Here is a 142824-nt window from a genome sequence, read left to right on the forward strand (position 1 = left end):
CCTTGCCTGGCTTCAGTTTTATTTTAAAGTCGGTAAGAGTCAACATTCAACCAGCATTAGGAATATGCTGTATAAATAATTAGAGTTTATTTAGATTTATTCAACGGTGTTTGCATCTAATAAGTAACCACATCAATTTAAGCATTGGTCTCCTGGCTGGCACGTCACCTACGTGTGATCATTCACCTTCAGCTGGAGCAGCTGGGCCTTCCTGGATTTATGTAATGGGGCCAACTTCACAAATGACCTGGAAGAGGGACACTGGGCAGACTTTGCTCTGCCATGGTCTGGGTAATGGGAGAATATTCGGGTATTGGAGTGATTTTCTTATAACCAGATGTTTTGGGCTGACTTACTCCATTTGGCTTGATTTCTGCCTCTCCAGTTGCTTTATGGTACTAGCGATGCTGCAAACACCTTCTCAGGGTGAGGATGAAGGGACCACGTCGGCGTTACCTGGACTGTCCTGCCAGCACCCTCGTGCCTGCCGGTCTGGCGAGGATGCCTGCGGCACCAGCCGCTCACTGGGGGCTGCTGAGCCTTTTACCAACACTTCAAGAAATAAGTGTTCTCTCCCTTCCTTTAAGATGAGCTTTGCGCGAACGAGGGGTGGCAAGGGGAAATATTCTTGATGATTTTCTTACATTGGGCATTTTAGGCTTGAAAGTAACACACACGTGTGAAAGACTTTGCTTTTCCTTTCAGCCTCTTCCTCCAATTTAACCCACCTGGGCGCTGGTGCGAACACCACGACGCGCACACCGTGGCACGCTGCACAGGGCAGTAAGAGGCATCCAGTTTGCCTGGAGAGATCAGTGCGTTTTACACAGGGGATCAGCACCTTTATCTGTGTGACAATAATCTCGTCTGAGCCTTCGACCTGCAGAGGGGTCATGCGAGCGGGTCAAAGGATGCCCTGGAGCAGGTCGGGCTCCCAGACAGCACCTCCAGCCCCCCCGAACCCCACAGTGGTGTGGCACGGCTCGCTGAGGCTCGTCGTGCACCACCAGTTCTTTTTCAGGGTGGATTTTGGCAAGCCACGCACATTGCGTTAACCCCCTGCGAGATCAGGATTTGGCCTTTAATCCCAGCGCGCCCTGGGTGCTGCCCTCCCCAGAGCAAAGGAGCGCTGCTGCCCCCAAAATACAGTCCCTGCTCTTGTTTAGATCTAAACAAGGCTGTCGATACTGCTGATTTACTAGACACTCAGAAAAAAACCCAAACATTTACTTTGAGAAATCAATATTACAAGAAAGAACCAGAGTGGCATCTGGGTGAGTGGAAGCACGGTGCCGCGCTCCCTCGGTGTCCGTATAAATGCCGTCTGCACCGCACACGGAGCAGCACCTGCCTCGACAGAGCCGTAGACACCACGCAGAGGGTGTTAAAGAAATGCATGATACGTATGCGATGCAACGGCGCGCCAAGCCTGCGGAGGACACAGGCTCCCGCAGTTTTGTCCCCGTGAGTCAATAAATTCGATGGCTCTTCGCAGCGGCAAGATCACGAAACGCACAAACTCGTCGTCTTGAGCATCTTTAGCGTTTTGCCTTTTGTTCCTAATGCAATGAGGGGATGCTGTGAGAGGCGGCTCTGAGCCCTATTCCCACTCGGCTGGGCAGGGAACTGATGCTCCTTGCCGGGAGCCTCTCCGTGCCCAAGTTGGTGCTTGAAGGAGAGGCTGCAAATTATCCCTGCGTGGTGATCCCAGCTCCGGCAGTTTTTGAGAGAGGAAAAGTGGTTCTTACCGTAATTAAATAACTTTGAACAGACGTCCGAGTTCTGCAATAGAGCTGTCAGGGATGCTTGAGCCTCCTACACCGTACGATTGCCATCTGGGCATCGCGCTGCCCGGCCAGCGTGTGTGGTGCAGCCCCGGGCTGCTGTGGGACAGCTGGAGAAGCGTTAGAGCAGGAGCTGCGGTGCCCAGCTCCCGTCACCGTCGTCTCTTGGCTGCTACAGACTCTGAAGCCAAAGCTTAGCCGCTGCGGGAGGAGTGCCGGGCACGCTGCCCTCCTTTCTGAGCTGCTCTGGGGCACGGGCAGGCAGAGGCAGCCAGAACTAACCCATTTTTAGCCAGGTTTTAAAAGGGCAAGTTCTTCAGATTAATGTCAGCAACAAACTTTTCCCCACCGAACGAACCGCAAAGGAAGCTCTGCCTGCCCTAATGCCCAAGTTTCTGTAGCCCACAAATGGCTTAATATCTGGAAAATTCGGATTAAAAGGGGCATATTCCTGTAAGGAGAAAGAAGGTCTGGCACACAGGGAGCATTCCCTGATGTCAGCCAGTACCCAGCGTATGGATTAAGTAGCTTTTGCTGCGTGAAGCCAGCCGGGCTCTTCGAGGAACGTGAATGCATGCGTACGTGCCATTTTTGGCAGCTGCCTCTAATTTGATAGATGTGATTACAAATTGATTTTAGGATTAGACATTGTAACTCCCCCGGTCCTACAGGAATGACAGCACCTCTTAGTTTCCGTGTTAACCAAAGTGCTGCCAGGGCTGTAGCCAGGGGCTGGGACGGCCACTCCTGCGCTCCAGCAGCCGGGAAGGATACTCCTTCCCGCCGGCCGGCTGCCGCGTCGGAGAGCCGGGGTACGGCGATGCCCAGTGCTGTGCTTGCCGGGCAGCAGGGATAACGTCAAGTTCCTGACGGCTCCTTTCATCCCATTGCTCTTCCATTGGCACGGTGTCTCTTTTCTGTCTCTGTTAGTTACCTTGACGGTCTCGTTAATTCTGCGTGCTACTCAAATTCATCCAGCTGCAGTTGTCAGAGAGAGCACTTAACATGGATAGGAAAAGTGGGAGTGTGTGTTTATGGGGGTGGGTGTGTACATGTGTATGCAGATACCTGTATATATGCACTGAAGCTTCTAAAGTTCTCAGCAAAAACAGCTTTGTCATTTCCATTTCATCTTTTCCAGGACTGCTGTCTTCCTCAGCCATCCCTGCTGGGGAAAATAATGTTTGTGCAAATGTTATTTTTTAAAAAAAAGAACATTTTTAAAGTGAGAATAGTCTGTAGAAGAATTTCCATTACATAGATTTAATTTTTATATGTGTATAAAATTGCCTCGGGCAGCAGGGAGCTGCAGTCACAAACTTTCTTTGCTAGGGCCTCATTCTGCAGGGCTCTTACCCATGCACTCGGCTTTCCCCACATGGCCTTAAACACCTGGCTAACTGATTTTCTGGGTTCCAGCCGTGCCCCTCTTGTCCCTAAAGCCAAGGCAGCGGAGCAGTTGAACCCTTGGCCAGGTCCAGACCCGGCACCGCCAGCTCCCGTCCCCGGGCTGGGGCAGAGGGCTCAGCTTCGGTGGCTGCTTTCGCTCCTGTCCGCGGGCTGAGTGGCAGTGAGTGGGATGGGGAGGGACAACCCCAGCTTAAAGAAGAAGATATTGATGTTCCTTCTGACTAGGGAAGAAAGGGTAAGACAGGACTGAGATGATCATCAAGTTCCTTCACTGGGGTCCTCTTTAATTTACCATCCACCACAGCTTAAACTTTGCACAGTAGAGCATGCCGTGAACCAGGGTGGCTGGCTGCGTCTCCTGGCCTTGTTTTAAAATATCTTGGAGGACAGGAGGAGAGGTGAAGGGCCCCTTGGCCGGGACCGTAGCGAATGGGAGCTGCTCCGGCGGCACTGCCGGACCTCTGCCCGCTCCGGCCTCCGCTCCCGCGCTTGGGAAACAGCACTGGGTCACAGCCTGCCACCGGCCACGGCTCACCTGTACGCTCCCTGTATGCAAGAGAAAAATCATTAGAAAAGAGGACGTGCGGTACGGTCAGACAGCTCCCGGACCCCCGATGAGCAGGAGCGAGGTTTGCTGTTGCATCGCCGGCTCTGAAACCTGCCGAGGGCTGCTGCTGCACGGGAAAAGGAACCTACCCCCAAACCTGCCCACCAGCGGGTGCTCCCAGGGAGGAAACATGCACTGTGGGTGCTGTGCAGCTCTTTACCATTGCCAACGTAGAGCTTTTGGTGCGGTGGAGCTTTGGAGGAAGCCGGCAAGCGTCCCATGCCTGCCTGCCAGGCGTACGGCTCTGGACAGGCAGCGGAGCCGCATCCTGGAGACCCCCCGGATCCCACGGGCTGAGCGCTTGGCCAGGGCTCCCCAGCAAGCCCGTCCCGCCGTGCCGGCGACAGACCGACCCGGACTCCATTTCTGGGTGGGATAAAAAAACGCCCACCCCATTGTTCGTGGCTGTCCTCTAAAAGGTTATAAATAAACCCCGTTTCCCTGCTGGCTTTGTGCTTTCCCATTTTGACGCACACTTGATTTCCTCCTGTTCCAGAGACCTTCAAACAAACAGCCCCTTTTTTTTGTTGTTGTTTGTTTGCTTCCTCCCAACTTGTGTCCGAAGAGGCGTCGGTGGTGGCCCCTGCGCCCGGGCGCACCCCGGCTGCCAGGTACCAGGTGCCAGGATGCCGGGCGCCGGGACGGGGTTATCTGACAGTTTTCCATAAATTACCCCACGTTGTAGGTGTGGGTGTTAATGTGCAACTTGGTGACGAAGCAGCCGGTTTCATGTCCCGCCTGTGGTGTGTTAGTGACGGGAGGAGGATGCTGAGCGGTCCGGGGATGGGATGCGGGAGCCTGGTGCCATCCCAAACAAGTCTCCCCTCTGCAGGGTAGGGCAGAGCACTCGGGTTCCTGCAGACCCACGCACGGAGCGGGTGACCCACGGGAGTCACTGCTGCGCAGGCAGGATCGCACACCCACCGTCCTAAAAATACTGGGGGGTGTCCAAAACCAGGTGATTCCCCAGTTAATTTTAATGGTGATACTTCATTTCCAAGCATTTTAAAGCTCACTGCATGCTGGAAATTTGCAGTCCTTTAAAAGCAATTCTGACTAACAGTGTAGTTTGCGTAAATATTTAAGGAACACTAAAATCCACCCATGATCTGTGCAATTGCCCTTCTCTCTGTATCAATATTGGGGATTGCCCATTTCTATCTTTCTTTGTAATACGTGGCTGTATTAGACATGGTCATAAACACAGGTCTGTGTCCTGGGCCAGTATAAGGAAGGGCGTGTTTTGCTTTTTCAGTGCTCACATTGCAAGGGCAGGCTAATTTTTAACTCCCTCCTTCTCATTTATCTATAGCATCTGGGTGAAATCTCTCTCCCCTGGCTGAAGCCTGGGCTGCGAGGGGAGCCGGGGAGGGCAGCGATGCTGGGAGCATCACGGTGCTGCAGAGTCGGGGTGAGCAGTTGTGGCTGTGGGATGACGCTTTCCCTTTTTTGTTCCTTTTTCACCTACTTCTGCTGAAGCCGAGGTCCTAAGAAACACCAAGGGCCCATATTGGTGTTATAGCGGCCCTTCTGCCTCCTAAGTTAAAGACTTGTTGGGTTTTTAATCTCCAGCTGGGTGATTCCCAAGCAAGACCAAAGTTGCCATCTCCCATATACGTCTTCACACCACTAAGGTTAAAAAATAGCAAAGAGAGAAATCTTAAAATATCTTTACACCTGAAATTGAGGAAGAAGAAAAGGAAGTCCAAGAAAAGGGATGTGCTGAGCTGTAACAACACGTGGCCGGCCCTTGAGCTGGCACACGGCAGCCCAGCCCTGGTGACCTTGGGGGCACTTACAGCTTCACCCCAGCTCACCGCAGCACAGGCAGGAGTCTCCTGTTATTTGACATTTTCCTTCCTCCTCCTGAAGACCGAGGTGTCCGTCGCTTCGCATCCCAGCCATGTCTGGAGCCACCAGTTCCAAAGCGGAGCAGAATCGGACGGCGAAGTTTCCCCGCTCTGCTGCCTTTGTGTGCAAACCGGGTTTATCTGTATTGTTTGACCAGTGCCGGCAAATTACACCCTGCCTAATGCGTCGTTAGGGAGAGGCAATTAAATACCAACCCAACAAGTATTGCAGCCAACATGACTGGGGAGAAACAGCTGCAATTTGCATGGCAGCTGGGAGAGACGGGTGGAAAATATTAACCTTTTTATTTATGTCTGTCCTCTAACCTCCGCCGTGTCTGGCTGCCCGGCTGGGTGAAACCCACGCAGGGCAGGGTTTGGCAGGCAGCGGGCAGGGATGATGCCTGGATCCAGTGAGTTTTCACCGGTTTGACTTCAGCCCAAACAGCCGGCGATGCCCATCCTGCGTGGTGCTGGGTCGGCTCATCAGCAGCCACGGGACGCTTTGCTTTCACCCTGCAGTCTCTGTCTCTGCCTTTCTCCGGCTGCTTTCCAGCCGTTGCAGCCCTGCGGGCTGTTCCCGCTGGCAGTGGTGCCGGGTGGCCACGTCCTGTATGCCCCCGTACGACTTAGTGCTTCAGCTCCGTTGCCCATCACATCAACCCTGGTTTTCTATGGCATCTTGGGCCAGTGCCGTCCCACCCCGCCAGCCTCCCGCACCGGCCCCAGCTGGGATTTGCTGTCCCCATCCCGCTTCACCTGCCGTGACCCGCAGCACGTTCACGTCTCCGTCCCACAACCTCCAACACGGGATCACCTCAGCTGTTTTGAAGACAACGAATCCTGTTGCTAATCCCGGGCACCCCAATAAATCATTCTTTCTCCATTTCCCAGAGGCCGTGAGCACTCTGAGGGATGGGTCCATCTCTCTGCGGGCTGGAGTGTTTTCTCAGTGTTATATAAATAAACAAGGGTAGATTTGAACCAAGATCTCTGCAATCGGCTTCCCGCAGGTGCTGAAAGCATTTCTGGGTAGATTTAGAGGAGTACCTTTGACAATAGCATCTTTCAGCATCGTCAAAGTGATGTTCGTGTTGAAGCAGCCCAGCAGCTGGAGCAGGCGATGAGAAAATTGGCATCGGAGTCTCATCGCAGCCAAGGATTTAAACTGGCTGATGTGGATGAAGTCATCTGCCACTGAGTTCAGCAGTCTGAAATATAGAGCAGATAATTTGTATTCCTCCCTGTCACCGGCTTTCTGAGAGTCAGCACCCACAGGTTTGTAGAGTGTTTTGCGAGCTCTGAACGAAGGGTGGCTCGAGAGGGGAAATACCCAACACGGGGCAGCAAGTCAGTAACACGGAGCAAACATGTTTCTGCTGAAGATGTTGCCCACCACCAGCTGCTGATTTAAGCAAGGCGTGTGCTGCCTGGCCAGCCCTGCCAGGGACTCACAGTCACTCTCTCCTGCCCTGCACATTGGTTTGGGGGCATTTTATTTGGTTTTACTCTGCAAGCAGTTTGGCTCTTTGCGGGATCATATGGCATCTGGGGTCTTGGAGGAAACAATAGTCAAAGGCCCAGAGAGGAAGGGGAAAGGGTTAAAAGTGCAATGAACGGGTCACGCTGATTTTGTCCTTTACAACCAGAGATTTTTCTAGGCCAGGCAACGCAACAGATCAAATCTCTTCTTCAGACACATATCTGACAGTGCCATGCGAGATGTTGTTAGTGGAACCGGAGCAGGTGAGGATTAGTGAATGAGCTGCAAAGTGGGTGACACGGTGGCCAAGGGGAGCAGAGGGGCCGGGGATGTCACCCCCCACTCAGCGGAGCCTGGACCCGCACGAAAGGGGAGTTGGGACCGGCAGCAGCGGGTTTTGCTGCGACACGGTTGGCATAAGACGCAAGGATCTCAGTCGACTGGAAAGAAATCGGAAGCCATCCATGCAGCGTGGCTGTGGGCAGCAAACCTGGAGCCAAGATGCCGTGACTTGCCTGTGGCACTGGTGCAACCATCAGCCACGGCTGGGGCGAAGGCAAAGAATGCCGGGCAGGATCAGCCTGGGAGGATGCACAGTCCTTCTCCTTAGTTACAGTGAGAGGGGGCAGAGGAAGACAAGGAGGAAGCCGTAGGGAAATACTGGGGAGAGAGAATAGCTTTTAAACCGCAGATAACGTTGGCACATGAACAAATGGGTATTAACTGGTGGGGGCTGCTGGGAGGCTGGGAAATTTGTGAAGGGGATTATATGACGCGGCTGCTCAGAATAGTTGGACAAAAATGACCCAGCAGATCCCCTCTGGTTTCGCCCTCCCCTTACAACACCAGGTGCTCTGAGTAGCAGCGGGGCCCGTCTATTTGTATTTGAATATTAGGATGTCAAGCAAGTAAAGATGAGGGTGGTGAGGCACTGGAACATGTTGGCCAGTGAGGTCGTGGTTGCCCCATCCCTGGAAGCGTTCAAGGCCAGGTTGGATGGGGCTTTGAGCAATCTGGTCTAGTGGAAGGTGTCCCTGCCCATGGCAGGGGGTTGGAACTTGATGGTCTTTAAGGTCCCTTCTAACCCAAACCATTCTGTGATTCTATGAGCAAAACTGCATCCAAATGCTCCCGTGCTTTTTCTGTTCTTGGGATGTGCCAGGAAACCCTCCTGCCTCAGCTCCTGGGGTCAACACCTGCCTGCCAGTGGCACGCAGAGGCACAGCGAGCCGTGCCACAGCCGTGCGGAGGTGTTGGAGGGAGATGCTGGTGAGAAATGAAGGAAATCATTAGGCAACCTTAATTACACTGCGAGACTCACGAGTTGTCTCTCGATGCGTGGCTCCCACACCCGGTAGAGCTGTGGCTGGTGGCACCAGCTGCTCCCAAGGTTCCTCCCGAAGCGGAGCTCCTCCTGGGACGTGCCGTCACCCCCGAGCCGCGTGCTCCCTTCCCCAGCTGGTCTCCGACGTTGTTGGCATCGCAGCCAGGGGCTGCTTTCCTCTGCCTACCGCGGCACGGCAGTAGGGCCAAGCGCAGCACCCTCGTGTTCCCCCGGCCCCCAAAGCCCCCCCAGCAGCCTGTGCCCATCAGGCTCCTGCAGTCTTTCCCTGGGCACTGACCCCTTCTCCTGGCTGCAGGCGAGCAGTAACACCAGGTCTGAGCATGACCCCTTTAGCACATTTTTTTCTAAAATTTAATTAATTTTTAAAATTAAATCTTTATCCATCCTTTTATTCAGAATAACTGGGGACCCCCTTTGAAGGGCAGCGGGTAATTTTTCACTATTGCTTTGTTGCTACCATTACTGGAGTCAAGTATCGGCTTTGCCCTGATGGGTTTCCCCACCTTAACGCCAGCCCCAGCTATTGCAAACCCCAATTTAGCCATGAAATCCAAGGGAACTAACTTGTCTGTGCATATGCCGGGATCTCCTCTTTGTACAGACTGTGCAATGAGTCCAAGCTCTGAAAGTTTTGGCAAAGCAGAAATAAGGTATTGCTGAAGGGATGGCCCAGGGGAGGGCGAAACCGAGCCCCTGTCCCTCCAAACCCTTGGGTGTTGTTTCCGTGCGCTCCGTCATCTTGTGGAAGAACAGCTGGAAACCTCCCAGGACGTTTCTCCTCGTAAAGCCACTGCCTTTCTCTTCCTCTAGGCTTTATTTTCTGCAGCCAGCTTGCTGAGACATGAGACCCAGGGGGATGAAAGGGAAGAATGAGGCACCTGAGCAGCTAAAATCTGTGCATGGTCCCAGGGATGCATGGTTTCATAGCTGTCAGGGCCTCGGGAAGCCCATCCTGAGCTAATGCCTCAAAACACAGGGGGATTGGGAGGTTATTTGCTATGAAATCAGTTAAAAGGCCAGCTGGGGGGAGGTACGCAAGGTATTCAAAAGCAAGAGGCTCCAACTATCATCCATTGGGAGGTGTGGGTCCCTGCTTCCATGCTCTTCCCCAGGCCTTGTCCTAACAGCCCCACAGCCCCGGCCCAGAAAGCACAAATCTCAGCGATGTGTTGGATGTCACGGACATCGAGTTTAACATAAAAACAAAAAAACCAGTGCCTGCAAAATTGCACACTGCAAATATTACAAGTTCTTCCTGCCTGGAGCAATGTCAAGTGACCTTCTCTTTATCCACCAGCCTAGACTCGAGGATCAATCAGCCTAGTCCTAGGAGTGGTGTAAAGTTTTCAGTTCAGCAGCCAGAGAACTAGATCCTCCACTTGGCCCATTTCACCAGGGACACGGTCTCGGGCCTTTTGCCACGTCCATCCTCCCACCCACCTCGGCATCCCTTATGGAGCCACCCAGACCTGCCGGGAATATTCAGCAGTGAATCCACCCACCAAGAGATGTGCTTTTTTTCTGCTGGCGCAACACAATTTTAGACCATATGTGTGCTTTCCCTTAAGGGTGGGCAAGACAAAATTCTTTATTATTTTTATATTACTACTGCATAGCAACTACTGTGAAAGGCCAGACATGAACAGCAAAGAACCAGTAAGAGCAAAGAAGAGCTTGTGCCAGCTCACAGCCTCCGAGACAGAAAACTTACAATTGCAAAGATGGAGAGCAGGGAGGGCAATTAGGAGGCAGGGGGGAGGAATAAAAAAATGCTTATTGTAAAAGGAGAGATCATAGCTCAGGTTTGCTTAATGAATGTCAGAGGAGATCGGAAGTCACCACACAGGTAGCTTGCAAGGAGGGATTTCAAAGGAAAGGGAGGAGAATCTTTAGCGGTACTAGAAGGATGAAGCTGTAAATAATAGCAGCATAAATGGATCTGAGATAAACAGTATGGCTGGGCAAGACAAGGGCAGGCAAGAGGGAACATCAACTCCGTTTCTAGCTTAGTGATTTCTAGCACACACAAAAAAAAGAGAGCATCAAGTGACAGATCGCAAAGGCGATGCCCTCTCCCTGCTGCCTGCTGCGCCCGCCGCAGCGCCGGGCAGCATGAGCCTCCCCCAGCGAAACCACGGCGCTTCCCCGAGCCCCAGCAAAGAGCCATCAGGACCGCTCACGAGCCCAAGGGGCAACCCCACGCGTAAGGGCTGCTGGAGCAGGCACCCGAAACACTGACAAGTGCCATCCTCCTGCGGCACCTCCAAGTCATTCTGATCTCTTGTTTAAATCTAGGGAGCAATCGGTGAAGTGAAAGGGCAGCGTAACGATGGCTTCGTAACAGAGGGCTGGATGCATCCCCCCACTCCAAGGTCCGGCCAAGGGAGAATCAGGCTCTGACAGCATCTCTAAGGAGAGACGCAACCCTCGGCTGCAAACATCTACCTGCCTCACAGAAGGACGTGTGGCCCTGCTGCAAATCCCGGCCCCGTGTCACTCCTGGGGACCAGGGACAACAGGCGGCAATAGTGGCTGGCAGCCAAGGGCCTGGCGGGAGAGCCTGTAGCCCGTGCTGGGGAGAGTTTGGTTTATTAATTACTGACTAGTGAAGGATGCTCAGGAGCAGAGATACTCGCAGGCCATTAAAATGTTGCCCACAAAACTTCCTGGCTGACTCCTTGCAAAATCCGTGGGTTGAACTGGAAACTTTCATCTAAAAGTTTGAAACAAATCAGATTAATATCATAGGGGAAATGAAAATAGGAACACTCCTCCTCTTCTGCTCTTCCTCTTCAAAATGAGGATAGGTGTTTGATGGCCCATGAGGTTTCTCCGTGCTTTGAAAAAGTGAAAAAAATATTCTGATTGGAACATGAAGAAATACATCTTCTTTAAACCTCTCCTCAAGTTTTTTTTTCTTGCCATGAGCCTTTTCCCTTTTTTCTTTGAAGAAGGGAAATGTTTGATCAGTAACGCTGGATTCTTCCCCATAAATAACTCACCAACAGAATGAGTGTCATCAGGAAAGAGGGAGCTCTGGGCAGTGTCCAAGAGCTGGCTGGGTCCCCAACATCTGGAGAAATGCTGGTGCTTTGATGGACGGCTGCACCCGCACCCGGGGGCTCAGGAGCTGTTTTATGGACGTGCTCTGGGCACACAGGGGACAGAGGCTGGTGGGGAAGCCCAATGCTGGTAACCACTTCTTCCCTGACCTCCTAAAAGCCCAAACTTGTTGGCAGCCAGACCCTGAGGCTGGTTTTGGCTACCCTACAGAGACCACCCTTTGAACCTCTGATGATGGAGAAAACTTTCAGCGACGGCCTTAGCAGGATCATGAATCGTCACCAACAAAGATGGGAAACCAAAAAGATGAAATACAAGATTTCACTGACCTCTGTGCATCTCTCTGTGCTGGCAGATTTCTGTACCCCGATTAAATCGCACCTGGGTGAGGAGCTGGGCACCACCTGCGCTCGCTGTCGGGCTGGGGCCGCTTGGCTGACCACAAAGAGCGCTGCTCGTAACACATCTCCTGGGATGGAGCTCATCTGCAAAGCAAACCCCTGCGGCCCGACACACCGCTGAATGCCAAGTCCAGAGGCTGATTTTTTTGCAAACCAGCTTGCAAATGAAAAAATGAGCGCCTGGATATTTGGAAGTGAAAAGGCTGGTATCAGAGTGGAAAAGAAATGCTGAAAAACAAAATGCTCTTCCTCCTAGCCATGCTTCTTAGCAGGGAGGGAGGCTTTCTGCTTCCCTGCTGCAACCCACAGCGTGTCCTCGTGGAGGTGGTGGTGCGGGAAGATCCCGACCCACACGCAGCAGTTGCTGGGGTACTGCTGGGCATCCCGCATGGGAACGCAAAGGGGCCGCGAGGGCTAATGGTGCCCACTAGCGCTGCTGGAATAACCATCCTGGTAGCAGAAGCAGCAGCAGCAGCAGCAGCTTCTTGGCTCAGGCCTGAGCTCATCAACTTCCCGGGTCCAACAGTGAAGTCGAGCCTTTAGGATTCACCCAGGATCCATCAGAGATCTGCTCTCCTTCCAGGGTACAACTGCTCCAGACGAGCTCTAGCCCATCACCACAACAACAACTGTGTCCACACAAAAAAAAAGAAAAGAAGACGTGATAGTCCTCCAAACAATTTTTTAATATATTGGTATCATTCTTGTGCAGTGAGATATGCCTGCCCTTGGCAGATGGGCAGTGCAATTATCGCTTGGAAAACAGGTTCGTCCTTCCAAAAGGGCAGCAGCAGACTTTTAAAGGCAGGTGAAATTTTATAAAAGGATTACAATGGGATTAGCTGGAAAGGAGAGAGAGCAGGTGCCTCTAGGAGCCTTTGCAGACCGAAACCCAGTGTTGTCCTGGCCCCTACACTTTCAAACCCTCTCCAAACCCTGCCAGGTCTGTCCAGGGGGTGATTTAACCTGGTGCTGCCACTGGAACAAACTGAACTGGTAACACCTGCGAGGTGGGGAAATCGCGGCCGTGAGTGCATGGTACCACCAGAACAATATCAAAATACACCCACCGAAGGGCACTCACCATTCCTGCTCAGAGCAGTGGCTCTGTTTTTCACTGTTCGGCCCAACGAGGGCACGACACACACGCACGAGATGCCCACTGCAGAACGGAGTGGGATGCTCACACTTTAACCCGATGGTTTCTCATGGCAACTCACACCGCTGGGCAGCTTTGCACATAAACCCACACTTTGCTGTGTTACGGAGCACCGCAAAATAAAAGCACTCCAAAACAAAAGCACTCCGGCAATCTTACCTCTTACCTGGCCCAATGCCCGAATGACGGGGCGGCTCTTTTTCCCACTTCCACAAGTGTGAATTTGGCAGCAGCAGCACAGGCACCCGACCTCCGCACCCCTGGCCCACGCTCCCCTCGCCGTGCCATGCCGTACTGAGGGCAGCATGCGGCCACAGGCTGCTGGTAAAAGGTCCGGGCATCTCCCACGTGGTGAGCGATGCTTTGGCAACATGCCCGGGCAGCGGCAGCCGTGCCAACGGCGTGGGCCGTGGGGCTGTGCCAGTGGCTCGCCCTGGCTCACCCCATCTCCCGTTCCCGTGGGTCCACGGGGCTGTACTCGGTCCCTCCACTTTTGTCCGAGAATCAGCTCCACCATCGCCTTGCAGAGAAAAAAATTGACAATAAGACTTCAGGGTGAGCTCAAAGGTTAAACAAAGTAAAGGAGAAGGCAAGTAAAGAGAGCACGCCCTTAACTGGCTGTATTTAGAAGGCTGCCACGGATGAGGGTGCTGGACCACGGCTGCTGGATGTGCAGAGCTGGCGAAACCGCAAAACCTCCTCCCTTATTGCTCCTTCTGCGTTGCCTCTCTGATCTGTGCTTGTGCTTTCCCCTGCCCGCCCCTTTTTTTGCAATGTAGTCCCCAGCCCATATCCCCTGGAAAGCCCATTTCTCCTGACCCAGTTCCATTGGAAATCCTGCCCTTGGACCATTCCCTTGGAAATGCTGGGATCTCCCTAGGCCGTTCCCTAACAAACGCCATAACCCTCTGGTGTCCCAGGAGCAGACAGGACAGGCAAGTGTTCTTACACCTCTTGGCATCACTGACGGGCAAGAGCCTGAGCTGTGCTTTGCCCTGGGCTGACTCTGAGTACAAACCTCATGGGGACAAGGACCATCCCCATGGAAGGTGTCCAGGAGCAGCCTCCAACACTTCTCCACCACGGACCCAGCTGTGCACGGGCTGCCGGGATTTAGATGGGAGCTGTGATTTGGGGCCACCACAGCAAAGCACGAGGACAGCCAGGCCAATTCCGTGTCCTGCCACTGGTGGACAAGGATGGATGCCCAGAAAAAAATATTAGGAGAAACAGAGCATCAAAAAGTCCGTGGCATGATCCCCCTCAGACAGGAGCTCTGGGGCTGGTAGCTGGGGCTTAATGCTGGGCCAGACCCACCACGGTTCTCGGGGGCGTCGGGGACATCCCGCAGCCTGGCCAGCCATGGCAGAGCTGCTCGAACCCTTCCATGGCAAGCTGTTTGAGGAGACTTATAATTCAGATCACTTTACTCTGTGGAAGTAACTTTAAAGAAAAAAAAAATCTCAGAATTAAGCTAGAAGGGAAGGGAATCAAAATTATGATTATTCTGGCTTCAAACCCTGGGGATGTCACACTGGGAAAAGGACTACCTGCTACTGATGGCTGAATCGGCACCAATTCATACAAAGCATTCAAAAAATCCCAGAAGGTTTGCACAGGTGCATGAGGAGGATCAAGAAATGCAGTAGGTAACAGGACGCTGCCGTTAGGCACGGGATCTACAGTGTGAACTCCAGGTGACCACACGCATCCTCATCTTCTTCTGGGAGAGGGGCAGAGATTTTTAACTCGTGATTTTTAAGCAGTCTGATGCTGGCTGCCTCTGCTGCCTTTGATCTGTTTTCAGTAACGACTTCTCATACTTTAAGCTAAGGTCACAGAAAGCCTTCTCCCCGTTGGTGAGCAGGCAGAAAGATGCCCTCAGCACTACGCCAAGCTGGGCAGCTGCTTGTGCCCAGGTTTCCAGTGGATGCAGCCAGGGCTGGTTAGAGCAGAGTCACATTCCCGGCTCAGTCTCTGCGCAACTAGAGACCCAGAGACTTTCTGCCCGATGTTTTAATGGGAGTGTCTGCCGGTGCACGCTTGTAAAGTGGGAATCGTGTCTTATCTCAGCTAGTTAGTGGAGTTAGTAAAAGCCAAGTATATTTTGAGTCCTTTGCTTGCCTGGATGTACTTTATGGCTCAGCCGGGCTCCCACCTCCAACCCTGCTGTGGTCAACCCGTGCTCTTCCAGCTGAAATCCTGCTCTTGCAGATGGCCAGACGCCCGCTGTGCTGCTCCGCTCCCGGCACGCCGAGCTCTCACCTCTGCCTTCCCCACTCTTCTCCAGGCCACGTCTAAATCCAGCTCATCCATCACGCCCCACCGCTTCCTAATTTTCCCAGCACTTCCCCCCTCCAGGCACTGCCGGTCCATCCCGTGCCATCCCTCAGCCCGTTTTGGGTGGTAGTAGCGTCACTCTGCCAAACGCGGTGACGGGACAAGTCGTGGCATCTTCGCCGCAGCAGCAGCCTGGGAAGAACGAGTCGGCCACGTGCTGCTGCCGGCGCGGAGGTACCACGCGGCCACGGGAAAGGCTGGGCTGAGCCGCCCGGAGAGCCAGCCCAACTCCGGCACGTGCCCTGGGAAGGGGCGCGTGACCGACAAAATCCTGCAGCCATGCTTCCCAAAAATAGCCTGCCGGCCCCCAGCAATTGGGAGCCGGAGGAACTTCATTGCACGCGCTGCCGGCCGGGGCATCGTCCCCTCTCGGATGAATCAGGTGCCTGTGACGCTGCGGGCTCCAGGTACCAATTAACACTTATTAATAGGTCATGTTTTAAACACCACCGCGACCTCTCTTCTCTCCTTACCTCCAGCCAGCGCTGGCCCCCGCGAGGCCGGCGGAGCCCCCCGGCAGCCGGGCGTCCGCAGGTCCCCGCGCCCCAGCACATCTCTGGGGCGATGCTTCGCCCCGGCCGCTCCCGCAGGGTTCCTCGGCCGATCCAGACCGACCCGACCGGCCGGGCAGGAGCCGGGTTTCGTGCTGCCGGTGTAGCACCACGGCTCGGGTGTTGCCGCCGCGGGTGGAAGCGGAGCCGGGAGGGGGGTCGGAGGGCACCCGCTGCCGGCCCGGTGCCAGCGGGGTCCCCTCCTGCCATCCCCTCCGAACTCGCAGGCCCGAGACCGCAGACGGTTTGTGGAAGTGCGAAGACTTGCCTTCCTCCTCCTCCTCCTCCTCCTCCTCCTCCTCAGTCCGGGTCAGGTCCTGCGCTCTCTCCCCGGGGCGCAGGTGCTCGTTCTTCACCTGCCTGGATGCAAAACCAGGGGAAAATAAGGATCTGCCCCAGCCACGGCGTGCCCGGCCCTGACCCCGGGTCGGGGGGAGGCTGCTGCGTCCCCTGGCTGCTCTCCAGCTGGGATTCGCTTCCGAGAAAATTAATTTATTAACTGCTTTTGGAGCCTGAACCCAGAGAGGGCTTTCTGGGGGGTATCGCTCAAAAAAGGAGGAGTAATTTGATATTAAACCGCCGGTGCTTCGTGCCGGAGCTGCCCCCCCCCCCCCCCCAGGGCTGGGTGTAGCAGAGACCCCCCAGCCCGCCTGTCACCCGGGGTCCCCGGGCAGGGACGGGCCCTGGGGCAGCGCCGGGAGGTGACACAGGGTGACAAGGGGCCTGGCTGTGCCTCTGGGTCCTGGGTGCGACGGGACCCCCCCCCCCCCGCCACGCTGTCCCCGCCAGCGCCGTCCCACCGTCCCCGGGGGCACGGTGCCACCACCACCGGCCCCCCCCCTCCCGGTTCCAGGGGGTCGTCGCCGCTGCCGGGGGGGGGTGTCGGTGCAGGACATCCCGGGGCTGCCGGTCCCGTGTGTGTGTCCCCCCCCGCCCCCGCCCCGAGAGCCGGGCAGCCGCCAGCGCTCGCACTCCGCAGGCGCGGCCGGGCCGGGCCGCGGCGGGCGGGGGGGGGTGTGGGGGGGGGCGGGACGGCGGCTGCGGCCCGTGGGGCGACAGAGCGCCGGGGCGGGCGGCGGCGGCGGCGGCAGCGCTAGGACCGCGGCGGCCGCCGGGCTCGCCGGCAGAAGACGGACAGACGGACAGGCGCGCGCGCAGCGCCGCACGGGGAGGCGGCGGCGGCGGCGGCGCGGCGGGGCATGGGGAAGCGCGGCCGGCCGCGGAGGGAGCCGCGGGGCGCGGGGGTGGCCGGTGGGGCCCGGTGCCCCCTCGGGGATATCTGTAATACGGGCCCCGCGGCGGGCATGGACACCTTCCTCTACAACGTGCAGGTGCTGCTGGAGGCCGCCAGCTACCTGGAGCGGATCGAGAAGGAGAATAAAAGTGAGTGTGGGCTCGGGGCCGCGCGTGTGCGTGACCGGCCGTGGGAGGGGGGGGGGCGAGAAAAATGATAACCCAAACTTTTGGCTGGCAGCAGGGGCCGGGGGCGCAGTGACAAAGGGCGCCGGGGCTGGCCTGCACGCCCCGCGGCGGAGGCACGCGTGGGACACCCCCCACACACACCCGGCCGCCACCGGGGAGGCCGGGCCCGGGGGGGAAAGTTTGGGATGGAGAGCGGAGCGGGACGGCGGGGGGGGGGGGCATCGCCGCTTCTCGGGGAGGGGGGGGGGGCGCGGAGAGGAGTCGGGGGGGGGGGGCGGAGGGCCCCGCGCGGAGCCGGAGCCGGAGCGGCGGGGAAGGAGGCGGTGACACGTCCCCGCTCCCCCCGCCGGGGCATGGGCAGAGTCACGTAGGCAAGCGGCAGCGCTCGCCAGGTAGCCGGCGGGGAGGGGAGCGCAGGGCAGGGCAGGGCAGGGCAGGGCGAGCGCCCGGTGCGGGGCGGCGGCCCGTCGCGCCCGCCGGCCCCCTGCTCCGCGGGCGCGGAGGGTGCGCGTAGCCTGCGCCTTTCCCCTGCGGAGCGGTCTCCCGAGCGGGCCGCGGGGGACGGCGACACCGTAGGGAACAGCCGCCTTGGGAAACAAAGGGGCCGCGGTGCCCCCCGCGGCGGTGCGCGCCCGCGGAGCCCCACGCGCGGAGCGGACACCCGCGGCGCTGCGCCCGCCGACGCCCCGCCCCCGCAGCCACATGGTTCGCACATGGAGGCAGCTCGCCGCGCTGATTGGCGGCGGCCTCCCGAGGGGCGGGGCCGCGCGTCCCGCTCCGCCAATGCGCGGCGCCGGGGTCCCCGTGTGACGTCACGCGTTGCCGAGCGGGGCGCGGAGCGGGCGCGGAGCGGAGCGGCGGGGGGGCGCGGGGCTCGGCGGGGGGGGAGGCGAGCCCGGGGGCTCCGGGGGCCGCTGTTCCCCCGGGGGGTGTCACATGCAGAGGCCGCCGGGAGCCCCGTGCTCCGCTCCCCCGCCGGCGCTTTGCCCTTGTTTTCCTGGGCTTTCTCCGTTACTCTTTCTTTTAGTCTTTGATTGATTTTATTTTCTGTTTCTTTTTTTTTAATTTCATTTTTTTTTCCCCTCGTTTCCCCCCCCCCCCCCAGTTTTCTGTTTTCCCCTTTTTTCCTCCTCTTCGTGGAGCGTGTGCTGCGTTTTATTTTTCGTTTAACTTTACAAAGGGGTCAGCGAGTCCCTCGCCCCGCGTCTCCATCGCACCGTCACCCTCCCCTTGCCGCTCACCCCCCTATGGCAGCTATAGGTCCCACGCAGGTGACAATATAGGGTGCCCTTGTCCTGCGGGAACGGCTACGTGCACGCAGGCTTCCAGGGAAGGGGATCCCGCTGCGGAGAAGCTGCTCTGCCGCTAAAGCCGCGGTGGTGATGGGCTGAAAGCCCTTGTTCTCCGCTTGCCCAGAACAAATCCAGGCTGATATTTGCTGTTTTCCAAAGTTGAATTAATATTGAGGTGGGTTTTTTTTCTCACGTGCTAATCGTTGTTTCGTAATGAATCTGCAAAGCCCTGCGTCTGAGGAGCTAAGCTGCACCGCGGCCAGCGGCCGCGAGCAGGAAAATGACAGGAGTTACCAGCAGAAATCGGGTTTGCGTGTGAAAGCAGCAGCACCGCTGCTTTGGAAATCAAGTGTGAGACTGCTGGTTTGGTTTTGTTTTTTTCTTTAAGAGTGCTCTTGTCTTGCAGGGGAACGGTCAAAACTGTGCTTTTTTGCGGGAGGGGGAGGGTGTAGAATTTTTCTTGCCGTTGAGATGGATAGTATCTGATCTTTTATACGCTCCATTTAGAAATGCATCATTTTATGCGGTTCCTTGTTTAGAACTGGAAAATGAGCAGGACAGCAGGATGCAGGATTTTTTATTGCTAAATTTTGAAAAGAGGAGTTTCCATCCAAACAGCTCCATTCCTGAGCACTTGTTTTCACTGAAGCTTTCATAACAATCGTCATGGTCATAGTACTGAAAATCCCCACTTTCATTAGGCAATTCTGCAAAACCTTTCAATATTTTAATTTGCTATCAGGACATTTTAGGTTGAAAAGTCCTATTTAACCGAAGGCTCAACTATCGAACGTGCTGTTCAGAACGTGACCATCGTAAACCAGGCAGCTGTTACGTGTTGCTCCCAAACAAAGAAAAATGCTGCTGGGATTGGAAAACAATCTCTGAGCGTTACGGGCCCTATTTAAACTAAGGAATAGCTGCAGAAGCAGGAGGATTATATCCTAACATATATACATAGTCTTACTGGGAAGAGATTTGCATGTGGAGCTCAGGTTATTGCACCAAGAGGATAGACACTATGCCCTTTCATCTGCCAGCGCAGGAGCGATTGCTCAGTGCATCCCGTGCTGGTGGCCTGGCAGAGACGTTGGTAATGGCTGGTCACTCCTCGTTACAGTCTCTGACCTGGCAATTAGCAATAACAGAGGAGACCAGCTCAAAAAAGTTTGGTGATGGAGACTGAGGCCAAACTCGGTTGCAGGCAGACTTGGTGCTCGCCTGCTTCCTGCAGGATGCCCAGGTCATTTGACCGCAGTGTTACGCAGGGCTGTAACAAGCTATTTTGGTGTTACTCCCATCAGGAAGGTGGCTGAGTCACAGCCCTGTTGTGCTAGGTGCTGTACACGTAGGGGAATGACAGTGCCCTGCCCCAAGGAAACACAGTCTTAAAAAAAGCAGAGGTAACAGGTAGATGTCTGTCTCCTCCTGGCCAGGACAGGGGACGGGGCTGGGTGAAGCACCGGGATGCTGGCTGGGATCAGCATCGCAGCTATGTGGAAGGTGAAGGGCTTCGGGAGCCAAAGGCAGGAATTTAAGGAAGGGCTATTACGGCTGGGTGAGGTCAGGTGGTTCTCCTAGTAGTTCTACGCAGTTTCTGATAAACTGCACTCAGTGCCTGCATTTGTTCTTCCAAGCCTTTGGTGGCTGTACCCGGTTGTTCACCTTTCTAAAACACTGTCCCAAGGAGGAGTGGATACTATTTGGTAGAAGGGCCCCCTGAGATGTAGAGGCAAATCTTGCAGATCCAAACCCTTGGATATCCCAGAGTGTGCATGTCACACCTTCTGGTGGTAGAGGAGCAGCTACGAGGCCCTCTTCTGCCCGCAAAACACACCGGTTTCCCACCTCTGCCTGCAGGTCAGTGGTGTGAGGTGGGTGGTGGAGCCTTCCATGTCTAGGGCAGGACTTCCAGTTAAGGCAGGAGTTTACTACCTGCTTGGTGCCCAGGGAGAAATAAGGAGATGATTTTTTTGCATTTATAAATCGCACATCCCATCGTCGTGGTCATGAATAATAGCAGAGGGGCTATGGGTTGGCTGGATGGTGTGGAAACAGAACCGCAGGGCTGAGAGCCACGGAGCAGAGTAGGATGTACCGTCAGGGCTATGGCAGGGGGAGACTATGCTTCAGGGGTGCCCTTTCAGCACCAGCAGTGAAACCACCCTTGTAGTATTCACTTGCCTTAAAAAAAAATTGGAATAAAAATTATCTGTATTACGGTAAGGTGACGAGGGAGCCTAGAGTTCTGTTATCAGACTTCTTGGGTAAACTGGATTACTTTAGCTACTGAAATATAACTGAATTATTTTTCCAGTTGAGCCTCTGGAAATGAATAACAGTGCTGCCTGCCTGCTTGCTGCAGTTCTTACGGTGAGACCACAAAACCCAATCCCAACACACCTTGCTAACTGACATGAAAGGTTTCCAAATGACCTGTTTCTAGAAATTTAAGCTTGGTATCTAAGGAATAGAAACATCACATGAAAAAAATTACAGTGGCTGTTTTCAGAAATGAAAGTTGTGCTGAGGGCAGCTCTGTTGGTGTATCTGTAACCTCTGCAAATGCCACTTCATGAATAAGCATGGCTGGAAATCTGTAGCAGCTGAAATGCTGGAGTTTGAAAAATGTCTTTAGAGGGACCTGGAGTAAACTCAACTGAAGTTTTAGTACGTGCCAAGCATCCCCTTTGTGTGTGTGGACTCACACTTTTGTCAGTAGGAGTTGCATAAACACGTGATGAATTCTTCGGATATGATGACTTACCTGTAATAGACATGGTATGTAATACATACTGATCTCACTACAGATACAGACCTATGTTGCCATATCCTCTTTTAAAAGCATGAAGGCGAGCAAGCCACTGTAAGAGTGGTGTCCTTACTCACAAGTCTAGTAGAGGTGTGCACGCATGGGACAGTGGGCCCCTCACGGAAGGTAGCTAGATCTTCTTCAAGTGCTGGCTATGTTTATTGACCTTCTGACCAGGAATAACAAATGGGTGACCTTAGATTTGTCCTTTGCTCCTGAATAATCCTCTCTGAAGGAGAGGAAAACTGAGCCTTGAGGGTGAGTCAACAGTGTCTTTGTCATGTGTCTCCTTCCGTTGTTTATGTGCTGTTTGGGGTCTTTCTCTGACACGCCAAAGTAAAGAAGTATCAGAAAACTATGATTAGCGGAGGGCAGAAGGAGCCGAGACTGCCTTCAGTCTGTGCGCAGAGGTGCCATTGGATCGATGAGGGCTGAACATGTGGCTCAAGGTCAGTATGGATGGTCTTGAATCTTATGGTGATGTGATATATGGAGCAGTACAGGGCTCCTTTATTTATATATTTTTCATCCAGCTCAAAATAAACCCCTTTCATTCCTCCTGGTTCGTGACCTGGCCACAGTGATTCATGTGTTAGCCACTTCCAGGTTGGGTTATTTTGACTCATGCTGTTTGGGCCTCAGCGTAAAATTCAGAAGGAAGCCACAGCAGGAGAAATGATAGGGCAGAGGTAGAACTATGGGACTGTGCCAGAAGCGCTGCTGAGAACCGATCACATCCTTTGTCAGCAGAGCATCCTGAGAGCTGGTGGAGAAGTACCTTCTGCCATTGCCTGGAGAACCCTACCTTCTTCTTATTTAGCTGAGGGACCCCATCCTGTATATGATATATTTTTTTCTCATGGGAGGTCCTCTTACTTAATTTTGCAGCTGGATCAGTCGAGTGACTTGACCAAAGTCACAGAATAAGTCACCGACTTAGAATAAACTGGGGCACAGCACAGGTCCGAAAACAGAGCAACACATCTCCCAGAGGAAAGGAGCAAGTAGCCCGAAGAGCTGGTGCACCTGTGGCTTTTGCCTTATTGATTGGCAGAGCTTGCTCTTCGAACCGGAGTGAGGTATATAGCACGCGCTTTATTCCTATTCAGAGTCTTGGGTATCCAGGTGGTTTGGCTCTGAGAAACGTCTGTCCTCACCGGTGGATGGGTTCCAGGCACCAGTGGGAGTGCTGAAAGGGATTATCTGATGCCTTGCGAAAGAATGAGGCTCATGGATAAGAAATGAGGCCACGTCCTATAGGCGGTGTAGGTCCCTTACTGAAGGTATTGCAAGCATTGGAAGGGTGTTGAGTAGGTGGGACTTGGGATGTTCTCCAGCCCGCTGCTGCACGTCCTCCGATGCTGAGCTGCTGCAGTCATGAGTACAGTCATGAGTACAAGAACAGAGACCTGGTTGTTACAGTGTGTGCTGGTAGGTGGGATATTCAGGTATGCCAGAGCCGTTGTTCCCCTGGCTAGAAAAACTGAAGAGTTTTATGGATCTGCTGTCCTCAGAAATTTGGGGAATCAATGAATCTTTTCACTAACTTGGGAGCAGCAGAGAATGATTCCTACTGGGGATCTCTGTTCATGCCTTGGTTGCAGGGGTGTTAGGTTTCAAGGCTTTGAAAGCAATATTAAGAATTTTCAGGGTTTGTGTGAAGGTGGGCAAAGGAAGCTCTTGCAACTGTTGCCATGTTTATGTTCCTCCCAGAGGTTGCAAAGAGTTGGGAATAGGAGGATTTTTGAAAAAGCTGAAGAAGGGATGGGAAACTAGGCAGTTTAACCAAAGGCATTGCCCTTATTGAAAATAACTTTGACGTTGCAAAGCATTGTGTTATTTCTAAGCCTTGTGTTCAAAGCAGAGGGTTGGGCATCTTGATTCGTAAACTGTGTTCCTGTTCCACCTCTAGCTAAGGGTGTGTCTTCAGGCAAGCGATTATGCTGCTTACACCTCAGTTTCCCTTCCTGCAGAGTGGAAAGAAAAGAGCTAAAGTCATTGCAGGTTTGAGAAGCTTAAAACATTACTTTCTGGAAAGCTCTTAGAAGATTTCCCTGATGGAAGATGCTAGTTTAATGCAAGTGATGGTGATGTTGGTAAAAAACAGACCACATCTGTTCTAGTTGATTAAAATAGTACAGCAGCGTTTCAGATGTAAATATTAATTGATTTCTGCACTGCAGATTTCTTCTTGGATATTTAAATTGTTGCTAAGGAGGAGGGAAAGGCTATCAGGGAGATTAACAAATCCATTATTAAGGCTGGAAATGGAGGGCTGCCGAAGTGCCATTTAATAAAATGTAAAAAGCCCCTTTCTAAAGGGCGAAGCAGCAGAACACACAATGAAAGTGAATCACAGCTGCCAGAAGGGATGCCAAGCAGCAAGCACTTATAATCAGAAAACTGTACTTACAGATCATTCGGAGCCACTAAATTAAATGATCTCATTCTCCCCTAAAATACTCTTCCCTTAGCCCCTCCCCAGCGTTGCCTGTGGATTGCTCAACCACATTTAAAATGTGACTTTGGGGGGTTTCTGGTCAGCAGTTGAATAGCATCGGGCCCCTTCATGCCATTCACTTTCCACCCACTTTTGTTTCTCTCACATACAACTCTGGCATTTTGCAGGCTGACCTGCCCACACGAGCACTTGGGATGGCAACTGAAAGATTTTGCAGATCTGCTGTGGCTCCGTGGTTGGCTTGCCTGCCTCTTCAGGGCTCCTTCTTTGGGAAGATGTCCCACAGTTTATTCTCAAATTTGTCTTTGTTTCACGCAGAAATTTTTTTCTAATTGTACATTGTTTACTTCAGAAACAAAGACTTGGAAGCTGAGCTGATGTGTAAATGGAAGAGCTGATCCTACATCATTTCACACAGAACTGATCCTGCTCTTACTTCATTCCAGTGCTGATTTAATTCACTGTGTGTATCAGTGTCCCCCTCCTTCATACTCTCTTGTTTTGTATATTGAACTAGCTTCAGGAGGCTGACACTTTGATATGTTGTTCCTAAACTACCCCTTCATTTTCCAGCCATGGCTTTCCCTATTTAATCCCTAAAGTGGCACCACGTTATCTCCAAATGTGCCATCAGAAAAACGAGTGGTGGATGCTGACAAGAACCTGTCTTGCAGTGATTTGGGAGCTTCATCATGGGTTTTGGGGGGAGGGGGGGGCGCTGTTGGGGTTTTTTTAATGTTTAGTATTGCTAATCCTGGGAGGCAAATGGCTCCCTGGTTTTGGAAGCAGGTTAGATGAAGCACAGTTACAGCCCAGAAATGCTCTTGCATTAACCCCGCTGTTGCAGAGTGGTGTGTGCACCTGTGTCCTTTTCCCTTTGTGAGTAATCCAAGATCATAAAAGTACTCCCTGAGACTGCTCAAATTTGAAACTTTCCATGTGCTTTTAACAATCTGCTCTATTGGCAGTTTCCAGTGTAGCAAAAAGAGGTGGGGAGAGAGAATACTTCCTTCCCTGAGTTCTGCCCCACACAAAAGCCAATTTTTACAAGCGCTGTGGTCTGGCTCAGTGTAGGTACGTGAACAGAGGCTGTCCTGCCTGAGTGAGGGCTGGGGCTTGCTTTTCCGCAGTGCAGAATGAGGGAGGTATGTCCCTGAAGGTGTCCCAGCTTCCTTTATTCTTCAACTGTCCCATCTTAAGAGAAACAAAACAAATCAACCCTTTGAGATTCGGAGTTGAAAAGGGCTGTGTAAGAACTGAATAGTGGTATTATTTTTACCTCCATCAGCTGCAAGCCTGCAGTTTTCTGAGGAAACCTCAGAAATGGTGAATCAGCGAAATGTGTTTAAAGAAAAGTTAGCTACCCTGAATCCACCTTTTTTCAGGCCTTCTCAAGTTGAGTGCTGCCAACTCTTGCAACTTCATCCTCAGTCTCCTGACATTTTGTGCTCTGCTTAAAGCTCTTGCTACCAGACACAAGCCATTAATTGAGAGTCTCAGCTTTTCTGTGTTTTTTTTAAAGGTACTTTTCCAGCTCCCATTCTGATGGAGGAATGCTTGCAGTCATAGCCTAAAAGTTCAGAGCCATGAAACATGATCCCAATTAGAACTACAAAACAATCCTTGGGCGGTTTCTAAGTCAGTATCAGTTTGAGATTCAGATTTTTACTCTGGATGTTCTGAGTCTGATTCTGAATGTTCTCTGATTGTTCCCTTTATGAGTGTAGATGAAATATTTTAGTATCTTACAGTTAAACGCTAACCGTTTTTTAAACTCCGTTCCAGCAAATGTTGAAGTAGTTGGCAAAATTCAGCCACAGAAGTGATCATGAGAGTTTCTGCCTGTATGAAAATCAGGACGTAAATACATTACCAAGATGCTGAGAAGAGTGGAGATCAGACTGCAAGGTGTAGGTGTGACAGGGTTTATTAAAATGTTGAGATGTTGTTACTTGTTTACGTGCTGCTTCAAATATACAGAATGGTCCCCATAGTGAGATTGCTGTCTGTGCCATCTGTTGTCTATGGTCTCAAAGGACTGTGTTCCCATTAAAAAATGGGACTTGCACCTCTGCCTCCCATCAGAAACACCGTATCGGTCACTCCAGGTATGACTTCCCAGAGCCTGGCACCTTGCTTTTAGTTACATCTCCACAGGTGACATGTGGAAAGCTCCCACCCTGTGGCTGCAGCTTTTTCTTTTGTAGCCTTTCTTTGCTTTATTCTTGCCCCGGTCCTGGCACTTCTACCTGCGGAAAGCCCTGGTGTTTGCAAGGAGAGGGATGAAGCGGCTGCGGGTCCCTCCTGCCTCCCAGGCGACGTCCGTCTCGCCCCCAGGGTGCTGGCAGGGCGTGGAGCTCTGGCCTGCGGGCGGCTGTGGTGTGGCAGCACCTGTGGCCGCCCCAGCCGGTGGTGGTCCGGTGGAGGGAAGCCATTCCCGCTCACCGCCCCACCATTTACAGCCGGGCCTACGGACTGTGGGGGTTTGTGCCGCTGATGCACCAGCGGCTGCGAGCTGGCAGGGAGGACAGGACAGGGCAGACCACCCTCGCCTCAGGGCCTGGGCTGGCGCACGGCCATCTCCTCAAGGGCCTGGCCACCCTCACTTGGCCGCCCGGCTGGGCGCCGAGCCGTCGCCTCAGGCGCGAGGGCGCACGGGCCGTTGCCCCGGGGAGGGGGTTTGGGCCCGGAGGGTGCTCCCCAGCCCCGGCCAGGGAAGGCAGGAAGAAAGTAGGAAGGAAGAAGGAAGGAAGGAAGGAGCGAGCGGGGTCTCCGCGGGGCCCGGTGACGACCCCGGACAGCCACCGTCCCACAGTGCTCAGCGGCAGCCGGGGAACTACACTTCCCAGGCGCCCCCGCGGCGGCGGGCGGCGCCCCTCCCCCTCCCGTGAGCCCTGGGCAGAGGTAAACAAAGTGGTGCGAGGCGGCGGGGGCGGGGCGGGGCGGCCTGAGGGGCCGGTCCCGCCGCGGGGCTGAGGGGCCGCTCCGGGCCGGGGGGCGAGCGAGCGAGGGAGCCAGCTAGCCCGCCTGCCAGCCCGGCCAGGCGCAGGGGGCCGAGGGGGTTGGATGCTGGCAGGGCCCGAAGTGGGGGTAAATCCCGGCCGGGAGCGGCGGGGCGGGCCGCGGGCCGGGCCGGAGCGGGGTTCGCAGGTGGGGGCAGCGCTGGGACGGGTTTGGGTCAGGAATAGCTGTCGCCTCGCCGCCTCCCTCGGCGGGGAGGACCCCGGCCCCCGTCCTTCCTCCGGCGTTTCCTCGCGTGTTCCCTCGCCGCCTCCGCGCGCCCACCCGTCGCCCTGCCAGGAGAGCCGCCCCCCCGGGACGAGAGGGCCGTCGGTGTGAGGAGGCCCGGGGACTGGGGAGAGACGGCGATCCCTCGCTCCCCCCCCGCCGCAGCCGCCCCCGTTTCCAGCGGGGGAGCTGGGAGCGTGGGGGCGGAGGGGGGTCCGGGGCCGCGGAGTCCCCCGGCTGCCGGCCTGGGGGCCATGGAGCAGGTCCAGATGATCAACATCCAGCGGCTGCTGGAGGCGGCCGAGTATCTGGAGCGAAGGGAGAGAGGTAATGGGGGGAGGAGGGGTGCTGGGATAGCCGTCCTGAGGGAGGGGGCTTGGGGGGGGGAGCGGGGTTGGGGTCAGAGATCCCCCCGGAGGGGTGAGAGTGACCCTGGAGAAGGGGATCAGAGCGAGTGTTTGCTGGTGGTAAATCCCCAACCGTGGGGGGGTTCGATGAGGGACGGGGCTGACAGGTCCTCCTGGAGGTGGTGGCTGAGGTGGAGGGCTTTTGCAGAGGTGGGGAGATTGAGGTGAAGGCGATTTCTGGAAGGAAAAGTGGGGATTGGTGTGAAAGTTTCCCACCGGGCAGGAAGGATGGTGGTGGGTGGCTCTGGCTTTGCAGCGGCCTCGATGGCACAGTGAAATACGCCTGGTTTGTCCGGTTCAGATAGCTTGGACAGGAGGAGAGAGATGAGGCACTCTCTGCGCTGTCATGTTTTCTTTTGATGTTTTCAGGTGTTTGAGTGGTGGTGTCCTTCCTCCAAGGTTGGCATAGCCTTTACACTCCCCTTCCTCTCTTTTCTCCACCTCCCAGTCCACTTCCCTCTGAATACATCATCAGTCATTTCCCTGAGCTGTTATGGTTAAGGGCCTCCCCAGCTAGGCTGACGGGTTAGTGGTGAGGCTTGCCTGCTGACTTCTTTTTTTTTCTTTTCTTTTCCTTTTTTTTTTTTTTTAATGACCCTTTTCTTTCTTTTTTTATGCCCTGCCTGTTGATTCTTATGCAGAGTGCGAACATGGCTATGCCTCGACCTTTCCCTCAGTTCCAAGTCCTGGACTACAAGACCCAAAGCCCACGCGGAGGCTGAGCCGGGCAAGGAAACACAGCGGCAGTGGCAGCAATGCAAGTATTGCCAACAGGTACGATGCAGACAGGAAAGCGTGGGGTGCAGGGCTGGCCAGGAGGGTGAAGCTGGAGAAGAGCTGGAGGCAGAGGAGAGAAACTTACCCTGTGGGGAAAAATGGGAAGAGCCTGAGCACAGGGGGATTCAGAGCTGGGACACACAAGTACAGCATCCATTCTGGATCCATAGCGCTGAGAGCAGAGGGGACACAGGGGAGCTGTATCTGAAGTGGCACTGCCAGCTGACTCTGTGCCAAGGCTCAGATGCTGCAGAGGGAAGGGGAATAGGGAGATCTGTTCATAGGGTTTAGGGAGGACGTAGGCAATAGCTATTGCCATTATGTACAGCTGATGTCTTTCCAACCCAGAAGTCACTGCTTTTAAGGGATAGCATGCGTGCAGCCTGGGTGCTTTGGGATTGTAATGACAGGCATGATTTGAAGCAAGGAAATGATGTTTTGAAATGGATCCCCTGCAACAAATGGGAGAGAGGGAGATGACTGGCTGCTCTGTACAATGTGTTAAAAATTCAGTTCAGGAAAACGAAGCTGTCTTTCAGTCTGCCTTTCAGGGCAGTGGGATTTCCCAGCTTTCTGATTGCTTGGTAATTGTAAAACTCCACATTTTTGACATTTCTCTTATTATGCAATGCCACATTTCTTGGTTTCTTGACTTTAGAAGAGACAACGGGATTAAGCTTATCACTTGGTCCTGTGGTAGGATCTGCCTCTCCCTTCTTGTTCCTGTTCTTTTTGTTTTCCTTTGCTCCCTTCTGTAGAATTGTTCAGACCTTGTTGAGACCTTCTGGGATAGAGAAGCTTTAGAAAGATAAAGTATAATTTTGAAAAGGCAATTGCAAGCTTTCTTTTACTGCAGCAAGGCCTATGCAATCCATAAAATGGTGGCAGGTGGCTCAGGTGATTAAAGCTTTCTTAAGGCCATTGGGAAGGACCTGTAAAGGCCTAGGGGAAAGGTACCTTTGCTTGAAGTGATTCTGCTTTGGCAGCATTTGATAATAAAGATTGTTTGAGGTGATGTTAGGACACCTTGCTGCGGGGAAGTTTTCTTCATCAGGATCAGCATATCCTGAGCTCTTTGTATGCTGCATTTTTACATTTGCTTCCCTCCTTCATCTAGCCTCTCCCCATTGCAGGGCAGTTGTAGCCCTTTACTGTTTCCCATGAACCAAAGTCCCAAATCCCACTGACTTTGTGTTATGAAATGATGGCAAATGCTGAATTGAGATCTGTATTTTTCCCCTCCAGGTTTCTCACATACTATTTTTCCTTCCCACACCTCTTTCTCTCAAAGGCCTTTGTCATGGCAACCTGCCCTTCTCCAGAGGAGGGCTGGAAGCACATCCCCCTCAGGAGCTCCTTAGCACCGAATCCAGCAGCCTGTAGGCTAGAGAGGGATGCAGAGCACTCACCATCCCTGGGGCCTGGGTGCTCAGTGTGCCCTGCCGGCACAGAGCCCCCAGGCACAGCTCTCATGGGCATCTTTCTGTGCTGAGACCAGCCCGCTGGGCCATTTAGCGTCACAGGCTGAGTATATTGATGTGGAGGGGAAAGGCAACAGAGAAGCAGAAAAGATACTTTCTAGTCTTACTTAAAACCTTCATTATACAAGAAGTACTGAGGCCAAATTGAATCGTTAGAGTGAGAGTGTTACCCAGCATGTTGCCTCCCATGCTTGTTTCGGCTTCAGGGAGTGACCAGCATCAGGTCTGCTCCAGGCAGAGACCAGAGCAGGTCTTTTGGGGACCTCAGACCTTATACGCACAGTTGGAAATGGAAGTTTCTTTTAGCACAAGTCGTAGCAGCTTGCACTTGCTGTAGGAGATGGCAGGCCTTCCAGATGGCTGCAGTGCCGGGAAGTGACAACTGTGAAGTTCAGGGTGCCTCCAAATTCGCTGCAGTGTGTTTTGTATGACGCTGAGTATAGCATCAGCCTTGTTTAAGGAAGGCTCTGTATCATCCTTTCCCGTTAAAATCAAAGGGACAATTCAAGTTCTGTCTCCTGGAGTTAGAATGGACTTTGAATTAAATATCAAGTCCTTGATGAGGGGCAAAACTTACGTTTCATGTGTGGACAAGAGATGTTCTTAGATTGCTTTTGTCTCAAGGTGTTTAATTAGTGTAGAGAAATTATGCATTTAGATGTCGTGCAGATCTTGTCATTTAAAAGCCTCCTGTAAAAATGTGTCTCAAGCAACCTCGGCAAAGCACAGTTGTTTTCTTTTTTTTTTTTCCTTTATTTACACACTTTTAGAAATTGACACGTGCATTGTTACTGGTGTTTATTGAACCAAATAATCCATGATTATGTGGCACAGGGTATTTACAGAGCCTGGGTGGTCTTTAATTCGTAGTTTAAATCCAAGTATTACCTTCAGCATTTGCAGCCCAGACATGACAGCTATTTCTTCCCAACAGGCTCTGTGCTGTCATGGCACAAACACCCAGAAAGTTCTGAGGAACAGGCAGCCCAGCTCTGGATGCCAATGGTGGAGCAAATCTTGTAGAACTACAATGGTCTCCCAGTCCCAGCAAAATAATTTTTTTCTACCCCAAACAGGGGTGTGCAGATAAGAGGGAAAACATTGCTTCGTTACTTCTGATTTACGTGATGCATTTTTAAAGGAGGATGTTTGGGCTCAAGTTCTCTCTTCCTTCGTGTCAGTTGTGCAACTGATAGCATGCAGATTGCTGCAGGGGGTTCCCCTCTGCAATCCTTGGGACGTTATCTATGTGTATGTGTAGTGTTTTGCATGGGTATTTTAAAGACCTACTGTTGCATGCTGTGAGTTAAAACCTGAATATATTTAAAAATATGCAGTCTTGCTTTAGTCAGGGACATTTAGGTACTGAAAATTACCCACCTGCAGAAATATGTGGAGAATCACAGTCATTGTGACCTGGAGTTCGTAATAAACTCAAAATAAAGGGAAACTTTTTTGAAAAAAATCCCATTTAACACATAGCTAAAAGCCAAAAACCATGCAAATCAATTATCCAACCTGTATTAGATTATAAATTAATTTTGCTTTTTTTTAATTTGCTCTTGACAGAAGTTTTGCCTGGTTTTTGGACTGGGATGAAAAATTTGCAGAGATTTATTGTAACATACAGTATCACTTATTTAATGTTCGTTCCTTCTGAAAGCGTTTCTGGGACAGAAGCTGAGTTCTAAAAACTCACCAGAGGAGTGAAGTAGTCCGTGCTGGGAGTACAGTTCTGTGGGTATGTTAACATGCATTCGATGTCACTAGGAACTGTTCTTATGGACCCTACATATGCAGTTCTAAATAGACCCAGTTATTTGAAAGGCTCATTGTAGTTAGGATTAGACTGGTTTGATATTTTTACATTTTGAAAAATAATTGAGAAGACTTTTTTAATCAATTTAAATCATTGTGTCAGCAGGAAATAAAATAAACAGCAGGGATGCTAAATGATTTTTTCCCCCCCCATAATACAATCAGTTTAATGAAGTTAAGATTTATAATGGAATCTGAAATTATGTTACAATATTAGATTGTCATTTGTGTTTTGTTTTTATTTAGACTCTCAGGCATGTAGAAAAGCCCGTTATTTTTGGTCTGATCCTGGGGAAATGCCAAGCACCCTCCCAGTGGCGCTAGGAGCCTTCAGCTCTCCCGGGAGGCCCATGTTGTTAAGGGCACTCAAAGAATCTATTGCTCAGTTCCATGGGGGAGGGTTTGATCTCTGTCCAGTTTCTTTTTCCTTTCATTTTCCTCTCTTCCCATTATCCTCCCTTGTGTCTGAGGCTGCTTCCCAAGGGCCTTTCAGACATCTACAGTCTGGTAGCAGGTTGCCTGCAGTGCTTGGAATCAGCAGCTGTAATGGGTATGGTAAGGCATTTTGGACATGGTGTCTTGAAAATCTGGGTGTCTGGGTTTCTTTACCCTTCTGGCTATTCTAGTGATGCAGCTCCTCATTTTCTCTGTTGCTCTCTCTTCTGCCCCATTTGGAACTTTTTTCCTCGCACTTCTAAATCCCATCACTTGGTTTTGTTCTGAATCTTCTCTGTAGCCCTCCACTCTCATAACCTTTGAAGCTGTTTTTTGAGGGCAGGGATGGCAGCTGTACTATTGAAACCCTCAGGTACTCTTGGCTTTAAGCTTAATTTGCTCACAGTGTCCCTGAGCAAGGATTGTGGGGGGCAGGTAGGTGTGCATTAAGTACCTCATGTGCCTCAGGTGATGGCTTCATGTGCCACAGGTTCACAAACACAGGTGCAGAAGCTGAAAGGATGTGGCATGCATAGCTGCAAGTCAACCTTGGCTGTCTGGTGCAGAAGAAAGCCTGATTTACCAGAACAGCAGTGCTGTGCAGCTGTACCTCACTGTGTAGGGGAGGAGTAGGGGGGTTGGTGAACACTTGCCTAAGCGCAGTTTTAAATATATTCTATCTTTGCTGTCAGAGGAGGTTCACTGCCCCCCACACTGTGCTGATGACTGAGTACCTGGTAATTTTCAGTCCTTCCTACAGCCTCTGGAGTTAGGACAGTGCTGTAATTCTGATTTTATTGGGGGAGAGGAGGTGCAGGGGCCTGAGTGGTTTGTCTATCTTGTGTAGGAAATTCCTGAAAGAGCAAATCACCATTTCAGCCCATGTTGGTCTACTTTTCTGCACAAAGTCCCTACCCCTTTCTTCACGTCCCAGAGAGCTGGTCTCTGAGCTTTCTGTTGACAGCTTTGCTGCTTCCTAGCCTCTCTCAGTTGTTATTTGTTTCTGGATGCTACTTTGTTTATTTGCTTGTGGCTTTTTTTTAGCCACTTGCACTTGCACTGGATCACACCTTACTCCATAGCTAGTGGGAGTTGAGTTTTGATTCGCTGTGTGTAGGTGGGTTAGAATCTGGCCCTTGTGTAATATGCTGGGGATAGTGACTGCTTTCTGTCTCAAGCCTCGTAGTGCCAGGGAGCTCTATTCTTGGCTCAGGACTTGGCTTTGCTTCATAGAGTACAAATCCACATGTGTAAAACAGAGAATGGATGAGATTTGCTGTGCCATGTTTTGATTTATGCCACATCTTGATAATGTACAAACAGTGTGATTACTATCTGGAATCTTCATGCTGCTGTTGAAATTTTGTCTAGAAATAGTTGGAGATGGGTCTTGCCTTCCAGTTGAGAGTATACATAAATATGCTAGTTAATTTTTCAAGAAAGGAAAACTGGACAAGGCTGAGCTGTTAAGGATTGCTTCTCTGTTAGGGATGTTGAGAGGGACTGGCCAGCAGTATTGACTATACTTAAATGTAAGCATGACTTCTTTTTGAGAAAGCGTAATGACAGTTTGAGTGTTAGACTGGGAAAACGGATTGCTGGTCCGCACAAGAGAGGTGGAATCACCCCTTGTTGAAATCCCACTGTCTTCTGTAGGTTTGTACTGGAGTACAGTTGATCGGGGCAGGTTGGCAGGTAGGGCTCTACTCAAATAGCTCAGTTCAGCCTCAGCACATCCCATCTGCCAATTTGATGTAATTTGCCCCAATGCAGTCTGCAAGTGTAGGCAAGCAAGTTGTAGTGATGCTGGAGTTTCTGAACCTGCTGGCACTAAGTTGTGCCTTTCCTTGTCTCTGTTGATCTACATCAGAAGCTGAGATCCTGCCAACAATTTGGGGGAAAAAAAAAAAATTACCCCATGTAGGTAACGTTTGGTATGCAGTGTCTTTTCAGTGATGCTTGGCTTTACAGCACAACTGGCAGGTTACCAGGCAAAATACAGAAAGTGAGTGTGAACCCAGAAAATGGCATGAGAAGCATAAACCCCACTCCCTAGTAAGGAATGAGGCCTCCAAAAGTGCTAGGGCTGATGTAGCAGTTTCCATGGGGGAACCCGCTGTGTTCCCCTTTGTCACCCTGTTTATTTTATGGCCCTCCAAGTGGGAAGATCCTGCAGAGCTGCAGTTCGTGCTTTACTTTTTGTATTAGTAATATAGCCACGCATAGGGAGATCTGTGTGGCAGGGAGTCTATGCAGAAACCCATGATTTTGGGCTGAATTTATACTTTGATAACTTCAGTAGGTGTAAAATTTAATTTGTAGTCTCTGAGTTGTGCAAAGAGGCCTTTGTGTAAACTAGAAGCAGGCCCAGTAGTTGATGTTACCTGCAACGTAGCTGTAATTCACTGCTGCAGCATCTCTTTGCCATGAATTGTCGCTCTCTGTGGCTGAAGGCTCATGATCCCTTTGTCCTCCAGATTTGGGGAAGCCTCTGCAGGAGCGTGCTGTTTTGCAGCAGTGGGACTGTTAGTCAGGGCTCATGCTGTTCATGTTGCAGCACTCTACCCAGGTAGAGCTGTGCTGCAACTGCTGTGGGCTGATTTGCATCACTGATAGCAGTGCTGGCACAGTGACAAGAAACTTCAGATTTTGGTGTTTAGGGTCTTTTGAAATGTGAAGGTTGTTCACCCTGGCTCCTAGAGAGATTTGGTGCCCTGGGATGGTAGGGAGGATATTTGGGCCAAACCTGGTCATCTGTTCCTGGAATTCCCTCATTTTCTGTTCCCACTATATTCAGTGTACAGTCAGTTCCCTGGTTTAAGTAGTATTCCTTGTTTGTCAGGTGTTTGTGTGGGTTTTTTTTCCCCCTCTTGCCACATTTGTATCCTTTTTGTATCTTCTCTGTGTAGTGCCTCACCCACAACACATGCAGGGATTTATCCTTCATGCTTTTGTTTAACCTGACCCAATCCTTTGCTTGACAGTGAATTGGTTGTTACCTGTAGCATTGTTTCCATCTGCTCCCCTGTTTGTAGGTAAGACTGACGTTTTCCTTTCTCGCTCCTGGTTTCTCTTTCTGACCCAAACAGACCAGTCCATGTCCCGCTGCTGAGTTAATTGTCTTGCTGCTGTTCCTGCTGTTGATCATCTCCTGATCCCTCCTGACAAACTTCTGTCCAAATTCAAAGACTGGCTTCTGTTTGTTCTCCTCTTAAGAGTGTTTGCTCCTACTCCCTACCCCCTTTGAACCAACAAAGATAGGATTTGATTTTGTTGACTATTTTGGGCTCTCTTGATCAGAGACTGTGGGTCTCTGGGGCTGTGCACTTGGCTGGCCTTTGCCTGGATCTCTTCTCTGTGAGACACTGCCTTGTTGATCAGCTCAGAGGGAACAGGCCTGCTTTTTCCATCCTGCTGGATATATTCCCATGTCTCATTTCTGTGCTCCCTACTGTACTTCCATTCTCTGATATGAAAGTGATTTCACTTCAGTTCTGTTTCTTTATGAATCCAGTTTGAAGCAGCCTAGATGATTTCCAGCATTATCTTAATTACTTGTTTATACTTTGCTGCTTGCTCTGTGACAAGCAGGCATGTGGACTGAGAGCAATTCTTTTGCCTCAGTTTTGATTAAAGTTCCTCTGCATAAATAAGTCGATTATTTTCTGAACAATTCTCATTTATCTCCTTCCATCTGTTATACCATCAAGAAGGCAGAAGTTAAGGGACAGATGACATTGCGATTGCTGTTGAGATTATTACTCCAGTGGTCATCGTCCAGGTGCTTGGGCAGCTGTAAAGCAATGTATAGATATGGTAAGGTAACGTGGCACCAGTTCTGGTTTGCCTTTGACAATTAGGCTACAAACTGCATCAGTTCGTGAACTGTTTCACAAGTAGCTTGGCCATCTGGGAGCAGTGGGAGGTAGCCACCTCGCTGCCTTCATGTTAGTTGCTGCTGCTTGTAAGCCAGAACTGTAAGAACAGGAGAAATCACAGCTCTTCTGTTTTTCTCAGCCTTCCTTTTTCATGGATCTCCCAGATGCTAGATGAGTATGTCCCTGTTGACAATATGACCCCAGAGATCAGGACATCTGGGTTCTCTTCCTGATATTGTTACAGCCTGTGTAAGTCTTTGTGCCTCAGTTTCCCTAATATAGTGTGTAGCTAACAGTGATGTTAATGGATTTTCAAGTATATTTCCCCTCCCTTCATCTCCATGCACAGTATTGTGGCAATATAGTTGTAACATGAGAGATAACTAACAAGTCTAAAAAGAAGTGAAGAAAGTCTGGCCTGGCCCACAGCCATACAAATGCCATCAGTTTCTTTTCAAACAAAGTGCATTTCAGTCAGGTGGCATTTACTCAAAAAGCCTCATTTTCCCCAATGCATCTGAAGGCAGTTTCTTTAGGTCAAAAGATGTGTGTTGCAGAGAAATACATGTTCCCCAAACAGACTGTTGCTCTGCAGATGACATTGCTAAGGCTATTTCTGGATATGACCATCTTCCTTGAAAGGGTAATGTTATGTGTGGGAAGAAGCATGGTATAGGGCAAAGGGGCTGGCATGCTGGGCCCTTGGATCATTTCCTGAGTCTGCTGCCGAAAGGCTGCAAGATCTGGGCACGTCAGATGACCTACATGGGTCCTACCATCTGTACGTTACATGGTTCCCACCATCTGTACATTAGGGTAATGCGTGCACTTTTCTAATTCTGTTTTCAGGAAGCAGAATCGGTGTTTCGGAGCTTGTGGCTGTTTGAAAGAAGATGAGACTTAGGTTCCTAAGTTTTCTAGGTGGATTTGAAAATTGCCTCCCGTGCCTTTATTCTCTTTCTGTGAACCACTGCAATCTCTCTGCCATGCAGGTACCAGCAACTATGATACTGGTTCTGGTGGGACCTTGGAAGAGACCGAGTCCCTGACCGTACAGTGAGACTCATGGAGCCTGCTGGAAGTCAGCGGGGCAGGGACCACATAGAGCTTTCTGTGGTGTCAGGCCTTACCCTGCTCTGTAATGCACTTGAATATTCAACAGAGAAAATTTCGTTAGCAGAGATATTAAGGTGTTAGCAGCGGATCGATGAAGCCTCATTCTACTTAAATAATTCATTTTGCTTTGGATGATCTGGTTATGATGATTGTGTAGGGAGGTTGTCCTTCCCAAGTAGCGCTTGGGAGAGACCTGGGGGACAGTGCACACCTGACATTAGTGTGAGGAAGTGCCTGTATTTTGCTGTCCTCATTCTGTGCCATGCTCTTCTCTCTTCATGGAGGAGCTTGGACGTACCGTGGTGAAGCCACCTGACATTTCTCGTCACCAGGTCATGAAAAACATGGTTTTGTCAATGTATTAAAAAAAAAAAGGCAAGAATCTGTCCACAAGAAGTTCAAACTCCCTTGCATCATGAATCATAGACGGGAATCTTGCCTTGGTGAAAGCAAAGAATATACTTTTTCCTGACCTGTGAGAATCTACCTGGCCAAGTCCTAAATCACAGAAGATGTTGGCTGCTGTATGTCCAAGGGAGGTAGGTTAGGGTTTCTCTACTGAAATGGCTAAGATACCTCCTGAAATGAACACAGTCAGCCTTTGTGTCTGATCTGTGTGCATGAGCCCTTTCTGATGTGGTTAACTGTGGGCTGGGAAGGGAAGGAGATGGTAGGATGTTTGCTCACTTGTCACAGAAGCTAGAAGGCAGACAAATGGAGCAGTGAATAGCACACTGGAGAACTCACTTCACTTCTGGCCCCTGTCAGCAGTCCTGTGTACATTCAGCAAGTCCCTTTCAGCCCAGCCTGTTGTAGGAGACCCCCAAATAGTCTATTCCTCATATTGTGATCTTTTTCCAAGACATGAGCCTGGGAACTAAGCTGCACAGCCACAAGGGGCACCAGTGGGAGCTGTGCTTTGAACACGTAAAGTGGCCCAGAAAACCTGACCCTTAGGGGTCTTCATAGAGGCACTCAGAGGAATGAGAAGCTGCAACTCTGATTTCCGTGTTTCTTAGTTTCCGATCTGGAAAGCAAGGATGCTCTACAGTAAATGTGCTTGTGAACTGCCTAGCTGCTGCTCTCGGTGAGCCTGTTGAAAAGCCTGTAAGGAAACCACCGGTTCTGTATTCAGAGCAGGGCTTGGCTTGAGGCCACGTGTTGAACAATGAGGGGAAAACAAAATATTGAATAGCTGCTTGTTCAGCAAACCCAGTTCCTCTTGGCTGTGCAGGGCCCTGCGTGAGGGAGCGTATGAGATGCGGCAGTTTTCCCTTAGCAGTTGGGACTAGGACCAGCCTCTGCACATAGCATCTCAGGTGGTACAGGAGAAGACCCACACCAGAACACTTGCTCCCAGCCTAAATAGAGGGGAGGGAAGCCAGCTGGGGACTTCTTTGCTGACCCCAGATTGCAGCACTGGATGCAAAACAACATTCTTGCTGTTGTGTGGCCTGGCTTGGAAAACCCTTCCCCTGCAGAGTGCCACCTTGTGCTGCTTAAAGGGGTGTTGCTTTGCTTTGGGGGAGCACAGCTCTGGGACTGGGAGAGACTTGTGGTGCTCAGCAAGGAGGAGCTGTCTTCCTGCTCTTTCCTCCTTTGTGCTGAAAAAGCAGAACATGCACCAACAGAACAGAGTGCTTTGTTTGGGACTCTGGCTGCAGTTCCTTCCCCACCTGAGGGTTATGCCTGATATGTCTGTTGGATGAGTTTTATTGGTAAACTGATACTACTTTTACTCTGAGAGTAGGGCTGGCTCACTTGGCACACAGCGGGCAAGACATGAGGGCTGGTTTAGGTTTAGGTTGTTGTTGTTTGGTTTTGGTTTTTTTTCACTTTCCCACTTGCAGCTTACAATGATGATGTCATTTTTTTGTCTTTGACCCAAGAATCGGATAGCACAAATGTCCTTGTTAGATGTCTCTTTGGGATGCCTGAGAACAGCAACCCACTGATCCAAGACTTATCCTGGGGATCAGGGAACCCAAGTTAAGTACCCTGCTCTGCCACAGGCTTCTTGTGTGGCCTGGGGAAAATCATTTAGAATTTCTGTGTTGGTGTTGTCCCCACTGCATAAAAAGTGTTAGGGAGGAGTTAATTTCTGAAGTGTTGCAAACAGAAATAATGATTATGAGGAGCAGGTACCAAACTGAGAGGGGCTGTGTAAATACTGTAGGTGGCTTTGAAGTAATTTACTTCTTCAAGGGATGCGTGCAGTGTACCTTTTAAAGTTGTTTTTGAGTGTTGCAGGAAGCTTTCAGGATACTGTGTAGAAACCCAGGGGTAGGTGACTTTCTGCAGTTGTGAACGGCACAAAGGAGCTCTCTTCCCCTTGTTGAGCTGAAAACAGACTATGTGGGGCCATTTCTCCTTTTCCAAAGATGAACAAACATGAACAGATGCCAGTACATCTGTGTCGCCTTCTCTGTTGGAGATGGAGAATGTGAACTTTGGAAGGGGTCTGCCTTGATCCTGGGAAAACAGCTTTGATCAGAGCCTTGGGAGAAATCTGATACCATGTCCATTTAAGAGTGACAGAAAAAACTAGTCAGAGTCTGGGGCTAGGTTAATCTGGTACTTCTCCATTGACGTCAGTGAGAAGGTGAAACAGTCTGTTCTGTCTCCTCACTTCAGCTCTTCATGGAGAAGCATTTAGTCTGGACCTCGAGGCCACACAGTGTAGGGGGATCAGGGATAGTAATGACTAAGATAACTTTTGTCTCTAGTATTGCTTGGAAGGAAATGTTTTGTTAGATTTGCTGATATGCAAGGATGAGGTGAGGCTCTTGTTAGACTTGAGGCTGGTACTTGCAAGGGGCTTAAGGACAGCAGCAGAAGGACTTCTGCTCCAGCTATGCCATCTTCTGTTCATCTGCATCCTGCTCCTCACCGAAGGAGCTCTTGGCAATGTTGAGTTCCATAAGCTGCTGTGTTCCCAAGGCTCCTGTGCAGCCCTCCAAGAGCTAGGCTCCTGGGCCTCCCAGAGGTGAGGTGGGTTCACAACTCCCTGAGAAACTCAGCCCTTGAGCATCTCCATCTGGGCAGGAAGATTTGACTCTTGTGCAGCTATCGTTTGTCTTACCGTTGGGCTGAAAGCCTTACGCACTGCTGCTCCTGGTGGAGCTTCTCCGTAAACTTCCCAGACTATGGCTTGTGCAGTTGGTTTCATAGACTACTTATGGTGTTGATCTACTGCTGCTTGAAACCCTGGCAAAACACTGGGGTTCTTCAGCCAGTAAGTTTTGTTCTGTGGACACCGGTGGATTTAAAATTCAAAAAAGCTGTTGATGACCCTTCCTCCTCATTTGTTTTGTTTTGTCATTTGGCTGTTTCCAATAGGAGTAGTTTCTGAGGAAGAACTTTCATAAAAGAGAGAGCAGTAGTGTAGTTCACTGGTTCCAGAAGGGTGGCTGATCTTGGCTTGGGGAATGAAAGAAGGCGTTTCCTGCAGGGGAATTTGGTGGCCAAGTGAATGGGTGTCAACAGAGCCAGAAGGGGAGAAAGGTCTGTAAAATGAAGAAGAGTAACATTGTATGTGCATAAGCAGCAGAGGTGGCTGAACCTGAGTGAAGTAAGACAGAAAGCGGTTGGCCTGGTCTGTGGATGGATGTTCTTGCTGTTTAAGGACATGTATTGGAAGAGGTCTTTTTTATTCCTCCCCCCCACCCCCCGCCCCCTTTACCTGGCAGTAGTATATGGCCAGCAGCATCTCCTGAACCACCGGTATCTCTGTTGTGATGGAGATGGAGCTCTAGCTCTTGGAGTCCTGGGCTCCTCTGGACCCAGGAGCTGGTGCCAGATACCGACAGGAGGGTAACCAGGTACAAGGAGATGGCAGGGTCATTGGGTCTAAATGCCATCTGTGTGTTGCGTGGGACAAGGACTCTTGATTGCTGTGTTTTCCCAATAGAAAATAGTTACCTCACTAAGAAGTCAAACCAAAATGCAGATGTGCTGCAAATGCATTTGTTGGGCTATTTATCAATATTAAATGTGTAAACCAGAAAGGTCAGCTGTGTTTAATGTCATGTGGCAGCTTTGTGATTTTAATCACAGTAAAAAACCCGATGACAAATGAATTCAGTGCTCTTTAGAGCTTGTTCCTCCCTGACGCAGTTTGTTTTGTTGGCTTACCTGTGCTCAGGGAAAGTTTGGCTGCCTCTGCCATGGTAGGAGAGGTTTTCTTTAAATAAAGAAAATGGGATAAAGTGACAAATTATTTACAATGTCTCATTCACTGGGGGAATTCAGTGTAGCTTAATGTTTCAGCAACACCTTGTTGCAGTGTTGGATAGCAAGGTTGCAGGTAGAATCACAGTAACTGGCACAAAAAGGTTGTTGCATCTGACGTTAAATTAGAGTTACTGACAATTGTTGCTTCCCTGTTTCTTCCTATTTTGTAAGCAGTTTCAGGTATCTGGGGTAGAGAGGGATAAACTTCAGTTTCTCCTCTTTCAGCTTTTTGTTCTTTAAAATCTTGATGGGGACTGCTCTGCTGGTTTTGTTGTTGTTTGCTTGGCTCCTTTATGTTAAGCTTCTAAAACTCTTTCTTGATCTTTTCCCATGCTGTTTCAAAATGTAGTCAGCAGGATCCTCCTCCTTATATAACATTCCTTCAGTTTTTAGGGGTAGTTATCAGTTTGGGTGTTCTAAACTTATTGTTAGAGAACTGACTGCTGTAGAAACCTGACTTTTAAATGAGAGCCCTGCAGACAGTTTATGCTTCAGCTACTTTTAAATAGCAGCTGAGGTTTTGAGCAGTGCTGGTACGTGTGCTTGGGCTTTTGTTTTCCTCTCTGAACATGTCTGTACCTGCATGGCTGTGGTTTCAGCTTTGCAGGTGGGGGCAAGGTCCTGCTTGCCCTGTCCGCCTGACAGTGGGGATGTGAGCTCCTCCGGTTTGTGGTCCGTGCTCAACAGTGGTGTCCTTATTTCACTGGGTGACACAGTCTGTGACTAACTATCAACAGCAACAAAGCAACATCATACTGAACGCACAGGTTCCTTGCTGCTGTAAGGGCAGAGTGTTACAAGTAACCCTGAAATGTTCCCAGAGTGCTGCAATAGTTTACAGCTGTGGTGTGCATCCTGTACCCATCAAAAAGCTGGTGATGATGTATAAGGATGGAGCTTTGATTTCAGTCTGGTGATACTCTCTAGGTTCTCAGTTGATGATAAGACCACCTCAGTTAAAGAGGTACAGTTACATTTGTTTCTGTGCCTATTTAAAAGATATTTTTTTTTTCTGAATGTCATGTCAACAGAGGCGCCTGTACTTTTTTACACTTCACTGACAGCACTGTCCTTGTTTAACTCCAAATAAATCTTAGTAACATGTGCAGCCCCAAGATGAGGGGAAAAAATTAATCTCTAGATCAGGAGCTACAGAAAATGAAATGAATTATGAATAGAAGAGAGAAGGTTTTTTCTGTATCTGTTGTCCAAGCAAAGGGAAACTGGCACAGAAAATAAGAGTTAGTGAGTGGTGGTAGTGGAAAGCAGTGCTGGGGTTTTTTTCTAAATTTCGATGAAATTAAAACTTTTACAAATGTCCCCAGTAAGACTAAACAAAGCATAGGCAGGTAAGAGAAGTAACATCCCCATAGGATTCATTCAGCATTCCTGAGATTCTTTCCTTTGCATTCAGCTTCAGTGGGAAAGTGGGGGGGGGGCTTGTTTTTTTCCTTGCCACTGATATAGTTAAAAGTCACAGCATAAATTTCCTGACTTGGTGAAAAGCCTGTGACCCCTCTCAGTTGTCTTGTTCATCAGAAGGCAGATAGGTAATAAAGAGTCTCCTGTGTGAGAGGAGTAGGGAGAACCTGCTGTTTTAATTTTGTTCACAGCAGTGGGCCAAACTTTGTTCTTTCAGTGCTGGCCTTGATAATTGGCTCGATATAATACAGGAATTCAAGCCATTGCGTATCTTTGGCTTTATAACTGCTAATGTCATAGCCAAGCAGAGTGCAAAGTCTCCTGCAGGAACATACAGTAAATAAGAACAATAAGCATGTTCCAAAGAACATACAGGCAGTGGTTTTAAAGGGCCTCAGCTCAGCCGTGGTGGGTTAATTTGTATCCGGGTTGCCTGGACAAATAGATTTTGCTGGTTTAGATTCTGTGGGGGATATGGGTTTGATTTGGGAGATTTTCTGGACTAAATATTATGTTCATGTCTCTGATTCCTGGGAACCAGACTTAAGGGGTCCCCTCTTTTCCGGAGGGAAGGATTTGCTTTGGAAGTTTCCCCAGCTTTAGGAGTTTGGCTATAGTGTGCCTTGCCTTTAGGGTATCCCATACCCTGCTGCGCAGGGCACCTTGCACAGACATACAGTAATGTTTTGTTTTTCCTTTGGCCACCCACAGCTCTCGGCTATGGCTAGCTAAGACTTATTTACCCTGTTTTTTGCAGACATCCGTGCTTTATTCGTCATCTTCAATGAGGTTCTAACACCTGTTAAGTGCTCCTCCTCCCTTTTTTTGGAGAAGCATTTAATTATGACAGGGTTTCCCTTGGAGCACATCCTCCATTCAGTTCCCTTATTGTAGAATTCTCTGTGGGATTCTCCAGATGGGGGATAGAGGATAATCTTCTCAGAGCTCCGGAAGAAATGTGATGCCAAATTACAGAAAATAGATCCTTTTTATTAAGCTCTTGGGCTCCTTTTACTCTTATTTTAAGGTGACCTTCTGTTAAAGAGAAGTGTTGGATAAATGGCTACCCTCTTTAAATAATCCACAACAACCTTACCTGGGTTACTAATAACATCGTTAGATTAGAAATCCTGAAAGGATTTAAGCTTTTTTTGCCACTCTTGCTGTCACCACAGAGGCAAGGAGAATGAACTTGCCTGTTTCCCTTTTGTTTCTAGTTGGTCTCATTTTCAAGCTGCGAGCTCTCAATTGGGGAGTGCTGGCAGCATGCTTGGTGTGGCGGGCAGGTATAAAGACAAAGCCCCCTCCTTTGTCAAGTGGTCACAGTGCCACTTCATGGGTCACTTGCTTCACTGCAAGCTAGTGCTGTGGTGGTGCTGTTTCAATCCCTGAGGGGTTTCCAGACATCCTAAAAGTGCTACTCAGCGCCGCTGATGTTTGCAAACATAGCAGTACTGGCCATCCTGTTTCATGCTCAAATGCTGGCCATATCTGGAGTTTTACTCAGTTTGCTAAATCTAGCATGTGACCACTAAAGGTCTCCAGGGGTTGTCCTTACTGAGCCAATTCTGCCGGAAGGTTCCCGTGTGTTTGATGTGCATAAATTAATACTCCATGAGCTCCTGTGTTAGCAGATGATACCAATATTTTTACAGGGTGGATGGAGAAACTAAAGCACAAAGAAACGTAACTGCAGTCCTGTAATGAGTTGGTGGCAGAGCCAGTAGTCATCTGGAAATGGCTGACTCTGGTGCCCTGTTCCAATCATTGCCTCTCTTTGGGATTTTGTGTGCATTTAAGTCTCTAGGGAACGTTTTCTGTAGTGCCAGTAAGACTGCCAGCTTTGCACGTAGCAGGTAAATACAGACTTAGGAGGAGAGGAATCTCTTGTCGGCAGGGAGGCTGAGGTTATAGCTATAGATTTTAATGTATGTAGTTGGTTGGCTTTACACTGTGATATGCCACTGGGGATGTGTACAGCTTGCAGTGATTGAACTTTGGTGCTGAGAGGTCAAAGGTGGCTAATCCAAATTTTTGTTTCTCTTCCAGGTCTACGCACAACGAACTAGAAAAGAACCGGTAAGTAGCTAATGAGCTGAATTCTAAGAAATGCAAGCCTAGTGAGTGTAATGTGCTTTAACCTTACACATGCAGGTGCCGTTTGATCAGCTTAGACAGCTGTGAATGACCACACTGCATCACGTAGTTTTAAAAGTCGGGGGGGGAGACAAAAAGGATCTGAAAAAGCAGCCTTGTTTTTGGTTGGGTTTTTTTCCTCTCTCTGAAAAGGCAAGAAGTGACCCAGTTTTGTGACTAATCTGTATGCAGAGTAAATACTGTTCTTCTCCTGACACAGTGAAATCTGATTGGGGCACTTTCTGTACATGAGGTTGCTACGGGATCAGGTTTCTTGGGCCCTGGGTAATACGTGTTACCATGAACTGAAGGGCAGAACCCTGTGCTCTACACCCTCTCCCTCCCACCCCTCCACTGGGCTGTGATAATCTCTGCAGTGCAGAAGGAAATACCGTTGTCCAGAGGCTTGGAGGTCTGGCTACCAGTGCTCCTGTGGAGACTCTGTCTTCTAACCTGTTTTAGGATTGTGCCTGTTTATCCTTGAATCTGAAGTTTTAGCAAGCCTTGCAGTTTTGTTACTTGGCTAGCTCTGTTATATGACTCAACCCTTTTCTAAGAGGAGTTAAAGTAAGATAAATACCATTGAGACAAGGGGAGCTAGTTCACACACAGATCAGATTATCGCCTTCCATTCAGGATGCTATAGTTAAGGTTGTGTCAGAGTTCCCATTATAAACTTATCTTGGCTCTTCTGTTGGATTTTTAGGGGGACTGAGGGGGGGTGTCTGTGGGGGTTTTTTAGCTGTTGGAACAAAGGCAGTGCTCTGGCCAGCTGCTCCTATGAAGAAACCCTGAGGGTGGGAAAGCTGAGTCTAAATAGGTTGATTGCCTCCTCTTCCCTCTTAGCAGCCATCATTTAACAAGGGATGGGAATCCTATAAGGATGGCCAAAGATACACAGAGGCTTCGAACCAAGTGTGTATTTCCATTCAGACAAGATCTTCCCACATAGCTTCAAGGGAATCGGAGCCGAGTACCTCGTGCATCACATTGCCTTCAGTTTCCCCCACATCTGCCTCCCCCAGCAGCAGCAGTACTGGGAAGCAGCTTGGCCTTTGCATGGTGTGGGTGTTTTCTTCCAGGCTGTGCTTCTACCTTCTGGTAGCTTTGAGGGTTACAGAGCTGTCATGGTCCTGTCTTTCTGGGTTGATGCAGGGAGGTTTTTTATTTTGGTTGTGTTGCTCTCTTGTCCCCGCCCCTGAGTCTCAACCTTTCCAGTCCCACGTTGAGCTGTGTTGAGAAGTGTTGGCTCCTGGGTTTTCCAGTGCTCTCTACAGTTTTGTTTACCAATGAGGGAAAGAAAATGCAGTGCTTGGGTCTGACCCAGAATGGAGGGTGCTTTTTTCTCCATGACAACAGTAAACCGTCACTAATTTTCAATGTGCTTATTTGCATATCTAATTGTTACTGCAAATGCTGCTTGCCCTCAGTACAGCTTTAGAGCAGAGCTGTCTCCATCTTTCCCTGTACCAGCCTGGTCCTCTCACATTGGCCAAGTTTGCATGGATGTGTGACCATCTTTTTCTACCCTCAGGCTTGTGGGGCAGGCAGTGAAGCTTCAAACTCTCTGTGGGTGAGATCTCAGCAGCTAGCATTCCATACTTACTGTCCAGCTAAGGACTGGCAAGTATTGATGGGCTTAGGATGTGCCTGATACCAGCTATCTGTGTGAGTTGAGGAAGTTTCTGCCTTGATTCCGTGTCTTTAACTGAGGACAGTAATACTACCTAGGGTGGGGTTATCATGAGGATTGACTACTGTCCAGCACTTTGTTATACATCTTACTAGTAAGAGGAGTATTATTACCTGTGCTTCCCCTTATACCACCTTTTTCTGAATGTTGACAAGCTGTTTACTTGCTGCAGAATTTGTCTTCCCATTCCCAGTTGGTGTAATAACATCCTTCTCTCTTCCTCTCCTTCTGTCTCAGTTATGTTCCCTAGTGTGTCCCCCCGCCCCGCTCCAGGCTGAAGACTGCTAACTATCAGCCTTCTCAGCAAGGTCTTTCCTCCAGGGCTTCCCATTCCGAGGCACTGTATTCCAGGTCTGTGTCTCAGACATGGTTTTATAAAGCCTTGGTTTTCACCCTTCTGAGAAGGGCACACATTTGATCACATTGGGTGGTCTGTACAGGCAAACTCCTATATCTAGGATCTTTGGTCAGGAGCCCGCTGCTTGTGGGTTGGGATTGTCTGTCCCCTAATGCAGATGCTATGGCCTGGTCAGCTATGCACATCTGCAAACCAAGCTAGACCTTGTAGTGGCTGTGCTGGGTTTGCCATGTTTGTTACCAAAGATTTGGACAGTGAGTTTCATACTGGAGGCATTTATTTTCAAACTCCACAGCAGTGTTTCCTGAGTGAAAGGGGATAGCTTCCCGGTAGATATTTACCCTGTTTTATTTGCTGTGTCGTTAAGTTTGTCAGTGTCTCCAGACTTAACTGTTGCAAAGATAAAAGCCCTGATACTAATGGCTTTGTGGCTGGCAGGTGCTCATTTTCCCTATTATTTGTGATTATTCCTTTTGAATCTCACTGTTATCTCCGTTATTGACACACACTATAATTTTCAAAATTGTCCACTATTAGGTCTCTGACTCTGGTTTTTTTTCCCCTCTTGTCTGTGAACAGCAGCCTTCTTACATTCAGTTAAATTTTGTTTTAACCCATTCAACAATTACACAGAGTTTTCTTTCAAGCATTAGCAAGAGAATACTTGAAAAACAAAATGGTCTCTTCCTTCTTGAATATACAATTTAACTTGGACTGAATATTGCAGAGCTGATGATGTTTCAATGTATCAGGATTAAGAATCTTGTACCCCTTGGATATGGAAAAGTAACTAAAAATATATTAAAAAAATCATGGTTTAAGCTCCACTCCTTTTTGTAGTCTTGAAATATTTCATGAGTGCTCCAGTGGTTCTGCTAAGGAGCTATTTGATTTGGTACCATATATTAGCTGTAATATTTAAGTGACTTCTCTTTCTGCTTTGATTTGGGTTTGGTGGGGTTTTTTTAATCTGAAAAGATTGCAGTGACATTTATATAAGGGGCTTTGTTTGATTTGTAGAAGATTAAAGTTAATTTATAGTTATTATCTGTCATTAATCCTCATGTTGGAAAATTGTTTGTGTTTTTTATTTAATGGGTATGTGTTTCAGTTTATCTCTGACCAGGATGAGTCATAGCTTGCATTTAAACAAGAAACCAGTATTCTGCTTCTCATCTTCTGCAAGGCGTAACTAAACCAATATTTTTTAGTCCTTTAACACGCCTACCCAAAAACTGATTTGTAAGCAACACCCCATCATTTTCTAAAAGAAAACATGATAAAGCAAGTGACTGAAAGATGAACTTTGCTAATGTAGTATTTTCTCAAAAAAGGATAGTAGATAAAATTCAGGCTTAAGTTAAATGGTGTGTTGTACAGATAGCAGAATTTACCATTGTCTGAACATTTTAGACACACGCCAGTTTTGGAAGGATGTGGTCAGTGTGGTATCAAGAGAAGGTATGCAGCACTGAGATGACTTTCCTGCTGCTCTGTGAAGTGGCAGTTCTGGTAGACCAACAAGGTGGTGGTGTCTGTCATAAAAGTTACGTCTCCTGATAGAACAAGAAAGATGTTTGTAAAGCTATCGATCAGATTTTAAAAAAAACAACAACAACAAAGTTTTTCTGTGTATCCTAGATTGATCTATTTGGTTTTGGTGATTATTGCATTGTAATATAACAGAAGGAAGGAAAACAAACCTGAGTAACTGGGTAAAGAATGAGTTATTAGGGCAGATTTTTCTTATGGTAACAATAATTTAATTCAAACAAAAGATCCGAGGAGGGAGAGAGACCTTAGGAGAATCACTGAAATTAGAATTTTCTGAAGATCTCACAGAATTCATGGCTCTGCAAAATTACCTCATTTAAAATTAAAAAGGACAAAGTCTAAAGGAGACAAAACTTCTAAACCAAGTTGCTAAAGAGTTGTGGCTTGTGTAAAAGTACAGAGTGCAGTGGTGCAAGATACTTTCTCTCTGATAGCTTTTGAGATGATCAGAAACAAAGTGAAGACGACAAACACATAGCAATGATCGAGCCTTTCTGACTCTTACCAGGATCCCCCCTCCCCGTCTAACGTCTGTGATTCCCCACCCATTCTCTCTTTAACATGAGAGACTGTTACTGCAGAGTGTTTCTCCAAAACAGTTTCACACACAGAGCTGACTGTTATGCTGGGTTGCATATTTGAGGTAGCAGATGAGATAAAGGAAAAACCCTACTGAGTGTTAAGGAGAAAACCATGACCTGGGTCAGGTTGCACTGAAACGTGGGGCCTTCTGAGGCTCCGCAGCAATTGCACAGTTTGGTTCTGTTTCTTTAGAACAGGGGCTTGAGGGTGTCTATTAGCAAAATGCAAGAGAAGAAGAAGGGGAAAGCATTTAACGTAGGGCATTTAAATAGTGCAGACATGCTGTCTAGGCTGGGAAAGATAGAGGAAAGGGAAATGAAAGTATAGTGAATTCTTGCTACTCTGAATAGACATGGATGATTGTGCTTTTGTAGTGCTATATATACTTGCCAAGGCAATCTGATCAGTGTTTGTCTTGAACCAACTAATCAATGTGGTGTTGAGTTCAGTGCTATTTATCAGGAGAGCTGGAACAAGAAACTAATCCAGTAAATTTCATTTGTTCTCTGGAGTGGGCTTTGTTTTCATGTTAACTTCATGTAGCAAATGTTGACAGTACATATTGTTTTCCTCATTAATAAAACTGGGAACCTGTGATGTTCCCTGCAGCAGTCAAACCACATCCAGCACAGCTGAGCATGCATCTTTCTTTGCCACATCCAAAGGTCAGAGCACGCACTGATCCAGCTTGCTCCTTGTGGGAACTGTAGCTAAACCCTCCTGTCTCCATGGCCAGTATGGAATAAGAGCTGGAAGTAGCTAGCTGTCTTCAACTCTGTCGCTTGGATGACAGATGCCTCCGTTTTCAGCTGGGACTAACAATTTTTGGCAGAGCTGAAGCATGTTCCTCTAGTTTAGGAGATCCGGATAACTTATTACACTGCTGTGCCTGCTTTTGTTTTACCTGGAGAGAGTGAAGTCTGTAGTTTGTGGAGTAACGCTATCGGACAGATATGCTTTCTGGATACGTTTAGGGTCAGTTGTCATTGTTTAGTGTAAGTCTGCCTTTTGCTATATTGTGGTTATTTCTTTGCATTGCTCTGGGAACTCACTGGTCAGATGCTGTAAAACTGTGATCTGGTCTCTTTGGCTGACCACCACACTTGTTCATGTGAAGTGCCTCCTTGTGCAGAAGCAGTGTTTCGATTCACTTACAATCAAAAGTCTGCAAAAGACTTTGTTTCACATTGGCTGGGCAGCAGAACATTTTGAACTCTTGAGTAAAGCTGCTGAAAAGGGATGGTTAGTCTCCATGCCAAAATTCAAAGGAAACAAAATGATCCTCATTTTGTTGGAAGTCCTTTAGTACTGCTCATATTGGAATTTTTAGTTTCAATATAATTATTTTTTTTTTATTCAAAGTGATGCAGTGAAGAATGAATCCATGCCTGCCTTCCTTTTTGCTCCCAGATCTCTGCACCTCCCTTATGAAACCAATAGCAATTGGAGAAAGAAGAGTAAAAAGAACAGTACTACTATTTTGGATAAACTGTCGCAAAGCAAAATGTTTTTGTTTCAAGAATGTTGCACGATAAAATCGCTGTTACAAGCCAGTTTTCAGAAACAGATATTTATCACAAAGCCCTTCTCAACTAAGATGTGTTTTAGGGACACTTTCTGATGTGTTTTCTTCCCATAGTGTAGAAAGAACTGTCAGCGCATTCTACTTGACCTTGCCATAATGGTCTGATGCTGAGAATCCTTTCATTGTCTTGCCTCCCAGAAGGGAGACTTTAGAGGAAACCCCATCTTAGAAAGAAACATGCTCTGCAGTGAGGTATCCCCACTTACCGGCTGAGTTCTTGCATTCAGCATCCTGTACTTAAGATTTCCAGAGTAGTGAACAGAAGAGGTATCAAATGGTGCGTTACTGGTTATTTACTGCTTTCAGGGAGCCAGGAGGGGGTGTGGTAGCTGCTGTGGATGTGTAATGAAAGCAGTCCTACCTACTTAGATAGTATCTGATTTGGAGTGCATCATTGCCAGCTTTGGTTCTTGAATCTCTTCCCAAACTTGCATCCTTGAATTTCTACTTGGGTGTGTTGCCACAGTTTTCTTTCAGGCTGAACCCTCTCTAGTTCTGTATGTTTATGGCTGTCCTGAAAAAAACAAAGACTGGGCAAATCCCTTCTGTAATCAGTGAGCTTCGACTGGGGAAGAATCTGGCCCCAGGTAGGAAGTCAAACATTCAGCTTTCCTGGCTCAGTTTTCAGTCATGACAGGGCCCTGTACCTCCCAAATGCATCTCTGGGGACTTCACAGGCTTTTTTTTTTTTTTTTTTTTTTTCCTCTCCTGTGGTGCTGTTGGAAGTGCTGAGAGCCAGAAATTCTGATGCGAAAACTTTTCTTGTTAAGTGACTAATGTTGCTCGTGGACCTGAAAGCATTACTAGCTAAAAGCCACTTGGGGAGTTTCTGCCTTAGAGAAGATGAGGTAATAGGAATATAATTTTTGAGAGAGATTACCTGTTAACTACAAGTTTCAGGACTTTGTACTCTTGGGACAGAAGCTGTAGTTGTGTGTGCTGATCTATATCTATATCTGTATGTGTGTTGAGGGTACTATAGCAACATAGCCTATGCAGACTTGTGACAACCAAAGGAAATTCAGCATGGGATAGGAAATGTAGGCAAGAAACTTTCTCATTCTCCTTTCTGTACGTGGCCCATTTTTACCAAAGTATCAACAGCTTTGGGAACCTATAACCTTGTGTTATGCCAATGCGTGGTGGGAAGTCAGATACTCCCATTTAACAGGTGAGGAGCGGAAACACACATGGATCCAGTGCCTGGAGTAATGGGTGTGTGGGAACAAGTTTGCATTGGCCCACTCCTTTGCTTCATTGATCCACATCTCCAGCCGGTTGCCTGCTTTTTCTCTTCTTCACAAAAGTTTCCCCTGTCCCATCTCTGCTTCCTTCAAAACTTCATGCTCACTCCTTGTGTTCCCCTTAGTGTCCTCCCTGTAAGTATTGCCCAGGGCCAGGAGGTGCTGCATGATGCTCCTCCTCCCATCTGAAGAGGAGAGGGGCACAAAGTGAAGGTACCTTTGCTGCTGGGGGTGGCTGGTGAGGCTTGGTGCAGTATGGTCTAGCTCCTTGTTTTGGGTGCTGTGGTGGGTAGTGCAAGTGTGTAACAGGCATTCGTAGCCTTGTCTGGGAAATGGAAGCAAAGGGCTTCCTCTCGCAGTTGCTCTGGTTGTTGCCTGGCTGCAAATGGTGCTGGTCACCCCAAACAGTTTGCATAGCTGTGGGCAAACAGACCAGGCAGGTTTCTTCCCAAACAATGCATATGACAACCATAAAACAATTAAATAGGCAATGTGCAACCAAGGGTCAGGAATTCTCCTCCCATGAAACCACCGGGTAATGTGGACAGGGCTCAGTCAGGGCCATGGCAGAACATAGCAGTAGATGATGTCATCTATCTATCTACTTCCCTTTCTGTGTGCCTTGGGAGTTCAAATTTGTGCCTTTTTCAGAGGTGGCACTTGAGTCTGTCTGATGCAGGCTGAATCTCATATAAAGGTTTTGGATTGTTCAAGTCTGGAGGAATGCAGAGGAATCCCTGAATCCCAGAGCAATGGGATGAGTCAGGTCTTCTGCCCCATGTTCCATTAAAAAAAATTAAGGGCTGTCTTTTGAAGGTATCCTTTATGTGTACACTGCTGCCTGAGCATCGCTTCCCATTAGCTGTGTAATAAGATTTTCTGTCCCTCTTGCCTGTTAATTATTTACCTTTGAGAGTGCATTCATAAAGCAACATGGCTTATTTAGGGAAAAATGAAAAGCTTTTTCAAAGGATGGATGCTTTTTGCTCTTATTTTTTTGCCCAGGAGTTTAAGTAGAGCACCTTAAGACTCAAGGTGAAGAAAGGATTGCCATGAATGGGAGATTTCGCAAATGAGCATATTCAGCTCGCAGAAGGTGAGGCAGGAAAGGGGATGTAACAGTTACACAGTGATCTTCTAACTGTGTTTACAAGGGTTTCTGTCCAGGAGGGGCTGAGAGAAAGAAGGAGGCATTACAGAAATTGATAAAAAAAGCTTACCCACTGAAACCTCCGGTGGAAACAGGACGTGAGCTTGAAATGCACTGTTACTTTCATAGAAATAGACTCTGTGAATGGTATCAGTGGGTTCAGGCATGGTGCAGGCTGATAACAGTTCATATGATAAGGGTGTGGTTTTTATCATGGTAGGTAGTAAACAGCTGCACAAAACTTAGTCGTGCTTATAAAGTCAAGTGCAGGCTGCTATCTCTGAGTTGGCTGGTTGCTGTGCTAGGGTGGAATGTCTAAAAGCATCGAATCGTTCAGAAGCACACCTCTTAATGACTCTCAGATGAATACTTGCTCCTTCACTTGGGCAGTTGTTGCTCCTCCCTAGTTGTCTCTACAGTGCTGTAGTTATGCCCAGTCATTTGGAGAGAGTGCCAAGGGTTCCTGTACCAAACAGCTTACTGTCCAGGACAGTGAATAATGCAACAGCAAAAGGAGGGCATTTGATACACGCTGCTCTTCATATGAATCATTGAATGTATTTGTTTGTAGAGAAAGGGCAAGGACCCTTCTACGAGGGTGAAGGCTGGCAAAGCCACGCACCCATCAGAGGGGGTATGTGGAAAGGAAAAGGAAGTTGATGCTGGGCTTGATTTTGCTGCTTATTTGTGTATGGGTAGATCTCCCTGTGGAGCAGCCCAGGAGAGAAAAGGAACAGAACAGGAGGGCTCAGAGGTGAGATCAGTGCTGAGGAGCTCACTGTGGCTCTCCCTAGTCTTGAAGAAGAGCCTGGTCAGCCAAGAGTGTCTCAGGACCTAAGAACAGGCAGCTGCCAGCATTTCCATCTGCTACTGCTGTATGTTCCTCTGCTCTTTCCACTCAGAGCTGGATTGTGCAGGAGGGATTGCTCTGGCTCTCCCAGGAAGTTCTGAGTGATGTCCTCCACATTTTCCTCCCAGGAAGGACTTTCCAGTGCTACTTAAAGACACAGCCTGTTGAACACTTAGGGTAGTTCACTGTAATTCCACATGGCCAAAGTCCAGCCCTTAGATGGGAAGCGTTCTGCTCCTTCTGGAAACTCAGTGAAATTCTTGAAATAAGTTATTCTGAAAGGGGGAGCAGTGTAACAGGTTTACTGTAGAAATTAGAGGCTAAAAAGATGTTACTTTGTATCTCCCATGTCTGTCTTTCATTCCCACCTATTTGGCCTTGTTCCCTGGGGTGGGTTGAGTTGTGGGTTGCCCAGTCAGATTTTGCCCAGCTGTATGGGAATCTTCCATACAGCTCGGAAAATACCATTCATGAGCTACGCTTTGGTAACGTCAAGAGGTCAAATGTGGGGCGAGTGCTCACGTTTGCACAGATGCACACAGTTACGTGCAAGCACACACAAAGAGCTTGCAGTTAAAATCTGTGTGCCCATCTCTTTTTAAGAGGGGAAGACAGCCCCAGCTGTGTATACAGCTTGGTGTTTCCCTTTGATCTGTGTTTGTTTCCAGTGTTTCTCATAGACTGGATCCTGGCGCTCCTCAGAGTTGGCTGCTCTTTTCCATGTTTGCAGCTGCATAACTGCATACAGAGAAGCTCACTGGGATGACTGGGGTGTAACTGGTTTCAGCAGCTTGGGGTGGGGGTTCCTTTTCCGTGCAACCTCTCCTGTTGTTTGCTTTGCTCCTGTCCTTTCCTCCAGGGGATTGTCTCATTCTACTAGTGGAAACTGTACGTTGCAGATGCCTCAGGATCCTCCCTTTTACTTTGCCTACCTGCTCACACACACGTGGCATTACTGCCCTTTTCCAGCTGCGTGCAGCAGCTACAGCTGCCACTCCAGAGCAAATCTTTTGCTCTTTCACCAGGGTCGTAGCTCAGAGAGGCAAAATTCCCCTTCGCTTTCCAGAGACTCGGCACGCTGCCCCTGCAGCTGGCTCCAGCCCTGTGCCTAAAGGAGGGCAAGAAGGTGCACTCTTCAGACTTATATGGTGTTTTGTGAAGCTGCCAAAGATGGGGCTGAGAGGGACCTGCAGCGCTCCTTTGGTTTGTCCCCTTGCCCCAAGGCAGGATAAGCTCTATCTAAACCTTTTCTGAGGATGCGGATCTAGCATGGCCTTAAAAGCCTTTGACAGCAGGATTGCCTAGGGAGGCAGTGCAGCCTATTGCCCTGATTAACCGTTGTTACCACTAGAAAGTTTTTCCTAATGTCTAACTAAGAAGAAAACTATTTCAGCGTTGTTCTAGGGGAGAAAAAAAGCCATCCAAAGTTGAGTGCCTCTGTGTGTGTGAAGGGGAGAGTCCCAAATGCTGAATATAGTAATCAGCTTTCATAGCAAGAATTGCTCTGTTAGACTCTAGAATTATGCTGAGGAATTTTGACTGAGATAAGCAAATAGGAGGAAAAAAAAATTCATCTTTCCTTTTCCCAGTGCATGTGTTTGCCACTTCACCTACCAGAAAAGCAACTTTGATACCAGAAGAAGTGGGAAACCGGATGGGAACACTTTGTCTCCGGTGGATATTCTACGTAATATGACCCTCTTAGGAAATGTGCAGAGCCTGCTCTCTGTGGCATGACCTCTTTTAAACTTTTCTTGGCTTGGAAAAGCAGCTTACAGGCTTGGTGTTCACTGGAAAAAGCATATATGGGGATGCATTTCAGTGAAGGGATTGCAAAGGGAGAGAAGAAGAGAAATCTTATAGCTAGTGTCATATACCTCAGGAAAACATGCAAAGGCCCTCTGGAGTCATGAGTGTCTCAGAGTTTCTTTGAGTTGTGTTTTTTTTTTTTTTTCTTAGGGATCTCTGAGAAAAATACATGTGGTGGGGAAAGAGCAGAGTGGGAAGGGGGTTATACTGTGGGTTGGGCACATTGTAAATGGTTAGCAGTAGTCAGAGTGGAAAGCTGTTGTACAGAATTAGGGGGCTCCATCAGCCCTCCAAGCTGGCTCTCAGGTCTGTGCAGACAGTACTGCCTTGCACTTCCCCTCAGCCATCTAGGGAAAGCAAATTGCATGAGTTTCTTAAAGGCTTTTTTTTAATTCTATTTAAGGGAGCATTTGTTAAAACTGTTCTGTTATTTAAAGTGAAAAATATAATTAATCTTGCCAGTGCTTGTAATCTCCACTGCAACTCTGGTGATATTCTGTGATTCTCAAATCCCAGCACCCAGAGTTAAGTGTTTTCTATCCCCCACATAAAACCAGTGTACGATCCAGTGTAACCTATGTACTTAAAAAACAGAAAGAAGAGGAAGCACCCTATGTAGGTGTTTATGTTTGCTTTTTAAAATCATGTGATGTCTGAGCTACTCTGGTGTATTTTTTTATGGGACCTAAATCATAATCTTTTGGACACATGGGATCAACAGTGGGACATCAGAAACTAAAGGTTTTAAAGAAATAAAAAGTTTTATGACTGCTTGATTGCAAAGTTAACAATACAGCCTTCATCTTGTTGTCCTGATTCTGACTAAACTCCTTTGAACTTCACTGAATTTCATCTTGGGAATTTCTTGGGATAGAGGTAAGAGGAGACCTCAGATAGATTTTGCTGCATATATGGGGGGGGAGCAGTGAGGGGTTATTGATCCATGTTGAGAAATGTGGTGATCTTGTACTCTGGGCATTATTAACTAGCAGAGAAAGCTGAATGAATTAGCTTCCCAAAGTATCCTACTCTCTAGGCACTTCACATACCAGTGTCATTGCTGAGCTCCATGAGCACCTGAAAACCAAGAGTGGATTTAGCTGTGCAGTGCTCCGTGAAGGAATTAGGATTAGCTCCATTTTGTGGATGAGCGGTGCGTGCTTCAGTTCCTCAAGGGATTTACCTGAGGTCATGCAAGCTGTCTGCGGACAGGTCTCCTGACTCTCACTTAAAGGTCTCGCCTGCTGCATAACCCTTCCCTGCTTGCAGAGAGAGTTGAAATATCGGCTCTGGTTGCTGCTTCACCCTTCCTGAACGTGCATGCAAACTTTGCAAGCTCCTGGCTAGCATAGCACTAGGAAAGTCAAGAAGTTTGTGCTTCTGGTTTGCCATTTGGCTCTCATGATGAGGAAACCCACTGCAGCCTTTCCCCAGGTGAATGGTTTGCAATGAAAATTATCTTTTTGTTGTTTTTCTTGTTTTTTTGTTATTATTTTTAACACCAGTGATTTTTGAAACCGACAAAGAGTGATCCCAGGATGGGACACCGTATAGAAAATATCTGACCATGAAGCAGTAATTTATCTCGGCCCTGTGAGTGACATAAGCACTACAAAATAACAGGGAAGGACGGGTGTGATTGTGGTTATAATGCAGTGCCACCACAGGTATTTCTGTAAGCTTGTGTGGTTATTTTCTTAATATTGTCCCAATAGTTGAGCAAATGGAAACCAGTTGCCACCAAACCAGAGGACTACGTGTTCCAGCTCCCCTCTCTTTTTTTTCTTTTTTTTTTCTCCTTTTTTTTCTTAATTATTTTTCCTTCCAAAACAAACCATGAACCTTTCAGTGTCTGATTTGTTCCCAGGTGGGATCCTAACCCATTTCCTGCTGGGAGAATACAGAGAGAGGGAGTGATTGTAAGGCAGCTAATCCTCTCACAAATGTTAGTTTACTTAAGTACAGCTGTTCTTGGTTTGGGGGAATTAAAATTGTATCTGTTTGTGGTATTGCTGACCCAGGCAAGGGTCGTAATGATCTTCTCCAGCTGATCAAGAGTTCATTAGGTAGAATGTCCTGTGCTTAATATAATGACTTTTTGAGCCCTGTTGGAAGTACTAGGAGTTTTGTAGTTCAGCTGAAAAAAAGTCAAGCAATTTTCATGTCTTATGGATACATTTTGTCTTGCTTCCTGCTCCAAGGAAATGGTTTCCAAGTGGCCAGCTTCATGCTTTTTCCCTGTTTGAGGTTTGAGCAGTTTTACATCTCTTGGCCTTCACACATGCCCAGAGGAGAGAGAGAAAATGCAAAGAAGGTGTCAAAGGTAGTTAAAGGGAAAGGGAAAGATAGGGGGTTTGTTTTGTTGGTGGTGTGTTTTTTCCACTGAAGTTTACGTTGTTTTAATTTTCTGGGTGATAAACCCTGCTCCTCTTTGGAAGAGCTGTATTGACAGTGAGTTTGTATTAGCACATCACACCAGTTAAGCAGAAGCAAGGTGTGTTTTCACACTCTTGGTACCTGCTTTCAAAACCTCTTTTCTTTCCTGGTACCTCTGTATGTATGAGATCAGGGCATGATTCATCTGCTGTCATAGTGCTGGGAGCTGTGCTTCTCTGTTCAGGTTCCCCTGCTGAGTAACATACATAGTTAACTTGAGGTAAAACTGTTTATCACTTAAGGTTAGCTAATTCCTTTGAAATACAGTATCACTGTTCTTTGTGTGCAAAAATCCATATCCAATAGGAAAAATACTGCTAGGATCTCTGAAGTTCTTCTTTCTAGTGCTTTTCTCCAAACATACATCCAATAGTGAGTACCTTGGCTGGTAATTCCTTGTTTCTGGGAAGTGTGAGGTTAAATTTAAAATAATTTTACAAGGTGAAATTACATGCACTGCTTCCTCTGTTCCAGATGCATGCCCTCTATACCTGAAAGGTATAGTAGATATTTGATGACTCCTTAAATATTTCTGACAGTGTGAAGAGGTATTAGATGAAGAGCACATGCTTTCCTTCTGGCATAAAAGATTTTGTGTAAACAAGTATTCCAAATGGTCACATTCTTAGAGTGCTTTTTCATTAGGAATTATGATTTTCTTCCATGAGGTGAGGAAATTGCAGCGTAGCTTCAGAAAGGAAATGTATGGGGTGGAAAAACTCTATCCTATCGTAATGAACAGTAACAATATCTTTTAGTAGCAATAGTTTATCTGTGTAATTTAAAAAAAACTTCTAGTACCAGATCAGAATGTATTCTTGATATCAGCGTATTCCTTGCTCATTATTTTGAAAACAGGAACTATGTTTTCCCAACTACTCTTTCACTGATGAACAAATGTGTGTCCTACAAAGGAAGCGCTTGCTTCTTTCAACTGGTTAGTGGTGTTAACCTGACTGTATTTAGTAGGCACCAAAGTCCAGGGTCTCTTTCAGTAGTATTACAAAGAAACAGAGGCTCTGATTTGAAGTACTGACTATGCCTTTACTGCTGTGACACCCTCTGGACCGTGGGTAGCTTTTCTGCTGTAGCCAGGAGACCAGTCCAGGGGCACTCTCCAGCTGCCTGGTGGGAAGCTGCCTGATATCTCAGGTTCTTCCAGTCTCAGTGCTGGCAGGTGGCCTTCAAGGGTCTCTGCGGATACATGCTAATGCATCTGTTTCTGATGTGCAACATCTTTGATTTCTCCATGAGAGGCTGAAAGGACTTAATGGTAGTAGATCCAAACTGGAGAGCTCTTCCCATAGCCTGGCAATTCTAGAGGCAGTTAAGGATTATGGGGTGAGAGCATCCCTCCTTCTTGGTGTCTGACTGTAGAAACCTTGCACAAGCCCGAAATACCTCCTCATTTCTTTTCAAAGGCATGGTGCTTAGCCAGGAAACCTCTGAACAGAATAATCAAGAATAGCTGGTGAGTTTGGAAAATCTTGGCTATCTTTGCTGGTGACCTAATTCTAGCAGTAAAGCTGAAAATCCGTAGGTCGCAGCAAAGCAGGTTACTGCCTCCTCTTCAGTGAGGCAGGTTTCTGATGAATGGCACAGCTGCTTTGCAGGCATGTTGGTGGTGTGGAGGAGGACTCTGTGCTGGTTGGAGCAGCGTCGCCAGACTTTGCGGCTGTGAGGACACTACATATCCCTAGAAGGATAATTATAATGGTATTAGTGAGAATGAGGGCACAGGACACCACTGGCTATTTAAAGAGCAGGTCTATTTTTAACCACCTTTTAACAAAGATGGAGTTTTTATTAGACGGGGCTAGTCGGGGCTTTATAATTAACCAGCCTGGGTTGCACATTGATGTTTACAGCTTGCTTTGCATGTTCTCTGATAGTCAAATGCAGGATTGTAACTATCCTACTGCCAGGGTAGCAAAACTGTGAGACTTGCATGGTTGGCAGCGAGCATGATTGAAAAGTTGGTGCCAAATGATCTTGTGCAAGAGGTACCTGGATATGACCGTGTTGGCGGCAACTAGGCTGTGTTTTTAAGTCAGAAGGAGAGTATGGTGTAGAGCATTTGTGGCCTGTGATGGCTGCAGGTTTAGCATGCTGTTGTAAGCACAACTCAGCCTAAAAGGGGTTTAGCTGGTAACATCATGTATTGTGCTACAGTAAAGTTCAGTTAATTATATTCACCAGGGATTAAAATACTTTATGGCTAATGGCCAAGATCAATAATAGTATATATAACTTTAGGGGGAGATTAGCTTTGATAAATAATAATAATGGACTCTGCTCCAGAGCATCTGTTGCTATTTGACATCTCTTAACAACTGTCCAAATTGCTTTCAAAGAAAGGCAGAAAGCCATAGAGGAGCTGGGAGCAGGGAAGAGAAACCGATGAACGGGCACTGAGAGCTCAGTGCTAGATCTGGATGAAAGTGAAGGGGCGAGAGAAAATGCCAGGCATTGATTGACTCTGTTCCTCTGCTGGGCAGATGGCCACCTATCCTGCTCTCATCACCTTTTCATTGTGAAGCAAAGGCTGTTATATTTGATCTTTCTGTACTGAGTTGAAGTAGTCTGTCTCTTTGGTGCCTCTGAAGATCAAAGGGTTTAGGAAAGGATGAGCAGTCATGTTACCGAGCAGCTGTGAATTCATTCTGGAGGAGGCACCTTCCAAAATGGTATCATTTTTATTACTGTGAGCATCAGTATTCAAATTTTTTTGCCATTCCTTTAAGCATCCCAGGTTTGGAAGTCATGGGATTACAGATGGTCTCTTTTTTATTATTATTTTATTCTTTTAAATGAAGCTTCTGTATTCTAGCCCTCTAGTTCAAAGAGAAAGACTTCAAGATATGCAACAAATAGGACCCAAAGGCCCAGAAGTTATTGTGTGAATAAAAATAACCCCAGATACATCATTTCAGCTTCAGTATCATAATGTTGTTTCAGTCTAATTGTTTGGGATCTGCTTGATTTAGGATTTCTGACTGCAGTCATGGGATCCTGTTTAGACGTCGGTGCATTTGGCAACTGTATTCTTGTTCCAAAGAGTTTCCAATCCAGTAGACTGTCGGAGAAGAGGACAGAAACAAAAACCTGGGCAGGCTGAAGGATGACGCTAGTGATGGCAGAGCAGAACAAACAGTCCAGCCTCTGCAGTGCTGGTCAGAGAGCAGAGTTTTCACTCAGTTTTCACACAGACTCAGTGTGAGATGAGAGCAGTCGTACTCCCTGCAGCGCCCTCTGAGATGAGAGTAGGACCCCGAGTCTTCCAGAAGTGTCCTGTTCCTAGCTGTGTCTGCAGTGCTGTGGCCTTGAATCCTGGAAGTGGAAGCTCTCTCATGTGTCCACATAACTCAAGGTGTTTGTAGGCCAACCCCTACACCCACTGAACAACATGGTTTACACCTAATGTCTGCACGGTGTGGACAGACCGATGAGCTTTTGGGAAATACAGCCAAAAGTGTCAGTTATCCCTCCGTGTTGCAGCCCAGGAGGCACCTGTCCTGCAGGAGAGCCAAATCTTTCAGCCAGATCCCCCATATTTCCCCAAGGGGTTGGAGACTGCCTGATTTCCCCTCCCTCCATTCCTCTCTTCCCCTTTTTTGATTTTGGAAAGCCTCGAAGTGATAAACTTGCCTTCAAAATTGTAACAAGATTAGGAGAGCCCTCTCAATAATACTCAGTTTTATACCTAGAAGGATCTCGGGAAAGGGAGAGACCTTGACAGTTGTGTGACATGGAGAGAAGAGGGGAGAGTATGTCTCCCTCCAGACTGCAGTAGTAGGCTAGAAAGACTCGTGTTGGAATGGACCAGTGGTGGCAACAGACCACTTGGCACAAGGTTCGTTGGTCTTGCAGCCTCTGTTTGCCAAGAGCCTGAAGCTTTTCCAAAGTTGAAATCAGTGATGAGTCTTCCCATCTAGGAGAGCTGGGGCTTGAAGTAAGTTCTGTGTGCCTATGAGGGTGCGCTTGGCCATATGCTAACTCTGCAGTGGAAGGCCGTGCAGGGCTTGGGGACACTCAGGGCAGGGTTTGTAGGACAGCCTCTTTCAAAGCTTACAATGGAGAGTGTGGGCAGTATACTGTAAGTTAAAATCCTTGCTTTATGCTTACCTTAAGGCTTGCAGCTTCTGTTGCAGATGTGGAGAAGGGTTAGTGTGCTATAAAACTGGCCATTTTTTCCAAGTATTTCAGTTGTTTGGTAAAGTGCTTCCTCTCCCAGTGTACCTCACCTTGGTTTTGTGACTGAGGTGGCCTTTGGACAAAATGCTGCTGTTGCAGAGTGCATCAGTACATTGCTGTTTGTATTTCATTTCCACTTATGAGCTTGAATCAGGATGCTGCTTTCTTGAGCGCCGTACCACCCATTAGCTCCCTGTTATGTAGCTTGTCACCATGCAGAGGTGCATTGATTTGTGTGACTTTGAAAAGCTGCATTGCCTTGTTTTTTTGTTTTTATTACTATTCTTGTTCTTACTATTGTTTAATCATAGGTCTCTTCATTTGTGGTTTGTTTTTCATCTGCCCTTGATTTGAGAATACAGTTGGGTGCATGTTCATCTTTAACTTTTGCAGACAGATCTGGTATGGTTAAGATCAGAGTGAAAATGTTGCCCATAGAACTTTTTGTTCCTTAAATTCCTATTTATAATGTGTTGTCAAGTCTTTTTATTGTCAGTCCTAAATTTTCATTTCTTTGTTTATTTTAAACGATAGAAAGGCTTTAAAAAAGTAAAGATCTAAAGGCTTTTTTTTTTTTTCCAATTACTTTTTCATGGTACATTTTATTAGCATTTGGAATACAAATACTCCTACATGCCAGGGAGCTATTGGTAGAAATTGACTGGAAACAAAGAGGCAAATGAGCAAGTATCTCCTTCAGCGGGGAGCAAATGCAGGAAAACAAATAATCATGAGAAAAGACCTGATTTAAAATCAGAAAGCAAGGCTTGTTCTGAATGATTTCACAGCTCACGTGGAGAATATTAACTTTTAACTGCATATTTCTGAGCCGGATTTCCTTCTAAAACATGTGTCTCGTCTCTGGTGTCCTGTGGAATTGGGGTGAAGCGGGTGTGAGCGTGTTTATTGCAGGCTGGCTGGACGCCACCGTAGCTTTATTGCGCGTGGCTGGAGGGCTCGCAGCAATTGCATAACGCTCTGCAGCAGAGAAAGCACGGGCTCAGCCCCCAGTGCCCGGCTGCCTCACCATTCCTGATCCAGGTGCTTGGCAAAACCTCTTCCTTCACTGAAGACAAGCCTTCAGTAAAGCAGGAGGCAGATACTGTTGCAGAGAGGACTGGGCTGGGGGTTAGAGACAAGAGTAAGGAAAAAACATCCAGTCATATGATGGCTGTTAGAGATATGCATGCCTCTGACTTGTGAATTGCTTTTAGAAGGAAATCATATTTTCCCCCATTTTCCCTGCCCTGTGGTTTTTGCATGTGTTTCTCATTACCTCCATCTCAAAATCATTCTCATCCAGTGAATTATTGATGTGGGGTCACTTGCATTTCTCCAGGAATTGCTTTCTTTAACCAGTGATCCCTCCTGAATTTTTTAAGCAATCTATTAGTTCTGAAATCCAAACAAAGTTGGTGGTTTCTAATTTCAGGGTTAAATTAGACTCGACTTTGAAAAGGTGTAGAGGGAAGAGGAGGAGTGCAGAGAAGGAAGGATGTTCATGTCCTTTTCCATGCTACGATCTTCCTTCTGCTGGTTCTTTTGGTGCTTCTTTTGGTTTGGTTTTGTTCTGGTTTTTTAACATCTCTTGGAGATCAAGTGTCTGATTTAGGCTCAGTGGGACTTGACCGTATTCCTAATGTTGAGCATATGCTTAAATCCACTGTTGAATTCAAGCCCTATAGACCTGCAGGCTTAGTACAAAAGTATCTGGGAAATGCTTTTCTTTTCCCTTAGATGCTCCCTTCTTTCAACATACAAAAATCAGAATTCAGCATTTTGAAATGCTGCTGGAGGCGAGTTGGTCATTTCCTGCTGGGAGGGAGGCTTGATCTTTTAGAGATGGGAAGAGAGTATGTGTGTGTTTGTGTGCGTGTATGAGTGCGTGTTCGTGTTTTGCAGATGTTTGGGCCTTGATTCAGCAAAGTCTATCAGCAGTGTCTGACTAGGAGATAGTGCTGAATCTGGTAAACCTGCTGCTTCAGAGCTGAGTGTGTGCACGTGTGTTTGACTCCTCAGCAGCAGAGGTTTCTTGTCTCAGTTTCCATCACTTCTGCCCATGGTGGAAGCTGGAAAAAAAAAACAGAAACCCAAAATCTGGTCTAGCAAAGAAGCTGCAGTCTCTCCAGGGGTGTTTACATTCAGGGATGGCTCCCTGACAGTCGTGCCCGCAGCCATTGCTTACACCATCCACAAGAGGAGGATGGACTTGAGCATGGGGGGGTGTCACCCACTTGGCAAGCGGTGCACAGGGGTTTGGCTGAGACCACCAGGGCCTAGAGAGGGAAACAGCCAGTGGCCTTCCAGCCGTGGGCTGGCCCTCGCAGGGGGCTCCTCAGGCATTGAGGGAAGGTAGGCAGGTTTCTAGCCCCTCTGTAGCCACTTTGTGACCAGCAGATACAAGGCTTTGGAGCTTCCACCACAGATCCTTCAGCTCTCTGGGGACTTCCCAGTCAGGGAAGAGGCTGGAGACTTTATGCCCAGCTTGCTGTGGTACAGAGTGGTGGGGTAGGTTGATTCCTACCCAAACCCCTCAAAAATGTCCTCAGATGAGTGGGGGAAGGAAATGGGAATTTTTTTTTTTATTTTTTTTTTTTTTTTTTGCACCCACAGCTTTTTCTGCACTGCAGTTTTGATCCAGGCAAAAGGAAGCCCAGTACCTGCAGTGGGATTTGGGTGCGTGTTGTACAGTGAGACCGCTGAAGCTATGAGCAAAAAGCACGCATAAATAAAGGCTTCTTCCCCGTGCTTTATATAATCAGAGTGGATGATGTCATTGGGAGATGGAGAGGAGAGCAGGCTGTGAAATTACAGCCCTCTGCAGCCAGGCAGAGCCAAGTGCAAGGAGGGGCTGCATGAGCAAGGGCCAGATTCCTCTCTGATAGAGACTCAGGACAGAGGGCCTGGGGGCTCAGCCTTGGAGGGGAGCTGAGGGGGTAGAAGTAGATGATCCAAATACAGTTGGAAGCTCTTGCACAGGCACAAAGGGAAAGGGGCAAGAACAGCATATACCCAGTGGGCAGCAGTGGGGCTGCCACTTCAGGGGCCAGCAACCCCTTCTTCCACGTGCAGCCACCTATAGCTTGTTGTGGATCAGCTGGCAGGGCTGTGGGGCTGCTGAGCTTGCTCATACCTCGTCTGCTTCAGTCTTCTGGCCCATCTGTTTAGGAGCTGACGTAACTTTTCCCACAGCAGCTCCTGGCAGAGAAGAGAGGGCATCCTCACTCAGCTTGCCCTCCACATCCCAGAGGAGCTTGCTTCTAGGCTCCTTCCAGCCCTGCACAGGGGAGGAAGCAAAAGTGGCAGAGGGGCTCTGTCCTAGCCAGAGTTGCCAGGTGGAACAGGATAAAAGGTTGTCCTCAGCTGTTTGGGACAGAGGTGTACGTGTTAGGCTCTGGTTTTATGAAGCCCCTCGGGTGCTTTGCTCCTTTTCTGGCCACCCTGATGCCCCACATGGGAATCTCAAACAGGAGTCTTCCCCCTCATCAGGCTGAGCAGGAGGGGGGCACCGGGCTGATCTCTTGGGAAAGAGGAGAGCCCCCTCCTTTCAAATCCTCCACGGATTCCTTCTTCAGCACATCCAGCACCTACCGTGCACTCAGGATGCTGCTGTGAGAGCTCGATTTTTTCCAAGGCCACTTACGCAGGAGAAAGGGCTCCAGCTTCTCCCATCTCCCCTGCAGCTAGCGTGTAAAGGCTTTGGCCTCAGCTGAAACTGGAATTCTCTTTCTGTCATCCTCTATCTTCCCCAGGATCAAGGCAGTGAGAGGCAGCAGCCCTTCGCACCAAGCCCGAGCTGTTTCTCTGTTATATAACAATATGGGCATTTAGACTTGTTTTTCCAGATATTGGCAGATGCGTCAAATATTGGCATAATCCAGTGGTTTACATGGAAAGCTGTTTGGCTCTGTCTGGAGCCTGTACAATGCTGATATTTTCACTGAATACAAGAGCTGCAGCTTTGTCAAAGCTACGTTGCAACAGAGTCCAGGTAAACAAGGGGAAAAGACATTCATATCATGGCCTGACCTGTGGGATTACAGCTGTCCAGGTACAGCTCCAGGACTTGATAAGGAAGGTTAATAGGTTTGTGATTGCTTTCTCTCTGAAGTGGTGTTTTAGCTAAGTTTGCTGTGATGCTTTTGAGGTCTGGAGTTTTATTTCTGGGTTTTACCGAAGCCACCCATCAGTGCATCAGACCTGCCTGTGTGTTCTGTGGGTTAAGAACCCACCATGGTCTACTCAGGCTGTTGGAAGTTGAGAGAGGTCAGGGACTGTGACTGGCTTAGATTGTAAAAATAAAAAGGCATGGTATTGAACACTGCAGAGGGGAGAGAGCTGGGGAAGCTGTTTGATTTCATCTCTCTGAAGGAAAACAACATGCTTGTGTGCCAGGATGGTTTGCAGGCTTGATTGCTCTTTGCTATCTCAGCTGCACTGGGCCAGGGAGCTCCTGAGTGGCTCTGCCAGTGTCGTCCCCAGCAGCAAGAGGTGAGTGCTGGGACTGAAGGGCCTGGCTGTCCCTGGCCTGCACCAGCCTGTGCACCGAGGCTGGCCCGCTGCTGTATGCTAAAGTAAAGCCCTGTGCATTTCCCTCAGTTAGGCTGTGGTTGGAGATATAAATGCACTTGGGTTTGCAGTGGCGTCAAAACTCAGTGTGGCTCAGCTCTGAGTGCAAAATAAGGGGAAAACGCAACAGCAGCACTGAAGTGATTGCTTTGGTCAAACCTCTTCCAAGCCTGCCTCGGCTCAGCCAAAGCCACCTGCCCCTGCAGTGTGCTCGTTGCCTGAGCCATGCTATGTGCTGTCGTGAGCTTATCAGCTTGCACTCACACCCTCTGTCACAGGCAGGTGTCCCCTCCCGATGCCTGGTGTGCCAGCAGAGGCCATCACCCCTGCTGCAGGCCATGGCCTTTGGCCACTGGCCAGCAGAGCTGCTGGCAGGAGTGGCTTCTCTGAAAACTGTCTGTGTGAGCCTGCGCCAATCTTCTGGGCTTTGAGAGCCAATGTGGGGATCCAGAACTGGGTGAATGTCCCCTCTGGGGCCACATGTGCTGCGGAAGTAACTCTGCCAGCTCTTCCAGTGTCCTCCTGGGGACAGACCCTCTGACTGCTTTGTCCCTCGCCCTGCCCTTATCAGGGCCCGCAGAGCACAGTAACCTTCATCAATCCACCATGGTCCTGCGGCACAATGGGAAGTGTTTCAGTGTCCAGGGTTTTATTATGTGGCTGGATCTTTGCATATAGCTTTCAGGTGCTTAACACAGTTGATGTCATCAAGTCTGCACATAACCTAGCTTTTGACATGGCAGGTCAGTGCCATCCTATTAACTGCTGTCTCAGCAATCCAGCCAGCACTTGCTCCTGCCTGAAGCTGATCGCTGGTTCCAGCAATCGCAGTTCCTGGTGCAGCGCCTTCCCCAGTTCCTTGTAAAACCTCCAGTGCTGAGACTGAGCCCAAAGCTCAGGCTGTAGATGTGTGTCCATTTCTCTCTGCATTCAGGAGTGGACTGTGATACGTTTGATACTAGTTAGATGTTGATTCCCCAAACTTCTTGTTTTCTGTTGCACAAATAATTCAGTTTTCACCATGGGCTGGGACCTGCCCTTGCCTAGCAGGGCAGGGGGGAGTCTGCGGTCCCTACCTGTAGCAGGTGCTATGTAGCAAGTCCCTTGGTAGGTGGAACCGGCCCTGCTCCTCAGCCCCTAGATCTGTGCACACATCTTTAGCTCTACTCAGGCTGCACTTTTAACTTGGGCTGATCCTGTAGGTGAAGTGTATGGCTGGTGCTCATACTCATGCTGTGAAGAGCCCATGCTGCTCTGTGCTGCAGCTTGATAGCTGTGCTCTGACGGCGCTGAACTTGGTGACTTGCCTCTGTGGCCGTTCAGGAAATCTGTGGCATAGCCAAAAATGGGTTAAAAACCCAGCATGTCTTTAACCACAATATCCTCCTCCTCTTCCTTTCTCTAACTGCAAGAAGCCAGCATCCAGTCTCCTGTAGGATGACATGAACTATAGTGCTAGCGTGAACCAGCAATGCTTTTTCATTGCTGGCCCTACAGGTCATTATGGGACATTGGGCAAACACCTGTAGTGGGTGCACACAACTCCTGTTGATCAAGGTCTACATTGAAAATGGACTTCCAGGTAGAAGAAATCCCCCTGTGTCAGCCATATGGGTTTAGTATCAGTGGGGTTTGGCCTAGAGCAAGCTGAGAAGTAAAAGATGAGATTGATGTGATGACTGGTTTTTTTCAGTTTGATTTTTGGATTATGATTTCCCCTTTCCCACTTTTCCAGTTGTTAATATTTAATGAAAAACATGTGTTCTTCAAGGCCCTTACTGGTCATATGCAGCCCTGTGGCTGTTCTTGAGACAGAATGGTGGACCCTTCGTAAAGAGATTTATAATAGAAACAGTGAGGAGCTCACAGCTACAGCACCTCTAGTGAACACTCCCCTGCGCTGACAGTTCATCACCAAACCCCCTGACCCTTCTACCCTTAATCATCCTTGCTTGTCACTGACATAATTGCCTGATTACAGACTCCTCTCCCCCACCCCTTTCAAACTGGATGCAATAGTGAATTTGAAAAGCAAATGGAAATGAACTGTCCATGCTCTTTTTTTCTTCTTTTTTTTTTTTTTTTTCTTCCCCTGCATTGATATGGATCAGGCTAAGATTCAGTTTCTTTGTGCATGAGCAGGGGCTGGGATAGGCTTTCAGGACTCTTTTGCACTGGTGTTTCTTGCATGTGAATGGTGGAGCTGATGTCATTGTGTTATTGATTGGGATGACAAGTTTGGACATAAATCATTAATGTCTGGGAAAGAGAGAGGGAGGGGAAAAAGGCAACCCACACTTGACAGTTTTCCATAAATCTGCTGTTCATTCCTGCATATGTGATACAGAGGAGAAGACAGCAGGAACAGTTTTCTTGTGTAGCCTGAGGACAATGTGCTTTGCCACTGCTGCCTGAACCATTTTCCCCAGAACATGCTTCCATATTCTGCAGAAAATGGTTCATATCATCAGCAACGCTGTCGTGCTTGAGCCTGTCTTTGTAGACATGAGCCAAGGTCAGAAGGCTGCCCAGGGGAAGGTCTTGGGTTCTCTTGTTCCCACAGACCTTGCACCCCCAGCAGCATTTCAGACCTGGGCCCAGGAAGGAGTAAGAGTGCAGTTCTTGGGAACTACCATTCCTCTAGCTCCTTTAGCTGCCAGCAGGGATTGTTTGGGTGTTTTGGGCTGACCATTTTTCTCATTGTTCTTAATTTTGTGCAAAAAGATGGTGCCTAGATCAGTTCATAGCAAATGTCCCCGAACCAGCAATGCGCAAGTGTTCAGGGGGTAGCAGTCATTCAAAACTACTTTCACAAAAGTTCTTCTCAGCAAGACAGCAAATAGCTGAGAGAGAGAGGACACCCACAAGATACTTGTACCATCTGCCTGTGTGCCTTGCCCCTGCGCAAAGTTCATCCAGATGAGTCAGATTATCAGTTCAGACAGCAAGAAAATAAACAGTGTCTGTCAAAGGTTAGCAATAATGCAAGTATTGGTGAGTAGCTGATGTTTGCAGTGTAAGTAGTATAGTGGCAGTCTGTCTTGGTACCTGTGGGGAATCTTGTGATGTGTGGAGAGAGGGAGACATGAAAACTGCCTTGTAGGAGGGAAGTAGAAAAGGAAATGACATTCCCTTTCTGAAAGCATAGCTCTGATTGTCCTCTTCTCTCCTTGCAGCCGAGCTCACCTCCGCCTATGTCTAGAACGCTTAAAAGTTCTGATACCGCTAGGACCAGACTGCACCAGGCACACAACGCTTGGGCTGCTCAACAAAGCCAAAGCACATATCAAGGTAAGAGCTGCTTTTCCAAGCTGCTTTCAGTCTGGGCTGTTGGGAAGTGCAATTCAATCATTCACTCTCGCTGCCTAAAGGTAACTCTGTTGAAGGAGACTAACACTTTTTTTTAAAGGGAAAAAAAAAAAAACAGAAAAGAAAAAAGCAAGCAAGCCTTGCCCCTTTGGTTAATCATTTATCATTGCTACAAGCCACATTGTTAGAAGAGTCCATAATGAACTGCGCTAACTACGGAAATGATTGATTTGGAGAGCAGGGGTCTTGTTCTGTATTGTGATAGTTCGTTGACAGCTGCATTTCTTTGAAGAAAAACATAGCTACTGTTGAATGACTGCATTTTGGTGGGAAATGCAGGGTTTTTTCTGATGTGCTAGTGACTTTCCACTGCTGAAGCATTAGCACAAACCACAAGAGTGTGAGGCAGGGTTGGCTTGCTGGGGTTTCATGTGTGAACTTGCCAGCTAGCCCAGCACTCTTCTAGATTCACTTTTGGCAAAGCAAAGCATGAAAAGAAAATGCAGCATTGTCAGTATCTGGAAGAGGCTGAAATACTTTGTTGCAGGTCAGGACAGTGGGAGGGAGGATGGGTGGTGAAGGAGAAAAAGCACTGCCGAAGGGACAGAGTTAGCCTGAAATGACTCCTCCTTATGCAATGTGCTTGTCATAGGAAACAAAGAACAGTGCCCTGGTAGATTTCCCAGCTGTGATCAAAGAAATCTGTAGTAGGTTATGTAAATCGCTTACTGAATAGAAAACTGTTTCTGAGAAATCCTACTAAACCATGCAGCAAGGAACACAGAACTCCCAGGGCACGTTTTTATGTTACAGTGGATCATAACAAACCCTGAATTCGTTTGGTTAAGGGAATTGAGGCCCCTTGGTGGACAGATTTGGTAATGCAAGTGGCTGAACCTATGTGGAATGACCCACAAACTCCTACAATTAAAATCGTTTGCCCTGGAGAGGCTCTGTCCTCAGAGACTTTTTATACTAACGTGTATGATTTATCAGGACTTGGGAGGTGGAAAAGATGTGAGGAGATGGCATTATTCTTGAAGACTGCAAGGCAGCTTGATTCAGGGATCTTTTGCAGCTTAAATCCTTCTGGGACGTGGGATGGTCTCAGCAAAGCAGGTGGCTGGGCAGTGGAGGTGGGACGGAAGGAGAAAAGGATGAAACTAATTATTGAGTCATATTTGATCATGTCAGAAACTTGAAGAGGCTGAGAGGAGAAGCCAACACCAGCTTGAGAACCTGGAACGAGAACAAAGATTCCTAAAGAGAAGACTGGAACAACTACAGGGTCCTCAGGAGATAGAGCGAATACGAATGGACAGCATTGGATCTACCATTTCCTCGGATCGCTCAGACTCGGAGCGAGGTGGGTGTTGTTGCACTGGCACTGAATCCCCAGGACTCTGTGAGGCGAGGGCATGAGATTCATCCATTTCTTGTCTCTCATCTGTCCCCTTCTTATGGCCTTTGGTATTCAGGCTACTGATTTTGCTCACATACATGCATGTACACACACACACATATATGAAGAGTTTAGTATTTTGCATGAGTTCTAATTAAGTCTGGAAGAAGTGTTGTTATTGTCAACCTGAGCAGATCTCTGTGGCATTTGAAGTGACCTGTTTCTCTGAAAAGCTCTCTAAAATCCAAAGCATTAGTCAGGAAAAATAATGTGATCACAAGGTGGCAGCTAAATACCTGATGATAAAGTTGAGATATCCATTTTTGGTCAACTGAATCTCTCAGCAACACAAAGAGGAAAATCTAAGAAGATATTAGTGGGACTGGAATGGATGTTGCTAAGCAGCATCCAGCTTCTCATTCTGTATTTGGGCTGTGGTATAACCAAGGTACCATGGTATAACCAAGCAAACAGAACTAAGCAAATTGCCTCTTAAAATTCCTGGAATCAGTTATACACAGCCCCCACTTTTTTGTTGTCCAAGCTTCCCATAGACTTCATCTTCTCAGTTAAAACTGGATAGAGATGATCTGAATAGCTAACTGAATTCAGATAATTTTCTTTTTTAAAATATCTCTGCTGTGGAGAGATACTTAAGCACAATAAATGGTTTGATATTTACTGACAGACCCAAAGATGCTGTATAGTTTGGCTGTGAATCTGTAGTTTTAAAAAAAAAAAAATCCTTTTGGAAAATTCCTGAATGATATGAGAACCAGGATATCTGGTTAACTAGATCTCTGCTTTTTAAGTCTTTCTTAGAAATAAGATTTATGTTCTAAAGTCCACTGAGCATCTCTGAGAGTAACCCAGATCCCTATGGTAATGCGTTTTAATCCCCTGGATGAGTGGTCCTGGCTTTGGGAACATAGTATCAAGCAAGTAGCATGTTTGGGGGTAACTTCATGCTCCATTTTCTGTTCTATCTGTTTCTTTCTGTTTCCAACACTGGGATGGTAGAGTTCCAAAGAAAGAGGTAGTGGAACAAGTTCAGTGTGTGTGGTGGCCCACCTATCCTGATAGGAGGAGTCAAACCCCTTTGCCAAGTCCCTAAGAAAACTCCGAGCTGGTATCTAGTCTTTTTATAAATCATGTCCACAGCCCATCCCATTTCAGGGAGAACACTGAAAGTCTTCCTGCCTGACTGCTGCTTAATCCCTGCTTGGGGGAGTCTGAGCAGCTCACTGGCTTGAAGGGAGTAGTTGGATCTGTGGTGCTAACCTGTGTGCGTTTCTCTCATTTTCCTTTTTAGAAGAGATTGAAGTGGATGTTGAAAGCACAGAGTTCTCCCATGGAGAAGTGGACAATATCAGCACAACCAGCATCAGTGACATTGATGATCACAGCAGCTTGCAGAGTATTGGGAGTGACGAGGGTTACTCCAGCGCCAGTGTCAAGCTCTCGTTTTCTTCCTAGAACCAAGTGAGACAACAGTGCAGGGCGAATGATTTCACTGGGGTGATCAAACTGGGTCCTAGATGCCAGTATCCTCTTTCAGAAATGACATATTGACAGCTAGTCCTGGAGAGACCTGTATATAAAGCTTTTTGGGTAAAGGAAGCCTCCACAGAAACCCACATGTCTTCATTTGGTCATGTTACCAATCCCAATTCCTGCTGGCAAAAAGTTAGACCAAACACTACTCCCTTTGATGTCAGTGAAATCTGTTTGTTTCTGTGGGACCTGGATCTAGACCTTAGTGATGAAATACTTTGTTTTGAATTTATTTGTTTGAAAGAGGATACTAGAGACTCATCCCTCTCTTTCTGTCATGAGATCTGAGAAATGTCAGAATTTCTTATATTGCATTCAGGTTGAACAACCTAGTTTAGGCCCTTCTGAAGAGCTTTTGTGGTCCTAAAAGGACCGTATCCTACAGTTTATCACAATCCAATGCTGTCGTAATGTACTAGGAAATCTAAGAAGGCTTACGTAGCCTAGGAATAACAATGATGATAATGATTAAGGTCTCATTCTGTGCCCAGAGAGAGAGGGGCAGCAAAGAGAGATGTTCAGGGGAGAACACCATTCAGCTCAGCTTTCTGTTGGACATCATTTAAAAAGCAAGTACCTCTGATGCGTGGCTAAAGCAAGAGGTACACACTTGTAATCTACCAGCACATCGTGGGCTGTGTCATGCCTCAGGCTGTGACACCAACAACAGATCTCCCGGTAGATGTGTGCTCATATGCAGGCACACAACCAGCTGAGGACAGAAGGAAACCAGCACATATGAGAGGTGATATGCCAGAAAGTCATGCCCAGATACTGAGCCACTATGACCTTTTTATTTGAAGAGATTTTTTGATAAACATTTGTAAATGTGTTGGGAGGGAAAACACCCCAAGTCTGATGCGTCTTTTTAGAGCTTGTCCATATGAAACCTTAGATGTCTTTTATATGAATTTATGCCATGAGAAGATCTCTGTTTTGATGAAGCACTTGACCCAATGAAATGCAAAGATGCTTTTTGCCATGCACACAATGGATGAAGGCTGTGCTAGCTGGAAGAGGCCAGGTTTGGTGGGGGTTTCTTTGGTTTTCTTTTTAGAATCATTCCCTTTGCTGACTTTTGAAGTTCCAGTCCAGTAGTTAACCTAGTTAAGCTCAGCACGTCTCTCATGTTAATGTACCGTTTTGACTGCACGTCCTGTTCCCAAGGGCCTTGCCATCTTATCTGTGCAGGTGCTGTTAAGAGCTATTATAGCGAATGTTTTCTAATTTTCTCGGAGACGAGCATTCTAACCTGCACTTTTGAGGGCTTTGCTTTTTTTATTTTTGTCTTTTTAATGGCCAGGATTATTTTGTTTTCCGAGTTTTAAAAACCTTACTAGAGTCCTCACCTATGGCATTGTTTGAAACTTTGTATATCCTTAAGTAATTTAACTACCCCTCATTACTAAGAAAAAAAAAGAGGAAAAAATGCTTTATAAAATTCATAACTTATTGCTGATTTGAATGGGTTGTTAATTTCAGTCCTTTAGATTTTATTTTATTGTTTTAGGTAGGGTTGGGCAAAAAGAGGTAAAATAAAATAAAAAAATAAAGACAACCATATTTAGCAGTGCAGTGGAATTGTGTTTATATGTTAGCATATGGTCCCCATTAAAGTAGCACTTTAACGCCATTAAACATTTCTGTATCTGAAATGAGTCGTGTTCTTCCATCTTGGTTACTCGTATCACTTTAGCTGACTCTTTGTTCTTTTTGTGCCCCTCGATCCTGTGATAAGAAGATCCTGAGTGAGTCTGCTGTAGACTTTTGCATTATGATAAGTTGCCTGTGTTTAAATATTCTGATGTTTCCCCCAGTCTCCTCCAAAATGTGTCATCCCCTGTAAGTGGCACAACACACATGCTTGAGTAGAGAAATAATCTTTCCATGGCTGTAATGAATGATTTCTGTTTGTTTGGGGTTTTTTAAATTAATTTGCTTACTGAGTCTGGATCAAGTTGCTGCTGTTAAATCTGTTTTCACTTGTGTGTATGTAATCCAGTGGCTCAGTACATCTGTTCTTCCTCCTCCTGGGAGGTGACCTGGCAGGAGCAGGAGTCTGCCACAGACTGAATTGAGCTCAGGTTAACAAATGGGGCCCGAGGGTTTTCAAAGAAGAAAAGCTGCTTGGTTTATGTTTGGGGTCTGTATAATCTCTGGATGACACAAGGTTTGGCACAGTCTTCTGAGTGGTGAAAAGTGGGGAAACTTTAGCTCTAGCAAGGCCTTATTTGTTTATTCATTATTATTCTCCTTGAAAGTGTTGACCACTGGCAGCCCTGGTGCTGAGCAGTTGAATACTAGTGGGATTTATTTATTTATGACCCTTTTTCTGTAGCTGTCCCAGCACCTCCTCCTTCCTGTTATTCCTATTTGTTTTAAATGGCCACTTGAGAAAGAAATATCACAGGTGAGAAATACTAAAGTTCCAGGGGTGGGGAATTGCTTTGCTCTCCTCATTGGTATAAAACAGTGATGTGTCTGTGGTTGGAATACGCGTCTGAAAGGTTTGCTTGTGTGCTCCAGGGCCAGTTTGGTATCTCCTACCTTTTCTAGCATTGTGGACTCAAAGGGGTCTTGATATCAAGTGCAAATAGAATCGGAAAAATGTAGCAGGAGGTGAGCTTCCATCACCAGCCACCTGCCTGACCGCTCAGCTAGTAGCAGTGGTCCAGCCAGGAAAAGGACCAGGGATAAACCAAAATCAAGAGCCTTTATAATAACTGCTAAAGATATGGGGTTGGTTGCTCTGGTGCTGGGGGTTCTTTGTGGCAGGTCTTAGCAGATTTCAGCTAGAGCTTGGATAGTTTTTTATGTGATGGAAGCATTTCTCTGGCTTTTTGAGGTTGTCCTGCACTGCTTTATTACTGCATTGTGGACTCTGGCCTTTTCTGTACACTTGCACCTCACATGGTCTGTCACACTCCTTATGTCTCCTTTCGTTGGTCTGGTCTGTTGCATTGAAATGTTAAGGATGACTAATTTGCTCAGAGAAGTTGCTATAAGTTACTTCTAGATGATTGTACAGGCCAATTCATATGGTTATGCAGGACATCAGTTAGATGATCATAATAGTTCCTTCTGCTTAAAAATGCATGAATCTCCTGAATTGTCCCTGTTGTGGCAAGCCAGAATAGTCCCATGTGCCAGATCTGCTTTAAGGTCACTTTTCAAAGTACCATCAAAGTTTCTACTAGCTACCTACCCTGAAATACTGTAAAACAGAGTGAGTATCCAAAGGTGTAAATCCCAGCCCTTGAGGGTCAGGTTTCTCTTACCCTTTGGAAGCTGAGATGGTCCCTCACTACTGAACTCTAAGAGATCCAATAGAGCAAGTCAAATTTACTGGTTTTCCCCCAACAGTGCTCACAAGCTTACTGTCTGTTTTGTCCAAAAGTTGTCCTTAAAAAAGAGTTACTTTCTTTCACCCCAAAAGATAAAGTTGCTGAAAATGTGTTGCTGTTTGGATTCCTAACTCTAGTGTTTTTTAATGCACAACTGTGTGGGATTTGTGCTGCTTCTGAGGCCTCGTTTTACTCCTCTGCAAGTAAAGTGAAACGCTTCACTCCCAGTCTTCTCCTCTGTGGCCCTAGGTTCTGCCCACCACATTAACTCTAGTTTCATCCAGAATAACACTTATTCTTGCCACATGGTAATTTGGGCATGGAATAACATTTTCCTTTCATCTTTGCAAAATTGTGTGAGGTTTTTTTTATGTTTTGCTTTATGGGTGCTATTGTTTTTCTGCTTTATTTTTGTGTTTGTAGAGTAACAGAAGACCTAAATCTATTCTCTCCTTAACTTTACAAGCATATGGTGACTTTTCCTGTAAAAAACAGAATTGGATGTGCTTTCCTTAGGCAACTTGCCCACACAGTAGACACACATGCACGTGCACACACAGCTCCCTCGTAAGCTCATTCTGTCAAGTCCTCCCTCTGTAAATTAGATCCCCAGCGGGCCCCTTTGCTACGGACAAACCCATTAAAAAGACCATCCAGCATTTTCCTTCTTTTGACACAAGCGTATTACAGTATGTCATTTCATGTCTGCAGACAAGGTGGAGATGACTATCTGGCTGCATTTGTCATGGTTATCCTGTGGCAAGTTGTCACTTGAAGGTCATTTTAATGTCCATTCCATTAGAGGCATGTCAGTGACGAAGGTGGTCTCAAATCTGTCTGTCTCAAGAAATCTGTAGGTCAATAGAAATGGGGTTAGCTATACAGATGTATTGTTTTCCAGGTTTTGTGGTTGTGTTTTCCTTTTGTTTGTTTGCTACCATCTGTTTCTGGCCTGTGAGCTCCAGCCTCCTGCTTTTCTGCTCTTTGTTCTCTTGTATTTGCTGCTCCCTGTTTGTAGTATGTGTTTCTGTGTTGCTCTGGTGAAATGGATGAAACATTTGGCTTCAGTGGAAGTGGGATCTGTCATGTGCACTAAATGGAGATAGTTGAGGGGTTTTCCCCCCCTGCCCCAGGATCGTAAGCTTTTCTTATTGTGTGTTTTCTGGCATCAGCCATGCATCATTAGAAAGAGAAACTGGCATGTCTTCCTGAAAGAGAATGGTAAAAACCAGGACTTCATTCTGAGGTTAGGGAGGTGATAATAATAAAAAATAAGTTCATAAATAGCAGAATGAAGTCTAATGTTTTTTCCTGGGGCTTTGTCCTGTGGACAGATTCTCTGGTGAGTGATAAATTCTGTGACCTGACAGTGACTGAAACTCCTCTGCATCCGTTACACAGTCTCTGAATTGTCCTGTGGGACCCTTGGGGAAGAGGAGTGCGTCCTTTTTCCTCTCTATTCACCACTCTGCACAAAATACCTGGAAAATACTGATGTGCTGTCAGATTTGCTTGAAATTGGCCAACAGATCTGAGTGACGTTTGGGAGGACAAACGTGGGAGAGTGGTTGTCTGCATGCGCAATGGTTTCCTTGGGAGCGACCTGTTACAGAAGGGCAGGTTGTTTAATTGAGGATAATATGTCAGCACTGACCCCTGCTTCTCTGCTTATTTCCTCCTGAAAAGAGGACTGATCCCTTTAATTATTAGGCAGAAGCAGAAATAAGGAGCCTATGGGTATTGGTACTATGGCTGTGGTTGTAAATGTGTAGTATTTAGGGTTTGTTTGGGGTGTTGCTGTGTTTGACTAAAACTAGAGTTGTCTCACAAGGAGGGACGCTTGTGTTGAGGTCCCTTCAAAAATGTCAAGGATCAGGAATTGTTGAGCACCCTGTGGGAAAGGTGGATGTGTCCTGTGAGGTGTGCGCTCGTACGGAGCTGAACAATTGAGTGTCACACTGTGCCGCTGACCTGACTGATGCAGGTCAAAGGCATGAAATGTCATTTTCTTTCGGACAGATCTTCAATGTTAATCACACTGGAAGGGCTATGGGTAATATTTTAATTTTTACCCCACTGGAAAAAATCAGACCCTTAGTTTGTAGTATCCGAGTGAGGCCCAGAGGAAGCTGGTGCGGTGAGCTGGTTAATTTGGTCTTTAACAAGTCATTCACCATCTTGGCTTGTTGTCTGCTGTGCTACAGTCATGCGCTGAAGCTTCATTTTAATACAGCATTTACTCACAGGAAACAAAGGCTGCAGAGGACTGATGTTGGCCTTGAGCAGGTCAAGGGAAGGCAGCTGACTTCTGTACATTCCTGGGGAGTGCAGGGTGGCCCTGGCCAGTGCTTTTAAGGCCGTGAAGGGCATTCATGTACTGGAAATGTGGCAATTCAGAGAAATCAAGCAGACAGGAATGATAAGTAAGTGGCTCTGAGTACTAGTAATAATGCTAATCTTGCCTCAAGGGGTACTCCCAGGTTGGGAATTTCTGCAGTAAGGTCCTCTGGGATGTTTCATCATACAGATCTGACTGCAACGTGTATGGGGCTGGAAGACCTTGGCATTTCTTGTTGCCTTCCAGCAATCAATAGCTCTGGCATGCCTCCTCCATGAGGTGATAGTTACAGGGGTGGTTTGAGAGAACAGAGATTTAGCCTTCATCTGTTCTTCCCCCGTGGTGATTCCCACTGAAAGAAACACTAGTGAGCCAGAAAGCCACTCTGTGAATGTGCAGTCAGCTTTGGGCTAAATTCACCTCTTCCGTAAGGTCTCATTGAGGTCGTGAATGTTGCAGCAGGGCTGTATTTCAGCAAGGATTAATTTTGATCTTGAGGGATATTACAGCAAAGCAGGGTAAACCATCAAGGAATTTAAAGCATTTTATGGTGGTTTTAACATTGTGGTTGCTAGCCAGAACGTACACAGACATAGTTCGTAATTTCACTTGGGCTACCAGTACTCCAGCTAGTGCTCAGTTTAGCTAAGGCTAGAAAATGCTTTCCATTTAATCCCTTTTCAAAAATACTTTTCTCAAAACAATTCACTGTTTTGGATCTCCTCCTGGAAGGCTTGATGGGGAAGTATAAAAACTCTTTCCTTTCCTGGAGTGGTGGACAACTGTACAAAATAGCACTCATCGCCCTAGGGAATACCAGGTTCATCAGGTCAGCTAAAAATGTAAGGTTTAAAACTTAGCATCACTTGTATTCCTCACGGAGAATGTCTCTTTGGGAAGTAACATCCCCTTTCAGTCTAGGTGAGAGCAAGACACTTTCTGTCAGCATCCATCATGGGAAAGCTTTGCACTTCTCTACAGACCAAAGAATCATTGCAAGGTGAGTTCAGCGTAGAAAGGTAATTGCTTTACAAAAGGAAATAATGTGAGTGCTTTTGTGTAGCAAAGCCTTCAGCTCAAGGCCAGAGTATTGACATGTCAGTGAAGTTGCTTAATCAGGTTGTATGTTAACAGGTCACTAGCTGGGGTATGTGGCACGGATGTTTACTGTAGTCCCGAGGCAAACATCTCTCCTTATTTTGCAATCCAAGTAAGTGAAGCTTTTTAGAGTGCAGATAAAGACTGGACAAATTGCAATGCAAAGAGCAGCACCAGCTGCAAGGTAGTGATCACTCTCTTGATTCTGGCCCAAGAACGTTTTCCATCATCTTACACTTAGTGTAACCGTTGCGAGACACACAAGTGGTGGCTGTTCCACAAAATACTGCCGTGAAGCTGATTCAGGCGAGAGGAACATCAATGGGAAGTATAGAAGTTTGCTCTCGGTTTTGCCTTCTAAACATCTCCAGCATTGAATTGCAATCTAAGGTAAAGTCATTTTTGTATGTACAATCTGCTCAGGCCAAGCATCTACAGAAATAAGTGACGCAACACTCTCACTCTGGCGTAAGGGAAAGCAAAAGAGAAATGGATTGCCATGACCATGAAAATTTAAAGTTGCTACTCGTAAGACTGTTCTAAATACTTAAAATGACTGGAGCAGTCCCAGATTTGTGAGTCAGATTTGTGCTAGTTTAATTTCCACAGTAAATTACAGTTTGTACAAGGCAGAGGCTGTACTAGATAGATAAACCATTTCCTGTAGTAACTTACTTTTAAGAGGAAATGTGCATCCCATGCTGGTCATCTCGCACAGTATCCTTATCCGAAAGGAAATCTGTGTTCTCTGACAAGTAGCTTTTCCATAGTGTCTCTAGCTTAGTGGTTTTGCAGTCCTTACTTTTACACTGAACTGACTTTCCCTCTGTCATTTCAGTATTTCCAAGTACTGTGTTTTATAGTAGGATTTGCTAGCACTGGGGTAGGTACTTACTCTGCTTGCCGAGAGGCCCAGCAGTCAATGCAGAGCATGAGTTCTGAAAAAACAGGTTTCTTCTTGTTTAGAGCAGCTAATAAAGCTGGGAAATAAATTATAAAAAACAACCACCCACCAATACCAAAACACTCACTCAGGCCACTTCAGCATTTGTAAAATAAGGAACTTCCTTGTTTGTTTGTTTTAGCAATTACCAACATGGCTTAACTCATGATTTATGTTTTCTGTGTGAATTTCTCAAGATGGTTTACTAAGGCAGTGTTCCAAAGCCAGACTACACATGAACCAGCCCCATCCTGCAGATGAGGAAACAGCATCAAAAAAAAAAAAAAAAAAAAAATCAGGTGCCACAAGGAATAGCTGTGTGGCCAAGATGGCAGTTCTGATGTTTTTTTTTCAATTTATGCAAGTTTTCTTCAAAATGTTCTCTCTTCTGGTGATCAGACCACCCCAGCCACAGTGGTGTCACTCCCTATTCCAGGTAAGGCATTTAAGGAAAAAGCGTATCAAAACTTTCTTTCAGCATTTCTTTGCAGTGCCCAATGGAAGAGTTAGTTACAGCTAAGTTCATTAAGCAACCCATGGTGTGCAAGAGGTGACAGTAAGTTACTCAAAGGAAATGTACAAGTTTGGCTGAATTTTTTTTGGAAAGGCTGAGCACAAATGAAGTCGTCCATGAGGCCAATGAATTGTAACTTGGGCTGGACTGTCCATTATCCTAAGGGAGGCTTGTGCACCCATTGTGTTCCGGTGACTCACTGTACCTTAAGTTCTCTTCAGGACTAGTGAACACATAGTCCTGTGATAGATAGAGACTATTGTATTTATTACATCAAAAGATGAGCACATGTAGTGCATGTCAGGTATGGATTAAGTCTCTTTCTCCAAAGACTTTTTTTTTATTTTAAAGAACAGGTAGAGTTAAGGGAAGGCTCACATAGCTTCCTGAAAACTCCAGTTCTGTCTGCTTTAGTGTGTTTCAGTTCTAACTTCAAGATGCTCCTTTCAGGTAATGAAAGTGATACAGCAATATGTATCAATCACAGCCATCTGTGAAAGACAACAGGTGACCTTCCTCAGCACATGGCTGTCAGTGTTTATCAGCTGTCACCTATTTACTGTCAGTGCTGAGACTTGTCTCTGTAGGGTGCAGGCTGTAATGCAAACTCCCTGTCTAAAAAGCAGTGGGGTCAGATTATTTTACTCTTAAGAACTTCTCTATGCAAAAGAAAATTTAAGCCCTCTGCTACCAGTGAAGATGAGGAATTAAGCAAAATGTACTTCATCTTGCAGTGACTCAATTCACTTGTGTGTTGTACTCTGTCCAGCAGATTCTGTACTTCCTACTTTCCCCCCACCATGTATATTTTCACTTTGTCAAATATATCCAGCAGATTTTAAACACTTTATTTAATAAAAGTTAAACATACAAAACTGAAATTAACACACTTTGTATTCATAAAAATCACCTTCTCCCATTATAGGGAGAACCTTTTTCTATGTATGGATTCTAAACTACCAGTTGTAGAGTTTAGCTTGAGTTGTGACTCAGGTAACTGATGGACATTTCCACCAATCAGTGCATCAACGATTGCTGACGTGACCTGATCTAGTTAACAAATTACAAAATGAGCTACATTAACATAATATACAGGGAAATAATGGTCAGGGTTAATGGACAAGAAACACCCTTTAATTATTTAATGGGGGAAATAGCTGATGTAGTCTTGTCCATTAACTCAGCCCTAGATTTTACAAAAATAATATCTACATTGTATACAGGGCTACCCATTAACTTCTTTAAACACATTACGGGTTCAGAGATGGCACCACTACCGTAAGTGAGAGACAAGTAACAGAGGAAAACAAATCACATATAAAATACAAGAAAGCAAGAGCTTTTACACGTGGTTTCCTGAATAAAATTGAAGGGGCTCAGCAGCACTGTGATACATCTGACATTACAATGAACATGAGGGCCAGTCAGTTATTTAAGGACAGAAACTTCAGACTAACCTTAGCTAACTAAGTGGGATCTAGCCATTTGTATCTGCTGCACTGTGGTTCTACTTGACTAGATGGAGGAGGCCCAGACAGAAGCTGTTACTGTATATTCCAGGTCTGTGGCCGTACCATCAACCCTACAAGGTCTACGAGATGGGAGATGATGGCTCCTTTCCAAAGCACAACCATTTATGTTCTCCAACTCTCTGATCCTTGGGGAGGGGTGGGGTGGGTATTTTTAAGTACAGTTCTCTACTTTGAAATTGGAGTCTAAATACCTTGTCCTATGGTTTTCTGGTTACATCTCAATAACCTCCTATGAGAATTTGATGAGTATTTAAAAAAAAAAAAAATTACTTCCCCTGCCTAACTTCTAGCCCAGGCAATTCAGACTAGAATTAGTCAGATTTATTGTTTCTAGCACATGAATCATCATTAGTAGTAAAGATCCTATCAGCCCTGTTCTGCCCTCATTTACAGCTGTACAAATCAATCTTCAGTGGATTTGTAAGGGAGTAATTTAGAACTTCCTTAGCAATTCCACGTGACATATAAGCCAAGACAGAATCAAGTTCTGTCTCCCAGAGCTGCAGCAGCTCTGTAGTACCACTGAGACAGCGGACAGCACTGTGACTACAGAAACGAGGGAAGCTGTTAAGGTGCCATTTTTATACCACCACTTTTCTTAAGGAAAAAAAAACCAAACTTCACTACTAGTATGAAGGAAAGATTCCGAGATCAAAGCTGCAGATAACTACTGCTTTCAGAGTAACAGGTAACAGCAGTTCATGAAAGCATTTACCTGCAGAATGTATTTTAATGCAACTACAAAAAGTTTAATGATTAGGGGACTCAAATCAATAGCTGGAGATTTAAGGCTCGTATCAGCTGAAGCCAAAGTGATGGTGACAAAACGGACTACTCGCTATGTGCCAACAAATAATTTACTTTTAGAAAAATATAATGATAAAAAGATAAGTGTAAAGCCCTGCAGAGATGAAGTTCCACATTTTTCCCCCGTTACTGAGGCATCAAATGCCTGACATTATATTTAGAGGTATCTTGATATTGTGTCATAGGTTTGTCTGCAATTCCACATGTTCCAACTCCAACCTTGCCAGTTACACTCTCGGGGGAAGCAAAAATACTCCTCTTTACCTGCAAATGAAACAGAAAACACCATTTCTGAATAATTACTAACTGGCTCTTAAAAAAGCAATCATTACCATTTGAAGTGTTTCAATATTCTCAACTTCTTACTCTACAGACAGGCACACTTTCTAAAGGCTCGCTCGTCTGTGGCACACTATCAGGAGGTGAGACAACAGAGCTGGGAACTTCCTGGCACCTAAGTACAGGATGTGATCCTGGTACTCAGGACCTTGGGTCAGGCCGATAATGAATAAAACTCACCCCTCTCATAAACTGATCTCTAGTAATTGTTCGTAAGGAAGACTAAAGCTTTTCCACTACATCTGGCAGCTCTTGGTCAAGCCATGATAAAAATTAAATAAGGCTTTAAAATGTCCTTGCTACCTTTTTTGCTCAATGCTTGCTCTTCCAGGGCAATTACTTAGTGCTGCGTCTGCCAGGTCATAAACACAGCAAGAAGTTAGGCTGGAGGTTTAGACAGGCCCTCAGGTTCTAAGCTCCAACAAACACCAGCTGGCAACTGACAGTGAGCCCACCTCTCCAAGCTAAGTGCAAGCTCAGCCTCTTAAAAGCAGCACTCCTCCAAAGCCATCCAGTACAAATCCAGGCCTTTTAAGTGTACAAAATACCAAACCACACACTTCAGAATCCCCTTTAAATAAATCCCTTCAAAAACCACTTCCTCCTCTCTCCCAAACTACTGCACAGGATTCTATGCCCTGTTGTTATTCACATACTAACAAAACCAAACAAACCTGGCCTTTTTTGTTTTTAGAATAGGCTCTGTTGTTAAACTGTTGCCACTTGACTTTCTGGTCCTCTCGTTCCTGTTCAAGTTCTTTAATTCTCTGAGCTTTTTTCAAAGCCTTCTTCTTTTTATACTCTCGTTGCTGGGCTATCATCTCTTTTCTGGAGAGAAGGAAAAAAGACATTTTATGTTTGTGCCTTTTCCTGTAAGAAACTAAAATCCCTGTAAGACAGACATGCACAATAGTTTTCCATAAGTAAATGACAGAAAACAAAGCTTGTAAATATTCTCCACTTAAAATAAAAAAAAAAACCAACCAGACAAGTCTTTCCATGCGTAAGCGTTACATCGCTTACTGATATATGTAGGCGTAAGAACAACCACCACCACCTGATTCAGATCAGGCCAAACACAGCGACTCAGGATTGTGTGCAATTCATCTCTGAAACTGAAAATGTACCTATCAGCACTTCTGCACTTCAGAAACATCTAGCATTTGGAAAATTTAAATAACCCATTCGAGTGAAAAGCCCAAACTTTTTTGGAGTATGCAGGACTCTCACGCTACCAAGTATTGGACAGGGATGGAAGGAAAAGAACAAAGATAAGGTACTTCAGTAAAGAAAGTTCACAGACTCGATCCATGCCACAATGCAGCACCCTTCAGAATGATCCTGTAGGGAAGGGATCATTGCCTGTAACAGACTCTGAAACTGTACCACCTTCCCCAGCCCCTCCAAAAAAAAAAAAAGTTTTCAGCCCTTAAAAATACTTTTCTATGTTAGACACAGCAGGATACTGAGTAAAGCACATCTCCTCAGTGACAGGGTCAAGACAGCTATGCCAACACAGGGATGGGGCAGAAGCAGAAGTCCTTCATACTAGTGAGTATACCTGTTAGCCAAATCACAGCTCTGAGAACTGCCTGCACTGGATCTGGCCTGAAACTTGTAGGCTCTCTGCTGTCAGTGAAAAAGTACTAACTTTTTTTTCAATCTACCGCTTACACACTTGGTATCTTGAGATAGCATAATCTGGGTAAAAACAAAGTCTATCATGTTATCTTGCCAGGATACAGAAGACACATGATACCAGCCACAACAACGTACTAAACATATGCTAGATGGATTTAAGATACTTTCTCAAGCAAACGTGGAGATATTAAAGAGGGGTAGAATTTCAAAAAGGAGAGATTGTTTCATTAACCAATTTTTACACCGGGGGGGTGGGGGGTGGGGGGCAAACAAAAAAAAAAAACAACCCAAAACACCAAAACCAAAGCAGCTTTCAGACTTCTGCCTGTATATTACTTACTTGGACATGGGTTTGTTGCCACTGTCCTCTTTTGCTTTTCTTCCCTCTTCCACAGGCTTGAGGTTGAACAGAGGTGTAACTTCAGCATTGCCATATCCAGCAAACGTGACCGCAGCTGTTCCATTCTCCTCATCTATTTCTTCAATCTCAGCTTCATAACACCTGTAAAGATATCATGGCTGTAAGCATGTGAGTAAAGCTTTAATACTCAGCCCTTCAACACCTACACTCTCAGCCAGCTAATGGCATTAAGTAAAAAATTTGCAAATATCAGCCTTCATTTTCAGGGACAATACACAAATCTAAGAGATTATTTTCTTAAAGTCAAAGGAACACAAGTACAGTGACTGGAATCTGCTGTACTTGACCTTTAGCATCAAGAAGCAATGGCTTCACAGTTATCAAAACTAATGATTAATGCTGGGGCCAATCTAATCAGATATCCTGATTTGGTTCTAGTTCTGGCAGGTCATGGGATTGAAAAAAAAAAACCAAACCAACAAAATACTGCGTTCACAGAACACAGCTTTCAGGGAATTCACTGAGGCATTTTGGAAAACATCAGCTCACAAGAGCAAAGCTTTGGTTCCATTTTTCTCCATATGAAAAAGAATTAAGAAAAACTGAAGCTTTCAAAATATTCCCCCTTCAACACTTACAAAACTTAAAAGTTTTCTTATTGATTTAAAATAGTGGTTTTGAAATTTTAGCAGAAATCAGTCCATTTCATACTTACACGTATGAAACATTTTGGTCAAACTGACCTCATAATGGGAAAGAGGAAAAAAAGACAAGTGGCATTTCCGAAAATATTTAAAATAATTGAGTCTAAATTCAGAGCAAAAGGATACATCTAAAGCAAATAGAGGAATAAAATGAGATGTTTCACAGCCAATATTCCAGTTAACATTTACTAAATCAATTTCTTGCAATTTTAGTGGGCCAACATCATCCTGAGTTGAGCTAGGTGAAGATACATGTAAACCCAAACTGCATGAATTAAAGAGTATTAATCTCTGGCTAGCTCTTCATGAAACACTGGTCACTTAAGAAATGTTGCAACAGAAGCAGGGTGTTAAAAAAAAATAACAAAAACAAAAGGCAATACAAGTCCAGTAAGATCCACTTCAGCAGACACTCTGGCACATTCTTCCCCAAGGTCTGATCCTCTAACTCAGTGATCAGAGCAAGAAGAATGACCCAATGGTGACCTAAGACAGTAAGATTCAATTTTCAAGTTCTTACACAGAAATATTTTACTCAATAATAATCTGTGACAGAAACACTGTTCACTTTTAGGTTTGTTTTCTACCTGGCATCAGGTATTGAGACATCAATAACTATACCAAAATCTCTGTGTGGTTCCTACATTGTTATTAGAACCACATTTGTTGAACAATAGAGCTTCTCTGTAAATGGTAATGATTGGGATATTAGTCCTGCATAAATACTAATTTTTTAAGAAGCTGCAACAATTATATATTTTTGCAGTATGGAAAGTAATTTTAGAATGTTTATTTCAAAGATTATGTGGTCAGAATGAACTGCCTGGGTTCCCAGAACTTCACAGGCTAATGTAATGGAGATTAAATCCAAAAAGTTGAGTAATTCTATAAGGTAACATTACACAGCTAGTTATTTCAAGGCCAAAACCCAGCATTTCCAATTAAAAATTCATTTCCAATTAGAGGCACAAACTGAGATACAGCAAGGATTTTTCTTGATAGCAATCAATTACATATATATGAATGCAATGACAAATTATGAATTATACATCCTGAAACCTTTATGAAAGACTGCTCTGACAAATCAATTCATGAAAGCCTGCCATTTATTACATTAGCAAATGGTAATTTACCAAAGCTACCCTACTTTTATAAGGTTAGTGACAAACAGGGCATTTCTAGAAAATAACTCCACATCTCTTTGCTTCTTATCTAAAATACGGACCTGTAATAAAGACAGTACAAGAATACCTAATATATTTATTTCCCAATTTCTTTTTGCTTTTAGTCACCCTAGGGGCAGTTCAAACTGAATGAAAGTCTCTTACCATTGAACTATTTCATGTAACTGTTAGAGAAGTTTTCTACACTTACTGTCCATCCTCACTCCATATCGCCATACACCTATCCCCAACCTTCCAGGAGTGACTTGGCAGAGCAGAAGCAGAACTGTCAGAACTTGCAAGAGTTTCCGAAGGTTGAGTTGAAAGGAGGTCTTTGGTTAATTCTATGACTTCCTATAAAAGACAGAAAACCCACAAAGAATAATTTTTCAAACTCTGTTACTATGCACATTTTTACCCCGAGTTTACTGGTTTGGTTTTTTTGAAGTTACTGTATTAAATTCATAGCTGATGTAAAGTGGACTAAGTTTGTTTTGTTTTTTTAATCATTTAACTAAACTCACTCATTGCCAACGTAGATAAAAAGATGTACGGTCCTCACTGTATTGCAGTAAGGTTCCCCATGGCCTCCTCAAAATTTCAAAAAGTAGCCTATCATCTTTATAGCATTTCTTTCTAGATGAATTGTTTGTCCATAGGCACAGAAGACACAGCTAGACGGTCTCAAAAAAAAAAAACCCCAAAAAATCAACAGTGTGACTATGGACACATGGCTGCACGTGATGTTGGTTACTGACCAAAAAAAAAAAAAAAAAAAAATCACACATGTGGCAGAGCAAGTATTCAACAGGACAGTGCTCTGAAGACAAAACATCAAAGGATGTAACGCTTCTGTTCTCTCTGTAGCTGGCTGTTTCTTCCATCCCTCCCCCTTTGGGACTGGCTGGCTATATTATACATAGTAATCTCTAAAACACACAACAACTACAAGTCTAATTACAGCATTTTTTAAGGGATGAAACATTTTTCAGTTTACTCAAAAAATACATTGATTGGCTGAACTGAAACACCCAGAGCCAGGGTGGAAGAGTACCTTCCACGACTGCCACTCTGTAAAGCCCTCTCATTTATAGAAAGCATTCAGGTGCATACTAAAAAAAATTTATTTCCTTAAGTCATTTTGATGTGTTTGTTTTTCTCTAAATTCCCTGATCTTTAAGATTTCAGGTCAGGCCTTCCCTTGCTAATCCAGCAAGACAAACAACAAAGTAACAAATTTTTTCCAGTTCCTTTAAATATTATTCATTCACAGACAGGGGCATGCAAAAGCCCCTCCCTAACTTCCTGTCAATATTATATTCTTATTCTGTATAATCAAGACCACTGGTTTTCACTAGCCTTAAAAGTCAAAGGAACCAGCACCTAAAATTTAAACTTTCTATATAAGTCAAAGCAACTCTGCAGTCCTTAAAGAAGGAAAATTCTTCAGTTCTTTGAGCATCTCAGCATGAACCATTGTCACTCTCCTAGCTAACAGTAAATATTTCAATTAGGGGAGGGTTCCAGGTAAACAATGTTCAACTGAGGCTCAGTGGAGCTTGAACTTTCCTCCCAGTTTCACATCCTAGTTCAGCTATGGGCATACAAAGACTAGCTCAGGAAAACACAGTAAAGAAGCTGTTCTTCATTCCTCAAGAACCTGAAGGATCGTAAACAGTTCCCAAATAATAACTTAATACAATATAAACTTACATGTATTTTTATCTGATAAACTGTACAACTGGCATGAATGGCCTAACAGTTTGTTTCTGTTGCAGCTGTTAATGTCTGAACTTTCAACGCCTTCCTAATAAAAGTTCTGCCCTTTGTTTTAGAGGAGCTGCTAGTTAATAAGTGCAACAGTAAGCATGATCAGCAGCAACTGTAAGCACAGAAAAATGCTTACAATTACTTCTACTACTTTGGTCTTCATTTTCCGTAATACTACGGCTGAACCAGAACAGAGTTTGGTTATCAAATTACCTAATTTGAGAGCACTCTGCAGAACATACAGCATTAGCCTAATTTTCCCTCCTGGATGCAAAATCCCAAACTATTCCTCAACACAGACAGCTGTATTCTGCAAATCCAAGAGGCATCATGGTTTGAAATAGGTATCTTATCTCAGCAGGTCAAATATAATACGTCAGGCATAAGCTACCTGCAAGTAAGTGTTTCAGCTCTGTAGACTACCAGTAATATGAAACTGTTGACTTATTCTTGCCACATTCATAGGTCTCTTATTGTAGAACTCAAACGTGAATAGTTTCAGACTCGTCTACCAAGGATTCTTTGAATTTGACAAAGTCACTTACACACCAGGCTACAAACAGCAACCGTTTGGTAAAAATCTTCATCTGATACCACCTATCATAGTGCTAAGCACACAAGATAGAAACATTAATTTTATTGCAACCCATAACAGTTCTAAAGTCTTTAACAGAATCGCTCATTCAAAGAAAATTTCTGAGCATGAGTTAGGCTACCACAGCAGCTCAGTACAGCCAAATGGGCTGAACAATATGGCTTGCTGCCACATCCATGTGACACAAAGGTGTGACCCGCAGAGAATACTAGTTAGTTTGCCAGGATTCTTCCTGACCAACTGGTCTTTACAAAGCCAGACAGCGCTCTACACTCCAGAACACAACGCCCACAGGTATCATCTCCAATTACAGAATATGACAGCTGCCATCAATTCTACTTGATACAAAAGGTAAGTTTGGTTCTTGGGTGCACAGACACTGTCCTAGAAGTGCTTCAGTGAAACAAAAAATGAAAAGCTAAGTATTTATAAAAATTTCTTTAAATATTTATTTTAATCTTGTTACTCAGGAATAAGCTAAGTATATGAAATGCACTAGTGCATCACTGTGACAGCAAAAAAAATGTTTCAATTACATAGTAACAATCTTTCCGAACAGGCAAAAAGCTGTTTAGTTGGGACACTGAAGCATCAAACCCATTTCTACAATCGTTTGATTGGCATATATTAAGTCTGCAAAACATTATGTCATTTTCAAGGTGGAACATATGGATAGCAAACCTTTTGGGGACGAAAGTGTAAAGATCTTCCCCATTCTGTGCAGAAAGCTTTTATAAAAAAGTTTGCAAGTTGTCCTTTCACATCAATGATCTCTGCATATCAAAGCCGAGGTCGTGTTGGTATCGGAAATATCATCCCATATGGGTTTTGCTGTGCATTTTAAAAATATAAAAATATACACATGCTTTTAACAGTGTACAACAAAGGACATTAAGATGATCTATAAAGTGCCTTGTGGGCACAAAGCCTTTGTAATTTAAAAGGAATTCTACAGATCACTGATTTGAGTCACTACTTGTATTTTGGTTGAAGCATCGTTTTTATCACTGTTATTTCCATACAGAATAGTGGTCACTGAATCTTGTACTGAGTAGACTTACATATTTTTAGATCTGATGGCTAAAGCAATCCACAACAGAAATGAAGGAGCATCTTGCACTCTCATGACAAATTTTAACAGTATTGCTGGGTTTTTTATATGCCAATGTGTCTTTATATGCATGAGAAGCTAAAAGACCACTATCAACTTAAAAGTTAGGCTGGTGGTCTTCCTGTAACTGAACAATACCCTAAGGACCAGAAATGGTTTTTAGCTTTCAGGAATACGGTATGCTCTCAAGTGTTTAAAAAAACTGCAGGTGGCAAATGAAGAACACGACTCTTCCTTTCTTATATAAAAACGTTAACACAATCAAGGCTTAGATGTATAAGGAATACAGAACTACATTCTAAAGCTTTTATCATTGCAAATGCGTGCAATGAATAAACATATTCTGGATCAAGTTATTTGACAACTCAGAAATAAGCAGAAAGGCATAACGTTAAGCCCAACTATCAGGCTTCAGCATAGTATAAGCAACAAAAAGTAATGACTTTCTGAGAAATGCTTTAAAGAAATAAAGAGATAGTAAAGACAGCACTGGCATATCTTTCATCACTCTGGCTAAAGTTTTTAGCAGAAGAGTTTGCTGTATCAATTAGTACATCTTTTTCACTAATCTGCAAGACAGGTTTAAAAATAGGCCACCCTTTGGTTGTTTTTTTTTTTTTCAAACCAACCCCACCACAATTGTATCAAATTACGTGAAAATAAAGTAATAAACCCACCAAGCATATATTTTTGTTGCAACACAAGTATTTAGGAAAGATGAAACACCTGCTAAAGACCCTGGAGTTTCAGCTACTCATACCCTCAAGTTCTCACCTGTAAGTCCTTCTTCAGTTTTAGCAAATCTTCATTTTCTGCATTCCCAGATAGGGCAGCCTCAACTTGCTGAAGCTGAGCTTTGTAGCTAGCTAACTGCTTGGCAAGGTCTTCTGACATCTGCAAAAAAACATATATACACACACACACACACACATAACACATCAAAACAACAGGCTTGCTGCTTTTTAATCACGTCTTGCGGTGCGAGTACAATGAAACTGATAAACAAGTAACACAAAAAGGTATTACTAAAATACTAAAAACGCATCTGACTAAGTTTCAGTAAGGCACTACGTGACTACAGGTAGCCGCTCACCTTAATTTTCGCGCCGTTCAACTACGCCCAAGCAGTTTCTAAAAAAGCAAGCTTAAACACATGCCTGCACGGGGAAAACGCCTAACTTACAGCGGGCGAGCGGCGGGGTCTTCAGGCAGCCTCGCCATTACCCGCGTCTTTAGAAAACTACCGCGCACTACCGCTTCTCCCCGCTGCCTGCCACCGGGCACCGTCTTCACGGTTACAGCAGCGCGATCCCCCGCGGCGGCCGGGACCGGCCCCTCCCGGGAGCCGACCGCCCCACGGCCACCCGCTGCCTGTCGGACCGAGCCGAGCGACCCGGGGAACGGCGAGGACGCGCCCGTGAGGAAGAGCCCCCGCCGGCGGACAGGCCCCGGCTCAGGCCTACGCCGAGGCCTAGGCCCGGGCTCCCTCCAAGCGGGAAGGACGAGGCCGCCGGGCGTGAGGCGCGGGGGGAGAGGGGGGGAGGCGGCGGCGAGCAGCCGCAGGGTCTCACCTCGGCGGGGGTGCGGGGCCGGGGGAAGGGGAGGGGGGGCGTCCGCCGCTCCGGGTCCCGTCGGGCCGCGGTCGCTTCCGTCTCCTTCGCCGCAGCCGGGGGGAGGGGCGGGGCAAAGGCCCAGCGCGCGCCGGCGCTCGCGAGAGCGGCCCCCCCCCTCCCCTCCCCTCCCCGGTCACGTGCTGCCGGCGCGCGGCGCTGGTCGGCCCGAGCAACGCGGCCGCCTCCCGCCGCCTTCGGGTCACGTGCCGGGGGGGGGCGGAGGGCGGGGGGCGCGGAGGTCTCGCGACCGCCTCGCGAGGCCGCGAGAGCGACGCGGGAGCTCGCCCAGGGGAGGCCTAGCGCGCGGGGCCCGAGCGCGGGCCTGGGCGGGCGCCGCGGCGTGCGGCCTGCACCGCGCCCTGCGGCCTGTACCGAGCCGTCCGGCCTGCGCCGCTCCCGCCGGCGGCCGGGCCTCGGGCCCGAGGGTTCCCTTGTCCCCCTACGCGAGTCCCGCGTAAGGACGGGTCAGCAGCCCCTCCTCGGGCAAACGGCCGTGGCCCTCCCTGCTGCGGCTCGGCGGGACGGGGAGGGAACTGCCCGGTCTCGTTGCGGTTGTCCCGACAGGGTTGGCATCGGCAGAAGCTGCTAACGGCTTCGAAATCTTCCTCTTTCGGGCAAGGCGCAGAGTTCCCGGAGGAATGATGTCACGTTTCTGATCGTCCGACCGCTCGCTGCTGTAGGGGACCACAGGGCGCCGGAGACTGCCTGTGCCCAATGGACACCCTCCCTCACGTCTGTGCTCTTGGCAGTACCAAACGCGGTACTCTCTGGCTGCTGAAGTGACAATTAGAACCATGCAAAACGTAGCACCAAGCAATTTAGAAGAGAGTAAGTTTCGATACTTGGTCCTGCAACAGGAGAGGAAAAGCTCAGTGGCTTCTTCAAGCCCGTCACAGGAAGAAAAAAGTATTTCCTGGTGGAAATCCAGTAATTAATTTGGCCTTGAGCCTGCGAGCCGAGCAAATCAAGCAGGCATCCAAAAAGCTTCTTGGTATTACCAGGAGGATCGGTGTCTCTTGCACACATCCTGTCCCTCGTGGTCATCAGCATGCAGGGCTTCACAGGAACATGACTTTGCTTGGACTGTTTGGGTTTGTTTACATATTAAGGGGGAAATACATCTACTGTGTTCTGTGACGCTTGGTTTATGTCCTCAGAGGGTATCCTGTACGAGGATAAAACACGTTTCTGTATCTTGGTGTATGATTTGGTAATTAAAATACAGAAATTATTGGACACTGTTCACAGACTGATTGATGAGACCGAGTGTAACAACAGTAGCATCTTTTTAGTATTTTCATCGATAATCTAGAAATAGATACAGAAGACATCTTCTGATAAGGCTTTGTGGACAGATCTGTGACTGTTGAAAAGACATAAAATTTATTGATACAGAGCAATCCTAATGACTTTGTGAGTGTACCTATGAGTTAAAATGCACATTAGTACAATCAATTTCAACTTCGTCTCTCAAAACAAGAGATCTAGGCCATATCTGCAGAATTGAAGTGGCAGAGAGGGGCTGAGGAGGCACACGGTGTCCAGTTATCTCCAAAGGCAACAGCAGCAAAAAGGAGAACATTTCTGTGGTTGCATCAGCAGGAGCAAACATAAGGAGGTGTTTTACTTCTACAACAGTTTCAGTGAGAGTTAACGCTGAAATAGTATATATGGTTCTGGAGTCTGGAGTTTTACAAGGTTTGCAGACTTCTAAAAAGAGCCGCCAACATTATTCAATGGCTGGAGAAAACAAAAAGCAAAAGGCTGAAATGCCCAAACTCTTTAGCTCATACAGGAAGACCAGGAGGTGACCTGATTACAGCATGTAACTAATTTCACAGGAAAATAGTATGAAGTACTCAAAACATAAAAACATTGCAACACCCAGTTGACTAAAAGCTAAAGGTACAATTACCTTTAAGAGTTTTGGGGTTTGTTTTTTTTTTTCTCTTGGTTTCTTCAGCTCAGGATAGTGCCTTTTTAGATGGTATTTCAACACATGCTATCATTCAAACACATGCTATCATTCGATCACGTGCTGCTATGTATAGGAAGACAAGCCAGATCTTGAAACCACTGTTCTTTAACTCTTATAAATTGGAAATTCTCATTAATTGCATCCTTAAAACTGGATTTGTCTTCACCCAAAAGTAGAGATTTTTTTCCTATATTTGACTAAAGAAGCTCTTTTATACTATATTGAGGAAAAACACAGTGTAAGCAGGACATCTTCCTGCTATCTGACAGATTACAATTTTTAAATATGTTTTACAGTTCATGAAATGGTTGGTGCTTGGAGGGATATCTGCATAGTAGCACATTAGCACTATTCAAAATAATATATATCCAGTTGTTGTCAAGATTTTGTTCTTTCTGTATTTGTTAGGAGAACAAAGCAAGTTCAGGTACGTTTGTGCCAGATCTGAATGTTTCTAACTGCATCTAGTGCTTCCATCTTATCCGTGGGCAGCAGAGTAGCTACCAGAACTGCATCTCTTCACAAAACCTTACTTTTTATGAGCCATTTATACGTTGTAGTGCAGTATTACAGTGTATTCATAGAATTGAGCCATATTATTCACAGGCTATAAAGTTACACTGCAGTAATATCATTATTACGAAGTAATTGATACTGTGTTGCTGCAATATATATATATTACATTTTATCATACATGATACATGGAATTTTAGTGCAGCTTATTGCCAAATGAAGGCATGTAAATTTAAGACAATACTTCATCACAAATGCCAAATAATTTATTTCCCTAACTTAGTAACAGAAAGAAAAGGCAACTTGATCAGCTTTTATCTAAGCTAAACTCTGTTGCCATTAGCGTTGAGGCTTTCAGCTGTGATTCCTAGTGGGAAGCTGTCTGATCAACCTGACTGTACTTGGGGAACAACTAGGAAAAATTGGTGTAACTGGAGACTTTCTCACCATGATGGTGCTGTGGGGCAGCAGTTAGTGGAGCGGTGGCGGTGATACTCTGTAGTGAATGGCATATCTTATTGGGAAGGTGAGGTTTCTAGTAACCAGTATAGCTGCGCATGCCTTGGGGGTCGTGAAGGGGCTGCCTGTCAAGGCAAACTAATGTATAGTTGGAAGAGACACTGGCGCATCCTGCAGCCATGCTTGGCTTGTCCAGGAGGTGGTAGTGGTGCTGCACAACACCTCTTTTTCAGCAGCCCTGTTTAACTAGCAACGCAGGAAACTTATTCTGTTGTAGGTCCACAATTATGTCCCTTTTTTACAGTCTGCTGCGTTATTTTTATAGCTAGGGCTAATGGGAACATATATCTGAAGTTATTTTTGAACACAGCTGGGACTATAGAGCCTGTTGAAACATGTATGGGTTACGGTGAGTAAGTACACTTAAATCAACAATATCCTGCGTTCCTTAATGTTAAATCCTGAAGCGGCTAAGGATCAGAGATCGGAGTGCCCAGCAGCAACTAATGCTCTGAAGACTTTATTATATCCAACTGGTTTAATGTCCCTGTTTTTCAACTTTGTATGAATGGATTTTTGTGCTCAGCATAGGGACCTAGTCACTAGCAAAAAAACTGGCTTCTGCAAACAAAACAGCCTGTCCTTATGGCAGAAATTACAATCCAAGTCTAGGCCAAAATGGAGACACTGGATTTTTTTAGGCTTTTCTGGTAGGCTGCCTGCCTGGCAGGCATTGCCCTGTTAGTAGGGCAGTATGTCAGGCTTGAAAGTCATTGGTATATTCATTTGTATCAAACCACCAAGAAAATATTGTATTAATACTTCAGTTTTGAGGGTTGTTTTCCTGGATGGGGGGGTGTGTCTTTCAGTTGACCTGTGCCTCTGAGCAAAATTGCCTTTATTTTTTAATTTTTTTTTTACCATTTCTCATCATGGGCAGGGCTGTCAACTTCATCCATAGGTGCAATTATGTGATATTTCCCATTATGAGGCATTTTTTTATTGTTGCTCCTGTAAAACTTGTTTCTATAGGCTGAATTTTTTTCTGCACTGGCTGTTTGGCTCTTGTTTGGAAAGCTTCAGCAGTGTGACACAAAATCAAGTTATAGAAAGAAATGCTGATTGGCTAGGCATTTTGAAATACCTGTTTACACAGAAGTTTGTGTGGAAGTGAAGTCAGTTAGGTAAGCGTGTACACATTTCTGAACATAATTTAACTCTCTACAGCTGTGGTAGTCAACAGAGATCGTGGTGCTAAGCAAAGGAACTGAGAGCTCAAACATGTTCTGTGTTCTGAATGATTGCAGTAATTATGCCCCATCAGTGAAAAAGGCACAGTGACTAAAACTGAGGAGGAAAAGTGAATCAGAACTGGATGAGGAATAAGAGCCAGAGTGGGGCAGCAGGGAGATAAGGAGAAAATGTCAGAATTAGGAAGAACTGACCAAAAGCCTGCATCCATTAGGACGTCATCTGCTTCAGGAGGGTCTGAGGCTCTTAGATTTCCATTCCCCCGCAATCGATGGCTTGTGAGAGCTGACAAAATGCTGGCTTACGTGGGAAATGACAACCTGCCAGTGTGATCATTTACTTTACCGGCACAAGCAGCAGGTCCGTTTGATGGGTCTTAATCAGGCCCACACAACATGCAGTTTGTCAGGTGGTATTTTCAGCTTACATCAGTCTTCGGTTGGGAGCAATATGCCAAGTCAAGGTGCGACTTCTTTCTCTGAGACACCCTGCCACTTGTGTCAGGGAGCATGTCAGTGCTGGAGGCCCGGGGACTTCAGGAGAAGGCAGCTGGAGTTGCTGGTTCTTCTTCTTGGGTTGCTGGCAAGTCTGTTGCTGAGGCTCCTTACGTCCAGAAGGGGTTTGTATGGCACGGAAGTTGAGAAGATGAGGGGAGTTTGGAAAGTAGGGAGCAAGGGCCATTGCCCTGGGCAGAGGAGCCTGGGAGAATTAGGAGAGGAGCTTGAAGCAGAGAGCCAGCAGTGTGGGAGGTGTGGGAAGCAGGAACTCGAGGTTAATGTGGGAATAGCGTGGGGGTGTTTTGTATTTGTGTGTGGGGAGGGACCTGGGAAGTAAGGAACAAGGCAGACTGCTGTGATGGATTGTGGGATTGCTATAGGGGAGAGGAGACCTAAGTCCTGCAGTAGTGAGGGTAGACAGAAGGAAGGGTATTGTATCCATACGGAGACGGAAACTTGTAATGAGTACATGAGAGGGGTGGGAAGGGGATATTAGGTGCAACTGACAGCAGTGATGACTGTGTGCCTTTTCCCTAGTACAGGTTTCTGCCAGCTGCGTGCCACGCGCAGGCTGGGGTTTGTGGCAGCCAGTTAGCAGTCACCCACAAAGAGCTGGGTGGCTGCTGTGTGCTGGTGAGCCACTCTGCTGTGTCCTGCAGCTGCAGCTCAGCGCTGGCAGCCAGCCTTTGGTGGTCCACCCACACGGGAGCTGCGCACTCCTGGCCTAAGCGCTCTGTTCAGAGCACAGGATTTAACTAATCAAGGATGTGTAGTTAAAAATAGGCTGTTGTTTGTAGGTCCTGAATCTCTGCTGAATTTTACAGGAGCTGAAAGAAGAGGAAGAGACCTTTGCAAGAGGGCTACTGAATACCACTATAAAGATCTGGATTTAGTCTCCTGTGTAGGAGTATCTACATAGTGTGAGTGAGGCAGAACTGTGTATGGAAAAAAATAGAAAGCTCAGAATGTAAACTTAGAGCCAATTGCCCCATGGGACTTGTTATTGAAAACTGACCAAAGAAGCTCTGATTCAGCTGGAGGTAATTTTGCTGCCACTGGGGCATGGTTAGGTTGCTTTTAGGAACTGTCATACATTCCTAGGTTTTGAAAAATCATAGCGTCTTGGCTTGGGACAGCTACCACTCCTGATCTGTTACTTAGGCCACATGAGTATTTTTGGGGGGACAGTCAAAAATAGAAAGAAGCAATTTGAGACAGTGTACATATTTATAAAAGGGTTCTGATTATTTGCTGCCTCTTCTGATGTTAACAACATCAGAACTTTAAGTTCTTGGACACTTTTGGACCTCTGTATCTCTGTTTCTTTGCCCTCCCATAGAACAAGGGATAGTAAAACTACCTTATATTGTAGAAATGAATACTTAAAAAATACTGTGACATAGTACTGATGAATATCAAATGAAAGCCAGTAAGAAAATGAAGGATTCTCTCTTTAAAATAGAATTTGAGGAGTCCATGGCAAATAGTGAGTTCTGCTGACGTAGAACCAGATTGTGAATGTCTGGCATCAGAGCAGTATCAAGGACTACTGAAGTCTGACTTTGTCACACCATGTTCTACTTCCATCCTGTGAACCTGGAAGTCGCCCATGGTTAACATTTTCGATGCTGAACTGTGATAAGGTTATTTTTGCTAACTACACTGTACATGAACCTTTAAAAACATTAACTATGCTATAGTAGCTGCAGAATTCATATGCATTGATGTGCTTTCTTTACCAATATAAACAACACATACAGTTTGCATAAAATGCAAAATATGCACATCGCTGTTGCAAACTTTTCCATCCTTCATTTTACTGACAGACTTTCAGACACATTTTCCTGAAGTGAGAGAAGTTCTGGAGTATGCACATAGCGGTGAGAGATGACAACCACCCATCCTGTTGCATGAACAAACTTGTTAAATGTTCCCTTCTACATCATGTTAGTCACTACTTGAGCAGCGAGACTGCTTTCATGTGGTTTAGCATCCTGTTCCTGGTAATCGGAGTGTTGTCTCACGTCCTACAGCTGATCCAATGCTTAGAGAAACTGAAAGTCCTTCTACAGATGTTTCCTCTGAAAATGAAACTGAAATGTCTCCTACAGTAATTGTCTTGCATGTCCTTGCAGCTGTGTCCAAATGAAGTCAGTTTGGATCCATGGCCAACAAATGGTGCTTTGCAGAGGCTGCTAATAAAAGAAGAGTATATCAGATGGGCACTTAGAACTCTCTTTACCAATGCTTCTATTTATATGTCACTTGAAGGAAAAAAAATGTGGAGCTACTGTGATATTTCTTTAAATGCTAAATTTCACGTAAAAAATGTTGTGGTATCCATCTTAATGTGACAGGGAAACCAAGATGACAGTTTGCCAAGAGTATACTAATATATAGGAGATTTGGAAGCCTAACTACATGATTCTTGTTCACACAGAGTTATCAACACCGTGTTTGGGCACTGGGATAACTTTTACTCATTGTGTATTGGCTAAAAATCTATGGGAGGTTTTTGTTTGGTTGGGGTTTTTTATCTTTCTTTCAAGGTTTTTAGCAATTTCATCTTACTCTTCTTAAGTGCAGTGCTATCTACATCCTCCACTTAAAAAAGAAAAAAAGTATAGTTAATATGTTGTGCTGTTTCATATGCTGGATTTTTTTCCATGAAGCTTTTGATTCCCCATGCTGTGCTTCCTTTGTGAGAAGGTTTCAGTTCTTTAGTGTAGTTATAAATCCAAAGTCTTTCCAAAGCTTTAGAGCTGCAGAAGGATTTACAGCTTGGCTTGGTACTGTGTTGACTCAGGGATAGGTGATGGATTCTGATTAGGTGCCCTGAAATCATGGGCGTGTTTGTCCTCATCTTGGTCAAGCCTATTCATGTAATTTGGTGAGAGGGTAAAATATGCTGTTCCATGGCATTCGACCCTGTACTGTTACCAACAGAGAGAGCTTAAAATGAAAAGCAACCAATGTCAGTGGGAACAAGATGATGATTATTGTCAGTGACCATTATAACGGGTATTATTTGATACTATTGCAGTATGTTTTGAATTAAGCAACTGAGCCTATAATCACACTAATTATTGAGATGCAGCATGCTTTTCTCCGAGTTTTTAATTTCGTGCCAGGTCAGTAATGTACTGAACTTTTTCACAAGAGATGCAGGCAAGAGCCTGTGTAGATAAACACCTGTTCTTCCTGTGTTCAGCAGGAGGATTTGATGTGTAGTTTTTAACTGAATATGGGAAGGCACAGTGTTTTACAGCATAAGTAAAGATGGACAGCTGATCAGCTGAAGTGCAGCAGAGAGCTGAGCCTTCTGAGTTTGCAGGCTTGGTGGGTTTTTTTGTTTGCTTTTTTTTTAAGCATCAGTGTCAAAATCTCCTTGGGATTTGCCAGTCAAGCAAATAAATATGAAAAGCTATATATGGATCCAAACTGCTGCCAGCAGTGCTGATCCATAGATTTTATCTAGAGCCACAAACCAGATGTTGTATGTATCTAACTTTTTTCCTTTTTCTATCCTCCCTCCCACACCTGATGAAACTATTTAGCCTTGAAATGTTGGAAGGCCACATACCTGAAGCGGCAGTGGGCTTGTTTAAACATCATTTTCTGGTATTAGTTTTATAGATCCAGATATGACTAATAAGGAAGTTTCTTCATTCATTGTCGTGGATGACCAATTTTTACTAGTATGAGGAACAAAGCTGGTATGAGGAGGTCGTGTCGCCCAGGCAGCAATTCAATCCCCGGAGTGAGTCATGATACTGGTATCTTAAGCCACAGGGAGAAAACATGGTGGCAAAATTCAAACATAGGTTTTTTTTCACTTCTGCCTTGTTTTGGAGATATTTCCAAGCAGGCTTATTTCACTAACACTCATGGTGTTAATATTTCTAGATTTAGGGCATTCATTCGGGCTCTCCGCCTCCCTTTTATTGTAATAGAATGAAGACGGTAACTGCCTCGTAAATCAGAATGGTGAGCATAGGAAATACCATTTGCATATCTGTAGACAAGTTTTCAGAGTATGTTTCTCCATTTTTTAGTCACTTTGGGGATTTGAATGTACATTGCAGCAGTGGAGAAGGCAGAGGTTTTTGTGGTGTTGAATTATGTTTTTCTTCCAGTGATGGTGTTTGCTTTTGAGCTAGAGAGCAGGCACAACATAGCACAATTGTCATGCCAAATTATTGCACATCCGAAAATCATATTGATAACATTAGCAGGTGTAAAGGCAGCAAACGCACCCCTAGTTCTGATGTACATAGGCAGGTCCATTCTATATCACAGACTTCTCTACAGTAGAGTTGCTGGGTGCATGGAGAGTCGTTTGCTCCACACTCTTCTCCCAGGATCACTGCTGAAATTGGAAGGGCAGGATATTTGCAGTTGACAAAGCTTTTAGTGGCATCTTCAATTAAGTCAGTAGATCTTTCCTAATTCCATTTCCTGCTGCACTAAAAACTCCCCTCTAGTAGATGATGATGCTTTTCAAACCATGAAACCATCTTAAAAATTTAATCTGGATAATATGTAAAACCAGTAACAGAATCAGAATTCAATAAAATATAGACATGGTTTCAGACAAATGTAAAACAAGGCCAAATTAGGCTGTGATACAATTTTAAGGCTAACCTTGAGGGAGCTGTTGTCAGGAACTGTGGTGCAGAGTGGTTGAAATATTAGATCAAGTATGTTAATCCTTTTTTTTTTTTAGTGAAACCTCTTGGGAAATAATCTTTCTAGAATTTCTTTGGAGCATCTGTATAGATCTGAGCAGGGAAACACTATTGGTTTTGAAACTCTAAATCACTGGATAAATCTCCGTGGACTAGTCCTATCATTGGTTGTATTAATAATGTAAGTGCTTTTACAACAGAGTGTTCAGTAGATATTGATTCACTTCTCTTTTGGAGCTGGTCAAGCTTTCAGATAGTATAGTTGCATTTACATGGTGTTAAAGGACTCCATGTGTCTGATAAGACCAGTTAAGAACCTTCTACAGCAATTTGTTGATTGGAGAAATTGTTGAAAGTGAGGAGGAAAATTTTGTCATAAGTAGAAGTCAGTATCCTTAGCACAGAAACAGGAAGAGAGGAAGGAGAGTATAGGATAATAGAAGGAAGGAAATTAGGCGTGGTTTAACCTACAGATGAGAGTTAACAATTTGGGTTCTGCTGCAGGAAGAAATGCAAAATTGAGTCAACATGTAGCGCATACCACATGGACATGCTAAACTGAATAAAATGCATATTCACTTCACAAGAAACAGAATAGTCTTGTGGAGCTGTTTGTTTTCATTAGGAAAATTGGCCTCTGTATTTGTCTTCGAAGCTTTAGACAATATAAGCCAGTATATAGCAGCTAAGTGCCATCATTTAGTGTGCTTTTGTGTAAAAATTTATTTAACAGAGATTGTAAATTTATTGAGGGGCTGTTCCTGTAATAACATACCCTTTAAGTGCAGTTTAAATAATTTTTACTTTACAATTTCTTTTTTCAAATGTTTTTCCATGAAGATAGACTTCCATTTGAGGTAACTTCAAGTGCGTCTGCAGTTCACTTGTCTGGGGACAAGACTCTGAGATGTCCCTTGGGCAGAAAGTGAACTGCGCATTGAGAAAGCAGCGTCATTCACACAGGTAGCATCAGGATGTGGGCACAGGTGGAAGGGCTCTCCGTGTCTAAATAGGGCCATGTTTAAGCTATGTGTAAAAGCTGGATGTAAGGTGCAGAAAAGCTGGGTGCCTTAATATTTCAAAGGCTGGCTACACATTTAAGCCATTTATGAATCCTGCATTTCTGGTTTGATACTGTCACTCACATGGTCAGGTTTGATCTTCCTTTTGCCTCATGCAAGCCTCTCAAAACAGAGGACGTGCAGCTAACTTGTGCATGCACCCATGTTCAGACTTTGCTCAAGCTTGTGAGGAAAGGTAACTGAGTTAAGATGCCTGGTGTTCATTTGGTGATGCGATCCACCTCTCATGGAACAGCCAGGCTTTGCTAGATCAGATCTTCCAGGCAGAGGATTTTTAAGGATTACGTGGAGAGGGTGACTTAAAACCTGGAGGCCTGAGGTATTAATGGGGCTTTTGTTCTGCCAGGGATTTGCAGTTTAACCCTGGGCAAAGTTACTTAGCTCTTGTCCATGCTCCCCATCTGCAGAGTGGGATACCACAGGATAGAAGCTAACACACACAGAAATACTGCCGGATGCTCAGACTTCTCTGCTGGAGCATATGATGGAAGGAGGGTGCTTGGTCACTCATCTAAGTCATTTAGTTTACCCATTGCCACTTAAAATAGCGTCAAGTCAGCATGACGCATGCTCTGCTGTGTTGTGGCCCACATAACATATGTTGACGTACAAGCTGTGAGCCCTCTGTTCCCCTTCCCTAACACAGCCAGCAGATATCACCTGCCTTCTTGCGTGCTGTCGCAGTCTGACCCTTGTGTTCAAACAGTGCAGGTGGAGTGTATGGTGATGTGGAGGAGATGATAGAGCCAGGAGCTTCTGAAGCACACAACTTCAGAGAGTTTCAACTTACAGAAGAAATGAATATACATCAGGTAAATCTGCGGCTGTAAATGAAACCTTGGGACACTTCTACAGCCGTGACTAATCCTGTGGACGCTGTGACTCAGCTAGTGAAGCATTTATCAGGAAAGGTCCCAGAGCACTCAGTTATAAACCAGTAAATAAAACCATCTTGTTTTCTGTAACAAACAGAATCACTGAATCTAATTTCATCACCTGTTCCTTACCCCTTCAAAAATAAGCCACCCAAATATAAGAGAGGGAACATAATTTATAGTAAACACCCCTTTGCCTTAAATTCACGTGTTTGCCTCCTGATTCTTGCTCTGTTTCCAAGTTCAAAATCATAAAACTCTGAAACCTGACTGACTCCAAATTATTTTGTAAAAACGTGGTTTTGGTCCGCTTTGTGGTTTATGAGCTGTGTGGTGACAAAACCAGATGTAATTCATCAGGTTTATATAAACGGTAAGCTGCATATGTTGGCTGAGGGTAGTTAGAAGAGACTGTAAGACACACAGGGTTTTTTGATAGACTTGGTAACAGAACTTAAAATAAGTACTTTATTCATAGTTTGGTTATCCCATAGTAAAAAAACCCACAAAATTCTAGGCTGAATCCAAACTTGACATTTGATTTACTCTAAAACATGCAGATCCTATCACAAATTTCTGCAAGACTTAGGTTTTTTATGCTTTTCTATATTTTATTATTTCAGTTTTTTAATTGGTCTTTGAAAATAACATTTACAAGACAAAAATGAGTTAGTAAAAACATTTATCAAAAATCACAGTTTCAAGGTGGTTTTGTTGGCTTTTTGGCTGAGTCAACCCCTAAAATAACACGTGCAAATTTTCTTTCTCCCTCCTTTCAGCTCAGCTTGTAGCATTTATTGCAAATTAGTATTTAAGGCTGCATCTTGTACTTTGGGTTGTTTTGTAGTTTATAAACTGCACCTGTCCCAAGATCTTTGTGCACAAAATGTAGCAGCCTCTGCTCTAGATGAATATACAGGGAGTATTGCTGGCAGTGCAGGGGCTCTGATCTAAATGAGGATGCTTTTTTACAATCTTAAACTAAAATGTGGGATTGTCACCTCTCGTCATCTGATACTGCTGAACTGGTTTTGTATATTACTTTGTATCCTGCTTGAGTCCAGCACTTTTTCTTCATTCTTTCATGACAAACTTTTCTTCTTTAAATACAATCAATGTCTTCAGAAATTGAGCATGTCCAATGTTTTAGCCTATATGTTTTATTCTCTATCCTGTGACTGGCTTTGAGGAGTCTGTTCAAGGAACTTTTATACCAAATATGGCCCAAATACCCCATTTTCTCGCTGTTTCAAATCAGGAACAGACAAACATCCACTGAGTCCAAAGGTTGTGTTTGGCCTTTGATGGCTGCTCTATAAGAAGTATTTCACATGTTTTGTATTTTTCCTGGTTCTTTAGTTGTGGGTGGTATGAATGGATAGAAATAACTTCATTTTATACGATGATAAAATTGGTTGCTGTGAAAATGTAATTACTTGAAGATGTCTCATTTGTGCTTCTCATTTTCGTTGGAGACACTGAATTAAGCTATCGGGCGGAGTGTGATTAGTCGATCCTGGAAAATGAAATGCCTCAGGGTATCTCTTCATTATTTAGAATATTTATCCTTACATCATCTGGATGATTCCAGCTGAAATATGTAGTAGGTAAAATTTTACAGTGGGAGCCTTTTGCTAAACCTGAAACAGGCAGGCAAATCCCAACCTGCATCTTAGTGGACAGAAATGTGTGTGTAAAAACTGCATCAGTTTTCATGGACCACCAATCGTTCAGGGGCCAAAACATTGGCAGATAGAGTTACACCAAGGCTGTTTCTATGTAATGCATGGGTATAATACACCTCTCTGTTTCCATGTAAAATCCAGCCTGAAATCAGGCTAGTTCTGTCTAGCAAAACCACTGAAGTTCTTAGCTGAGATGATGCAGACTTGTTCTTGGTGTAGATTTGTGTTGTCAGTTAACTAACCGCATGCTTGGCATGAGAATGCCCTGGCAAATTAGAAATACACCTGCAAATACATTTTAAAGATGCTGAAACATCTCACTGCATAAAGTTGACACATATTCAGTCAATGTAGCATGTTTCAAAGCCAACAAAATGTGATTGAAGGTCCTTTCTTCTTTTTGAGGTGTTCCTGCCAAGGAACCCAGCTGGGCGGGTTTTGGAAGACGGTACTTCGACACCTCAGGGTCCTATCTAGAGTGTGCCAGTCAAGCAGACACCTTGCTTGTCAGTTCTTCTCCCCCCACCCCTCAACAGCAGTTGCTATATTCACAGCTACCCACTTATCAGCTATGGTTTGTTACAAGACAGGTAAGCTAACAGATTTGGCTCAAAGTAAAATGCCTTTGGATAGTGAAGAGATTAGCGGATACTTGAAAATTAACTGTTTTACTAGCACGAGAGGAAGAAAATGCCCTTTTTTTGCTTTAGAATGTCATGTCATTCTTTCTGTTTGCTTTTTGAATAGTGTGTCATATACGAATGGCATCTGCCAAATACCAAGCAGGCATTTGAGTTATTTGTGTCGTCATTCTCTATGGAATAAATGGAAGGGGCTTGAGTGAGAGCATACAAGGCAGTCTTCATACAGCAGCCTGTCACTTTGCAAAGCAGCTGTGAATTTAATGGGAGTATAAATGAAAAGCGGCTGATAATTAGGCTGCTGGGTGTTTTAGCATTATTATTGTTAATTTCTAAAAATCAATTAGGTAATCAAGAGAGTGCTATTGAGAAGCATATATTTTTGTTTTTTAATATCCTAAGCAGGGTTCCAGCTGGGTGACATGGTAAGTTACAGCTCCTGGGAGGAACTGGATATCAGAAGGGACTCAAGGGACCCACTGAGCCGAAAGGAAGGGGACTGTGATGGGCAAGATGGTATAGTGAAGCATGATGTTTATTTGTAATAAAGGGACTGAGAAGCTTAGTTAAGACTTTTTTTTTTTTTTTTTTTTTTTTTAATAACTGTGCATAGTGTTAGAGGAGCTTCTCTACCAGCTGGCAGGTACAAATGTCTAGATGCAGATTTCTGCCATCTACGGATCATAGAGTGATTTAAGCTATCTTAGATTTAGGAATCTAGTAAGTCCTTAATAGTCCTTAGTAAGAAGTCTCATGCTAGCTGAATAGAAGATGAGAGTTTCAGAAATGAGTGGGGCTTCAGACAAGTACGTAGGGGAGCCAGCAAAAGAACTTAGGGCTGAGAAGAGCTTCTTGCACAGGCAGGAGCTGGGGCTTTCGAAACTTCTGTCTCTGATCTACTTCTCTGATGGTTGTATTATTATTTTAGAACACTTATCAAAGCATACAAGCATATGAAAGGGAACAGATAAGGAATACAGCTATTCCTCCATTCCTGCAGTTACAGGCATACTAGATACAGCATTTGTCAGTGATTTGGACTTAAGAGTTGTAAGACAACATGACAGAAGGCATGATGAAGTCTGTGCTTTCAATGTGTGAGTAATTATTCAACTATCAAAACTCCTCTGTGCAATCTAGAGGAGATGAGACCTCTTGGCATAAATCAAACTGTAAGACGTATCTATATCTGAGTTGAAAACCTTACATCAAAAACAGACCCTGAACTTGACATGACTTACAACAAATTAGCAGTTCTTTACACTCTGCTTGTTTTATATTGGTATGTGAATTTCCTGAAATTCAGTTTTGAATTTGATTCACATTTGATTTACATGTTTTTATTGAATCACGTGACTTGCACATCTACATGTTAGTAATCAAAGTAAGCACTCATGAAAACATAGGCTCCTTCAGCTTCAAAACCACCCCTTTGTAGCCAGGGACTTCAATGTTCTCCTGCAAACACCATGCTGAACAGCCTTTGCTCCCCCTGAATCCAATCATGAATCCGATCCTGCAATACTTATGTGATTTATTGCTCTTTTATTACTGATGTGATTTATATATGTTTTATAGTGGGCATGAGAGCAGCTATGAAACTTGTTCTGTGGTGATCCAGTCTTATTTGTGCTTGGATGCAGGCTGTTGCATGGTGCTAGTTTCTTTCAACCTTCCCCATTTATCCAGGCAGCCTCTGCTCTCTTTCCCCGACTGCTCTCTGGACTGCAGAACAGCATTCCAGATCATGCTCTGCTTCCCATAACCTCCCTCCAAATCCCTTAGCCTTTTCCACAGTGTTCACAATTAAACGCTAACAATGAGTTGCATGGGAAAATAGTTCTGCATTACAGCTGAATGTTGTGCCAGGTCAGCAAGTTTGTGCGCGGCTGCCTAGATATCCTTCCTGTGCCAACACAACAGTCATTCTCTCTTTTTCTGGACTGTGAAATACAGAGGTGGCTAAATGCACTTACTGCTGTGGGATTTTGATTAGGGGAGGGAGATAGCAGTTTGCTGCCGCAAAATTGAAATTGTTTAAGGGGAGCAAGAGCCTTAATGGTAAGAAGGAATTGCCTGCCTCTTGCAGTGTGCTTGGGAGGAGCAATGCCTTGTTACCTTTGATGCTTGTTTTGCTGTTCAGGGTGCAGCAATAGCATCTTGAAGTGCCAGATCAGGGACACTGCTTCTACAGCATTGCCTGAGAGGAAAGAGAGTGTGTAAAAATGGAGATTAATTCTTTGAGATTTGCTCTGCTTCAGCTGTGGATATAGCCGATGCATACAGGCGTCTCTCTAATGATAGATCTGACTTGGCATGTGAATGTGGCACTGAGTGACAGCTCTATACCAAGCGCTGTCCAGATGGCAAGCTCCTGTAAAGCTTTGCTTTTGTTCCTCTCAAACCTAGTTATTAGGATCTTTTGTATCCTCACATAATCAGGTGTGAGAGCAAGTGCTGACTGACAGCAAGGTGAGGGGCAGAAGAAGTGGGGAGGCTCCAGAAGTGGAGGAAAAAGAGACTGATTCTTACTGTCTTTCTCAGGTATCTGCCAGTAGTTGCTGTCAAAAGCAGGATCCTGGTGTAGCTGATCTTGGTCTGTTGTGGCTGAAGCAGAGATGGTGGCATGAAGAGAGGCATCACATCATGAGTGGGAGAAAGGGAGAGAGTGGTGCAGTGGTGGAATGCTATGGATGGGCAAAATGTAGACCCTGGTGAGATGTGGGAAGAAAGAGAAGCTGGGAGGGGCATTAATGGAGTAATACAGAGGTTAGGAGAAGAATGAAGGGACAATGAGGCCAAGGAAGTGACAAATCTATCTAAAGCTTATTCTGTCAGCAGCCTGTTATGGCCGGGTAGTAGCAGCACATCCATTTGGAGCTGAATATTGCCTCAGTCACTGTTTTCATAATCCTCTTTCTACTCTAATACTGCCAATTATGCAAATGTGCCAGGTGCATGCTGGGTGCAGGATGCTATGCAGAATCTCTTATGAGCATGCAAGGCTAATAGGCAGCTTTTGTCCAAAGCACAGCTCTTTCGTGTGACTCAGAGTACTGGCTGCTATTGTAAAACCCAGTAGAGTCTGGGACCTGCCAGACTCTTTTGTTTCTCCAATACTTACCTAATAGCTAAAGTAATCTACTAGGTTCTTTGCACTCCAGGAACGATGTGGTAATATGCCCAGCTGAAGAGCCAGGACCTTATTTTCCTTCAATCATCTTCCAGATCTCATGCTGCCTGGCTTGATGTGGCGGGGAAGAGTGCTAGTGCTGGTGCAAGGATGGTGATCCAGGAGGATAACACCTTAGCTCTGCCACAGATTTTCTTTGGCAAGCCATGACAACTTGTTCAACTAGTTGTAGAGTGGGATCATCCTTTGCTGCAGTGGTTTCCTTTCCATCGATGGTTAATTATTATCCCTAAGAGCATAACAAAACCATAACACCTCAGATGTTACTTGCTGGTAGCATGACAGATGCTGCTACTGTTGTGGTAATCAGCATGACATGTAGGGGTGGTGCTAGCTCACTAAAATTAGAACTGAAGGCTCAGCCTAAAGTACAAACATTGCTATTATGTGACTTGCTTGTTTTTGGCTTTTAGCTAACAATTGTCCCATCAGAGTAAGGATAATGCACAGCGGATGAACAGCAGTGGTTTTAGTGAACTCTCCACGCAGGTGACTCATGTGTTGTTCTATTTGCTTTTTTCTCAGTTTAATTTATTGTAAAAGACCAGCTGCTATCCCAAAACATATGCCAGGGAAAGAAACATGAAAGTGCAATGGTACAAAGATCTTCCTTTTGGATTGTTTCAAAATGTTTGCTCACAGACAGGTATTTCTGCTGCTTTGGTTTAAGGAGTTGACTTTTCCTCTACCTCCGAACTGATTCACTCTCACCTATGATGAGAGGCATTCAGCTCCTCCATTTTTCTGTTTCTCTGTTCTCAGTGAGTAACTCCAGTGTTTCTTTGGTTAATTAAAGTTTACTGCAGGAGGAGCAGGAGTGGGTTGAGAGCACTGATGAAGAGATGACTAACAAAGTAATCGGCATGTGATTGAAGTGTGGGCTGCCAGGCACAGATTAGCCCTCCCTGGACTCTGCTTTTATCTTAGCTCCATGTTTTGAAATAATTCTGTGTAATAATATATAGAATTTCTATCCCATCTAGCTTATCACATTAGAGCAAACTAGGCAAAATGACTCAATTTCAAAAGGCTCTGATTCAGCTCGGGCTGCAGCCACTCATTGCAAATGTGAAGTTAGGTGACTGACTCCTCTTTTGTTTCTTTCAGATTCTCACTCTGTGGGAAGTATAAGGGGGAAGAAGTTGGTTAGAGTGGAAAATTAAGATGGTATTATAAAGGCTTGTGAGATGCATTGGTGACGATCACGTCGCCAAACTCTGTGTGAACTGGCAGCCGCTGAAGGGTGGGGAGGATGTGGAGGTTTGAGTGGTGGATAAATGACAAAGAGAAAAATAGAACTTTTCCCAGAGGCAGAGCCGCCACATACGCTTGCGCATAAAGTTGTTTGTTTGCTCCCTGAGGTGGTTTTTGCAGTTATTTTACCAAAAAAAAAAGGGGGGGGGGGTGTCAGGTTTTTTCTTTTTAAATGAGAAATCTTGTTGGGTTACTGACACCTACCTGATGCAAGAGGACAGAAAGACCTGCTTTAAACATGCTATATTAACACTTCCTCTTGCTACTCATATCCTTTTCCCACTCTGTAATTCTAATATCCCGTGAGTCTAATACTGAGGCATTAGCTTAGCTGCCGTGCAGTTAACAAAGTAGTGATTTGAGGGAAGCGTCGACATGCAGAGAGAATAGCGACAAGTCCTGTCGCCCCCCCCCCAAATTCCTCCATCTGCTGTTATGGCCACAGTGAGGACAGTGTTTGGAAACTAGAAGAGTGAGTATACAAGCTGAAGGTAACTGAGGACATGGCAGGGAAGGGAAAGAGAAATCCTATGAAGAGGTGATGTCCATGGCACACTAATGACACAGAGGCTTCTTCAGTGGTGACTGCTGTAAAGTGCAGTGCGGAGGTACTCATCCCATCAGAGAGCAAAACCAGCATCATCTAAGTTGCCTGAGCAGCTGCTGCTGGCAGCACTCATCATGAAATATAGAATGGTGATGAAGGAAGGGAACTTAAATCACTGAATAAGTAATTAATGGATTATTTGTGGAATCTTAGAATAAGGAAATAGAAAGAAGAAAAAAAATAAAAAAGGAAACCCCAGGTTCCTGGAGAGTTCAGTAAAGTTTTAGTATGTCGTTTTCCTCTGATCATAGCTCACAGTAGCCCAATACTGCCTGTTCTCAGGAGCTTCTGTCAGAAGGTGCAAAGTTGCCACTTCCAGGTGCGGGGGACATTGGGGAACTATCAGGAGACTGTCAGTGCACTGCCGTCGTACTTGATGGTAGTAAAATAACTTGAATAACTCTTATCAAGGAATGGATAGTACTTCTGAATAACTCATTTGTAATCACTGCTTAAGACAGCTGTGACAATCTGCATTTCTTTGTTGAATGAATGTATATCAAACTAGTCTTAATGAATCAGTAATTTTTTCTTCTTCTTGCAGGGTAGAATTGGTTTACCTCCTTGATTTTAAAATGTTCTTTTAAAAGAGTTCGTTTGTTATCTACTTAAAGCTGTCAATTGAATGTTTGTTTTAGAAGAACTTACAAATTAAAATAGTGTCTTAATCAGGTTTCTTGGCACAGCACTTAATGATGCTCTCTTTAAAGCCAAAACAAAAAAACTCACGGATGCATTCTTTATAATGTAAAGTGAAGAAGAGATTAGATGCTTCGTGCCATAATGAAGCATGAATAAGCTTGCATGCTAGCTATACAATATCTACAATTTGCTAAGTTAGTTGTTGTCTCCCTACAGAGAAACAGAGTCAGTCGCAAAAACACAAAGTCTGCAAAAGTTGTTCTTGAGATAGAAATGATCCTTCAGGTGCACCCGGCAGCTAACAACAATTTTGAGTGTCATGTTCAATTCAGTGTGAAGTCCCTGCAACTGGTGCAACTGGAACCCGAGCCTCCCCCTTCTCCTGTTTCAATTCTTGTTTATTTAAATATGGGACTCAAGGGAAATGACTAGAAAAACTAGGTGTTAAACACTGTGATACTCTTAGACTCATAGAATACTTTGGGTTGGAAGGGACCTTTAAAGGTCATCTAGTCCAACCCCCATTATCTTCTTTATCTTGATAGAAATTAGAGCCTGAATGTGAATAACACTAGGGTGGGAGGGTGTTTGGTCTGGCTCCATCCCCCCTTGTTCTTGACCAGGTGTGGGGAGGAAGCAGCCCTAGGTTTTAGAGATTTAGAGGGGCAACTGCCTGTTGTGGGCTGTTGCTTGTAAGCGTGAAAAAGTCTCTCTAAATGCCTGTGAAATCAGTTAGATTGTCTGAATTGGTTTGTTGGTGTTTGGGTTTTTTTCCCCCTAAGCTGATTTCAAGACCCATTAGTGGCACTCTCATTTTGATCTGGAAGCCAGATGAGTGTTTTTAAAAAAAAAGAGATGGCGAGGGAGGAGGTACTGCCTAATGCAAAGTTTGTATTGCAGCTTTAACTATTTTGAAAATTAGCTTTAAGAAAAAACAAAATCAAACAACTTCTTTGCTAAAACAGATCATTTGGCTGCGGTTTTGCTTTTTACAGGAAAGTTGCTGAAGTCATGTTCACCAGCTTTTATGCCAGGTTCCCCATGATGCTAGCACAGCAAAAAATACCTTTTTTTTTTTTTTCATCTGGATCAGTTATCCGGTCTGGTTGCCAGTGTGGGTGTCCAAACAGGCGTGCCAACTCTGGTGGCAATGATGTGGGATGTGGAGTTCTGCTAAGGAAATTCTTGGGGAGCCACACTCACAGTAACTTTTGAACGAGTAACTCACTACTGTAACGGTCCTAGGTCTGGCCATCCTGATGATTGACTAATTGGCCTCCTTGGAGAGAAGCAGTTCCTGGCATGTGGTTATCAACTGGCAGCTCAAGATAGGCGACCTGAGTTCCTTCTTTGTCTAGGTTTTTATATGGCATCAGAGCACCAAACCACCAAGTAAAACTTTTGTGGCAGGCACTGACCTGCAAACAAAAGTGCCCTCCTTTGTATCTGGCATGCCAGAAGATTCCTGTGGTCTCTGGAAGTTGCAAGATGACTGGGGCCTTAGCAGGTAGCTAGATTCCATTTTATTTGTTAGTCTCCCAACTTGATGGTCTGTTGTAATATTTTGTATTTCTTCAGCCCTGGCTCTAAAATGAATGCTGCTTTGCTTAATGGCAATGAACATGAAACCATCTATTTGTCTATGCAGCTGTCTTCAAAGGTGTCGATTTTGATTGTCATTCTGAATGCTGGTGTATATGCAGCTTGGAAACCTGTTGGTCTCTGTGTGTTACATTACACTGTAGTAAAATCTCGTTGAGAGAGAACTGGAGATATCACCAATGATATCACCAAGGGAGACAATGAAATTGTTCATAAGAACAAATTAAAAGAGCTGAAAGTTGTTTTCAAGCTTCCCCTTTACTTGTCCTGAGTGAGGCGAGGGCGGAGGAAGGACCTGCTTTTTGCAGATGGTAGAATGATTCACCAGTTAATGGGATCTTAATGCCTGGCAAGAAAAGATGTCATTAGCTGTGCTGAATCTCTGTGTGATATGCGCATTTGGTCCAGTGTATAGCACACTTCTGTGTGCTCCTTCAGCCTGCTGCTCGCTCACTGACTTCCTCTCTTACTCCTCTGCTTGCACACGTCAAATGTTGCTTTTGATAAACTCTGATTTATGGGCAAGTGACTTTTTAATGGAAGAGTGCTCTCATCTGCTAGGATGATGAAGAGCTACTCTTTTCTTATTAAGAGTGGCTTAAGAGACAAACTGCTGGTTAATCAGTGGTGAGATACACAATTGAGTTACATTTTTTCATTTAAATCCCCTTCATTTGAAATACACAATACCAGGAGACATCATTAGGGCAACTACTGTGGTCAGAATGTCTTGAAGTGAGTTACAAAATAGCATTTTTGTTAGTACCTCCAATATTTGTTAGCCTTTCACAGCTAACTAACTTTCAGGCTTCAACAGTTCGGGAATAATAGCACAATGGGGATTATTTCTTAATCTTTCACACTAAAACTGATGTGCAGTAGTTGGGAATCATAATACTTTAGCAGTGGCTTTTCCCATGACCACAGTTTATGGGATAGGCTTCTACTTTACTTCTGGGAAGTTGGACAAAGGGGTAAAAATGGTTTTAAACTTTAAATGAACCAGGCTGTCAAAGAAGGTAACATTTGTTTTCAGGTTGCAGGTTGATTATTGTCCAAGAAGATAATTTAGTTTCTATGTTACAACACTTAGACTACATCATTTTAAAGCTATTGATATTCCTAAGAGGAGTGGTATGTTTAAGAGAAAGAAAAAAAGAAAGGAAGGCTGTTTCTGTTTTTAATAGGGAAAGGCTTAAGTTCTTCAGCTGGAGAACTCAGTATATCTGCGTCAGTCAGCTGAGTGACTCAGTGTTGTGATGCTAATGTAGGTCTGACTGGATTGGAAGCCTAAATTTATATAAGAGAGAAAAACTCAGCATAGTTTAGGTTGAGAGAAGTGAGTAATTTTTGTTTTCTTGTTGCACAGCCAAATTTAAGAGCTTTTCTCCTTCTCCATAATATTTCCCTCTTCTTCTGCTCTTGCATATTTGTTCTGACATGCTGCCTCAGAAATAGCTGTTCCTCTCTTTTTCATAGTAGAGTTGTATTTTTTCTGAAAATCTGAGGATTTATCTGCACAATATTCCATGATAATTTAATGTTTTAATATTTAGTAATTTAATATTTTAGAGAAATTGTACCTCCTTCAGTTTAACTTCTTTTACTTGGAAGGCAAATCTTTGAATAAGGTAAATCACAGCAGTCCTGCCTGTCTTCTGGATTAAGTTTGAACACCAAATGGTTCTAAGATTACTATTGTCTTTAAGTCTCATCTATCTTAATCTAAATAAAATTTCAGTGGTAGGTAGGTCCTTTCTTTCTTCTGCATTGTTTTAAATGATAAGAGCAAGGATGTGACTAATTACCTTCATTGTGAAATTACACAGAGCTAAGAATTGTTTTCTTTGGCCAGCTACCTTACCTGCTTGGTTTGTGCGTTCTGTCAGGGAAAACCAGTGTGATTCATAATGGGAGAGAAAATAAAGTGTTAGAATGATAACAGGTGTTGAACAATACCCATTTGTAAGGTGCCACTGTTGTATCTCAAAGGGTTTTATAGCTGCTGTTTGACTTCCAGCTGTCTACTAGTAGTGATAATGTATTTGAAGACCGTATTATGTATCCCATAGGGGAAATTTGCTGACAAGGTTTCCCTGTAGTGAACACTGAGATTTGGATGTGCCACTGTAATTTATTTGCTCTTACGCAGTTGGTGTACAGCAGGCAACATTGTGCTGGCAAGGGACATGGGTTTTTTGCAAGAGAGATATTCTGTACTAAAAAACCAAACCCTGTTACATTGCAGGCTCTCATGCTGCAGCGTACTGCCAATAGCAGCCCCTGAAAATGTCTCTACCCGGATGCCACAGACATCCACAGTTGCCAGCTGTCTAGCACAGATAAAGCTAGAAAGACATTTCACTCATATTGTCCTTCAGCTATCTGGGGTAGATACTTCTTTAATTCTGTTCTGGAGAATGTGTACTCAAAAGTGGAAGGAAGGGAAACTTTTGGGTTAAACAAAAATAGGTCTAGTAAATTATCTTCCAGGAAAGCACCTTTATGCCATCTGGGGTAGGAGGCTGACAATGATAACATGGCATAACTGATAACATGGCATAATTGACGTACTGCGCTTAATAGGGGAGTGCCTTATTTGGGAATAACGTTTAAATATTTCCCTCTTGCTAGATTGTACTAATAAGATTACAAAAAGAACTCACCGGCAAATAAGTTACTTTGTACAACACTACTCTTTAGTATTTTATAACAAAAAAGCTTTTTACAAACACCATCAAATTCTTGTGAGGCTGTAGAGATACAACATCACTTTACACACAGTCTAATGGACCCAAGCAGAGAGTAACAGGTTTGAGGTAGCTTGTTACAAATATTCTGATAAGTTAAAATTTTATATATAAGCTGGGTTTGATCAAAAGGTAAAGACTGTAGAATATAGGGGTTTGAAGCTCGCAATGTAGTCATCGAAACTTAGGAACATACAAAATGTGCTGTATACAGTCATAAGAAAATAAGTATTGTCTAAAATTAGTTAACCATAGAAACTTCGACCGATTTGTTAGTTTGTAGTGTTTTGTCCTAAGAAACTAAGAGAGATCGTTATGGACCTTAGTTCTGTTGCTTAGAAACCCCACTTTGATCAAGATTCCAGTTAGTGGAATTAAGTAAGATTAACCAATGAATGTTTTAGTATAAGAATATTGATAAGGTGGTGTGACTGAGGGCCAATCACTAGAAACGTTAAATTCAAGAATTAACATTGAATGTACTTTTATGTAAATCTAATACATGATGGCGAAAATCATACTGCGCAGAATCACATAAGAGAGGTCAACTATTGGACAAAGTGAGGAAGACTATGGAAGACCACCAGAGGGCTTCTGAAGACCACCAGAGACATCACCACGCCTGCGTAAAAGGGACATTTACATATGCTAATGATTTATCGGACAGTTGATGATTATGTATGACATTTCCCAGAAATTTAGTGAATATGTATAACAGATGTATATTTAACCTGCATGATTAAACCAGACAGGTGCACACACTAGGTGGAGTGATCCCCTGTGTGCCCAGCGCTGCAATAAAGAAGTGCCTGCTTCTTAACTTCTCATTGCTGTTAAGGAGTTTTATTCCGGATTTCGGCAACAAGCTGGAGGTGGAAAGGGGGCTGTAGGTCTTGGCTGTCTTTTGGAACAAGCTGCCTGTACCAGCAGTATGCCTGGAATGGTCTCAGCTTGCCAGCACAGGCTTTCTCTTGACTCACTCTATCCTCTGACAAAAAGTGAAAGGGACCAGAAATACAAATGCTGGCTTAGCAAAAGGGAGAGAAGTTAGTACGTGCCCAGACGAGCTGTCAGCCCAGGATATCGGCTTGGAGGTCCTGGCCAGAGATGTCAGAAATGTCAGCCTGAAGTCAGACATCAGTTCTTTTCCTGTAACGGTTTTGGTTGAGATAACTGGTCACCAGTCTGGTACCTTTTGAGACCAGCTGTGAAGAGCTAAGAACAAGCTGTGGCCAGATCTTTCTGCAACACGGCATCGTCCGATTTCTTTGTTCCTGGCATTCTCAGTTACCTTTCTAAATTGTGTGATCTGAGGGGAGGTGGAGGAAAAAAATATGGGTTTGCTGCAGTGCAGTGTGATATACATGTTGTTATATGCAATACAAAAAAAGAAAGAAAATCAACTCGCCCAACATTGGAATGTGAGCAATTCTCTCCTATTACCCAGGAGCAGTCACCTCAGGAGCTGGTTATGTGTAATGCACCAGTCATAAAGCAGTGGGTGTATGCTAAAAATCAAGGAATGGAGTGGAAGGGGGGCTGGGAGGCAATCTTGGAAATGAGTAGTTCTCTCCCACTCAGCAAGATAGCTCCATTATCTGAATTAGTACAAAAATATGCACCCACCCCAAGGAATGCACTAAGTCACTCCCTCCATGCCAGATATCTTTGATTGAGAGTAATTGCTTGCTTTTGACGGATCCCAGAGTGGATCTCTATGGAGTGCTTGAGTAGGAGGTGAAAAATCAGTAGCTAATGTGATGGCTTCTGTTTTTATTTATTCTGAAACTGTTTTTCAAGCCCAAACAGCAGCCTACCAGGGAAGGTGTCTCTGCTTGGGATTCATTATAGTTATTATCAGTAGCAACATGCCTCTAGCTAATTGCACGTGGTTTTTGAGTGACAGCTTTTGATTGGACAGTATTGCTTCCCCCTCCTGGGGAAGGGGATACTTTCCAGGTCACAGATTAAGTCATTGCTAGATGATAATTTCATGGTATGTTATGGCAGCATATGCATGAACTAAAGACTGCCACTGCTTAACTCTCTCAAGCTACTTTTCATGCATCTGCTAGAAATAGGAGACACGGCTCAGATCTTGCATCTGAATATCTGCCAGTTTATAGCAGCATGAAGATCTAAATTTGCCACTGCAAGCTCATTTCCAATAGGGGCTGGGTATAGAGTTCAGTGACTTGATGTAATGATGTCCAAGTTGTCCAATTGGATGCAGGGACGGTGATGGCAGATGTATGGTTGGGAGCTTCACAATGAGGCATTTCAAAGAGTGACTTCTCTGGACAGTCTAAGGGCTTTGGGTACAATTTCAAGAAACTTAGGAGCTCCTACAAAAAGTGGCTGCTGTCAATAATAATTAAAGCATCCTCCTTTGTCATTCAGTGAGGTGGACAACGTTTCTGACAAGTATTGCTGCAGACCCTATACCACCTTTGATACTGAGTGTGGAGCATCATTCAAAGACCCATCTGCACATTCATTAGTAGCTTTTGGTCCCCTCTTCTTAGCTGAGGCCAGTGCATTGGAAATGACTTGAGGAACGTGCGATTCCTGTAGTGTTTTGTGTTTGCTATTTGAACTGAGCTGCTTAAGGAATGTACACAGCATTTTGCTAACAGATTTTAACTACCATCTGCAACCCTTAATGAACACCATGTCCCTCTCCTTGCCCTAGCATTTTTTGTGGCTCTCATTTTGCACTACTGCTAATGTGGAACAATGATGCGAATAGCCTGCCATCAGTATTACTCTCTCTATTAACTCTGAAAGTCTTTTTTCGCTGTGCAGAATGCTGGAGCTCTCCCAACTCATTGCAACACTTGACATGAAAGGTTTTTTTTATGTATCTGGTTGGAAATGCATCAGCTCTTGTTCTGATCTGAAATTCTTGCTTCCCTTTGCTTAGAGGAAACCTAACACCGCTTAAATGACTAAGCAAATGACAAATCTCTAAAGAAGTAAGAAAATACTGCTTGTTAGAAAGAACTCTAAAATTTCTACCTAAAATTATAGCCCCTTGTGTGTAAAGCTCACAGCAGTTGTCAGTGGTGTAATGATCAAAACAGCAGTGGCTGAGTTGTTCCTGTATTCCTCAAATGAAATGGAGAGCGAGATTTGAGCAATGATGAAAAATCTTAGCAAGATACATTCCACAAAACAGAGATTCCCCTGAACTGCTGTGGGGAAATGTCTCAACTTTGGCATTTAGGAAGGGTTGGGTTTCTCTAATAGGGGGGAGTCGATGCCCTGAGGTCAGCTGGGTCTCTTCAGCAGCTCAATCACTCCTAAACTTCCTCTTCTAGGTATCTCATTTGTTAGAGACAGACCAGCTGTTCTGAAAAGTCAAAGGAGAGTCAAGCCTTTCTTCCTGGAGGGTATATGAGTTAAGAGGAGGCAAGAGAGGAAGGAAGGCAGGTTAAACAACTGTTCTTTTTATTGCTTTTCTTTATTTCTGTTTTCAATAGGGCTATAAATGTCACTTCCCTCCCAATGTATCTGGAGGTTGAAGCACTTCTGCTACTAGAAATGTTCATATGGCTCTCGCATAAGTTTCCTTTGTGCTGTTCTCCATCTCCATTCTTGAAGGAAGCATCAAAGGGCAGGATAGGTAGGTGTGCGTATCCTTTCCCTTTTAGAAAGCTTGCTTTTGAAAGCCTCCTGGTTTTGTTTTTTGTTTGTTTTGGTTCTTATAAATATAATCTAAAATAATTTAGTGGCCTTCATCAAGCCTGTAATAGGCAGAGGTCTGCCTCATGCAGAGTTATTATTTTCCTTCCCCCTCTCCAGCTATATCTCCTTAGCTGGTAGTCTTAGGACAGAAAATGAATGAATGAATGGGTGCATTCTTTCCTGCCTTTCCTAGAAGGTTCCTCAGGTTGTCGTATATTGTGTAGGAGAAAAATTGGCTTTGTGTTTGCCCTCAGTCTGCTTTGCAAGTAAACCAGGGAATTCAGCTCATAGAGATGTCAGTCAGTTTGGTTCCTTTTGCTTGCACAGAATTCACTTGGCTTTCTTTACAGAAATATTTATGAAGCTTTAATTAAATTTTTGTTGTGTAAAGTACTCTGGTGAGCAGAGCTCTGAATGCAAGGGTTTAAACAGCTGAGGCAAATGGTACTACACATGCTTAGAAAAGCATTTGCAAAATGCTTTATGAAACTCTGAACTTTGCTTCCCACGCACACCTACATCTGATGCATCATGCAGCGTCTTCCTAATGAACTCTGCGGTGGACTGGAGCAGAGCTGCCTGTTTAGAGATGTGCTACAGAAATAGAGGCAGAGAAAGGAGAGTTTGCTGGCTCATTTTAAGGACTTATCTACCTCAATTTATTTGTTGTAGGAGAATCTCTGATTACCTTTCAACTTCAGCATGATAAATAGCAGAGCTTGCCACCAGCTCACATACTCTTGTAAACACAATATAAATAGGTGAGGGATAGGAAACTGAAATGCCTGTAGGCAATACAGGTAAAAATACAGCTGAAGCAGTATATGCTTCACAGACTTTTGCTTCACATGTTTGTAATGGGCATTGTTGGCTATAGACAGCAATGCTTTATCTGCCAGGCTGGTATCTTCATTTGATTCTCTTTTCACTTGAGTAATGTATTTTTAAAAATTAGAGTTCTTTGAGGGCCAAATAAAAACTTTAGTAATCATTTGTGGCAGAATAGTACAATCCACGTTGTATCCCATTGTGCACATTGACCCTATCTTTGCAACAGCATACCTGAGTATGAGGCGTGTCTGAGATCTGACATAAATTTTATGGCTTAAACTCAAATGCAGTGGGAGTTGAACCTCCAAACACACAGATGTTTAGCACATAGAGACTTTGTCATATGTTAATGCTCTGGTATCTGAGCATGCTTGCACATGCTGATGAATGAAATTCCCCTACAGCTTCTCTTTTATCAGGAGAATGATTTATAATTTTTAGGCACCCACAGTCACAGAGGAAGCCGGGAACAGAATCTGACTCTCAGTTGACTTAACCACAGAACTGTCCTTCCTCCCACATGGTGAGTGGGTTCAGATAAGTGCAGGGAGGTTGACCTGGCTGTTTCTCCTGAAGATCAGTATTTCATTTCTGGCCAGAACGTCGGACATGGGGAAAAGAAGTTCAAAATTATAACTGAAATCTACCAATCTGAAAGTTACAAAGTCAGTTTTGCAAGGCTGCTTTATTCTCTTGCTGACCTGAATTTCCCCTGGGTCAATTAACCTGCCTTATAAATGGGACAATTCCAGGCTTTTGATAGAAATTTTCTGTTTACGTCTCATCTGCATATAAACTGTTGTTGCCTGAAGAGTGAAAGACTTTAAGTCCTATTTTTTTCTGATACGGGTGTCAGAATTTACTATTTTTCCTTCAGGACTGTTTTCTGCCTATAAGACACTGCTTTTCTGTCCTGTCAGGCTACTTTTATACTGAAACTTTCTGCAGTTCATTATAGCCACATGTCTACAAATATACTATTTTATACATACATTTAGTATCTTAAGTTAATTGATAGTTACGCATATGTGTTCAAGGTCAACTGTGTTTTCCATTTGTTTCCGCTTGATCAACAACTTTGTAGGAATAACTGGGCTACTTTGATGGGGTTAGAGTAGTTGAGTAATACTTGCTATATCCTATTAATCTACATAATTTCATCAATGTTTAATATTCTTCCTCATGATGAAAAGAAAGAATTTTGCTAGCAGCAGTAATCTGTTAATAGGACTTAGACTATGGCGTATTTTTAAGACCTTGAAGCTGTTTTAGCCAGTTTCTTCCCTTTCATAGTTGCTCACTAAAGACAGCAGAGAGGGTCTTACGTTCTCATATCTGTGCCGAAAGGAAGGTGACATTGATAGTTAATGTACATACGAAATTGTCTTGGCCACTTTGAAGCTGATTTCTTTTGACTTCAGCAGGTGAGTGTTTTGCAGAGAGATGGATTTCAGAGAGGATAACCATATCAATTGAACCAAACTAGCATTTCTAGTGTTCCTCTAAATCTAAGGTTACCATTGCAGATAACAATTACTTAGTAGACCTAAACATATCTTGTACTCAGGTTATCTCTGGCCAAAAAATCAGGGAGAATTTACAGGATAATTGAATCAAGGATCAAGAGATGCAACTAAGCATTTAGTGAAATGCAAGGAGAATTTGGGTTCCAGAGTGACTTTTAATATTTTCAAGATTTAATATGCTCAGCTGTGACTTCTGATTTTAAAAAACTGTTCTTTGCAAATAATATTTGTTTTAATTTCTTTTAAAACTTAGAATAAATTGGTGAATATTCTGAAAGCATGGGAGAAAATAGAAAGGAACAGAGTTCAGCTGAACCAGTCAGAAGGTGGTATAGCACCATGCCTTGGCTTGGCAGACCTGACTTGTCTCAGCTGTCTTTGGGCAAATTATCTAATCCCTCAGTGGTTCAGTCTGCTCTGTGACGGGGACAATATGACTGCTTCCTACCTCAACAGTGCTTGTGGTAATGAATGCCTTTAAAGATTATGAGATGGCAGAGCTGGGTTGGTGTTGCACAAATGCTCTTACAATTAGAAATGAGGGCACAGTGACAGTGTTGAGTTTTAGGCAGCAGGTTTTTTTCCTCTTTCGTTCCCACTGCTCCAACTCCAGCACAAGCAAATTTTCAGAAGTGCCAGTAGAGTATCAGGAAATGAGCAGCAAGTAGGCAGGCTGGTGGAATATCAGTCATGTCAACCAAAGTCTAAGTAAGTGATATCATCAAGGGCGGTGTTGCTCCCCCCCCCCCCCAGTAACGTGTAGCTTCAGTTTTTAATTGTGACCTTCAGTGTAAATTAAAAATGAGTCTATGCCTTTTCCCTTTCCTTTTTCCCACTTATACAGGAAAAGCCTTTAAAATACTGAATCCAATGGAGCTTTTTCCTCCAGTGGATATCTACAGGGAGATTAGAGTCCTGGTTCTGCATAGGTCACTGGTCCCTAAGTTTCTCTGCCAGTGCCCAGAGTAATGAGCAAGCTGTTTCCCCAGGGAGCTTCTGATTCCTACCATACTGGAATAACTGCCTTTGCTGTCTCCGCTTCTTTCCACATCTTTACCAACAACATGTTTTCTGCAAGTCTTGGTGACAGGAGATCAGTGAAAAAGGTTCTCATATTTCTGGCTCTGTGGCAGAGTGCTGGGCACCCTGTTTCACCAGGCTCTAATAAATGCAGACCAGAGACTGTAACCAGTAGTAGAAAATCTCATGAGGTGAATCAGGCAGCAATTTGAACTTGTGTGGCTCCTGCTGCTACCTGGAAGATGGATATACTCTGAAGCCTGTAGAACAGCTAAGAAAGAGATGGAGATGCCAAGGGAGGGGAGTACAGGAGTTGCTGCTTAGAGACGTGCTCAAGAGGTTTTGGAGCAGGATCATGGCTAGCAGGGTTCTCCCTTGCACAGCTCAACCCAAACCAGCTACAGCGGTGTAGTACCACACAGTACTGTGCTGCAATCATGTACTCGTAATTTCTCATCTGGAGTTCCAAGAAGGGAACAGAGGCTCTCTTTTCAGAATAGCTTTTCTTATATCTATGGCAAAGATTACTACAGTATTCCTTCTTCATCTAACGTTTTGCAAGCTTTCTGATCATGTCACCAGCATCTTTCTTGTGTTTTAACTGCATATCAAAAATAGCCACGTTAGGAGTGAAATTGTCACGAAAGCCTCACTGAAATTACTGTAATTTGTTACTGTAAACAGATGATCTGTATGTCTTCAATTACATTTCAGGCAAGCAGTCTCTGAAAATGCAAATATGTGGTTTGGTGCGGCATGGGCTTGTAAGGAGGAGGAAGAGATGCGTAGGAGGGCTTTTTACTACTGTTTGATTTCATGCTGCTGATGGTAATTAGCAGAGGAAAGTATAGTTTATTAAAGTACAGGTTATAGCAAAAAGTATCAACTAGGGACAGTGGCTGGCTGAAGAGAGGTTTACAAAATGCAAAAGCTTTCACTGCACAGCTCTTGGATTCAAATCTAGCCCAGGGTGTTTGCTGGATACTGTTGGATATTGGATTTCATATTACAGTAGCAATGAGAGACCCCATCCAGGATAAGGACAAAAGGTGGTAAGCACAAGAAGAATGTAGTCAACAGTATTTGTGTTCTAAAACATTTGCAATCTTAATACATTATCTAAACAAACAAACAAAACAAACAAACCCCCAAACAACAACAGGTTCAGATACCCAAATGCTGGTTTTGTCCTCATGAAGCTGGCCTCCCTTAGACTCTCCCTGTATTCTTGCAGCTCCTCCATGCAGCTCAGAGGATGCTTCTTGGGATTCTCATATTCCCCATGGACAACCATGCATGTAATTAGCTGATGTCCTTACAGCATGATGGGTCTGCAAAGTAAGCTGCCCTTCTCTCTCAACAGTGGTTTTCAGGGCTGGAGACTTGTAGCCACCCTCTGACTTCTCCTGCTCTTCCTCAGCAGCTCCATTCAGGCATTAGCTGGGCTGATCTGAAAGGCCATGGTTGTTCTTGCCTTAGATCAGGTCCCCAGGCTCCAATGCCAAGCACTGTGATCAGGTCAGCAGGTTAGCTGCATGGCATTTAATTACCTGACAGTCTTGCTTTTGGCAGCTGTGATCAGTGGTCTGGAGTGGCAAAAGCCCTGAGCTTTTCAAAGTACATAAGGCACAATTTCAGCGGAAGCATAAAACGTTACAAGAGAAAAGTTTTACAAGTAGAAAAACTAGAAAGTGGTTTCAGCTCCCGTGTCTCTGGGAGCTCTGGTTCTTCTGTTCCCTGTATGTTTCACTCCCTTCAACCTCTATGCTTTCATTCATTCCAAGTTTTTGTTCCAGATTATTTTCTGCTAGGGATCTTCTCAGAGCATAGAAGGTGGGAGCTGTTGCCCTTCATTTCTTATTATACCAGTAGATGTAAGGACTATCTTTAGACTGTTCCCCCCTTTACCCCACTAGCTCAGCAAATCCCTAGAACAGGGGAGCAGTCCAATAATAATGGGACAAACAGATGGAGAAACAGCATCCGTGATATCTACAGTAGTATAGTATTTCTTTCCTCTTCCTCTTGTCTGGAATCTACCGTGTCTGGTAGGTGCTGTTAAAGACAGGATGCAAAAGTCAATGAATTTCAAGTCTAATTAACAATACAGAAATTTCCCTGTGCGTTTCTTTTGTTGTTTTTAGGTTTTGCTCCTTTGTTTTTATGGGTTTGTTTCACCCATCATACATCAAAAGAAAAGGACATACAATTCAAGGCAGGTTCAGTAATAAAAATACGTCAATATCAAATCCAAACAATATTGTAAATCTCAAACTGAGGCTTCTCCATATGGTATGTTGATATTGCCAGCCAAAAACACAACATGCAACTTCCAGAGCTGGGTTCGGTGAACTTTAAAATCTGTACAAAAATAACTGGCGACAGCTTTCCTCTATGTGAAATCCTTTCTACTCTCTCCCAGAAAGACCTGTTCCCCTGCTGGTTTTCAGCACCTCCTCCTCCCCGTCTGCTTGTTCCTCCCTCTGTTCTGCTTTTTCCCACGTTTGTATGAATATCCTCCATCCTCAGTTCTTGTTCTTGTGACAGAGAGAGGATGCATCAGAGCTCTCTGCCCATCTTGCTTTCCAGCAACGTTACATCACCTGCTACTGAACAAAGCTGATTCCCTGCAGATTTCCCTTTCCCAAACATGGTCTGTCTTGGATCAATTCTGTTGTCTGGGTGTATGAATTGGTATTGCTGACCAGTCTCCAAAGGCTGCTGGTTCACTTGCCCTCAAATTTCCAAAACAGCAAGCAGCTCCTCAGACCTGGAGCAGAACACAAATGTGTGGCTGAAACCTCAATTCATCTCAAGCTGAGGAGAGGGCGGGCTGTGTGCTGGTGCTCACCGGCCATGGGCTGTGTGAGACAGAAGGTCAGAAACTCCCCCCCATCACAGGCCTGCTCTCACAGGGGTCTGCAGGGTAAGTGAGAGCAGACTGGATGTTGCTGGTCTTCCTCTCTGCTGTTGTCCCTAGCTTTGGGAGGCTGCCACCACTGTAGTTCACAGGAAGAGCCAAACATGATGTTGGTGTGCAATAATTTACCTTCCCAGTGTTGTAGGCCAGTGACAAGTGGGGGTGATGCCTTCAGGCTTGCTTTGTAGGTCACCACAATTTTACTTGATTTTTATCAGGAGTTTTTCCAATATTGTATCTGTGGGTATGAGATTCAGGATATCTTCACAGATATGATATCCAGAACTGTGAAAGACCTCTCTGTCAGAAGTGTTGGTGCAAGCAGCATACCTCCTTGCTGCATTAGGATCAGAGCATGAAGCGCTTGTTGCACTGAAGTGGGAAATCAGGGAGCAGAGTGCTGAGCTAGCAACAGTACTAAGAGCTGCACAGGTCCCTGCTGATGGCAGTGAGATGAGGCTTTAAGGTGATTGATTGCAGGACAACAGTAGGTGACAAGAAATGTTGTTTTCCTGTTGTTATTTCCTGGGCAGGCTATCTGTCCTCAGATTGCTGTTCTCAATGATTTGATTAGTCTCTCTTCTGTGTGCCTAAATAATGCCTTTTTATCACATCCTACTCTCTTGCTACTCATTTCAGGTCTGTTAAGTACCACCTGTTACCCGCTCATCTATCTCATGTAAAGAAACTCCTTGTGTTAGTGCATTGCTGTTCCTTAAGGCAGAACCTATTGGGTTAGTCTGGTTTCTAGTAACAGCCACACAAGCATGAGTATTCATGTGATTTCTGCCAAAACCCATGAAACTACCAAGGACAATGACTGGCATGGGTAGGTTCAGTCAGAGATCTCAGTGTACCTATTTGTTGTGTTCTTTGATTAAGTCAACTATCTCTAAAGCCTCCAGCTCCGAGGGATGAAAGCCACCCTCAGGGACACTGTCACAGGAGGGCTCAAGGGCCAGAAGTGGTGTCTGTCATGTGTTTGTGCCCGGTCTATGTGCAGCATCTGTGCCAATGTGGCTATACCCATGTATGCGTGGGCATATTTGCATGGTATGAGCCTTCTGGTGACAGGTGCAGTTAAATGGGAATAGAGGTCCTTACGTCAGTAAGACTTACTTATTCCTGACATATAAGCACCTTTTTAAAGCTTCTGTTTTATAGAAATTTCATAGAGAAATGGCTTAACTTTAACCGCTAAAGTTACACATGTACAAAAATGTGTGTAGAACAGCACTGAGTGGGAATGTAGCGAATTAACACATGGTGATTGAGGACATCCAGCTAAAGAAAGGCTGATATTTTGGGGGAACAGAGGTCTCCTCTGGTTTTGGTGTGGGTTCTGATGAAAAATGTGTCATCGTGGAATAACCCCACTGACATGAGATCAGTTGGAAAGCCCTTTATTTTCTATCACTTCTCTCTTTCAAACCATATCTGTCCACCAGTGTGGAAGGGAAAACACATCATAATGCTCTAAGACCTGAATTGGAAATGACAGGACAGATAATAGTGGATGTCACAGAGATGAGTCAACATTGAAAGAAGTGGATGAACAATATGAACACCAGAAGATGTTCTGAACAGCTAGCGCCAAAAAAAGATGTATTTTTATGCTGTGGAAAGAGAAGGAAGTATCAGGGGTGGGAAAGTAGGTTGAAATGAAACCTCAAAAAAGACATGTGAAGTCCAGGGCAAGTCAGGAAGTTAAAGGCACATGTGAGAACTTTAATCAAACTAAAAAGCAAGTCGTAGAAAGATACTGTTAAGTTAGCTTGAGTTAGAAAATCACTTCATAAAGAGAGAAAAATGGGAAGGTTTGCTTGTTGCAAAACCTGATATTTTCTGTGTCCCAACAGACATTGTAGGCCCCATTTCTATGAAAGCAAAAAAGTATTAGTATCACACTTGTGTTAATTTTTTCTAATTTTATGGACATTTCATAAGAGTATTTCTGTGGAAAAATTAATTAATTTTAAATAGATGTCTAAGGTTTCTTTAAGATACCAATGTAATGGTGCCACAGTGCTGTGGAATCAGTGGAAACCCGATTGTAATTTTACCCCTTATTCTCATTAATAATGCTATAGAATAGCTTTGTTTTGGTTAATCATAGCTAGGTTTTGGTGCAGGAGTTTGTGAATGCTTCTGTAGTTTTGAAGTACATCTTGGTGGTAATGCTAAGTTGTTTGAATTATTTTTCTTTCTCTTCTTTCTTTCTTTCCTTTGTTTCTTTCTTTCAAGAACAGGAAGACAGTATCATTATGACACTAAGGTTGAAGGAATTGGCAGTTCCTCAGCAAAAGGCCTACTAAGAAAACTGGAGTAACGTAAAACATAAATACGTGACAACCAGTGTTCTTTGGTTGCATCACAAGGTATAAAGCACCCAAGGATGCCAAGGAGCCAAGAAAGAAATGGAGAGTCATGGCACTGGGTAATCTGAGTCTGTGTCAAGGGAAATGGTTGAAAGCTGTGGATAGCAGCATCATTTTCCTTCTGATGCCCCAAAATATGGATGACTTTATGGGTACAAATTAAGAGAACTTTTTTGGCCATCATACTTTAACAGCAATATTCAAAATAGGGGTCAGGGGAAGAAATGAAATTAAAGGAAGGGAAGGGCTCAGCTCTGACCTTGTTCTGGGGAGAGAGCAGATTCAGGTTTAGCATAAAGGGAAGAAAATGAAGGTTGTAACTAATACGTGTTCTCTAGTTCATTGAGTCATCTGTGGGGATTCTCCACTGAACAGTGGCAATGCCTACACTGTTAGTGTGGGAAAGGCCCTGGTTAGGACCAAGGTCCTCTCTTCCCCTCTCTCAGCTTACTGGCACTGCTGGAAACTTTCCAAAATAAAGGCCAGCTTTCAAGTTACTAGACTGAGGGATTTGCAGGATTTGCTTTTAAGGGCCTTTCTGGTTTGAATACTACATTTCTCCCCAGCTGTGCTCTTCTCAAGAAAAAAGAGAAGGGAGAGAAAGCAGTTAGTGGTGTGAATTTCTCTGCAATGTATTTGGTTTAATATTTCTCAAGCTCTTCAATCATGTTACCTTGCTTCATGCTATGTTAGTCTCTGTCAGGTTAGTCAGTGGGGTGACAAAAAAGAGATTGTGAAAGGATGCTAAGCAGAGCTGACATGATGGAAATAGGAATCTGTTGCTGCATACCCACTACTCGCTAGTGTTATGGCAGAGACTGAAAATACATCCCATCTACAGAGTTTGTGGCTGTTTTTTAGAGTTAAGCCTTAAATTATCTTCTTGGGACACAAAGGGTGCTGGACAGGAGTAGGTTCAGGGATGGTTGGACGCCAAGACCAGCAACCCAAGGGAGCACATACAAGCCCCTGGCCTCAGCTCCATGGAGGCTATTCTTGCCCAGAAAATTTTGATAGCAGGTGTAGGCTAAGGACAGCTAATAGAAGATCACAGGCTGAATTAATTGAATCCACTTGTCACCTTCATGATTTTAAGAAATGAGTGTTTTCAATTCATATCATCATGAAGAAGGCTTCCCCTGAATAACTGCTGTCCATCCAGAAAACCTTATATTTTATCTAAGGTGTCTGCGTTATAGCTGCAGTTTAAAGCAATCTTGTGTATACTGGCTATTCAGAGAATGAGGCTATCTCTGCAAGCAGATAGCGAAACCTAAATAAGACAAAGTACCCAATGAATTTCTCTACTCACAGTCTACAGTGTTGTTTTTTTATTACCCAATTGTGTCAGGAGTAACAAGTCTTTATTCATGTATTCTATTTTTTTCATAGGATACTCTGGGTCTTTTTCTTGTTCCCATGGACATCTACAGAAAATACCCTCTTTGTTGGCACTTGCTGTGATCCCCTCATAAAAGAATAAGTGCTAAGTCAATGGTGAAATGAGCCATGAAAAGTGAAACTCTGCTTTTAGTCTGGAAGCAGTGTCTCGAGGTCAGATATATAAGCACAGCAGCAGCAGAAGTTATCACTTGAACCTCTTTCTGATAAATGCACCTGGGAAGTGTTTCTCAGTGGTATGGTTTGTTAAGGATTTAGGCATGTAATTATTGTTATGTTGGGTGGCTGTTGGAGATGCAAATCCTTTATGAATCACTAAGAAAATGGAGTTTGGTCTGTCACATGCATCTTCCACTCTATCATCTAGGAATGTCTACAGGGAACACATTTGCTGTGCAATACATTGTACCCTGAGCAGTGTGCTGGGCTCCTCTGGTGCTGAGCTGGAAATTTAAAATGTTCCTCTTCTGCCCCAAGCAAAAAAGATTTAACAAAATACTTAAAAGCTGGTCATGGCAAGATAGGAGATGTTTTATGACAACCGATGTTGACAAAAGGAAATACAAATTCATTTAGGAGGATTAAAAACCTGGGTGGAAATCAACATTGAGGTTTGGCTTGGGCAGACTTCTAAATCTGGGAAGAAAATAATCCAAAAGTCATGTTGTGAAGAAGAGAAATCTAGGAAACAGTAATTGCTAAAGAGAGCCAGACGGGACAGGGAGATTAAGCTGGCAATGGTAAGCAAAAGCAGAAAGATAATGTCAAATTGGAAAGTGTTTGGAGGAGTGATAGGTCTGGGTCTTGATGGAGAGAAACAGTTGAGTTTAGGCCTGGCTAACACATGGTCACTACCTTCCTCAGCCAGCACCTGAGGCAATCCAGAGGGATTTACATGGGCCAAAACTAATGACGGGTCAATGCAAAACATTACACTGCTTTGATTGTCAGCAGTAAACTGAGTCTTAGCAGAGTAAACCAGCCTGTACAGAGTTTCCTGGTGTGTAGGGAGATTATTAGCTGTGCCCAGACTAGTTCCTTTAGAACTAGGTAAAGAAAATAAAAGAAATAAGCATGAAGAGTTTGTTCTTATTTCTTTGAAACTTATTTAAGCAAGGATGAGGACAGCATATCTTAATGTCATCTGTAGTTATTTTATAATAGATTGAGTAGTCATTTTTGGTTTTGTCAAGGGCTATGTGGTTAGTTCTCTTGGCTTTTCTTCAGGTTCTTTAGGTTTGGGGGATTTTGAGGGGATGAACACAGGTCTTCATATTTCCTTCCCCTTTCCAATCCTTCAGTGATGTTATGGGCCTGTGGGTGGGAAGCAGTTTCCAATTTTGTTCCTGCAGTCAGCTGTGGTTGCAGTGAATGCCCTCTGGAGATCTGGCTACCTGATGCTCTCTGCATGTTAGGCAGATAATTAGCAATGATCATTTGTGACTTTAGTTATTTATATATGCAGAAGAACATAGCTACAATGAGGATTTCTGGGCTCCTTGGAAAAACGTGACCTTAAAATTGTTAGCATTTATATTTCTTGTTCATAAAGTGTATTTGAAGTGAATCTGAAGTCAAGAATGAAGTTCTAAAATTAGCTTATTGGGCCAGTTAAACTTGTTGGTCCCTTGCAGAATGATTCAATGTACTCTCCAGGAGGAGAGAGGAAATCACATCTTGGTAAGGACAAGAAAGACATTGCCCTGAAATTTTTTTGAGAGGCGTAATCAAGAACACAGCTTCAGTGAAGGGTAATGAATAAAGAGCACTTTGCACAATTACAGCTGCTCCTACCTCATGCTGGGGGCATTGTGATCACTGTGGTGGCAATCTTTTCTTCAGGAGAGGTTCTTTCCACTGCTGTGCACAGCCCCAGTCACCTTCTGTTGCCTTGATTTCTGCTGGGTGGATTTCCTGCACTGCAATGCCCACACAGATGAGTAGCATGTGGAGTCATTTTATCCCAAGCTGTGTGGTGGAAAAAGCCTCCTCTTGCATGTGTGCGTGTCTCTTGCGTTGTAGGTTTGTCCTGGAAATTTACCTTAGCTCCCAATCCTGTAACCACTTAGACAAGAAGCCCTTATGCCATTGTGCACATACTTATAGCATGTGTTTTCTTGTCCATCTGGTGAGAAAGATTAGAGCCCTAGCTGCTTTTGAAGCTGAGCTCTGACCTGCCCACTTTGCAGTAAGGATGCAGATAAAGTCAGGGGAAGGGCACTCAGCTGTGGTAAGGTTCCAGCATGGTCCTATGAGTTACTGGGCATGGGTTTTCCTCAGGCAGTTCTCTTCTTTCTAAATGAGCATTTTATCTAGGAGGACTTTGAGGACTTTAGATATTTGTTTGGGGTTTTGGGATATCTCACAGCCCAGCTGCAAGTGTGGAGCGTCAGAAGGTGCTGGGCTCTGGGTGAACCATAACTATAGTATATATAAAATAGAGTTGACACCATCATGGACATATCAGACTCCCCCCTTCCATATGTGTTATCCATTACATACGCATCTATTTATCTCTGAGACGTTTCAGGCAGATGTGGAAGTTCTTGGACCTAAAAGGAGCTTTTTCAGCATGCCTCTGAGAGCTGAACCCTTCAGTGGGTCCTGGCTTAACTTCTTCAGGAAAGAGCGTGGGTGCCTCAAGTCTGTGTTCAGTTGTGAAGCTGGAGATACCAGGATTGCCTGGATAACCACTGTCCAGACAGACACTGTCCCAAGTGAAAAGTTTCCATGGCAAATCCTCCCATATTTCTGTGGTTGCTTCAGCACCTTTCAGGGCACCAGGAGAAGCTTTCACAGAAGCATCAGACCTCACACCACTGATGGCACATCCAGAACTCCCTGTGCATGTCATGTCCAGGTCTCCTGCCCTGCTGTAAAGCGACTGTCCAAGCTCCTGCTCAGTCCTCCAAAAATTTTGTGACAGCACCATACCCAGTCTCACAGGACAGATGTTCTGGGAACGACTGTAGCAAAAAGGCTGAGAAACAAAGAAAAAAGGCTCTTGGAATCTTCTCCGGAGAATGTGAAGAAAATCTTTATCTTCAACAATTCACATTCCTGCTTTTTCCTCATTCTTTGTTTGACAAATTGTTTTCTATTTACAGCCAGCACTTTTTAATGCATTCTCCCTCCCCCAGCCTACTGGGTTCCTATTTTATCCTTCTGACAATGTTACCATATGGTTCTATTATTCAGAGATTCCTAAACATGTATTGCAACAGTCCTGAAAAATAATTAGGTGCTGCTGTGGTGTAAAAGCACATCTGTGATCAATGGCTCCCTCTGGAAATTATGGGATAAAATGTCCCAAGACATTTTTCTATCTTTCTACTTTCCCCTCACCATTTTCTGTCCCTCCCTGTCCCCCAGAAAGTGTTACAATAAAGGAAAAAAAGTCTGTGTCAACAGTTATTTTAATTTTCTTTCTTAAAAGCAATGCACGGTGTGATTGGTGGTTTTTGAGCTACGACTAGGGGAAGAGATCTCCAGGGAGAAAAAGGTATATATTTAGACTCTGTACATTTAGAATAGAACTTAATTCTATGGTGATAACCAATGATTTACACCCTTTAATCCAAAAGCCCTCCTGTGCCCTGTGGGGAATACAACATATGTCCAGCAAATTGGTAACCATATGCTTCGGTGAACATGCAGTCCCTCAGCCCTTCCCCTGCTCCTTTCCATTGATAGTTCCCTGCTAAAGTGGTCTGATCTCACAATTTACTCTCCCTTTGTTGAAGGCTTTGTCAAGGGAAGGGTTCTTCTTGGATTCCTTTTAGTACTGCAGTTTCTGTGTTTTTGAAAGGTTTCAGGCAGTTGTTTTTGCTGGAGAATTTCACAAGTGGATCAATGAGTAAAAGTTTTCTCAGCTCCTGATGAAAGAGGCGGGCATATCTCCCACACAACTTTTTCTCGAGAGTGTATAGGGAAAATAAATGAAAATCAGTGTTATCAAAAACAAGTTTCACAAAGGCTTTTCAAAACCAATTTGCTCCTAAACCCTGTGTTTCACCCTATCATGATATCAGCCCTCTGGTACTGATCCTGAACCTGCACAGATGCAGTATTCGTAATGAAATAAGCCTTGCTTGTCTCCTTGGCACATCATGAAATAGAAACAAAAAGGACACTGATACACGTTTTTCCCTCTTCGTGGCCACCTTTAAACAGAAATGCTGTAATACAGCAGGAGCACTGGCTGGAAGATAAAACTAGTTCATGCAAAGGGGGACCAAGAGTGTTAGCCTGCCTCTGCCCTCCTCCAGCAGGAAAGATTATCCCAGATAAGCAACAGCAGGGTAATGTTCAACAAATTAGCTTGACTGATGAACCCTGACCTCTTGTCAGTATTAATGCCTGCTAAGTTAAGCAGGCCCAGGCTTTATTATGAGGACTTATCCTCAGAGGCCAATGCAACATAACCTATTTTTTCTTACAGATACCACATAGGAGGGGTCTGGGTCTTGTCCAAAGATCCCAACAGGCTTTTACAGATGGATTTTTTTTTTTCTGAACCTGAACAAGCCATTGTACTGACAACGACTGGAGGTGAGTGGCTTTGGTGGTGCCATGGGTTGGGGTATCCTCTGCTGAGCGTTTTGCAGTAACGATGATCTTTGTTCCGTGTTTGCACCATGGTGAGGAGTGTGGGGTGGCTCAGCCCAGGACTGGTCTTTCTAGGCACTGCTGCAATAGTGGTAATCCAGGCAAGCCCTGGACAGTCTTGATTACTCACCTGACAGCGTGGTGTCTTAACAGTTCACATGCCTTTTCCAAATTTACACACTTGTTTCCTCCCACTGCATACCCTCAGCCCGTCCCAAATTCAGACTTGAAAAACCGGTGTGCTGTCAGTCCTCTGTCAAAGGGTGCTTCTGGGAGAGCATGGTATTACTAAGGTTTACCAGCCCACTCTTCATCTCAGCAGCCAGGTGCTCCTTGGTCTTTTCGTGGAGGTTTTCTTAGAGGGAGGTAAAAAAAAAAATCTTCCAGAGTCTACCATGACGGTGGAGTCAGCCTGCTGCAAGAGCCCCAGTGCAAAGTAGGATTTATGGACTGTTGTTGACAGCTGGGTTGTCACAGAAGCGCGGGGCCAGGTGTGCTGTGGGGATGGCGTGCCTCCCTGGGTTTGAAAGGTGGGAAGACCCTCTTCTGTTCGTCCGGCCTTTCTTGTGAAGGCAGCCTCCTTTTTAGCACCAGCCTGTATCACAGCGAGATACAGCAATGAAGGGAAGGCGGCACGGGGAGTCAGTGTGGTGCCACCAACCAGAGATGATGGGAGAACCTGGGGCAATGGGTGCCAGCTGCTGGGGTTGGCGAGCTCGGAGACCCAAGGGGACACCACTGGGCAGCGAAAGCCTGGAAGTGAGCTTTGGTTTAATGCATTTTAACGTGCTGAAGAATCATTTCACAGTTGAAGTCTTGAAGCAATTTGGGAAGTGGGGTGTGGGAGCAAATCACACACTCCTCTGACTCCTCTGTTGATTTCCTCTCTTACCCATTTATTAATGGGCATTTCTTTAAGCTACAGAGAAAAGCAGTTGCTAAAAAGGAAAAACACACCTTAAATATTTGCTGATACATATTTGAAAACCATCTGGAGTGAGTGGAGTAATTGGTGTCAGATGTGAACTCTGCTGGGATGTCAGCAAAGGGATGGGAAATGTCGGTGCTCTGGTTTACGGCTTGTCTGTGGGCTCCCAGTGCTTCCGAGGTACAAGAACAAAGATCAACCTTTTCTTTGAGCTCCAGCATCTGCTGGAAGGGGCCTTAGAGATACAGTTCCCATGAGGAAGACAATATTTGTCCTGTCACAATGTCAAATTCTCTTCCCCTCCTATTCCCAATTTGGTGTGGTGCTTGCATATCTCCTTCCCCAGGGTATTTGCTTGGTTTCACTTGCCTAAAGGGCAGATTGGGAGACAAGAAATCAAGATTTTTATTCTTGCCTCTGCCAGAATATTCTTGTGACCTTGGGCAAACAGATTTCTGTGCAAGACTGAAATAATCTTTTATATAATGCAGAAAGTCATTCCCTATTTCAGAGCAGTATAGGGAAGTTTGTTTGGTTCACATCTATGAGATTCAGACCTGAGCTGAATTTGCTTAGACTGGTTAGGGGAATCTGAGATTGAGACTTGAGTTCAAGCTGTTCAGTTCATTTTTGAGATTCTTCTGGGGAGGCTGTTCAAACTGAATAGTCTTCCCAGCAGATAGGCTAAAATGTAAAATATCTATGTTTATTCTGGAGGAGTAACACCAATAATATATATATATTTTAATTCTCCAGAAATGTGTAGACTTCAGTGGAAAAGCTATTTTTGTTACAGAAAAGGCTCAAAAAGAAAATATCCCTGGAAAGAGCTGCACTGTGTTCGTTGAATATTGCTGCGTGTCTTTGCTTCTCATCTGCTAGCTGGAAAGGAGCGCCAAACAAAAGCCTTTTTGTCATGAAAATCACCCACCAACCTCTGCCAACTGTCAGTCAGAGAAACAATAAGTTTGAGAGCCAGATGTGCCACCCACCAAAAATGTGTATGTGAGCTTGGGTTAAAGGATGTAGAAAGAAATTTGCTCTCATAATAGTCCAGCACAACAGTGCAAAAGCAGTTCTGCCAGCACCGCTCCTCTCTCCCATCAAGGGAGTTGATGGGACCATCTGGCTTTTCTCTGGGTTCAAGTTTTCATGGGCACAGTTCCCATCAACACCACAAAACGGAAATAATTTGTTCCCAGACCTGATTGCAACACAAGTTGTAATTGAGTCCTTGACTGCTACAGTCTAGATTGGGCCATAGGCTAATTTAGGATGAACCAAGAATATAGATGGGAACAAATATGACAGAGGAATGTCATAGGTTGAAACTAAATTTGGCCACAGCTCATAAATGAAAAATTAAAATCACAAATCCCCAGGCAAGCACAAAGGGTTTTATGAGGCAGTTCTTGTTCACATGATGCAATCTCAGGGTTTAATGCCACCAGGAGTAATGACTTTTCACCACTTCCTTTCTCCTTCCTGATGTCAGCTGGTACGTTTGGGGACTGAGGAGTCCCCAGTGATGCTGCACCCTACACGTGTCAGCACACCAGCTTCAAATGTCAGAGCTGAAACGACGGCAAGTGCGCTGGATTGAGTTGAAGGTGCAGTTGAAAGAGAGCATCCAAGAAAGCAGCTGGTTGCTTTCAGTGTGTCCTGGAATCATAGTAATAGTATAATTTGATACTGATGCTGCAGTTATTTGGGATAGACTTCAGGCTATTCAAATCAGTCGTCTGCTCAGCAAGCCCAAAATTACAGTACGACATGCTTAGTTTGCCTGAATGGACAAGGAAAGGGAATAACCACCTTTAGATGCAGCGACAGTCAGTTACAGCACCAGAGCAGGTGTAACAGAGTAGAGCATCAATAGGGGCATTTCCAGTGGCTTTTTAGCATTTACTGGAACAGTGATGATTTTGAAGCAGGAAAAATATTTCACAATAGAATTCCCTTTTACCCCTAAGTAAATATGTATGCCATAAATAATGTTATAGCTATTATGTAATGCTGGGGGGGGGGGTGTCTCTGGTGGCTGGCATACATTGAGCTCAGGATTCCTGCTATCCAGTAATTTCCAAATGTTTTGTTTGGCACATCAAATCACAGGCCTCCCTGCAAGGTGCTCAACTGACCCACCCTCGTGTCCTGTTGTAGGTAGCAGGGGGATGAGGTACTAGTGTAACTACACTGCTTAGGTGTGTGGGTTGCTTCTGTTTTTTTTTAACCAGGATGATTGTAAAGCTTCCTGCAACTATGCTGCTGTTCTAGTAATAGGAATTTTTTATATAACACAATGCTTATTCCCTTCCCTCTCTGCAAACTGTGCCTCTCTACTGGGTACAGGTGGGACTCCACCAGCTGTACTGGGGGGGTGGTTAACACAAAGTATTATCTCCCTGTGTAGGGATGCCCTGGGTACTTATTAGGATTCTCAGCCATCACAGCATTCAGTTGTACTTTTACCATATATAGCCAAGAAAGACTTGCTGATAAAATCCCTTTCTCAAGGATTGCACTTAGAAGCCATGTATGTGGGCTGCAGCTTTAACTGCATCATCTTTGTTTTTCGTTCCATTACCCATAGATATCAGATACATTCAAATTCTCTCCTACTTTCCAAAAAACATTGATCAAAACAGTTCTGTGAGGCTAAGCTGGCCATTGCCCAGAAATATTATATAAGAGCTGTACAGCTACTGACAAAAACAGCAGAGCATTTCCATCAAGCCCATAACAAGCTACAGACTTATATTTCCTCTCTCTCTTCCTCTGCAACTCCTCTCTGCCTCAAAAGAAATTTCTCAATTTTTCCCGATGATGATGGAGCAATAATATACTACTCTTTACAAAGCCAAAAAACTGCTCGTGTTCCACTATAGCACAAAAGGCTGCAAACCAGGCTTTCAAAAGATAATAATGCTTTAGTGCAGCTACATACACAAAAAAAAGTTTGAGGGAAGCAAGATACCAAAATTAGAAATTCAACGCCGGAAACCAGCATGCATTTCCTGTCACTGTGATGTTATTATATAGAAAAGGCTGCTGCCGGGCCAACTCTTCTGTATCTCTCTCTGCTAAATAGAGAGAATCTACACAAATATCAGACTTTCTCTGCATCAGCTCAGTGATCTTCTTAGTAACTTTCAAATAACTGACCCTAACAGACTTGCTCTGACGTACCCTACTTGTAAATAAGTGCCTCCTAAATAAAATTCTACCTGATTCATGGTGTGACACCACATCCCTCTTTCATTTGCCATGTTGGTACCTCAAGTGATGATTTGGGGAGGTTGGTAACTAAATGGGTGGCCAGGAGAGATTTCCTGGCTCTCTTGGTATTGCAGACCAGGTTGACTCAATATTCATGGCAAAATGATGGGTACAGCACTTCTACTTCTCCTCCAATGACATGAACTTGGATCACTCTCAGAAGCAACCCCATTTGTGTTCCCATTATCCTGGTTTATAATACAGAAATGATCCGCTACTGTTCAGACCTGAAACATGCTTTTAGAGAGAATTTCATCTTGCTTATCCTTGCGCTGATTTCAATAACTTCTGTTTTTGGGTTTTTTTTTTTAAAGTACATCCCTCAGAAATACATCCTTGTTTTCATTTAGAAAATCCCGAGATGAAGAGTCCAGCCCTACCATGGTTAATGTAGGCACAGGTGATGCAGGAGTGACACAGAAAGATCTGCATGTCAGCTGTTGCCTTCTTTGTGCCTATTGAAGCAGCTGTATCAAAGTTCATGTAACACTGAGGGGGGGGGGGGGGGTTGTTGTCAGCATTTAGGTCTGAAAAACTGGAAATACTGGGTCCTGGCAGTGGTTTCCTCACCAAGTTCTGGCCTGGAGATAGACCTGGACTGAAGCTTTGAACCTTTTGCTTTTCGAGTGTTTGGGAAAGCACAGATTCCAAATTGCACTAAAATCCTTTCAAATGAAAATAAAAAACATTTACAAATCAAAACCCCAAATTCTTAAATGTGTGATGGGTTATAACCCAAGTAAGTGATATCACGCCATTGCTTTCCGCCAGTCCAGTGAGTCTTCTGGACAGAGCGAGTCGGACAACGGGTGAAAGTTGAACTGTTACCTTGTCTCTCTGGAGAGAGGTTTGGCAAAAGCTGTCTTGTCCACATGCTGCAGTGAGGAAATTGTGGCCCTAGGGACAAGCAAAGCTGGCCATTTCAAGTCACTCTCCCATGACTTGGCAGTTGGAAGCTGCATTTCCACACTGCCAGGAACCGCCCGCGCCCTTTGCACTGACTGGCATCTGTGCTAGAGGCTTGGGGGGAAATCTCTGAATGGCTCCTGCCTAAGCTAAGTCTCTGCTGGGAGAGACCATCCTGTCAGGGTTGAGCTATTTGCTAAAAGGACACCCTGTGTTCAACTGGTGCTCATGCTGCTGGGCCAAGAACCCCATAGGTAGAGGGCATCAGGCTCAAGCCTCTGAATTGAGTGCTTACAGTTATTTCTTTATGTTTCAAAAGGCAGGAGAAAGTAGCTGTTGTGTTTCCCTTGCAGTTTTCCCTTCTAAAGAGGATGAACTGCTCATCTGGGAAGCGAATGCATGTCTCATTTCGACATGCAGCTTTAGACTACAGTCTTCTGCAGTTTTTGGTGACCAGTGAACCAAGGCTGATACATCTTTTCAGAAGTACAGAACGCTCATGAGGTTATTTGACGTCGCTCAAGCGAGTGGAATAGGGGTACCACTACCACGTTCTCTAAAATTAGGCATTTACAAATCTGTAATCTTAGAAACTCATTACTGGGATGTTCAGTGCTTCACATCAGCCCAGCTTTACAGAACTGCCCACCCTGACATCCGCCAAAGTGTTTGCTATGAAGGAAAAATCTGCTGTCACGAAACTTCTTCCATTAAAATTTAGTGGCCTTTACCGACATGAGGCCAGAAGGAATTTTGCAGTGTACTGATTTGCTTATTTTTTATGTATATTTTTATAGAAATATAATTAATGAGCAAATTGTATTGGCTCAGTTAATTTTTTAGAAGTAAACCATTCTACCTTGGAATTTTTTTTTATTTATTTGTATCATATCAATGCTAGGGATCCTCAGTACACAAAAAGCAGATTGGTTTGCAATTGATGAAGCAAATATCTATTTTTATTGTTCTGTGTGACAGATGCAGAATGAACTTTCAGTAAAAAAGGTCAGCATTCAGACATGTCACCTTACAGGTGGTACTATTATGTTGCTACTGCAGTTCAGTTTCTGGTTTCCTCTAGGTCATCTTCTAATGTTTCACATGAAAGTTCACCTCTGAGGTAAGTGTACTCAGTGTGGATTCTGAGCATGTACTCTACCTAGCTATTATGAATTAAATGATTTTTCTAGAGTTCTAGGAGTGTGGATTTATGCTTTAGGTTTGCACTGTGGCCAAAAGAAGCAGTCCTGTCCTCCCCTGAAGATCTGGCTACATCTTCCTGCCACCTCTCTTCTCGGTGCTGGCACTTGGGATGGGGAGAAGGATTAGTTTCTGCCTGTCTGAACACTTTTCCTTTTCAGGATTTTGTCTTTCAACTGGATCAGCAGGCCAGTCTGGCACTGCACCTAACCCTGTGATGACCAGTACCCACACAAGAGAGCTGATGGCGATGTATGGCAGGGAAGAAAGAGACTCAGATTGGCTTAAACTGATCATGAAAACAAATCCTTTAATGAAAGCTCTAGTCTGTGTTAGCACTGGTTCTCCTCCCATGCATGTCACAGCCATCCTACCTCTGAGCGCTGGCTGGGTTTCCTGCTTGGAGTTATTTGTAAAGTCTTCGCTCTCACTAAGGTCCAGCTTTGATTACGGAGCCACATTATGGAGCTGCACAGAGACTCTAGTTTTCATCTAATTAGATCTATCTGGGGATTTACACTGCACCCTCACCCTAAGGTTTCACTTCTTCCTTCTCATTCAGAGGAACTACAAAACCTGAAACGAAAGTTAGTTGAAGCCATGATAGCTCCCTTGTAACCTTTTTTGTTTTGGTAGCAAAAGCATATGAAACTCAGTCTCTGGGTAGCACTGAAATTATTGGCCAACTTAGTTCAAGAGGCCTTTAGCAAACTTACCAAGCCAAGGCATACGTCGGGACCAGAGCTCGCAGGGTGACCTTTGGTGTTGGGTTTGGTGGCGAGAAGTTTGTGCTTTAGGACAACTTCTGTGCTGGGTTTCGTGCTTCAGGTGCTGCTCTGTGTTTCTAAAGCAAGTTGGCTAGATGGCGCTGGCACATCCTTGTGTCCTATCGGGAATGGGACTGGGTTAGGATAGAGTGAAAGGATTGTTTTAGGGTGAACTAAGGAAAAAAAAAAAAAAACAAACCAAAAAAAAAAACCAGCCAACGGTGCTTTTCAGTGCAGACATGACTGCATAAGTCTCCCGTGCAGAGCTGGAGTGGGAATCTCTGCCGTTTGCTGTATCCTCCAAGCACTTAGACTTGGGACAAGGTGCCTGTGGGGTTCATGATCACTCAGGGTGTCTCTTGAGCTGGGGTAGAGGTGTGTTAGCATGTCTGTACAGGATGTCCCTTACAGAGTCACCTGGTGTGGAATGGCTCTGCTTCCCTTCTGTGTGAGAAGTTTCAATGACAATGAGCTGTATGTCTTCAGTGAGACTGCTGTTTTCTTTGAAGAACCAGGAGGCATGGTTTAGGGGAATTAGTAGACTTACCTCACTCCTGACATCCAGGGTGCCTCATAAGCAAAG

The 142824-nt window shown here is 45.1% G+C and overlaps 2 protein-coding genes across 4 annotated transcripts; one reads left to right on the forward strand and one right to left on the reverse strand.

Annotated features, from left to right (window-relative positions):
- Positions 1 to 17177: 17177 nt before the first annotated feature.
- Positions 17178 to 74856, forward strand: MXI1 (MAX interactor 1, dimerization protein). Of its 2 annotated transcripts, none has more exons than XM_075026353.1 (6): positions 17178 to 17376; positions 28257 to 28389; positions 44825 to 44854; positions 70112 to 70226; positions 71439 to 71610; positions 72959 to 74856. In XM_075026353.1, exons 1-6 carry the CDS (start codon positions 17193 to 17195, stop codon positions 73120 to 73122), a joined length of 798 nt encoding a protein of 265 aa, XP_074882454.1. In that variant the 5' UTR covers positions 17178 to 17192; the 3' UTR covers positions 73123 to 74856. The 2 variants fall into 2 exon arrangements, with proteins under 2 accessions (XP_074882454.1, XP_074882456.1); XM_075026355.1 differs by lacking the exon at positions 17178 to 17376 and adding an exon at positions 27020 to 27535.
- Positions 74857 to 82264: 7408 nt separating this feature from the next.
- On the reverse strand, positions 82265 to 93152 carry SMNDC1 (survival motor neuron domain containing 1). Of its 2 annotated transcripts, none has more exons than XM_075026356.1 (6): positions 93032 to 93152; positions 92235 to 92354; positions 88196 to 88338; positions 86097 to 86258; positions 84790 to 84943; positions 82265 to 84040 (listed from the first exon to the last, which is right to left on the reverse strand). In XM_075026356.1, exons 2-6 carry the CDS (start codon positions 92352 to 92354, stop codon positions 83903 to 83905), a joined length of 717 nt encoding a protein of 238 aa, XP_074882457.1. In that variant the 5' UTR covers positions 93032 to 93152; the 3' UTR covers positions 82265 to 83902. The 2 variants fall into 2 exon arrangements, with proteins under 2 accessions (XP_074882457.1, XP_074882458.1); XM_075026357.1 differs by lacking the exon at positions 93032 to 93152 and adding an exon at positions 92554 to 92865.
- Positions 93153 to 142824: the final 49672 nt, after the last annotated feature.

Source organism: Buteo buteo, chromosome 4 (assembly GCF_964188355.1).
Source record: "Buteo buteo chromosome 4, bButBut1.hap1.1, whole genome shotgun sequence".
NCBI lineage: Eukaryota > Metazoa > Chordata > Aves > Accipitriformes > Accipitridae > Buteo > Buteo buteo.

What these genes read in the sequence shown, in the direction of transcription:
- MXI1 (XM_075026353.1), top strand. Translation starts at nt 17,193, where the DNA reads ATGGGGAAGCGCGGCCGGCCGCGGAGGGAGCCGCGGGGCGCGGGGGTG. An exon ending in GATCGAGAAGGAGAATAAAA is followed by an intron (nt 17,377 to 28,256) that starts GTGAGTGTGGGC and finishes ATTCTTATGCAG; the next exon opens with AGTGCGAACATGGCTATGCC. An exon ending in AACGAACTAGAAAAGAACCG is followed by an intron (nt 44,855 to 70,111) that starts GTAAGTAGCTAA and finishes CTCTCCTTGCAG; the next exon opens with CCGAGCTCACCTCCGCCTAT.
- SMNDC1 (XM_075026356.1), bottom strand. Translation starts at nt 92,354, where the DNA reads ATGTCAGAAGACCTTGCCAAGCAGTTAGCTAGCTACAAAGCTCAGCTT. An exon ending in AACTGAAGAAGGACTTACAG is followed by an intron (nt 88,339 to 92,234) that starts GTGAGAACTTGA and finishes TGTCTTTTATAG; the next exon opens with GAAGTCATAGAATTAACCAA. An exon ending in GGCAACAAACCCATGTCCAA is followed by an intron (nt 84,944 to 86,096) that starts GTAAGTAATATA and finishes CCTTCTCTCCAG; the next exon opens with AAAAGAGATGATAGCCCAGC.